The sequence below is a fragment of the Acipenser ruthenus genome, chromosome 1 (assembly GCF_902713425.1).
Source record: "Acipenser ruthenus chromosome 1, fAciRut3.2 maternal haplotype, whole genome shotgun sequence".
In the NCBI taxonomy this organism is placed as follows: domain Eukaryota; kingdom Metazoa; phylum Chordata; class Actinopteri; order Acipenseriformes; family Acipenseridae; genus Acipenser; species Acipenser ruthenus.
Genome location: NC_081189.1, coordinates 76534517 through 76678695, shown reverse-complemented (window position 1 = coordinate 76678695; position 144179 = coordinate 76534517). Strand labels below are relative to the sequence as shown.

Here is a 144179-nt window from a genome sequence, read left to right as displayed (position 1 = left end):
TAAATTATCATACAACATTGTATAGTAGGTGCATGGCTCCAGGTTTTTGTGATTTAGTTATGTGTAATGAACCTCTATGTTAAGTTGTACTGTTATATTTCTAATCAGTCCCCTCTGCCAGCATATTCCTCCCCATCGCTGCAGGAGAGCATTGAGTTAGTTAGTTGAGTTGGAACAGTTGGCGGAGAGAGACAGAGGGAGAGAAGGGAGTGGGCTGAAGTTTGACGGTTAGGAGGAGGTAAATGTGTTTGGAAGCCAGTACAAGAACCAGGAAAGGGTTATGTGTAAATGGTATATGTGCCTGAAACTAACCTGCCTAGGGTTATGTATAAGGCCCTGTGTAAATCGAGATTTCACGAACTGCGCAGAAATTGCGAACTTAGCCAAATACCGTGATTTTTTCAATATTCTTATAATTATTATTTGTATTTCATACGATGGAGGTAAGCTATTCTGTATGTCCTGCAATGTTACTGCAAATCATCTCTTGACAGGCATTTAGATTCAAGTATTCACTGAAAGAGAAAGGCGGAAATCCAAGAAACCAAAAACATGAACTTCCATGTTCCAAAAGTCCACTGAAAACCGTGAAGCACGAAACACATTAAATTTTGACCTGACAGGGATGTTTGTTTGCGCAAATATCCCTCTTGAAAAACTGGACAACCAAAAGTTACGTAATTTCTTCATACTGAGTGTAGCAAATGGTGGAGTGATTCCTTCATCAGCCCAGCTGAGACTTACTTACCTAAAGTTGCCGACTATCACAAACAGGAGATTATGGAATTAGTAAAACAGTCTGGTTGCTTGTCAATGGTCACTGACAAGTCGACTGATGCCCAATAGCAATATGTGTTTCACATTGTATTTGTTTTGCAGGGCCTAAATGGTGAACATGCATCTGACATAGAACTGAAAGCTGTCCTTGCAGATACACTTTACCTACAGGCTGTTAATGACAACACCGTTTCACAAGCTATTGTAAAGTGCTTGAATAACTTTGACGTTGATTTTGAAGATGTCAGTGCATTTATCAATCTATTTGCTGTATAAAAAAATAATAATAATCTGTACACATAATTTATAAAATAGTTCTGTGCACAATCTGCAAAATACGACACTTTACCTGTGATACTGCCTTGAATTAAAAAAAAAAAAACACACACACTATTTTCACAGGGCCTTATGTATGAACAAAGGATCCTGGAGTTTTCTAAATAAGCTGTAGACTTGCTGCAGCCTCTGACTGCTTTTTGGGCATATATACACCTTCACTGCCTAACATCAACCCTTATATATGGTCCTGGAATTGCAGTGTTTATTGACGCACATTGCTCTTTATGTGGTTGGTTAGGGAGCAGTTCAATGTCAATCCAATCTTTGACCTTTCTTTTTGCCTGCTAAGGTGTGCAGTGGTATTGTGATGTGGATTACTATACAGTTAACAGCAAGCTCATTTCAGCTGCTTGCATCAATCGCTCGAACAGCAGAACAAACATTTTCTGTTCAATTTACAATCAATACTATTCAATCTGAGTTCCTGTGCAGCTGTTAAGACTACAGTAAACTCTACGAAAGGAATTTCTATAATATTGACAAAAACAAACTGAGAAAATAATCATGAAAAATAGGAAGTGCATATAATTTGCGCTTCTGTTCTAAACAGACCATGCAACAAAACAAAAAGATTTTTTGTTTTGTTTTGTTTTAAAGAAGTGACATAAACAAAATACATATTTTTTTCAATTATTAAATTATCACATTAAAAGAGCAGGGCACATGACATAGACAGCAAAGCCCAGAAACTACTGTAAGTTCCAGCTCTTTTTTGGCTTTTCATTTGCGCACCTATTAGATCACAATTGCAACAAACCAACATTAACATTTTGATCCTTTGCTTGTTTTGGTATTTCAGGTCGGGATATGAGGGTATTATATGAAAATGGAACTGGTGTAGCTTGCAATCACATCATCAGTTTAGCAATAGAATTGCATTTTAAATATTTGAATATACTTAGTAACAAAAAAACAAGAAAGTAGCCGGGGGAAAAAAGTTTTCGCTGTGAAACCCCGGTATGGAAATGTCAGTACTGTCTTACCTGACAGGGTTGAGTTTAAAGACATCCTTCTTGTCTCCCTGCAGTGCGTCCTCAATGAGCCTTTTCACCATCTCCTGCTGACTGCTGTCCAGCCCTTTGCTCTCCTGCAGCCTGCACAGCATGACCAGGTACTTGCTCTCAATCTGGCAGCTTTTGGCCTCCAGGTAGGCACACTGCAACACAAAAGAGAGGTTTAGGGTTAGGATTAAAACAAAACCCAGCAGCTGGTGAAAGCAATAACCCTCCCACAACCTCCCACTCATTTCCAAGATAGGGCAGTCCAAAGGCAGAGGGTTTCTACACCATGTTACTTTTTAACTGGGTTGAACTTGTTTATTAAAATGTAAAAATGAACCTAGTACATTTCCAAATAACTAATTTTACAGTTCTGATGGAGCCATTCCAATTATAATCTTGCTTCTGCTCCTTAAATTAATTTTATTTAAAAATCCTCTTCGCTGCAGTGTTCACTTGTTCCCTTGTGCTGCTTATATTAATTACAAACTGCTATTTCCTACAGTGCAATATGTGTGTCACCCGAGTGCTTATGGACACTGTGGCTGTGAAGGGTCATTTCTTTGAAAGTTAAACTGTTGTGTACAATACATGTTTTTTTTCAATTACGATTCGGAAATCAAAGCGTTTATGTTTTTAGCAATTTTAGCAGTTTTAGCATAACCTGCAACTGAAAATATATTTATTTATTTATTTTTACAATTTTTGCTTTAAACCAGAGTCACCCTGGTATCAAATGTGATACCTATTAATTCAAGTGCTCCCAGAAATCCTGAAACAACTCTACTGTAGTACAATAGTTTTTCATGTCACAAAAATGGTCTGATTCTAAATATATCTAAAATAATTTAAAACCATTGCCAATCAGACCAGATAGATAAAACATCTAATTTGCTGCAATCATACCAGCCAGTAGCTGTTTCATTGCACAGTGCACTCAGGGGATATCACTATATGGAGCCATGACGCAGGCACTAGGACAGATCAAGCACTGATACAGAAACAGCTACAACTTGACCCACCCCAAAGAACACATTGGGGCCAACAAGATTAAACATGAATTTAATTTGCAAACCAGGCATTTGTGTTTTTGTGAACAGTGCCCTACATTCACAGCACTGTACTTGTATTTAGAATTCACTACATATCTTTCCAATTTGCTTTCTGCATCTAGAGGAGACCTAGATTTGGAGATGAAAGGGAAACACCCCAATCAGTCTGATCTGTTCATTCTGGGAGACTGGAGCTGGCTCAGTTGCTAACTTCTCTGTGGTTTTAATTAGTAATGCATGAACACACCCGAGGTTGCTGACCAGGCTAACAGCCAGCCATTCAGAACTACTATGACAGTCAACTAAGAAGAAGAAACAAGGAGTGAAACCTACCAGAAGTACAAAGAAAATTATAAAAATAAGGGAAGTACAGTATAAAATGAAAAAAGAAACCACAAATTACTAAAGAGAAACATAACAGAGGAAGTATCTCTGCAAAAAAAGCAAATAATTGACCAAAAATACTGACTGCCTATGTCTTTATTTATGCAGATACTAGACTACAATAACAAGGTAAGAAGTTATGTGGAGGAGTGGTTAGGGCTCTGGACTCTTGACCCAAGGGTCGTGGATTCAATCCCAGGTGGGGAACACTGCTGCTGTAACCTTGAGCAAGGTACTTTACCTAGATTGCTCCAGTAAAAACCCAATTGTATAAATGGGTAACTGTATGTAAAAATAATGTGATATCTTGTAACAATTGTAAGTCGCCCTAGATAAGGGTATCTGCTAAGAAATAAATAATAATAATAATAATAAAAGTATATTAATAAACATGGTAAACCCAGGTAAATTATTATAAATGCATTGTATAACCATTGTAAAAGCATGGGTAAAACTGCAGAAATACTGTGGTTAAACAGGAGGCCAAAGGAATGCTTTAAACTTTTAAAAAGTCACCAGGATGTGAAAATGATACAAAGTGAATCTAAAGTTGTTTTTTTTATTTTGTTTTGTTTTTTGCGTTAGACTGTGTAAGAATAGTGCCCAGTAGGTCACCAGCTTGCGTCACTACATTAGAACCACTTGCAATCCATGTGTCACTAAGCAGTTTGCTTTATCATAATGTACCAGCATGCTAGTTGTTCTTTAATTTACTTTGGCTTCTTAGTGCAGACAGAGATGTCTCTAGGTGAAATCACAGATCTCATGGTGATTTGTGGTTAAAGCTATAAGAAAAAAGAAATAAACGAAACTCATTACTATTACTATTAATCTAGGGCCTAGGCTATAAAAGCTGAAAATAAGATGTTTAGTATTAAATAAAGTCACTTATATATTAGCCTTACACAGTGACGATACTGCATTAAAGACTTGTAGGTAAGGATAATATATTTTTTGAACATATATGTTTTTTCACAATGGTTAAATGGGTACAGATCTGTCACACAGCAAGCTGTAAAGCACATACCTTCATCAGGAGGCCCTTCTCCTCTTCTGAACTGTTCCTCCACAGCTTAGTAAGCTGGTAGACTTCAGAGTTGAGGAACTTGTTTTGGATCTTGTGCGCCTCTATATCGTCCTAGTAAACACAGTAAAAGAATGAAATCAGAACACAATCTGTGGTTGTACTTAAAACATTTCTACTGTGAGCTCTACTTATTAAGAGCACAGGTTTGACCTAGTCCTGACTGATCACTGCTTTTCTTTGCTTTCATAATTGTACTCATTTGTACCCTATAAAACACTGTTTGAAAATCGCTGGGATATGTAAAAAAAAGTGTGGCTAACTAATGTCAATTAATACACTGTACAAAAACAATATACTTGTTTTGTTCTAATAACAAAGAAATAGAAGAAAAATATAGTTGGCCAACTGATCACGTGTCTGGAATTATTATTTGACTTTATATTAGTGGATTTAAGTTTTGCTAATAAGCAGATAACTGGTCTCCTAACTTTTATCAGAGAGCAGTGTACCCCCTCATGCCTAGTAGCCTGGGGTTACACAGGGATCTTTTTTTTTTATACAGTATGTTTATGTTATTATAATCATTTTTGCTGTTCATTGTAACATCACATCAACACTGTGCAGGCCTGACCTATACAGTACAAAATCACAGTAACGTGATACAAAGTACAGTCGAACCTGTCGTATCTGATCCTGTAAGATATGACACCATCATTACCCAATGGACCTGTGCCATGTGTGACTTACATATGCTGCTACCAACTGAATGGTACTGATGGAAACTGACCAATGCACATTTTATTATGGGTCTAAAACAGTAAATTCAGCTCTTAGCAGGTCAGAATTTGTACACGCTGTCACTTCACATAACTGCCCAGTTTAAACATAGTAAATAAAAGAAAAGTAAAGGATTCATAAAATTACAGTACTGTTAAAAAGCGTGCATCCTTGTTGTTGTTTATGTCTCAGGTTAACACACACACAATGTAAAAAAACCTGTCAGATTACTTTGGCATACACTGAGAAAGCACGTTAAGAACTGTTTGGAATGGTGTTTTGTAAACTGAGAAATACTGTACTTCAGTGCTTGTGCAGTCATTGTCACAGATTTTTTTGTATAGTATACATGCTGTTGGAAAACATGGAACAAGTATTGAATAGCAGTTTGCTACGCATGAGGAACGACAGGGCTGTATTCATGTTATTTTTCTGAAAAGTGATTTAACATTGGATAGAAAAAACTGTTAGTTCCAAAAATGCAAGCACTGCTGTAATAGATGAAGGCTGGCTGTATACTCTGGGTATATAGATACTTGCACTGCATTGACTCAGAGCAAGCAAGAAATAATAGCAGCTTCATTGAGCAATGGATGGTAGCAGAGAGCTGAGAAAAACACCAAGTTAACGTATATTTAACTATATTTAAACAACCGCACATTAGAAGTAAATTGAAGGCAATATGGTAGAGAAGTTACCCTGAAGTCATGACAACTGAAAAGGATTATTTTGTGTCAAAGCAAATGACTGGCCAGCAGCACAAGGTTGTACAAACAAGTCCTTTGACCTCCAGCCCTGACATGAAAGACGTTTTCCCTTCGGGGAGTCCACTGTGGGGTATAAAACTAATTAAACAGGTTTTTGCTTAGAATATACAGCTGGTTTATGAGGGGGTCATAAAGCTAGTCTTCAGGGGGATCTGGAAGGAGCCAGACACTTCAAAGGGGCTGATAAGAGATTTGTAGATTTGTATAAACTAATCCTTTTTCCTGATTGGAGTGCACATGGTACATAGTGACCAGAATAATGCATTGTCCCTTTGCCATTGGTTGAGTGTTACAGGAAGAGGAGGAGAGAGACACCTATGCAGAAGGGTATTTAATGTCATGTAAAAGATGTAACAACTGGTAATCGGTTCTATACTTGGACTGGTTTCCCTGCATGTATGAAATAAACTTAACACTGATTAAGAAATGGCGTCTCTGCAGTTTCTTAAGAAACATCGATACTCACGTTTTAAGTTACATCACATGCTGTGTCGTACTTTGGTGTTTTAGGCACACTGATGTACCTGACGTTGTTCATTTATAATGCCTCGACGTTAATAAAGAAACTACAATATACTAAAACGACTTCCTCTGAGATACAATATTAGTATATATTCGCTGGACCCCTGGACCGGTTCTACTATAAATGAATCATCCTTAGACTGGAGTGACAAACAGTAATTGTGTGTCTGCTCCAATGCTAATAAAAGCTAGTTAAGATGTCATGTTTGTAATGCTTATTGGATGCAGAGAAGGTGCAGAATACCGTATGCGACACCCCAGCAGTGAAAACATGGATCACTTACTTTACTGCTTTTTCACATCATGCAGGATTACATGGTGGTCAAACAAAACCAAAAAAAAGAGTGTGGTTTTATCCGTGTTTCTTGAAACAAGAGTTGATGTACTTCCCATGGCTGTAATGTAAAAGTAACTTTTAAAATAACCTTGAGGTGCTCAATCTTCTCCTGCAGCCTGCAGAAGGTATCTGTGCCCATGGAGTTGGCTACGGTACGCTGGGGGTCAGCCATGCAGGCGGCCACCTGCTCGGAGAGCTTGAGGATGACTTCCTGCTTGGCGTTGTTCTTCTCCATCATGAGCTGCACGTGCTGCTGCAGCTCATTCACTTGGCAGTCCTGCATGGCCAGCCGCTGCTCCAGCTCCTCCTTGTCTTTGAGCAGGGCCTCCAGGCGGCCGTCCAGGTCCGCGATACACCTCTCTTTGTGCCGCACCAGTTCCAGCCGCTCCTGCTCCCCTGCTGCTGCCAGGAACTGTTTGCTGGTCCTCTTCTGAGCTTCATGAGCTGTGTTGGAGGTTCCTGTAAATAAATTATACTGTAGGTGGTCCCTGAATAATGCACCTGTACTTTCTTTGTAATCTGAACCAGGTGGGATCAGACCTGTTCAGATTAGTGATTTGTTTGGAGTACTCATATTAAACTGTACCATACTAAAAATGCCTGGTATAGTATTTGTTTTAGGTTTTTGATTCTTGCATTTCCTGAAAAATCTGTAATATCCCTTTGAATAAAAAAATACTGTTTTACTTATCATATAAGAACAGCTGTTAACATCATGCATTTAATTACAGTTATGGCTACAGGTAAATTCAAACTATTGGGCCTCGGATTAGAATAGTCTACTGTACAATGCAATTTTCCCTAAAAAACAGCCTGTTACAGTATTTATTAGTAGTGCATATGAGAAAAGGCTCTGAAGCTCTGCCCTATATTATACGTCAACGGCCTTAAAACCAATTATCAGACATTATTATTATTACTATTTTGTTTATTTTGCAGACACCTTTATCCAAGGCGACTTACAGAGACTAGGGTGTGTGAACTATACATCAGCTGCAGAGTCACTTACAACAACGTCCCACCTGAAAGACGGAGCATAAGGAGGTTAAGTGACTTGCTCAGGGTCACACAGTGAGTCAGTGGCTGAACTGGAATCTGAGCCGGGGACCTCCTGATTACAAGCCCTTTTCTTTAACCATTGGACCACACAGCCTACTATTTCAATAACAATGTCCTTTTTTTAACCAATTATAAAAGATGAATTCAGTGAAGTGTTTTTAGAAAAGACCAGCAAAATGACTGAAAATTCTGCACACTGCCTGCTGGTGGTCATTTTTCAAACCATTCAGGAGATCAGCTTAACTTGTGTGTTTTTAACAGGCTCAAAAAAGACCTTGTTTTTGCAGCTCTGTACTTTGTACTCTGAAAGAAGAAAACAATGATAATGCAATAAAAGTACCAAACACTGGAAATACTGTCCCAGTATTACAATAATAATGAGCAATGGTGTCTTGTAAAGTGGTTTCATAAGGTCCAGGATAACCGTGTCTTTAATCAAGACACAAAAACTAATGATAAAATAAGTCAAAATGCACATGCACAATAAATTCTGTGCACAAATAAAGATTGTGTCTGTTGGTCTAATTTTAGATCAAATATACAGTTAGCTACAAACTCTTGCATGTTGCAGATCAGGTGCATTTGAGCACCGCCTTAAAAGTCGTATGGGTTACTAACAGGAAACAAGAAGGCGTCGATGCAAGATTAAAGTTTATGTTTGGGAAGCAATAAAATATGCTCATTGAAGCTCATAAAAATGTAAAAGGAAGTTTTGTGACCATACAGGCAAAAATGTAAGCTGTCTTTTTATCATCATAAGATACAGAGGAGTGTGACAGAAATACAATGAGTTCTGGTGATAAATCTTCCTCCCGACCTGTGAGGGCGCTAAAGAACGGGAGGAGAAGTATCTGGAAGGGCTGGCCTGACAGTTCGTTTCCGGGACCGGAAAGTGGGTCAGCCTGGAAGGAAGCGAGACTCTGTTGTAAGACCGTATTGATTTGACAGGTAAACAAGGGGCAGCTGCAAGTAATAAGGCAGCTGCAACCGTTTACCTAGATATCATGCGGGATTACATATAGGGGCCAGGGTAACGCTGTTCTTTTCCTTCGTTTGGGTTAAGCCAAGGACCGAGAAGGACGTAATCCCTGTATTACTCTGCAAAGAGTTGTGTGTGTGTGGGTTTGTGTTTGTTCGTCTCTGTAAACTAACTGTCTGTGTCTTTTAAAATCACTAGACAGCTAAACGCACATCCGGAGCTGTCGCCTTGGGCCAGCACAAGCCGGATCACCACTTCACGAACTGTCACGGAATAAAGTATATTCACGCACCACCATCACGACTGCACGCACCCGAGACGGGTGACCGTGTTTTTGTTTCCTTTATCAGGACTGCAACCTGTGTTCTTCAGCCCCGAGCTTTACACATCGTTGTGTATTGCCGGGGCTTATTATTTGTGTTCACTAGACCAGGACGGAAAATAAAAGCTTATTTTCTGGATTACAGTTGTCTGCCCGTCATTCCTGCACCGCATCACTGCTACACCTGTTCCCCCTACCACCCACTTTGCCACACGTGGTGTCAGAAACGGGATCATGGACCGCAACGCGCTGGCGGAGCTGCTGCAGGCACTGGAGAGCAGACGGGACGCAGAGGAGAGAAGGAGGGAGGAGCGCTATACAGCGCTCATTGAACGGGTAGGACTGGCCGTGGCTGCAGTAGCGACCCCGACGACAATACCGGTGATGTCGCCCCCGAAGGCACGGGCGATGAAGATGTCGGCGGAGGATGACCCGGAGGCGTACTTGGTGGCATTCGAGCGGCTGGCTACCGCGGCGGCTTGGCCGCGGGAGTTCTGGGCCAGCCAGCTGGGACCCTGCCTGATTGGGGAGGCTCAGGCAGCTTACCAGGCTATGAGCGACCAGCACGCCACCGAGTATGACCTAGTGAAGCAGGCTATCCTCCGCCGGCTCAATATTACTACCGAGACCCACCGGGCGCGGTTTCGGGAGTACCGGAGAGCCCCGGAGACACGCCCCAGGGTGGTTGCGGAGAGGTTGTGCGACCACATGGTGCATTGGCTGACCCCCGGGAAGAAGACCGCCCAGCAGATGGGGGAAGCCATTGTGGTAGAACAGTTCTGCCATGTGGTCGGCGCCGAAACCCAGGCGTGGATACGGCGCCACAACCCCGACACCCTGGAGGAGGCGGTCAAATTGGCCGAAGATTTTGAGGACTCCCTGACCTCTGCCCAGATTGGGATCCTGTCCGCCCCTGCCCTTCGAAGCAGCCGCGCTCTCTCTCCCTCTCCTCCAACATCATCACCACCACCCCCCTCGTTCCAGGGACCCAGACCTCCCAGAGCACCGACCCCATTGGGCCCCCTTGCCTCCCCCCCATGGAGACCAAGGTTGGCCCCCAGCTGGGGTAGAGGTGCTGCCCCTGCCCCGTTGCCATACCAGCAGCGGGACAGATTTCTAACCCATGCCCCCTCTGTCCCTCCTATCTGTTTTAGGTGCCACCAGCCGGGACATCTGGCCAGGTCATGCCCCGCTGCCATGGAGTGTGACGTGGCCGCGTGCAATTGGGCACCTGAGACTGGTAAGCGGGGGGAAAATGGTCGGGAGGGGCCTTGTCTGATTAATGTGGTGTTAGGGAATGTGAAAACCCATGCGTTAGTGGACACAGGGTGTGAGCAAACCTTGATTAGGACAGCTCTCCTGGGCGGTGTGTCGTGGCGGCCACGAGGTCAGGTGGCCATCTCCTGTATCCATGGAGACACGGCGGCATACCCCACATTAAAAGTATATTTATCGGTAGGACCGATAAAACGTCACCTTGTAGTCGGGGTGGCGGAAAGGTTGCCACACCCAGTTATTCTGGGCCGAGACTGGCCAAAATTCAAAGAATTGATGAAAGAAATGGCAGTCTCAGCCACACACATAAACGTGGCAGAGAAAAAAAAAAAAAGGAACGAATTGGTGATGTGTTTCCTTTTCACACTGAAATGTTTTCCCCACTTTTCCGTCCTAGAAAAACGAATAAGGAGAGACGGACCGCAAAATGGGAGGGAGCGTTGTTGAGACAAGGCTGGGGTCTGGTGGGAGAGTGCTGCAATGGTAACAAACGCCAGTCGAAGGGAGTGGGAACGCAGTGTGACCGAGAGAGCGAGGTTACTGGACCGACTAGAGCAGATGTTATTCCAGCCCCTCTCAATGTACCGGACCCGTGGTACTCAAGCGCGGACCTAGTGTGGGGCCAACAAAACGACCCGTCACTGGTGCACGCTTGGGGACAGGTCCGGTCCATTGAAGGTAAGGATGTTGACGGCGCTGGGGCGCTAGTATATCCACATTTCAGTATCAAGGGGCAATTACTGTATAGGGTAAACCTAGCCGCGGGCACAGGACAGCCTGTAACACAATTATTGGTTCCCCCGTCTTGTCGGCTGGAGGTCATGAGGCTGGCGCATGATATCCCTTTTGCGGGGCACGTCGGAGCCGAGAAGACGAGGGAGCGGATATTGGCTCGATTCTATTGGGTAGGTCTTCATACTGATGTGTCGAAATATGTAGCCACCTGCCCAGACTGCCAGCGAGTAGCGCCGGGTCGAGTGCGCCCCGCCCCTTTGGTCCCACTGCCGATTATTTCCACTCCTTTCGAGCGCATTGCAATGGACATAGTCGGCCCTTTGCTACCTTCTGACTCCGGGTATACGCACATTTTAGTAGTGGTGGATTATGCAACGCGATACCCGGAGGCAGTTCCATTGAGGTCCACTAGTGCCGCTGCAATAGCCACCGAGTTAGCCCAGATTATGGCCAGAGTAGGGATCCCCAAGGAGATTTTGACCGATCACGGAACTAATTTTTTGTCCAATACGTTACAGCAGGTGTACAAAATATTAAAAATACGTCCCATCAGGACGTCCGTTTATCATCCACAATCGGACGGTCTGGTGGAACGTTTTAATCAGACCTTAAAGTCGATGCTGAGGCGATTTGTAACACAAGAGCAGAAACATTGGGCATCACTTCTCCCCTACCTCCTTTTTGCAGTGAGAGAAGTGCCGCAGAGTTCAACTGGGTTCTCCCCCTTTGAGCTCCTGTACGGCCGGCAGCCTCGCGGCATTATCGACCTGCTGAGAGAGGGGTGAGAGGAGCACAAAGGCTCGTCTAAAAATGTAGTGAAGTATGTGCTCCTACTCAGAGATCGCCTGGATTTGGTCGGTCGTTTGGCCCAAGACAACCTCAGATCGGCTCAGCACCGACAAGAGCAGCATTATAACAAAAATGCACGGATTCGAACCTTTCGACCAGGGGACAAGGTAATGCTGCTACTTCCCTCATCAGAGTCAAAACTGTGTGCTAAATGGCAGGGGCCGTATGAGGTGATTCGGGCTATAGGGAAAGTAAATTATGAAATTAGACAGCCCGATCGCCGGAATGAACGTGAAATTTACCACATTAATTTGTTGAAGCCCTGGCAGGCAAGAGAGGTCTTATTTATAGCCCCAGGCAATATGGAGGATGATTTAGGTCCCTGTCCAGAGACCCCGAGCACAAGAGCGATTTCAATGGGGGAACAATTAGTTCCGGATCAGCAAAGAGAGCTGCGTAAGCTTATTGAGGAGTTCAGCGATGTTTTTTCTGATGTGCCCGGCAGGACGAACTTAGTTGAATATGACATTATCTCTCCCCCAGGTGTCACAGTGCGAGAGAGACCGTACCAGATCCCGGAAAGTCGACGAAGTGGCGTTCGCAAAGAGGTACGGGATATGCTCGAGCTTGGAGTGATTGAACCTTCCAGGAGCGAGTGGTGCAGTCCTATTGTAATAGTGGCTAAGAAGGACGGCACCAACCGCTTCTGCGTAGATTTCAGAAAGGTGAATGCTATTGCCAAGTTCGATGCGTATCCCATGCCTCGGGTCGACGAACTTTTAGACAGACTGGGAAAAGCGAGGTTTATTTCCACTCTGGACCTGACGAAGGGATACTGGCAAATCCCTCTAACCCGCAGCTCCAGAGAGAAAACCGCATTTTCAACACCAGAGGGGCTGTTCCACTTTAAAACCATGCCGTTTGGGCTACATGGTGCGCCCGCTGCCTTTCAGAGACTGATGGACCAGGTTTTACGCCCACATCATGAATATGCAGCAGCGTATATTGATGACGTGGTGATTTACAGCTCCACCTGGCGAGAGCATTTGGCTAGGGTTGCAGCCGTTCTTCAGTCTCTAAGGGCAGCCCGGCTGACAGCTAACTTGAGAAAATGTGCGTTTGCCAAAACAGAGACTCAATATTTGGGATTTGTAATGGGAAATGGAAGGGTGAAACCTGTGGTCACCAAAATCCAGGCTTTGGTTGATGCAGCAATCCCCAAAACCAAGACTCAGGTGAGGTCACTACTGGGCTTAGCCGGTTATTACCGCCGCTTCATCCCCGAGTACGCCACAGTGGTTAACCCGTTAGTCGACCTCACCAAAAAGAGTGCTCCAAATTTAATTAAATGGTCAGCTGAGTGTCAGGGGGCGTTTGATACGATTAAGCGTAAACTTTGCCAGGCCCCCACTCTTATTACCCCAGATTTCACCAAGAGATTCATCCTCCACACCGACGCCTCGGATGTAGGTTTGGGTGCAGTCTTGTCCCAAAAAGTAGCTGGAGTAGAACACCCGATATTGTACCTGAGCAAAAAAATGTTACCTCGGGAGCGTAACTACTCCGTAGTCGAAAAAGAGTGTTTGGCCATTAAATGGGCTACTCACTCTTTACGATACTACCTGCTGGGACACTCATTTGATCTTGTCACAGACCACGCCCCACTCCAGTGGTTAAGCACCATGAAGGACAGCAATGCCCGGATAACTCGGTGGTATCTGGCATTGCAGCCCTTCATGTACCATATGATACACCGTGCGGGGAAAGACCACCAAAATGCGGATTATTTTTCCCGGGAGGGGGGAGCAATGGGAAAGGTAGATTTAGCCGAGTGTTCCTTCGGCTCCACTCTGAGCGGTGGGATATGTGACAGAAATACAATGAGTTCTGGTGATAAATCTTCCTCCCGACCTGTGAGGGCGCTAAAGAACGGGAGGAGAAGTATCTGGAAGGGCTGGCCTGACATCCGGGACCGGAAAGTGGGTCAGCCTGGAAGGAAGCGAGACTCTGTTGTAAGACCGTATTGATTTGACAGGTAAACAAGGGGCAGCTGCAAGTAATAAGGCAGCTGCAACCGTTTACCTAGATATCATGCGGGATTACATATAGGGGCCAGGGTAACGCTGTTCTTTTCCTTCGTTTGGGTTAAGCCAAGGACCGAGAAGGACGTAATCCCTGTATTACTCTGCAAAGAGTTGTGTGTGTGTGGGTTTGTGTTTGTTCGTCTCTGTAAACTAACTGTCTGTGTCTTTTAAAATCACTAGACAGCTAAACGCACATCCGGAGCTGTCGCCTTGGGCCAGCACAAGCCGGATCACCACTTCACGAACTGTCACGGAATAAAGTATATTCACGCACCACCATCACGACTGCACGCACCCGAGACGGGTGACCGTGTTTTTGTTTCCTTTATCAGGACTGCAACCTGTGTTCTTCAGCCCCGAGCTTTACACATCGTTGTGTATTGCCGGGGCTTATTATTTGTGGTCACTAGACCAGGACGGAAAATAAAAGCTTATTTTCTGGATTACAGTTGTCTGCCCGTCATTCCTGCACTGCATCACTGCTACACCTGTTCCCCCTACCACCCACTTTGCCACAAGGAGTCATGAGCGAAAACACAGAATTGCATTCAGGAGCTCTATTGTGACTGTTTAGATCTAGCCCTGCAGAAACAGTCCCTGCACAGGGCACAAAATTACCCTTGACTTCCTGACTCACCCTGCACACCATGCACTCATGCCTTTACCAGCTGAGCCCCTCGAGGGCCCCAGAGATTTTGTATTTTAATACACTTGTACTGTATGTGTTGATGACAAAATAATAAAAAAAATTCTACATTGTAACCTTTATGGATTCATAGGAACAGTAGTACAGCACAAGAGTTTCAGTTACAGACAATGAAGCAACAACAGACTCTCTTCACTGTTTCAGAAGTGCCCTTCAACCATATTTTACATACACAGCTACTATAGAACATCATACCACCATGTTTATAACAATTTGGATTATCAGCAATACAGTTATCACACTTTTAAAAAGCTCTCTACTGTTAGGTAATGCATGAGTTATTCTGCTAAATGTGTTTGCCTTCACACCCCAGTGACACCTTAGCCAAAGAGGAAAGAAAATGCACAGTAAAGCAACCAATTTGTGGTCAGCATGCAGGTTTCTGACTTGCATAGAAAAAGAGTTAAGACATCACACAGTAAATACAGTAGATCAGTACTTTAATCAGTTTAGGCAAAATTATTGCTGGTCTTGGATTTGAGTTTGTATTACTTTGTGTAACTGCTTGACTAAATCCACTGTTTCTGTCTTATGTTCGTTCATACCATGCTTATTATAGATACAACATCATATTTAAATACTATCATACAACTTTATAAAGGTTTACCACTGTGTTTTTGCACAGTATTTTTTACAGTTTTCCCATGCTTTCCCCGTGATTAGACTGTTATTTTTCCACAGTGTACCCTGGCTTTCCATGTTTATTAATATGCTTTACCATACCTAGCTGGTCTTTACAATGCTGACCTATGCTGTACCACTATGCTTTATGATTTTACTATGGGAAACATTTATAAGGTTCAATCATTCATTGTACAAGTGCCTCACAAGACATATTCTTTAATAACTCAGTTATCAGTTGTTATGTGCTTAAATATACTACAGTCACCCAAACCAAACATATACCTTTTGTGACTTGAGCTCCTCAGTGAGCGTGAACACCTCGTGCTGGAGTCTGGATAGTTTGTCCACAGGGCTCCCCTCCTTTCCTGACACCACCTCCCCAGAAGGCTGAAGAGAACTGGTCATTTTCTTCTCCCTCTTGTTCATGCTGCTTGATGGAGAACTCTTTCCTCCAGTCTTTGCTTCCTGCGCAGACTCAAAGTTGAACACACTCCGCCTCAGCTCCTGAGCTGGCTTGTTTCCACAGATATTGAGGACTGTGTTCCTGTAAGGGCAAGGCAGGGGAAACACAAACTGACTTCTGAAGGCAAAGTACAGAGAAAACGAAACTAAATGCATTGAAACAAACACACACACACAAACTAAAGTAGTACACAACAAATAACAAAATCCAAAGCTCAACTGGTTGCTTCTCTTGCTTACAGGCAGCTGCCTGGATAGGGCTGACTAGTTTACATAACAGGTTTGAATAACTTCTGTAAATTTTCAAATACAAAATGACCTTAGGATAAAAGCACATGTTGCTTCCCACTAGTGAAAACTTTGCTGTTATTAAATAGAAGACAAGGAATATATTTTGGTTACAAAATATTTGGTGCTAGCAAATCATGAGCAACTGACATTGCCCCAGCCATTGCCGTGATTTTGGTACTTACACTGTACGTAAGAGAGCCATTTAATTCAGTGTGCTTTCCCATTAAGAGGCACATAAAAACAAGGTATGCAGGGAGTGTCTTACTGTATCTCTGTGATGGGGTGCTTGAGGGAGAGCTTTTGCAGAGCATTTTGTTGCCAGGGGTCTGGCAGACAGGCTGCGGCTTCTCCGACTAGGCCCTTGGGGGTCTTTACTGCTGGGAGGAAGTCCTCTGTCCTTCCTGAAAAAGAGCACAAGCATCTCAACTGCCCATCCCTTCAAACAAAGTACACATTTCATACATATTCATTTATCATGTGGAAATGCCATTCTAATGTACTGTAATACATTTGTACTTACTTGCTGGACTTCATGGAGTAAATATAATTAAATGATTAGATATACAAATGTATTATTTGGTTCCATTCTCCGTATTTCCAAAAGCTGTAGATATATGTATGTTTTAGTGAAATGAAAATTTCCTTCCCTGCACCTTTTGCTTGGGAAAGTTTCTGGCAACATTAGAGAGTCTCACTCACAACAGCTGTCAGAAACGGTGTTTGCGGGCTGTGTTGTTTAAGCTGCTGTCTTAAGAAAGTACAGGTTAAAAGTATACGTCATTCTTATACCAGAAGACAAGAGTCAGCTGTAAATACTGGGTCTATTTTATTATACATACGGAGGTGCATATACATCTTGCCAGCTTTAAACCTGTATACAGTACCTAGTCTAAAACAGCACCAGATCTAAAATACTGTAAGTCTACTGGGTGTTGTTAATAAAGAGTTCAGTTTAAATCTGGTGTTGTTAAGACATTTTTACAGCTTGTCTTGTGAGTAGTTTGGACAGGCAAAAGGACTGTAAAATATAAAAATGGACAATTTCATTATCACGGCATTATTAAAACAGCATTGGGAGGGAGCAATATTAACCCAATTTGGTTAACCTGAATCCAAGTATGAACCAAGTATTTCATTAACATACATTCCCCACCATGACTGTAAATTCATGACCATGACATAAGCATTATGAAATGGTAATGCAGTTTCCTGAAAAGTCCCAAGACATGAATGGATGCACAATAAATATTGCCACAGAATGTGTACACCTTGTTTAACCAAAATTAGATAGGTGTGACATACAGATGGACTGATGAACAGCCAGAGTCACCTCCACACAACGCTGTTGTTATAAAAATGGAAACAAGGCAGAAGATAACATCACAAAGTGAATCCCTGTCTAGTTACCATGTTTGTGTTCTCAGCAACTAAGCCTGCTTCAAGGCTTCAAGCACAACAGAGCCGGTGAGTCATCGGCAGAAATGAGACAACCACTGTCTCACTGTGAACATTCTCAGCATGGGTATGGGGCAGAATTGAAATCACCCTTTTGTCATTTTGAGTTCTTTCCACCACACGGCACCAACATTCTCCTGTATGATCATCATTTTTGATTGTTTGAATTCATTAAGATATCTGACACCAGACACAATAAACAAAGTCCTGGTACTTTTGTTACCTCACCTAATTAAAGCATTGCATTTCTTGCTTCACATTACACCTCATGAAAATATCTTAGATATAATTACAATAAAGGGCAAAAAATGAAAAAATATGTGGTGGTTACAAGAGTATAGCAACACTTTGTAAGCGTTTAGAATAAATAATTTAAATTGGGTTATTCTGGTTCAGCTGTTTTGTTTTGCATGCACACAACACCTACCCTGGAACCCTTTTCTCCATCAGATCACAAATTGAAGAACCCCACCCCACACACAATTTGACTTGAGCTAGAATTAAAACTGGGCTGTCAGTGAGCTTACCTTCCCAAGGTGCAGAAGGCAGCTGGCAGAGCTGTGTGGAGGTAGTGGAGGGCTCTGCAGGTATTTTCACCAGGCTGGTATTGTGCTGCCACAGTTTTATTTGCAGCTGCTGCAACCAATACAGCATGGCTTGGCTGTTTAATGCCTGTAAAACAAAAACAAAACAAACTAGATGGTAACTTTACAAGTAAAGTTGTGGGGCTTGCTTTATTGGGAAAGTGGTCAAAGTAGCTGATTTGTGTCAAAAGTCACATTGTTTATTAATTGTCTCATGCTTAGAATGTGCTAGAATTTGAAATTTCTCAAAGTTCTATGACAGTTAATTCAACAGTGGGAAGTAGCCTACTGAAAGAAGTTGATGCGGTTACTAAAACAGCTGTACCTCTTGATTGGTAGACGCCATTCCTGTTTTGATTTCATATTTGAATAGCTGAGAAGTAGATGAAGATTCCATATGCTCTAACTTTTTGTCTTACTTGTTGGGAAAGTGGTCAAAGTAGCTGATCTGTGTCAAAAGTTACATCATTTACAGTAAATAGAATGTTGGAAGTCTGGAAGTTTTTAAACAATGGGGAGCTTTAGAATGTTGAAAAAAGTCCCATTAAAGTGAAGGAAGATGGACAAAAAAAGGATAAAAAGCTTAATAGTTTAAAAAGTATAAAAGATATCAAAAAGTTGTATACAAGCACACTATTCCAGACCGGTCTACACGTTTTAAAGTTTGAACGGCGTTTCTAGCTTAAACGGTGTAAGAGGAGTAGCGTGCCAAAGAATAATAAGAAGAAGTATGTCGAAGATTTAAAGTGGGGACTCTTGCTTCGCAAGCCCCACTAATAAAAATGGTTGGCAATTGTGACAGAGAGTGAATGAATCCTCGTCAACAATCTCCCTCCCAATCTCTGAGGGCGCTGTAGAACCAGAACAGAGTGCCCCAGAATGGATGTTTTTGCAGTTCATTCCAGGGTCAGTCGGAAGCCGGACATTCAGGAAGGGGGTGGGGCCACGATACCTGAAGTCAGCGCCTTAATGCGGTAGGTGATGTGTCAGTCACGGATTGGAGGAGACGTGATTGGCCGCGCCACCGAAAGAGGGCATGACGGAGGGTTTTTAGGGGAAGTGGCCCCAGTGATCTGTTCCTTAGTTTTGATGGTTAAACTATAAGGACCGTATGCACAGGAGAATTAAAAGTACTGTGAGTGTTTTGTGTTTTGTTTGTTTGTCAGCTAACTGTCATTGTTTGTTTGGCTAGACGGCTAACACGAACCTGGAGCTGTCGCTGCAGGCCAGAACCAAACCCCGGACTACACTGACCTACTGTTACCTCTGTGTTTGTCTTTCACCATTCACTTGCACTAGAGCACCCACTGTCAGGAGACATGTCTGTGTCTGTGTATTGTGTGTTTAAAAAGTGTTTTTATTATTTCGGGACTGTAACCCTCCTTTTGCATGGTGCAATACACATTGATGTGTAGAGCCCATGCTTATTATTTAAAGTGTTGTTGGCACGCAACCCAGCTGAAAATAAAGAGCTGTTAATTGTGAACTGTCTTGTGTGTGTTTGTTCTGGAGCACTGCATCATCACTACACCTGCACACTGCAAACCATTCCTTCACAGTAATCCATTTTTTTCATTGCCAAAATTTTAGATGTAGGGAAACCTGCTTGGGGGATGCTATTGTGTATTATCAAAGCAGCATCTGAAAAGGATTCCCTTTGTTATACTGACAACCTTTTTCTCCTTGGTGCTTCCCACTTCCTCTCTTGCACTGGCAGTGAGGTCATGATGATTGTCTGGGCTTGTCAGATTGGGATCAGCTGCAGGCATGGGTTTTCCGACTTGACAGTCCTGCTCCATCTTTACAGTCCTCACCATGTGTCCTCACCAGATTTCAAAGAAAATATGTTAACTGGTTTGTCTTTGGCTATTGAAAAGAGGTGTAGTATGGTATAATCAATTTTCATTCCCTTTATTAGCTTTTCCCTGCCCCTTGTCAGTTAGTTAAACTTTCACAAACACCAGCTTCAGCGAGGGACAAATTTGTAAATAAAATGTTACATCCTTACAGTCCCATGTGAGTAACAATTAGTACAAAAAAAGAAGCTATCAGCTATGAAGGTCTGCAGAGGAGGTACTAGTTTCCCTATGCTCTCTGTGGTGATTGCAGTGTCCCTTATTCAGGATTATGTTCTATGAAAAATAAAATCTAAACTTCACACAACTTTAAATTATTGCAACTTTTTTAAAACACATATTTTAATACAGGATTCTATTGTTAATGAGCACATTTGCTGTAAATGCTTTTTTTAATACTGTATAACATACAGGCACTGTAGTAAATACTACTGGCAATTACACCTCCTTGAAAGTATGCTATAGTAAATTCTGAAAATTTCTATAACCACTTTGAAGTATGCATTATTCAAGGAGGTTATAGTAGACTACAGTACTAAGTATGGCCACTATAGTTTACTGCTGTATAATAAAAATGCATTTACAGCAAATTACCACTTTAAAGTATAGTGTTAACAGCAAAATACTGGAGTAAAATGCTGCAGTAGCACAGTTCATTTTATTAAATAAATAAACCAAATCTTAAATCAGCAATAGACAATTGGTGTGTTCTGATGTAGTTAAGACTGAAGGTGGCCTCCATAAGGAAAAAACACCAGAGCCCAATGACAAGGAACAAAGCGTATTAATGTGTAGCAGGCTACTGTCGTGTTTTCAAAAAAAGGGTTTAAAGCTGCCTGACAATGTGAACTGTACGCATTGGATACTTCAGCATAAACGCCCTTGCCCTAATACTTTACTGGAGTAAGCTTTCATCCTGCTATTATTAGACTCCTTCAGAAAATGAATTTGGGATCTAAAACTGAAATATTGTGAAAACAATTGGCATTTCCTAGACTTTGGTAAACTGACCGTGGTTAGACGTATCAGAGTGTTGGGAATAATGTTTTAGTTTCACTAATTACAAGACACAGTACAGTTCCACTTGTGCAATTACGATACATACTCCTAACAAGAACACACACCCTTCATGTACAGTAATACAAAACAGCTCACGTCTTAACCACGATCATTCTTCATTGCAAGTACACATTTACTATCAACTGCAGCTTCAATATATTCCACTTTCGTTTTTCTTGAGTAAACAACCTCTGAATCCCGTAACTTGAGAGAGCACTTAAATGAATAACACTTCTCTTGGTTCTTACCTCATTCACTTACAGAAACGACTTCTTCATTGTCGTAATACTAGAAGCTTTGTGTTGTCGTAATAGCAGAAACTTCGTATGAACTTTGTTCTCCTCAATGTTTCACAACGACAGTTTAAACTTGTTCCCCGTGCTATGGTGACAGTTTAGGTCAATGGACTTGTTTTATCTCCTCTTTGACGATCGTTTTGTATATGCATTTCCTTTGGGTGGGTTATTTAAAAGGTCTTCCTGATTACAAACCTGTTTCTTCGTTCCTTGCTGATAGTGTTTTGGGAATTTTAGCAATGTCACGTCTTCCGTGTTTGCGAAATCCCACACACCACTGACCTCTGTGGCAAACAATTACAAGAGTGAGCAGTTACTTTGGGATTACACACCAGGTTCAGACGCATTGATTGGACTAATGTATCCGCAGGCGACCTAAGACTCACCGTTTCAACGGTGTCAGTAGTGCTCAACAGAAAAGAATGCATACAGAAAAACATTGTATACTGACCATGGGTTTTGGTTTTGCCCAGTGCCGTAACTAAGCATTTAGCTACAGGGGCATGCAAATATATATATATATATATATATATATATATATATATATATATATATATATATATATATATATATATATATAACGTGTTAACATTGAGCAGTTACCTTGGGATTACACACCAGGTTCAGACGCATTGATTGGACTAATACATCAGCAGGCGACCTTAGACTCACCGTTTCAACTGTGTAAGTAGTGCTCAACAGAAAAGAAGGCATACAGAAAAATATTGTATACTGGCCATGGGTTTTGGTATTGCCCGGAGCAGTAAATAAGCATTTATATATATATGCTTATAAATTTATATAAATAAGCATATATATATATATATATATATATATATATATATATATATATATATATATATATATATAAATTGCATGCACCTCCGGTTGAAGCAACCGGAGCTGGATGGAAAGACTCCCTATCGTAGCTATCGGGGCATGCAAGACTCCATATCGTAGCTACAAGGGCATGCAATTATAAATATATATATATATATATATATATATATATATATATATATATATATATATATATATATATAATTAGTCTTTTTTTTTTCTTTTTTCTTTTTTTTTGATGTTAGGAGTTAGGGTGGTATTTACTCGCGCATAGTTTTGAATGTTATTTCCGAATCTCTCCTTTAACATGTCTGAAGGGGACACTGTATTACTTATACTGGCCATGGGCTTTAACGTCTTAAAACGTGTTAACAGTGAGCACTTACCTTGGGATTAAACACCAGGTTCAGACGCATTGATTGGACTAATGTATCAGCAGGCGACGTAAGACTCACCGTTTCAACGGTGTCAGTAGTGCTCAACAGAAAATAATTCATACAGAAAAATATTGTATACTGTCCATGGGTTTTGGTTTTGTCCACAGCCGTAACTAAGCATTTAGCTACCGGGGCATGCAAATATATATATATATATATATATATATATATATATATATATATATATATATATATATATATATATATATAAATTGCATGCACCTCCGTTTGAAGCAACCGGAGCTGGATGGAAAGACTCCCTATCGTAGTAATCGGGGCATGCAAGTCTCCATATCGTAGCTACAAGGGCATGCAATTATATATATATATATATATATATATTATTAGTCTTTTTTTTCTTTTTTTTTTGGGGGGGGGGGGGGGGTGTAAAGAGTTAGGGTGGTATTTACTCGCGCATAGTTTTGAATGTTATTTCCGAATCTCTCCTTTAACATGTCTGAAGGGGACACTGTATTACTTATACTGGCCATGGGCTTTAACGTCTTAAAACGTGTTAACAGTGAGCAGTTACCTTCGGATTAAACACCAGGTTCATACGCATTGACTGGACTAATGTATCAGCAGGCGACGTAAGACTCACCGTTTCATCGCTGTCTGTAGTGCTCAACAGAAAAATATTGTATACTGGCCATGGGTTGTGGTTTTGCCCAGAGCCGTAACTAAGCATTTAGCTACCGGGGCATGCAAATGTATATATATATATATATATAATATATATATATATATATATATATATATATATATATATTGCATGCACCTGCGGTGGAAGCAACCGGAGCTGGATGGAAAGACTCCATATCGTAGCTATCGGGGCATGCAATTATATATAAATGAAACGTGTTAACAGTGAGCAGTTACCTTGGGATTACACACCAGGTTCAGACGCATTGATTGGACTAATGTATCAGCAGGCGACGTAAGACTCACCGTTTCAACGGTGTCAGTAGTGCTCAACAGAAAAGAATTCATAGAGAAAAATATTGTATACTGGCCATGGGTTTTGGTTTTGTCCAGAGCCGTAACTAAGCATTTAGCTACCGGGGCATGCAATATATATATATATATATATATATATATATATATATATATATATATATATATATATAAATTGCATGCACCTCCGGTTGAAGCAACCGGAGCTGGATGGAAAGACTCCCTATCGTAGCTATCGGGGCATGCAAGACTCCATATCGTAGCTACAAGGACATGCAATTATAAATATATATATATAAATATATACTAATTATATATATATATATATATATATATATATATATATATATATATATATATATATATATATATAATTAGTCTTTTTTTTCTTTTTTCTTTTTTTTAGGATATTAGGAGTTAAGGCGGTATTTACTCGCGCATAGTTTTGAATGTTATTCCCGAATCTCGCCTTTAACATGTCTGAAGGGGACACTGTATTACCTAAAACGTGAATTAAGTTCTTACAACGTGTTAACAGTGAGAAGTTACCTTGGGATTACACACCAGAATGAACGTATTGATTGGACTAATATATCCGAAGGCGACCTAAGACTCACCGTTTCAAAGGTGTCAGTAGTGATCAACAGAAAAGAATGCATACAGAAAAATATTGTATACTGGCCATGGGCTTTGGTTTTGCCCAGAGCCTTAACTAAGCATTTAGCTACCGGGGCATGCAAATATATATATATATATATATATATATATATATATATATATATATATATATATATATATATATAAATTGCATGCACCTCCGGTTGAAGCAACCGGAGGTGGATGGAAAGACTCCATATCGTAGCTAACGGGGCATGCAAGATTCCATATCGTAGCTACCGGGGCATGCAAACATATATGTGTGTGTGTATATATATATATATATATATATATATATATATATATATATATATAATTATTATTATTGTTATTTTTTTTCTTTTTTTTTTCTATGTTAGGAGTTAGGGTGGTATTTACTCGCGCATAGTTTTGAATGTTATTCCCGAATCTCTCCTTTAACATGTCTGAAGGGGACACTGTATTACCTAAAACGTGAATTAAGGTCTTACAACGTGTTAACAGTGAGAAGTTACCTTGGGATTACACACCAGGTTCAGACGCATTGATTGGACTAATGTATCGGCAGGCGACCTAAGACTTACTGTTTCAACGGTGTCAGTAGTACTCAACAGCAGAGAAAAATATTGTATACTGGCCATGGGCTTTGGTTTTGCCCAGAGCCGTAACTAAGCATTTAGCTACCGGGGCATGCAAATATATATATATATATATATATATATATATATATATATATATATATATATATATATATATATATATAAATTGCATGCACCTCCGGTTGAAGCAACCGGAGGTGGATGGAAAGACTCAATATCGTAGCTAACGGGGCATGCAAGACTCCATATCGTAGCTACCGGGGCATGCAATCATGTCCATAGCATGATTCAACCAAATCCTTTTTAATGCTTCATTTTGTTAAGAACTTGATTTGTTTGCTGGTAATACAATCTTAACTAGGTATGAAAATATTATTTTGTTTTTGGACCACATCTCACAAACCGCAAAGCAACATAGCTACACAAAGTAAAAGGTTACATTTATCTTATGTGAAGCTGTATTGTTTTTCGTTTGTGGGTCTGCTTGTACAATGTTGTTATGTCGCCATCTAGGGATGAATGAGTAAACAAAACCTGGCAGGAAATTATGGAAATAGGAAACATAGTTTCCCTTTCAAGTCGAAAATAACCATCAAGGTATGGGATATTGCCGTCAGGCAGTAGCGATTGGCTGAGCTTTTATAGCAAAGCTGCCGATAGGCCTCTGCGCGAGCTGCCACGTAAGCCCGCTCCCTTGGGAGCTTACTATACGCAGCGCGCAGAGACTCACTTCCTCTTTTGTCTTCAGCATTGGTAGCGGTAGGTATTAGAGCCTGTAGCTGACTGTACTCAATAAGCTTAAAGCTTGAGAAGCTGGTTTTTGCCCCTTCTCCGAGTTTATTTCAGTTACACTCTTCGGAGTCGTTATTATTATTATTTAAGGATTTTATATATTGTGTATATTTTTATATATTTTATATATTTCCTTCACGCTTTGCTTGCATCGCGTTTCTCGTGGTCTCCCGTCTTTCCTTTATTAATTAATTTTGATTATTGTGTTGTGTTTTGGGTTGTATTAAAATATATATTTTTCTGTGTGTATTTGTATATATTTGTGACGCACGTTGCGTTGGCCTTGGCCGCGCGCGTGTCTGCAGCCCCGGTCTTGCCTTGGCTAGACCGCGTGTGTGTGGAGCCTGCTCTGCTGTCTCCCACGTACTGCCTGCGGTAAAAAAAAAACTAAAAAAAAAACCGCGTGGTAGTTGTACTGTGCCCACATATACTGTGTCCCAGTCACATAATCACCACCAGCAGTACTGCTGCAGCGAAAAAAAAAAAAAATCCCATTCACTACACAGAGGAAGACGACCACTAAGCCTCAATCCCCAGCACCAGCAGGTAAGTAGTGCACAGCATCAGACACTGTACCAGCACATAGCGTCTCCGCTCTGCGGGTCAGCTGACGCTTAGGCGTCTGTGCTAGCGTTCTACGCTCGGTACTCACGCTCCGGCGTGCTGCGCTTAGGCGCTTGGTGTCGGCACTTTGCCACTTGGTGCAGCGCTTCGGCGCTTTGTGCAGCGCATCAGCGCTTGGTGCTAGCGCGTCTGCGCTTGGGGACTTCGGCGCATCGACGCTCGGTGCACGCACCTCGACGCTCGACGCTTCAGCGCTCGACGCTCGGTGCACGCACCTCGACGCTCGACGCTTCGGCGCGCGACGCTCGGCGCGTCGACGCCTCGACGCTCGGTGCACGCACCTCGACGCTCGACGCTTCGGCGCTCGACGCTCGGTGCACGCACCTCGGCGCGTCGGCGCCTCGACGCTCGGTGCACGCACCTCGACGCTCGACGCTCGGTGCACGCACCTCGACGCTCGACGCTCGGTGCACGCACCTCGACGCTCGACGCTCGGTGCACGCACCTCGACGCTTCGGCGCCTTGACGATCGGTGCACGCACCTCGACGCTCGCCGCTTCGACGCTCGGTGCACGCACCTCGACGCTCGACGCTCGGTGCACGCACCTCGACGCTCGACGCTCGGTGCACGCACCTCGACGCTCGGCGCTTCGACGCCTTGACGCTCGGTGCACGCACCTCGACGCTCGGTGCACGCACTTCGGCGCTCGCTCGGTGCACGCACCTCGACGCTCGGCGCTTCGACGCCTTGACGCTCGGTGCACGCACCTCAACGCTCGACGCTTCGGCGCTCGACGCTTGGCGCATCGACGCCTTTACGATCAGGGCACGTCCACGCTTCGGCAACCATGTCCGGGTTCCACCGTTGCGTCACCTGCCAGGCAAAATTGCCAGCGAGCGATCCCCATGAGGACTGTGTGGCGTGTCTGGGGCCAGAGCACGCCGCATCCGCGTTGGCGGATAGGGCTTTTTGCCATCTTTGTGCTGGTTTCCAGACACGCACCCTCCGCCAAAGGGCGAAGAAAGCAGTGGGTGGGCGCTCTCCTTCCACTGGATCGTCCCACACCATTTCTGCCCCGCCGTCATCTACGGCGACGCCGCCAGGGCGGCTGCAGCTCTCCAGGAGCCCGTCCTCCCCGCTAACGGCTGGTCAGAGGTCCCCCACCAGACGCGCTCGGGAGCGCAGCCCCTCCCCTCGTAGGGTACGCCCCCGTCGGGAGTCTAGGTCGCACTCCAGATCGCCTCGACGGAGAGCACGCTCTCGTTCCCCTCGTCGGGACAGGCGATACAGAGACAGGTCGGGGGTGGCAGAGCTAACCTCCAAAATGTCTCAATTCATGGAGGTTATGATGGGGCAGCAGTCCATCCTCATGTCCTTAGCAAATGTGGTGCCTCCAGTCCCAGGACAACCGACTGGGCCCATTGCTAGTCAGCCAGTGGCCCCTCCACAACCTGCACCGGTCGTCGCTCCTCCAGTGCAGTCTCAAGGGGAGTGGGATATCGATGCGCTGTCTAGAGACGCATCTGACATCCTAGAGGGGGACAGTACAGAGGCTGAGGTAGCTTCCCAGCACTCTGAGGACGAGCTCCACGTGCTGGACACCAATGACCCTACGTGGTCTGTGGTGGACAGAGCAACCCGCCACTTGGGCGTCGAGTGGCCGATGGCGGAGCCGCCTCGGCGCTCCTTGTTTGAGTCGCCTTCAGCCCAGTCCAGTCAGTCCAGGATGCTTCCGGCATTCCCAGACTTTATTAAGGAGGTACAGTCCACCTGGGGGGCTCCGGCCTCTGCCCCGGCGACTTCTCGCAAGGCCTCGGCCTTTAACATGCAAGGGGCAAGTGAGGCTGGGTTGGCGTCCTTCCCACCTGTGGACGCTGCGTTCGCCGCGTTGGTGAAGACGCCAACATTATCGGGGCTGACGAAAGATCCTGCATGCCCCAATAAGCAGTGCAGGACCACTGAGGTACACCTCAAGAAGGGGTACGCTGCGGCCACAGAGGCGGTCAAGCTCTCTAATGTGGCCAGCTTGCTGACGGTCTACCAAGCGGCATTAATCAAAGACCTGCCTGAGTGCCCTTCGGCGGCCCTCAGAAGCGAGTTGGGGACCGTCAGTCAACTGCTGGTGAAGCTGGCCCAGCTCAACGCGCGGGCTCAGGGCAGGAGCATCGCGTCTCTGGTGGTGGCCAGAAGGCAGCTCTGGCTCTCGCAGGCGAGAGTGCAGGAACCTGATAAGGCCCCGTTGCTGGATGCCCCAATTACACCGGGACACACATTTGGTCCAGCGGTGGAGGAGATGCTGCAACGCTCCGCCAAGGCGCGGGAGGCGTCACAGCAGATGGCAAAAATGTGGCCAAAACCGTCGTTCCAGCCGAAGCGGCCTCAGGAACATCAGTGGCGCAGGGCACCACCACAGCACCAGCCACGGCCAGGGGGTACTAAGACCTCTCCCTCAAGCACAGCAGCGCGCGGTCAACCTCCTTTTTCAAGACCGCAGCGCGGAGGGTGGCGCCCTAGAGGTGGTGCCAAGCCACGCCCTCGGGGCTCTGGCCAGGCCCCTCGCGAACGAGCCCAGCCCAAACAGCCCTGAGAACACCAGGCAGCTGTTAACCCTCCCCTACACTGTCTCCCAGCTCCAGTTCTGGCAACAATGCACCAACGACATCTGGGTGCACAAAACTATATCCACCGGGTACACCCTTCAGTTCCAGTTAAAACCTCCCCCCTTTCGGGGGGTGGTCGTAACTGCAGTGAAGGACTCGGTTCAGTCCTCAGCTCTGAATGTGGAAATACAAGCATTGCTCAGCAAGCGTGCCATTCAACAAGTAGACCCTGCTCTGATCGACCAGGAGTTCTATTCCAAATACTTCCTGGTGCCCAAGAAGGACGGCGGGCTCCGTCCTATTTTAGATCTGCGAGTACTGAACAAATACCTGCGGGTGTTATCGTTCAGGATGCTTACGCACAGGCACATCATCCAGTCAGTCCGACACGGCGACTGGTTCACCACCGTGGACCTGACAGATGCGTACTTTCACGTTCCCATCTGCCCGGGTCACAGGAAGTATCTGCGTTTCGCATTCCAGAGCAGGGTATACGAGTTTTGTGTCCTTCCATTCGGCCTGTCACTAGCTCCTCGAACCTTTTCGAAATGTATGGATGCCATTCTAGCTCCCTTGCGGGCTCAAGGTGTCCGACTGCTGAATTATCTGGACGACTGGCTCGTCTGCGCGCAGTCGAAGGAGCAGGTGGCACAGCACACAGTGATGGTTACAGACCATCTTCGGCGGCTAGGTCTGAAGATCAATTCAGAAAAGAGCCGCCTAGTGCCGAGCCAACAGACCGAATTCTTGGGTCTGCATCTGGACTCAGTGTCCATGGAAGCGACCCTGTCGACACAAAGAGTTGCCTCAATAGAGCGGTGTCTTTCCCTATTCAGGTTGAGACAAACAGTCAGCATGGAGCTGTGTCAGCGCATGCTGGGGTTGATGGCTGCCGCCTCACAAGCCCTTCCTTTGGGCTTACTACACCAGAGACCTCTGCAGGCCTGGTTCAATGCCTTCGCGTTGCATCCGCGGAGAGACAAACACCGCAGGCTAAGGGTATCCCAAGCCTGCTGGGAAGCGCTACGCTGGTGGAGAGTTCCGTCAAACCTCCGCCAAGGCGTACGCTTGGGTCCCATTTTCAGAAGGCAGGTCATCACGACCGACGCTTCCAACCACGGTTGGGGAGCAGTCTGGAACGGGACAGGGACCCGTGGAGTGTGGTCAGGACCCTGGAGGTCAGCCCACATCAACGCTCTGGAGCTCAGAGCGGTGGACCTCGCCCTCCGGCACTTCTTGCCAGTGCTTCTAGACAAGCACGTGTTAGTGCGGTCAGACAACACCACAGTAGTGGCGTATATCAATCGCCAGGGCGGATTGCGGTCCCCCAGTCTTCACCAGATGGTAACGCGGCTGTTGCTCTGGGCTCAACCGCGTTTAGCCTCTCTGCGTGCAGTTCATCTGCCGGGCAGAGTCAATTACGCAGCGGATCTCCTGTCCAGAGGAGGTCCTCTTGCGGGCGAATGGCGTCTCCACCCTCAAGTGGTGGAGCGCATCTGGGAATGGTTCGGCACAGCGCAGGTCGATCTCTTCGCTTCGCGAGAGACCACGCACTGTCCCCTATGGTTCTCGGTGAAGGACCTCGACAGCCCCCTGGGGGTGGATGCACTGGCTCACGAATGGCCGCCAGGGCTCCTGTATGCCTTTCCACCGATTCCGATGCTCCCCGCCTTCTTGGAGAAGGTCAGGGTAGAGCGAGCGACAGTGATTCTGATCGCTCCTCGGTGGCCTCGGAGAATATGGTTCCCGAGTCTAGTGCAGTTACTGCACGGTCGCCCGAGGGAACTCCCTTTGCGAGCGGACTTGTTGTCCCAAGCTCAAGGACAGCTTTGGCATCCGAACCCCAAACTCATGCAGTTGTGGGCTTGGCCCCTGAGCGGGAGCGCCTGTCAGCCTTAGGGCTTTCGACTGCAGTTATATCGACCATCCAGAGTGCGAGAGCTCCCTCTACTAGGTCGCAGTATGCGTATAAGTGGCAGCTGTTTCAGAGTTGGTGTCTGGCTGAGAGCCACGACCCAGTCTCCTGTCCTATGGCAGTAATATTGCAGTTTCTGCAGAAACTGCTGGATGAAGGGAAATCTCCTTCTACACTTAAAGTGTATTTAGCCGCCATTTCGGTTTGTCATGTACGCATTGACGGGTTATCACCTGGTTGCCATTTTTTGGCATCTCAGTTTCTGAAAGGCGCAAGACGCTTGCGGCCTCCAAGAACGACCAGTTTACCGTCGTGGAGCCTTGATGTGGTGCTAGAAGCCCTTACCAAGGCACCGTTTGAGCCTCTCCACAGCGTGGATATGAAGCTCATATCTATTAAGACAGCTTTTTTGCTGGCTGTGGTATCAGCAAAACGCGTGAGCGAGTTACATGCACTTTCAGTGCATCCTTCTTGTACTCGTTTTGCAGGAGACGGTTCTAAGGTCTCCATGCGCCCTAATCCGGCCTTTTTACCAAAGGTTATATCCCCGTTCCACATGAACCAGTCAGTCGAGTTGATGGCGTTCCATCCTCCTCCTTTTTCTTCCCCAGAGGAAGAGCGGTTACACATGCTCTGCCCCGTGAGGGCATTGAGGTGTTATATGGACCGTACAAAGACTGTGAGGCAGACAGAACAGTTGTTCATATGCCATGGTTCTAGATCTTTGGGTCAGCCGCTGTCTAAACAGCGCCTTTCCCACTGGATAGTGGATGCTATTAAATTAGCGTATGAATCTGCAGGCCTTCCACCACCAGGGCAGTTGAAGGCGCATTCTACCAGGGGTATGGCGACATCCTGGGCCCTCTTTCGAGGGGTGCCGGTGTCTGATATTTGCGCGGCAGCCAGTTGGGCTACGCCGCATACTTTCATGAGGTTTTACAGGTTAAATGTACTGGATTCCTCTGCTCCACTGTTTGGAGCATCTGTTTTACACTCTACGACGCCTCAGGATGCGGACGTATAGAGTGGTTGATAGCATGGTGTTGACTGTTCCACCTTTAAGACAGGTGTCATTACGAGCATAGACGCTGAGGCGCAGCTCCGCATATGCCTAGATGTTCTGCCTACGCAGTTGCGTTATGACGTAAGTCTGTCCTACTGCCGAGAATCCTCCCTCGCGACGGCTTGGGTACACTGTTCCCATACCTTGATGGTTATTTTCGACTTGAAAGGGAACGATAGGTTGCGGATGCAACCCCGGTTCCCTGAAAGAGAAAATAACCATCAAGGCGCGTGGTCGCTTCAGAAGCCTTCACGGCCTGAAGAGCAAAAGAGGAAGTGAGTCTCTGCGCGCTGCGTATAGTAAGCTCCCAAGGGGGCGGGCTTACGTGGCAGCTCGCGCAGAGGCCTATCGGCAGCTTTGCTATAAAAGCTCAGCCAATCGCTACTGCCTGACGGCAATATCCCATACCTTGATGGTTATTTTCTCTTTCAGGGAACCGGGGTTGCATCCGCAACCTATCGTTTTCAGATTCTGCATTGCCTCAACAAGCAACCACATTCCAATCGCTGCCTTGTGATGTTTTGCACAGAACTCCACGTAAAGGCATGGTTACGTTTGCAGATTGTATAACATTTGTATAACTACAGTGTATTGTGACAGTCGGTGCAAAAGTATCCACATTTTGAATGAAGACCCTGAAATGACAAATGTATGTCCCAAAATTCTGATAACTCAGTAACCTGTGGTAAATCATGCCATAACCAAGTTAGATCACAACTCAATGTGCAGTTTTCCACAAGTCTAGGTTTCAAATACTTGATCAATAAGTTAAATTACTTGATTTACTGTAACTAATTAACTTTCAATCACATTTTCTGGGGCTATTACGGTTTAACAATATACGTGTATAAAGAACAATCTTGACCATAACATTTAGTAGGATTTCCTTTGGATTTATCATAGTGGAGACGTATTGTCATAACATGTTCATAGTGTTTTGCATGTCTAGGGTACATTGTTTGACACACTGTTTCAATCAAATTCAACTGCTCAATACTTAAACTTGATTGGATTCAGAAACATGTCAAAAATAATAATGCACACAATGTTACTTTAAAAATAGTTTTATTTTACATGCGCAATATTTAAAATACCTTTTTCCATATATATTTTGATTAAACCATATTTAATGAAAAAGGGTCAGTTGAACATCAAATGTAAAATCACTTTTTTTTTTTTTTAAACTGAGTTTCTGACACAAGTTTCAGATGTTTCTAGTTTCATTCGTGTTTATATTCAGTTCCAAATCGAGGGTTCAGTTTGTGGTCTTGAATGTTTTTTCCAGTTGCCATTTTGCTGCGATTCTTGTTGCGTAGATGACATATCCCCAGGACAGAACCACTATTACGAGAAGTATCTGAAGTGAAAATTAAAAGTGTAGATGTATACAGCGTGTTATATGAGGTGTGTCAACATCACATAAACAAATAATAATCTTACTAGGAGAAGGTACAATAATAATAATAATAATAATAATAATAATAATAATAATAATAATAATAATAATAATTTGTCAAATCTAGAATACAACATAGCAGATATAAAAGTAAATTCTTCAAAACTTCTCTGGAAACAAGTTTTTAACAGACAAGTTAGTGTTTTATATGAACTTCATTGTTGTCTCATGAACTTCACGTTGTCTCTTTTTAATCTCTGAACTTCGCATAGGCTAGTTTTAAAACGTTAGAATTTAACTATATTTTAACCGTTTTTTTTTTCCAGATTTATTGTAAATTGCGTATTTTTTTCCTAGATTTAACCACAAAATGTTCAGATGTAGCAAAATACATAAATGTTAAACACATTCTTAAAAGTTTTGAAATTTGTAGTTCCAGATATAATTTATAAATGTTGAAAACGCGAATCACAAATTCCACATGTAAAGTCTATAAATCTTTTTTTTTTCTTTTACACTTCTGGGTTTCTGACAAATCGTGAATACAATGCCAATAATAATAATAATAATAATAATAATAATAATAATAATAATAATAATAATAATTCTCATCAATCATGCATGTAATAAATAAGGCAACAAATGTGTTTAAAAAATGTCAAAACTTTTAAGAATGTGTTTGTTAACATTTATATGTAGCTAAATCTGGTCTCTTTTTTTGATTAAATCTAGAAAAAACAAATAAACAAAAACAAACCACGATATATATATATATATATATATATATATATATATATATATATATATATATATATATATATATATATAATCACGTAGTTGGATGCCGCCATTTCGGCTCAGTTCACTGCAGTTTCAAACATAATTTATCTGGTTCTACAAGTCCTACAGTCATCGTCAACTGTCATTTTATGTACTTATTTAAAATGTTCTATCCTTTAAAAAAAACTTTCATAAGGGGCGCGCCCCACCAGTACGCTGCAACTGACACACAGTGACCGTTAAAATTACGCAGGGCGCCTCACCCACCGCTTGCTTTATTTATTTGGTATACCACGATCTGTACAAAAAAAAAAAACAATACATTCTTCGTAAACGTGTTGTGTCACTTCTGTCTAATGCTTGTGGCACAGTACAGTACTTACCAAAGATAAGATCCTGTCGAGTACACGTTCGCTGACATAAATTATTTAAAAAAGTTACTTCAGTTCTATCCTGTCTGAAATTTAAACGCCAGAAGCAGCCTCAGTCTTCCCGTAGCAACACCGTTGTAGCAACATAAAGCGAGTTACCTGGAAATAAACAAGGCATACATACGTCATGGTGTGAAGTGGTATTTATGCTTACTTGCCCCTCCAAGTCGCCAGGGGGTATCGTCAATTCGTCAGGTTTATGTGTGGAGTTCAGAGTGTCCCGCTACCCTGACATCCGGTATCAGGTATCCCATTACCTTTTCCGGTTTCTGAAGACTTCATAACTGTGGGATCATTCTATATCTATGGCTGTGATATATTTTACCTACAAGCAAGGAAGTAAGTGATCACACAACTGTTTTGTGTCATGGTTTATAAACATTTGTGACAGGATGAAACACGTCATCATTACTCGCGTTTTAGCTGTGGTTGCAATTAGATCAGTTTATAGTTTTAGACACGTCTTACTGGTTGTCATTACTATACTCATTTCAGGTAGGAAGTCAAGTACGGTGCTCTACTGCTGGGTATAACCCGGCACTAATGTGTGTGTGTGTGTGTGTGTGTGTGTGTGTGTGTGTGTGTATATATATATATATATATATATATATATATATATATAGAAGTTTAGTTTTGTTTGTTTTTTTGATATCCTGGGACTGGCACAGTGCGCTTAGAACAATCAAAAGAAGAATTGTAGGCCGATAATGGGTTTGATTCCATTGTAATATATGGACAATAGCATTATTTTTCATATAGCCATGCCATAAAAACAAATTGTAGTGATACTAACATGAGTTTTTGAAGTAACAGAAACGAGATGTATTCAGTGGTTGTTATAATTATAAACATTCAAAATGTCCTCCCTTCAGACTCCTCACTAGAAATGCAACGAAAATGCAGCATATTGCTGTAAAAGTAATACATATTTTGCAATATCGTTTTTTTGTTAGACTGTCACTCATTCCTATGGCAGTCATTCAAGGAAGACCTTTTGATTACAGATGTTTCTTGCTATCCTTATCCTGCGTTGGAGAACGGTAGTGCAGTTAAGGTTCTATGTAAATCAGTGTTCTCGGAGTCGAAGCGCGCTCGTTTGACAGTTTATTTTGCAGCTACAGACAAGACTGTACCCTGTATGCTAGCAGCAGCCACACGTTGAAAGCTTATATAGGTTGGGACCAAATCAAAACTTTGATAACCCGCTAATCGCACTCAACAAAATTGTATTTAATAGTGTTTTCTTTTTATGAGTAGAAGAAATAGGATACTTACAAAAAAAAAAAAAAAAACTATTACATACAGTTTTGTTTAGCGGGTTGTCAAAGTTTTGATTTGGTCCCAGCCCTAGCTATGTTAAAGATGCAACACATTTTACAGAGAATATAATTGTATTTTGCATGGATGTAAAATCCCTTTACCCCAGTGTTCCCAGGCATGAAACTGTAGAAGCATGTAAAGAGGCACTGGGCAGTAGAGTAGATAGGAGCATGATACCTAGGGAATAAATTATATATTAAATATGATCAACAGTTTTAAAAAATAGTTATTTTACATTTGGAAATAGAAGTTACATACAGAATGATGGCACAGCAATAGACTCCAAAATTAGGTATGCATTTTGCAAGCACGTATGTGGGCAAATGGGAGGAAATGTTATTGAGTAAACTAGACAAGAACCCACTAGAATACATAAGATATGTGGATGACATATTTGGAATATGGATGAACACATGGAGAAGAATCTCTTGTAAAGTTTCATAAATCAGCAAATTATATCCACCCTAACATTTCGGTGGATTTAAGGTGGACAAAATCTGAAATTGAATTCTTAGACCTCTTGGTTAAAGTTGATCAAGGATCTATAAAAGCATATATCTACTCGAAACCTGATATGCATTAGTACCTACATATGTCATCTGCACATCCTATCTATACAAAAAGAGCAATTCCTAAAGGACTGGGTATAAGGATACAAATAATCTGTTCTGATGAAAATGACTACAAAAAACAGTGACAGGAATTAAAAATAAATCTTAAGAAAATAGGATATAAAGAACAAATTATTGAAAGAATTGAAAAAAGTTGACAAACTCAATAGGAATGAACTACTTGATTTATAAGAACAGGGAAGAGAGGGTTAAGAGAGTACCATTAATAATTACATATTCTAAATTATTACCCAATATTTAAAAAATAGTTTGGAAGCATTTACGTATACTTCATAATTCAGAAGAAATGAAAAACATATTTCCGAAACCACCAATCGTAACTTTTAGAAGGGATGCAAATTTGGCTGACATTTTAGTCCACAGTAAACATAAAGGGATCACAGATACATTAAGGGACACTGAAACCTATAAAAGCACATGTAAAGTGTACAAATATATTTCAAAAGATAAAAGTGAAATCATAAATAAATAAAATAAAAAATTCAGTGTTAAAAAAATCTGACATGCAAGGATAGCAATCTTGTATATGGTATATTTTGCATAAAATGTAATAAAATAAAATATGTAGGTGAGACAGGTAAATTATATAAAATAATACAGAACCACCTATTAAATATAAGAAATAAAAAAGTAAGTGAACCAGTAGTTCAGCACTTTACACAGAACAGACACACCATGGATGACCTAAAGTTTGTGGTTTTAGAAAAAATAAAATTAGATAATGTACAGTATAGAAGAATAAAATAATTTAAATTGATAAATAGACTAGATACCATGATGCCTGAAGGTTTAAATAGAAAGTAACAGTAGATTGTTACATCATTAGCTATATAGTGAATGACATCACAAAGACATCAAATTCAAAAGAGAAATAAATGTGTGGTTATCATGGCATCAGAAACCTATAAATACCTCCAATGTTTGTTTTCAAACACACTTTCACTTGACAAAGGCAAGTTAACCACTTCAACTCCAGATGTAAAAATGAAACCCCTTTTTTGTTTGAACAATGAAAACAAAAACGCTACTAATAATGCTAATAAAAATAATAATCAGTAAACAGTAATTATCAAATAAACACAACGTGTGCCATTACCGACTTGCTCTGTGCCATTTATTGAAATGTTCAATCCAACAGAACCCAGAGTTGCCTTCGCAACCACTGCACATTTTTCTTGTGTCCTTTATTTTGTTTTCATTTTCGTAGCAGACCCTGCACCTTTTTTTGCGGTCTCTGCTTCCCTTGTGTTGGAGTACTGTGTTTTGATAGTATTTCGTCACAGCACTGTAAAAGGTAATCCAGGAACGGAATCTTGCCCTCCCCCGCTGAAAGCCGATACAGCACTCTACTGTGCAGCATCATTCGGGACATGAAGTAGATGCCTAGTTTTTTGAACCAGGCAAGACTTTTTTTTCTAGAGTCATATGGCTCTAAGTCCTGATCGCAGGCATCCATGGCTCCCATCAGTTTGTTGTACTTTTTAGTGTGGAATGGCCTTTTGAAAAATACTGTTGCTCCTCCAGTGACAACACGGGTCTTTTCTACAAAGCCAGCTGTGTACTTTGTAGTCAGTACATTCACGTTCCTTTTGTTGTGCCGCCTCACCAACAATAAATCAGAGTTTCTAACAAAACATGTCTGTCCTTTGTCCAGTTTTTCTTGAGTTACTTCCTTTGGTACTCCTCTGTTGGTTAGAATAGTCCCAGTGATGGGTGTATTTTGTGTAAGCAAAAATGATGCTAGTCTTGTAAACATGTACCAATTATCAACAATAATATGATGCCCTTAGTTCAGTATATAAACCAAATAAACCACAATCCTTTCAGATAAACTGAGTTCACTTGCTTCTGGATAATGCAATACCTCATATTTATCCTTGAAAACTCCAGGTGTAACCCCTCAGCCTTTTATCACAGGGACACAGGTAGAAAAGTTTGATTCTGAATCAAGCTCTTTTTGTTTTTATGTACTGCCGAAAGTGAAGTCTTCCTTTCCACAAAACAAGTGCCTCATCAATGGCTATATTCTGTCCCGGGTCAACTAAATCCATTGATGTCTCTCTGAGCATGGAAAGAAACGGCTCCAGTCTTGTAAGAGGGCGGTCTGTGCGTACATTGTCTATATTAGAGAATTGCAAAAACATGATGCTAAGAAAGCGGTTTCTGCTCATCACCTCTTTGCAAAAGATGGGGGGGGGGAGCTCTGCATCAGCAGGTGTTGTGACCAGTATGCAGATATCCATGGCAGCTTGTTTATGCCCATCAGAAACACAAGCGCAAAAAAGATGTACATCACCTTGGGTTCCACATCCTGCCATTTCAAACCAAACACCTTCCCGTTTGCAGCTGGCTTACCTGTAAAGTAGCTGCATGCTCTTTTGTTTGTACAGTCACAAAGGGAAGTGATTAGCTTTTCGGGAACAAAAGCCAAAAAGCACTCCAATGGAGAACGCAAACTCTCAAGTTCCATAGCGGGGTGCACATCTGTGTAAACAGGTGCAAAATCAAATGATGGAGGACTGGCATCATGTTAGGGACCAGTAACAAACACCCAGTCCCCTGCTGTTCTTGGCTCCACGTCCTCTTCATCGTCGCTGAGTGATAAGTCAGCATCACTGTCGCTGGTATCGAAATCCTCCAAACCAACTTCGAAATCTTCATCACTCCCGTTGTCGCTCTCCATGTATGTTGTTATGTTTTAGCTTTCGCTAAAAACTATGTAAACTACAAGTAAAACTAATAATAAAACAACAAATAATAATATAAAACACTTTATATAACTTGTAAAAGTTGAATGGCTTCCAGCAATATATCTCAGTCTTTTAAATGCACACAGGTAGATTGGAATCTCTACATGACACGCAATTGGATACAAATGTCACCTGACCCTCCCCCGACTTTCATTCCACAGTACCAGCACTGCCTTAGGGAATGAAACCTGAAATGCTAGACAGAAACCGTTCATAGAATAGACTGGGAAACTTGACATCCGCATGTATATGGACAGCACTTTGGCGAAAAGAGCCCTTGTCAGGCCAAGTGAAAACATCAGTCGTAGAAATAATAACACGTATGTGTTAAGGACGGGTGTCTCTAAACAAATCTTGGTGAATCTGCTAAAAAATGCAATCGTTTTCGAAAGAGAACGCTTTGAATAGGAAATGAAGCAGACTTTATATTATAGAGACAGGAGAGAAGTCGCCACCGGAACGCTTTGGATTCCCATGATGCACTGCATCAGTGGGGACGGAAAAAAGGGGGAGTTGACTATCTTGTGTATATAGAAGATCTTTGCTAAGACTAAGACTGTCCATCTGTTGGGCGACTGTGCCATATTCCCACTTTGAAAATTCCACCTACACATTTCCTTCCCTTCTATCAGCAATGCAAGGTGCTGGACGCATGCGCTGTTAAATACTCATCAGTGTGTTCCCCAAAATCAACAGCTTGTTCTGTGACCTGTATGACATATATATATTTTTTTTAAAATTTTTAGTCGTTGCCAATTAGTTTTTTTATTATTTTCTCCCCAATTTGAAATGCCCAATTATTTTTTAGGCTCAGCTCACCGCTACCACCCCTGCGCTGACTCGGGAGGGGCGAAGATGAACACACGCTGTCCTCTGAAGCGTGTGCCGTCAGCCGCCCGCTTCTTTACACACTGTGAACTCACCATGCAGCCGCCTCAGAGCTACAGCGTCGGAGGACAACGCAGCTCTGGGCAGCTTACAGGCAAGCCCGCAGACGCCCGGCCAGACTACAGGGGTCGCTGGTGCGCGGTGAGCCAAGGACACCCTGGCCGACCTAACCCTACCCCCCCCCCTCCCCGGGCGACGGTCGGCCAATTGAGCACCGCCCCCTGGAAGCTCCCGTCCACGGTCGGCTGTGGAATAGCCTGGACTCAAACTCGCGACGTCCAGGCTATAGAGCGCATCCTGCACTCTAGAGAGTGCTTTTACTGGATGCGCCACTCGGGAGCCCCCCTGTATGACATATTTGTGACCGTGATTTCACGCTCTATCCAACTTGTAATTTTGTCAGTTGTACTCGTAACATATTGAGTCGTAGTCGTAACTTTGTGATTTGTACCCATAACTTTTCTTGTGTCGTACTTTTTTTGGAGTTGTACTTGTATTTTTGATTTGTACCTGTTATTACAAGTACAAATTCTTTTTACACATACGAATATTTTTGACTGTGATCTGCCTCCATATACATACAGCACAGGTTTTCATTTGACGTACGTGCATACGTCATGGTGTTGAAGTGGTTAAACATACTGAAACGTTGGGAAGTTTATTTAATTAACTACTGAAGCCAAAGTCATAATTTTTAGCAGTGTTAGCAGTTAGCAGTGGAGGTTTGTATTACCAGAACTGCATATCCCTGTTCCACCTGACCTTGTCCCTTTAGCAATACTAGTACAATTAACATATTGGGTTGTTTGCCAGAATAAAGTCTAAGAAACGACCCTATGTGTTTCTAAATTATTTCATTCGAAATGCAAAATGCTGTTGCTTACTTCCTTTTCTTATTTATTATCCCTAAAAGTCACAGGCCCATACCATGAAGCTGTAGGTTTATTAGAAGTAATTGATGTCAGACAGATGTCAAGAAAAAATATTTCTGTGGTGATGGGTCTATCTGTAAACACAGAAGTTTGATCATCAAAAAGTCTTGGACATACTAGTAGGTTTATTAATTCTGTAAGTAAATAGTAAACAGCAGTGCTAACTTACTGGGCAACGGGGAATTAAATTATTATTACTATTTAATATTCAGTAATTTTGTAGTTGTAGTATGCTGTCTGTCCAGTATTGTAATTACGGTGCTGAGGGGTCATCATCAACACAGAGGTAAGCAAACGTGTGGATTAAAGAAGAGTTACCAACACGGTGCCAGTAACATTACGTTAACACCGAGGTCCTGTTGTAATGACTCTGCAGCAGAAGCTGATGCATAGTTCACACCCTAGTCTCTTAAGTTGCTTCAGATAAAAATAATAATAAAAAATGTACTTAAATTCTTTATTGCTTTGTGGTGGTGTTATTTTAAGTCTGGATTGAAAACACTCTCTGTGAGTTTATTGTTTACTGTTTGCAAACATTTATCCTATTTATTAACTTGGTTTCAGAACTTAACATTGTTTCTTTAGTTATAAAGATTTCTGCAGCTTACTAGCGTTTGCCAGCTTAACAGTTTGGAACATGCCATAACAAAATTGTGTTCATGAAGTCAGGTTTCTGGGGCAGTGTTATATATACAGTAATAAATTGAGTAATTTTGAAACTAAAATTCTAAAACTTGCATTTTATTACTATCACACAGTGGTGGTGCTAACTGATTGAGGGACCCAAGCAACATTTTTTGTTGCCCTCTCTTTTAAGTTGTAATTGATTTCTAGCACTTCCGAGAACACTTCCGCTATGAGAACCCTTTGCTTGCTTCCCGAGGGGTGTTCTCTTAGACTAGTGTACTACTAAATCAGACATATGGAAACTCAACTGAATAAACAATGTATTACTTGCTTTCAACAGCAGAAAATTTCTGTTTAAAGACAAGTCTAACTTGCTTTCTGTATTCGACTTGCTTACATTTGTAACAAAAAAACCCCGATACACAGAGTTCAGTTGTATCGGGGTTTTTTTGCGCAAGCCTTGGAGATTATTCCTGTGTCTTGGGAAAGCGATAGTAAGTGCTTTACATTCCAGTCGTAGCTATTTTGTGAAAGTCTAGTATAGTGCGTTTTACCTCTTGGTGAGGCAGACTTTTGTTTTGATTTGTTTTGGTTTTGTTTCGCACTGGCGAATTAACTGAATTACTGTGTTTACTGCTGTCTACACCGTTGCTATTAGGAGACCCGCCGGGGTACCTGTGTGGCGCAGTCACGGTGTATAATACTGTTTTGAGGTTAAAACACTGTGTGGTTTCCAGCTGCAGGAGCAGCGATCGACAAACCGAGTGTGTCTTATTTATTTGACCGGGACTGGTTAAAGCACTGTTTGATTACCAGTTGCAGGAGCAGTGATCCGCATATCAGCGAGAAGTGTTTATGGTTCAAGAAAACAACTACAAAACAAGACCGCGGTATTGGGACATTGTTTATTACTGTTTGAACGTGGCACTTTTAAAACAGTCACATCAGTGGGAGTACAAGTGTCACGTCATTCCTGTTGAGGGGAATTTAGTTTTCTGGAACCTGGCTGTAGTAGGAACACTTCTGCATATCTTGGATTTTCCCTTGCTGTCTTCCGGGCTCACTCCTCCAGAGGGTGCCGCTGTTCTCTGTTTCTCTGTGTTCCAGGAAATAATCATTCAAGAGAGCTTGACCACCACTCACCTGTGTTCCTGGCAAACTTCACCAGAGAACGCCAACCTCTGCTTACCTGTGTTCCCGGCTCACTCCACCAGAGGAAGCCCAATCGCTACTTACCTGTGTTCCTGGTCCAGAGGGACTCCCAACTTCTACTTGCTTGTGTTCCTGGCTTACTCCACCAGAGGGAGCCTCACCTCTACTTACCTGTGTTCCTGGTCCAGAGGGACTCCCAACTTCTACTTGCCCGTTCTTGGCTCACTCCACCAGAGGGAGCCTCTCCTTTACTTACCTGTGTTCCTGGCTCACTCCTCCAGAGGGAGCCCAACCTCTACTCACCTGTGTTCCTGACTCACTCCACAAGAGGGAGCCCAACCTCTACTCACCGGTGTTCCTGGCTCACTCCACCAGAGGGAGCCCTAACCTTTACCCACCTGTGTTCCTGGTGTGCTCCTCTAGAGGGAGCCAAACCCCAACTTACCTGTCTTGTAGAATCAGGACATTTTACAGGCAAAGCCTGTCACAGCTTGGTCGTCTCGCAGTAGCATAGAGAGGGGAGAAGATGTGAGGTAGTTAGTGGCCCGTACAGGGCGAATAAACGCTTCTGAATAAGTTCACTCCAGTCTGTGCAAAAGAAAATACAGGTGTCCAGTAGCACCACACTACCACTCTTTCACAATATATATATATATATATAATATATATATATATATAATATATATATATATATATATATATTAGCTGAAGTACCCGGCGTTGCCCGGGGAAATCCAACAATTCAACATTTCAATGCTTCATGCATGACAAATTGGGGAACAGTAGCCTTATCGTTTCCTGTAAGTTACCGATCTTGGGTGTCGCACAATGCGCTCAGACCCCTTTCCCTTTTTTTTTTAAATAATTTGTTATTTTTATTTTTGCCATTTTAATGTTTTTTAAATTTGTTATTTTTATTTTCGTTTTGTGGGTTTCATTAATTTGAGATACATGGCTACTGTAGTGATCCAGCAATGGGGTTACTAAATAAAGTACCCCGGGGGTCAAAATTTTGGATTCAAACATAGCCCTCGACCTTCCCCTGGATGAAAGAGGAGGCCATGCAAAGTCTGGTTGTACTGGCTCCTGCGGGGTCCGAATGCATAAAGGAACAGAAAGACAGACAAACTTTCTTCTTTATATATATATATATATGGTTATAGTACTTTACAACTTAGAGGGCGGCCTGGCCCTTATAACAAAATTCTGAAACCTGACAACTGACCCATACTAATAATAAAAATCCTCCCCTTTTTAAACACCCCTTTTTTTTACATAAATAAACTTGTCCTTAGTGGGGGCTAAAAAGTTTGTTTCTTCCACTGCCAGCTTAGACGCCCATCTCATTCTGTTACTAAATAACAATAGGATCATTTTCATCTGAATATACAGTGCCTTGCAAAAGTATTCGGCCCCCTTGAACTTTGCGACCTTTTGCCACATTTCAGGCTTCAAACATAAAGATATGAAACTGTAATTTTTTGTGAAGAATCAACAACAAGTGGGACACAATCATCAAGTGGAACAAAATTTATTGGATATTTCAAACTTTTTTAACAAATAAAAAACTGAAAAATTGGGTGTGCAAAATTATTCAGCCCCCTTAAGTTAATACTTTGTAGCGCCACCTTTTGCTGCGATTACAGCTGTAAGTCGCTTGGGGTCTGTCTCTATCAGTTTTGCACATTGAGAGAATTTTTGCCCATTCCTCCTTGCAAAACAGCTTGAGCTCAGTGAGGTTGGATGGAGAGCATTTGTGAACAGCAGTTTTCAGTTCTTTCCACAGATTCTCGATTGGATTCAGGTCTGGACTTTGACTTGGCCATTCTAACACCTGGATATGTTTATTTGTGAACCATTCCATTGTAGATTTTGCTTTATGTTTTGGATCATTGTCTTGTTGGAAGACAAATCTCCGTCCCAGTCTCAGGTCTTTTGCAGACTCCATCACTGTTTGACAGTGGGGATGGTGTGTTCAGGGTGATGAGCTGTGTTGCTTTTACGCCAAACATAACGTTTTGCATTGTTGCCAAAAAGTTCGATTTTGGTTTCATCTAACCAGAGCACCTTCTTCCACATGTTTGGTGTGTCTCCCAGGTGGCTTGTGGCAAACTGTAAACGACACTTTTTATGGATATCTTTAAGAAATGGCTTTCTTCTTGCCACTCTTCCATAAAGGCCAGATTTGTGCAGTATACGACTGATTGTTGTCCTATGGACAGAGTCTCCCACCTCAGCTGTAGATCTCTGCAGTTCATCCAGAGTGATCATGGGCCTCTTGGCTGCATCTCTGATCAGTCTTCTCCTTGTATGAGCTGAAAGTTTAGAGGGACGGCCAGGTCTTGGTAGATTTGCAGTGGTCTGATACTCCTTCCATTTCAATATTATTGCTTGCACAGTGCTCCTTGGGATGTTTAAAGCTTGGGAAATCTTTTTGTATCCAAATCCGGCTTTAAACTTCTCCACAACAGTATCTCGGACCTGCCTGGTGTGTTCCTTGTTCTTCATGATGCTCTCTGCGCTTTAAACGGACCTCTGAGACTATCACAGTGCAGGTGCATTTATACTGAGACTTGATTACACACAGGTGGATTCTATTTATCATCATTAGTCATTTAGGTCAACATTGGATCATTCAGAGATCCTCACTGAACTTCTGGAGAGAGTTTGCTGTACTGAAAGTAAAGGGGCTGAATAATTTTGCACGCCCAATTTTTCAGTTTTTTATTTGTTAAAAAAGTTTGAAATATCCAATAAATTTCGTTCCACTTGATGATTGTGTCCCACTTGTTGTTGATTCTTCACAAAAAATTACAGTTTCATATCTTTATGTTTGAAGCCTGAAATGTGGCAAAAGGGCAAAAGGTTGCAAAGTTCAAGGGGGTCGAATACTTTCGCAAGGCACTGTATATATATATATATATATATATATATATATATATATATATATATATATATATATATATATATATAACAATTGGGCAGCTGGCTCTTTGAGCTAAATAAATATATATATATATATATATTTTTTTTTTAAAAACCAGTACAGTACAAAAAATCTACTGAATCTGGGCCCCTTGAACTGCTTGGGGCCCTAAGCAATTGCTTGGTCTGCTTATGCCTAGTGCTACCACTGCTATCACACCACCATAACCAGATGGCTACTTTTAATAAAATCATTTACTGGCTGATTTGGGGCAGATCACAAGGTTTTTAGTATGCAATCAATATTTATGAAAAACCTTTAAAAAAGCATGTTTTCATTAATTGTTTTTTTTTTATGTTCTATGCAGATCATGGCATCTACAAAGAAAAAGCTGAGAATGCACAAAAAAAATGTACCCAAAGGTGGATCAAGTAAAATTTCACAGACGGTGTCTGCAGAAGCCTCTCCTGATTCCAAGTGCCCCATTTGCCTGGACAGATTCAATAACGTGGCCTACCTGGACCACTGTCTGCACAAGTTTTGTTATCAGTGCATCCATGAATGGTCGAAAAACAAAGTAGAGTGTCCACTCTGCAAACAGCCCTTTGATTCGATCTACCGCACCATAGAAGCAGAGAACAACTTTAAAGAATTAGTTTTGCGACCAACTGAGAGTGGCTCCTTTGGCAGTCCTGACGGGCATAGGTTCAGGTATCGCACAACAATGACAAGGAGGACTTCCCCGCCCCCCGACAATGGAATCTTGTTTGAAGGGCTGACGGGAAATGCTCCTCCCCAGCGTGATCAAGGAGTTCAACGCATGAAGCTGCGACTTGCAGCAAGGAGGCGAGCCCAGACTGAGGGCAGGCTAATGCAGGAGCAAGATGTGATCAATTTCAGACGGGCTCTCTACCAAACTGGGGTCCGAGTCCGAAAAGTGCACGATGGCGGGCGCTACAGGGACATCTCTGCCGAATTTTGGAGGAGAAACCCAGCCTGTCTCCACCGACTGGTGCCCTGGCTAAAACGTGAGCTCACTGTGTTGTACGGTGACAAATCTCTGGTGAACATTGTCAAGCACATCATCATGACACACATCACCAGGTATGACATGGAAGACCAGGCTATCCAAAATGAACTGAAGCCTTTTCTGCTTAACCGTACTGATCATTTCTTGCACGAGTTTATCAGCTTTGCTAGGGCTCCTTACAGTATGGATGCTTATGATCAGCATGCTGTTTATGACTGTGCAGCGGTGTCCTTTGGGGAAGGGAGCAGTTCGGAATTGTCGGTCATCACTATATCGGCTGATGAAGCTGATACTGAAGAGGATCAAGGGACGCTTTCCATGGCTGGCAGTGGTCTCAGCGAGGCTCCCTGGGATGATGAAACCCCTGGCCCATCTTATTCGGCGATGGAGCAGGTGCAGCCAGGAATGTTTTCTGTCTGTGAATCTGAATCTGTGACCAGTGGTGATGAGGAAGGACAGATAAGGCCTTTAGTGCAGGAAAGTGCTCAAGTTAAGACTGATCCATCAGCCAATGAGGGGGCCGATGCCTCCTCCACTGATGAAGACTGTGTTATTGTGGGCTTTGTCAAGCCCCTGGCTGAAAGGACACCTGAGCTTGTCCAACTGTCTTCTGACTCTGAAGAGTCTGTCCACAGTGAAAGCACAGAGTTCCCTGCTCAACCACAGCACTTGCGATTTTCAAGCATCAGCAGCCCTCCTTCCTCTGTGTGTTCTGTTGTGTCCAAAGACAAGTCCCCACATGGGCATAAAACGTCCGATAAGAAAGAAACCAGTAAGGACAGAGACCAGTCCAATTTATCGGACAAGGCCAGACATTCTCCTACACATAGACCTTCCGACAGAGACAAGAATTCAAGAGGGACCGACACCAGCAATACTTGCAGCAAAGGGATGCATGCGCATGATAACAGAAGGCACCACAAGCGAGACCGATTGAGGAGCAAAGAAAGATCCAGACAGAAGAACAAAAGGAGATCAAAAAGCACAGAGAACAGTTGGTCAATAAAAAGCATAACAACATCACTGAACAGTGACAGTACGCTTTCAAGAGGAAAAAGGCAATCAAGATCATGCACCAGGGACTATCCCCCTTCAAGAGACATGGGGTGTCAACCGAGCAGAGATAACAACAACAGTTACTCCAGGCACAGTCATGAAAAATCCTATTCATACCACTTGGACTCCTACAGCCATTACAGCAGGGACAGGGGAAGCAACGATTCATTGTACATGCAAAATAGGTCCTATAGCGCAAGTTACTATGTGAGCCCAGATCATAGGACCAGATCTCATTCAAACAGTAGAAGCAACAGAAGCAGCAGCAGCAGCAGCCACCGGGATTACCACCATAGGGAAAGACGAAGGTCGAGAAGCTTCTCTAGCAGCAGTTCCAGGGCTTCCTGTTCTGCCCATCGGAGATCCAGGCATGATAAACCCAGCGGGAAAAGAAAATACAAAACCCGTCATCTGGAGGGCACATCAAAAGAAGTGACCTCAAAGTCCTACACATCGTCTTCATACAGCCTTCCGGAAAAGAGGGGGAGCAGTGAGTGGCATCACAAAAAGTCTCGAAAGAAGAGCAGAAGTCTGAGTGTGGAAATAGTCAATGATGGGAAGGCAACAGGAGAGAGTAGCCGCTGTCACAAGAAGCATAAACGCAAGAAAAAATGCAAGCGCCACAGAAGCAGGGAAAAGGCAGGACACCGAGCCCCAACTGTCATCACTATTGACAGTGACAGTGATCATGCAATGGAAGTAAGTGATCATGTCGGGGAAACAAGTGATCAAGCAGAGAATGAAAATGTTCATGTCAGGGATGAAAGTGATCATGCAGAGAATGAAAGTGATCATATCAGGGAAACAAGAGATTATACTGGAAATGCAAGTGATCAAGCAGCAATAGCAAGTGACCAGAGCGACAGCAGCAATGAAAATGAGATCTCCAGCACCACAGGCAGCTTGGTTGATATCAATGTATATGAAAGTCATGTCCTAGCTGAGCACAGTGCATCTGCTATTACAGAGGATGATGTTTTGACTAAAGGCAGGGAAGCTACTGATACAGGTGACACAATTAAAAGCATAAGCTGCCAGACTTCTCTTGCCTTCAGTGATGAGAGCAGTACTGGGACTGGCAGCCCCTCAAACACACATGAAACTGAATTAGTGGAACAGAGTAGTGTAGAAAACTCTCCTAAAAAAAACAACTGTATTTCTAAGCCCTTCAACACAGGACTTCATGCTGGGATTTGCTAAAACACTTCTCAAATAAACCTCCCTTATTTAACATTTTCCATATTGAATATTTGTGGTATTATGATGATGATAGGGTGCAACAACTGCAGAGCTGTCAAAAGATATAAAATATATAACATATTACTTATTGAGATTTGTATGCTCTGTTATTCCCTAGAAATCGGCACTCGGCACTGCATTGTAACTGTAAAATAATAATGCAGTGGTGTGTGTAATTATAATTGTACTTTATAATTCATGCATATTTAGTTTTTTTAATAGTAAAGGTACTCGCCATTACAAGCACCACCAAGATGGGCTACAAATACTGTACTGAATTCTCAGGTGAACTCTTAAGTAGCTGCTATTTTATGCTGTTAAAGGGTTGCAGAATATCCTGTTGTGTTTACAAAAATACACCGATTGTGATCTGTTATTTTTATTCACACGCTTATTCCGAGGAATAAAACCAGAGGCTTTTCAACTTTCACTGGGAAGAGTTGGCTGTGAGACTCGCAGTATGTACGAGGCAGGATAAACTAATGGATTTCTTGTAAATACTAAATGGTGACAAATCAGCACACTTGGGTTCAATTTTGTGAGGGCCCCTTTGGATTGGTATAAAATTGTTTGGATAATGCCAAATGCAATGCGTAATGTGTAAAATTGAGTATTAAGATGCACCATTACCACAAAAATCCAGTCAGAAATGAATGACTACCAATGCAAACCTGTTACATTTCCATGGAATAGCCCTAATTTCTTATTGTTTATTTTTTATTTTCAGTTCTTATGAACAGTGCTTTGTGATGACTTGTCATGAAAGGCGCTTTATCAAATTAAGATTACTGTTATTGATAGAAAATGTGTTGCCTAAAATGTGATTTACATTGTTTTCAGTCATTCAGGTTGAACTATCCTAAACAAAATGCGGTGCTCCTGTGGAAAGTCATGACGAGGCTGTAACCTGTCAACAGTTGGTGCTGCTTTGTGGAGTTGAAATGTCATTTCAGCACGGAGAATCTGCAATGAATGATTTATTGATTGACGTTGCAGGTTTTAATGAACTGTGATGGGAAAGATAAATTTGGCTGGAGGCCTCGTCTGTGGGTGCTCAACGGCTACCAAAACGTGAACAGTTACATGCATCCCAGTGCCGCAGATAGGAAGTGGCTATGGGCCACCTCCCCCCGAAAAAGACGAGGCTGCCAAACCATCAATGGAAATAATAAATGATTAACGCACCCCACAGTGGCGCACTGTCACCTATCCCCCAAATACTGAAGAAATTAATGAAAATGAGCAGCTGAGACACGGCCCGTCACCCAGAGCATGACTGCGCTGGGGGAAAGAGCCCAGCCTCTCCAACCCAACCACTCACCCCGCAGAACTAAATACGAACCGCTCAGCACTCGGGTAAGGAAAAAACCCCTACTCACATATTTTTAATTTTTGAAGTAGGGGGAAACCTCAGGGAATCCGTGGCTGAGGGCAGCCCTTCCTCCAGACTCTAAGCAGTCGACTCCCGTTTCGGCTTCCCAGCGCATGTCTGAGAGGCCGAAACAAAAGAAGCGACATGGGAGAATAACACACAAAGCTTTTATGCACTTGCTGATGACGTGCTGGTTATGGGCGGATTCTCCTTCCAGAAAAGCAACCAAGTTTACAAAGGCTATGAAAATGATTAAATCTTAGAATTGAAGATTAACATGAAGTTCAAAGCAGCAATTGGAGCTGGCAAATTCCATAAAAATACATTTAGGTAACTATAATTCAAATATAACATCCAAGGCTAGAAACCTGGGATTTACAATTGACTCTGATTTATGTTTCGAGGTTCATGTTTGTAATGTCATTAAATTGTCCTTTTATCAGTTATGTAATATTGCTAATATTAGGTATTTTCTGTCATTGCCTAATGCTGAGAAGTTAATTCATGCACTGGTTTACTGTAGTGCTCTGTTATCTGGGCTACCAAGTCATGCCTTATTCTGTTTGCAGCTTGTTTGAAATGCAGCTGCCAGGGTGCTAAGTAGAACAAAGAGAAGCCACCACATTTAAGATTTTGCTGCTGACTTAAAAGGCGCTTCATGGTCTGACTCCTGATTATTTAAAAGAGCTCCTGTCCCCATACGCACCTATCCATGCTTCAAGGTCAGCTAATTCTGGCCTTCTTGCTATTCCAAAGACTTAGAGAAAGAGAAAGGGTGAAAGAGCTTTCAGCTATAATGCACCAAGATTGTGGAATAAATTGCCATCTGACATCAGGGAAGCAAAGTCACTTAGTGTTTTTAAGTTGAGGTTAAAAACTATGTTTTAGATTAGCTTTTGAATCCTGATTCTATGTATGTATCAATTTGTTAATATTGTAATTTTACTCCTCTTTTTATTAATTGTATGTTTTTCTTTCACTGTATTTTTGTTGCCTTTAATTATTGAATTGTTCCTTAATAACTCTTGTTTTACTCTCAATCTTACAATTTTTTCTGTACTCTGTTTAATTTTACTGTATTCTTTTTTATTTTATTGTATTGTAAAGTGCTTTGGGACACTTTGTGGTGCTATATAAATAAATAAACTTTAAGCTTTAAAGTAAAAGGAGTCTAACAAATATATAATTTGAAGATATTTACACCCTTTCTACTTTTTTTTTTTTTAAATACACTGCATGTTTCAGTTACTCTGTCCTTGTAAGAAATGATTTTAGTGGTAGATGTATCTAACAAAATGTAATTGCCACCTTCAGTTTCTGAGATTTTTCTATGACCCTTAAACTTTCACAGTTTGGCTGTTTTAATATCGGATGGCCAAGGCTGGAGGGTATTGACACTGTTGTACTGTGCTATACACTACAGGTGTTTTAAGAGAATATAGGTAACAGTAAAGGTGATTGCCAGTAGGTCACAGGTTGTACTGACTTTATGACCTGGTGAAATGTGATTTTACAATATCTGAGTAAAGGAGCTCAATTGGAACAGAAGTTGTTATTAATGAAAAGTTGTTCAAGACTGCAGCAGTCACAACATTAAGGCAAAGGCAAATTTAAAACAATTTGGCACTTATATTGCCAATATCTTACACCCATCTTCCATCAAAGGATTCATGACAACCTACCTGCCTTCAGGAATCATTTTCCTGTTCTCTTTCTATTTTAACTTTAAGAACGGGGACTCATTAGAGCTTATGACGTTAAGTATGTGAGAAATTATTTTAAATCATGATTCGGGTTGTTAGCTAGTTTTAACAAAAAACTTAAGATTACAGTAAGGTCTTGAAAATAAAAATTCCATTATATTTATTTAATTAGTTTAGAAATAACAAAAACTTTTGTTTCTGTCCTAAAAACATGGGCCGGTGCTAAATTATTTTGTGTAACTTGTGTAGTGGGTGCATCGTGGATATATTTTGGGGGCTTACTAGCTATCAATGCTTTATAATCCTTGTAATATATGGTAAAGGAAATAAATAATAGTACTGTAGTAGTAGAATGGTGCATCCACTGGGGAACCTGTTACCTCACACACTATAATATGAATCCATGCTCCCAGGTGAACCTGTATAATGAGGATTGGGAGATGTTACTTTTCAGTCCTGTTTTACAATATCTGAATCGCACTGTTGCACGTTAATATCTGTCATAATTGGCAATATACGAGATTTGACGGACTGATTTTAGATGCCTGTTAGTGTGCAAACCTGAGCGCAGTTCTTCAGCAGTAGCTGTGTTACCTCAAAACGTCTGCGAAGTGCAGCGGTTTCTGGTTCCGTGGAAGCGCCTCTCAATTTTCTCACGTGACTTGATCATTTTTCTGACGCTTCAATGGAAAAGAGTCACAAATGCACATAGAAGCCGTTGTAATAAATATTGTTGTAACACGTTGTATATATTTGTGTAATTCTGGAGTGATAATCGAGTACTTAACAAAATAACCGCTATAGCTTCTATGACATGGCACTAGTGGGCGAATATTTTTGTAACACACCAGAGCAGACAGGAAGGAAGTGCAAGTGCAGTTTGGTTGTATTTATTTTTTCTCCGAAGAAATGGCCGCAGCCCTGCAGGTTAAGGTAATATGCTTTACACATTTTAATCAGTATCTGCATAGAGTAACAGTTATATGTTGGGAACACCGTCATCAATAATTGTGTGATAAATGACAGATGAATTAAGTTATTAGGAGTCAAGTTGTACTCCAAAGTAATATTACAGACAGCACCTTTTTAAAATGATTGCTCAAGGGTTACATGGATTAAACTTCTTCACAAAAATAAAAATGGCAAAATTAAATAAGTTCCATTATAAGATTTTCCAAATGGACTCTGTGCTCAACGGTTTTAGTGCTTTAAATTCAGGTCTTCAGATTCGTCGCTAAACTGGGACCAACTCTTGGTGTAAAAACGTGGAGAGGATGTTTCTAAAGGAGGGCCTACACATTTTATAAAAAAGCAAAGATGACAGGCTTTAGTTCCAAATACGCCCGACTTCCACAGGTGATGATAGATTAGTTACTATCTACTCCTGACACTGCCAATGCGGTCTGCCTGAACAACTGTGACTTGGCACAGCCGGTATAAGCCCGGTTTCTTCCTTTTTTCTCTTTCACTGCCGAGACCCTCCATCTAAAATGAATACACAAAATTTAGATTATCGACTTTGGTTTTGCTGCTACTACAGTACATCCAGTGCTGTGTCCTGCAGGAAGCACCATCTAGTAGTGGAACATTTTCTTTCTGTTAACAAGGGCAACGGAGGAAAAAAAAAACTATCAATAAATAAAAAGGTTGTACTGTTTCCACATATTGTACAGGTAAGCAGTAACCCACAACAGGGTGTGCAGTAAGACATATCTTACACATTTTAAACTTTAAATTGAGTTTTACATAATACAATGTACAACAATATATAACTTTATGTAATGTTTTTCAGTCAGTTAATTGAATCTGCTTGAAAATGTGTGGGACCACCAAGGGAAACAAGAAAAGCTTCCAACATATACAGTGCTCTGGTGTTGAGGCAGAAAAAAAAAAAAACAGCTTTTATATTCTTTCAGCTGTATCTAAAAATAAAAAAAAATAAAATTCAGAGCAAGGTTGTGATTTTTGGGTTTTATTATTTTTTGTAAATCTACGTTTTGTTTAAAATCAGGTTTAAATAAAAAAAAAGGTGTTTAATAACGCTTCATTTCTGCACCTACAGTAACAATATCTTGGTGTAATACTCTGAAATTAAACATTAGATATCTACATTTTAATATGCTTCCATTTAAAATACACTTTAACTATTTTGACAATGAGTTTAGTAAATCCTAGCGACGTCTGATTCTCCAGGGGGAATGAAATAAGTCAGGGGGACCGTGACTGCCGACCGTGGGGTTTCAAGCGGAGTAAGTAGGGGACCAGCCGAACAACTGTACCTTGTGGTGAACCATCCTGGTCTCTAGGCCCAGCGACTGGAGGTCCAGACACCCAGACTAGGATCATGGGGCAAGGGACTGCACTCACTGGTGCTGGAGTGGTTCACAGGGGTGGTGGTCGGGGCTGTGGTGTCGGTGGGCTCCTCACCTCCACCTTCTCTGTGGCTGGCAGCAGCACTCCTTGCTCCTGCGGCTGTGACTCTTGTTACAGCGGTTGCACTTCGTGTTCCGGTTCAGGAAACTCTTGCTATGGTGCCGGCCACTTCACTCTTGCCAAGACCAAGTTCCGACACCTCTGGTTCTCGTGTGGGCAACCCCATTTCTTGCCTCCATCTGGTTTCTTTCTGTCCACAAGCGGGTTGTTTCTCGCTGTTTCTCGCTGTGCAGCGGTCGACTGCTCCAACACCTTTATCAAGTCTCCACTCCACTCCTACCAGTTTGTAGTATTAGAACAGCTCAAATTAGACAATGCGACATATAGAAGAATAAAAGAAAGTAAATGGATAAATAGACTGAACACGATTATGCCAGCGGGACTCAACAGAAAAGAATGAACTAATTAACTTCAATAAATATATAACATTTAAATAAATAAACAAAATTCATTCAAAAGTTGTGCATGCTGATGCGCTGGGGAGGCCAAATCTAGACTGATCCTCAGAGCCAGCATTGCATGATATAATAAAAATATAAGTTTATATAAAGTAGTGTTAATTAGAATTAGTACAGATTCAAAGATAGAAGTAAAAATGATGTCACAATATATAGAACACCATTACATCATGTAAGAATAAATCATGAATTTGAATGTAAACAATAACAAGTAGTTGTCATGCTGTCAAAAACCTATAAATGCCTCCAATGTTTTGATTGAAACACAGGCTCCCTTGAGAAAGATATATACAACATATCGAAACGTTTGGCAGCTGGCTCTTTGAGCTTATATATATATATATATATATATATATATATATATATATAATATAAAGACCCGACACAGAAATTGAAGTTGTTTTTTTTTTTAGCACTTTCATGCTGTTTTATTGTGCTCAGAAAATCAAATCAAAACAAAACCTAACTCCCACATGGAGCACTACACTGTACTTTTTCTCTTCAAGTTCTAACTGTATTGGACGGCTAAGCTGTTTACCGGGGGGGGGGAGGGTGTAAATTATACTTTACGTGACTCTACCCTACAATTAGAACCTCTAAACGTACTAGATTGGAAGAGCCCTACAGAAAAACGCCACTGCCCTGTATTGTAAGATCACAAGTCCACAATCTCTGAAAATGCACTGACACTTTCATGGCAATATTTTTTCTTGTTAAAGTTGGGAAGCATGACTCTGCTAAACCTTAAGCTTGGCTTCACATCAATGATTTCACAATTCAGGTGTGTTCTTTACTGTGAGTTGGCATTAATCAAATTAAAAAAAGCCTAACTGCTATTAAAGATCAGTTGTAATTTGGGCAATGATTTGTTTTTGAATTGTGCTCCCTGCTTTCAGCTTTAGGGTCCACACTAAAACAACAGTTGTTCTTGCAGTCAGTGCCAACCTGGATACAATATATGCAGGAACCGTCACCCTGCCCCGTATATACACACAAATGCTTCCTACACCACAGGCTTGGCACTGCTTCCCCTGTGTGAAAGTAACACGAGACAGAGGACAACACCTGTCATAGTAACCTTCAAAGAAGCAAAAACCTGGAATCCCCTAGCTGAAGAAATTGACAGCACTAATATTTTGACATGCTCACAGAAACCATTTTGCAACAATTGTGTTTTTTTGCATCCTAACTCCAAATAAACACATGGTTTCTGGGTTACTTAAATTTCAGAATTCTGACCTACTGAAATGTACAGATTAGAAGTAGCACTTTCCCAATGAGCAGCAAACCTGCCCAGTTGCATTGCGATCTGTGGAATCTTACACAACATACAATTAGGTTAGCAGGTTATGTAATGGTTACGTTTGTACCTGTATGAAAGGAAACACTGGAAAAAAAAAAAGCACATGCTTCAAAGAAACCACAAGGTGGCGGCATCTTGATGCTGATCAATTGCAACCTATTCTTTTACAGTACATGCCTGTTCCATAGGCATTTGTGTGATGATTCCCACTGAATTTCTTTAACCTCTGCCCTTACAGTTCAGGTCTGTGTTCCATCTATCTCTGTAGTTATTACATTGAGGTATATATATATATATCTCATTTTAACCCTTCAGTGGAATAAACCTCCGGGACCAGAATTGGTAAAGCTTGTAATTATTACAAAAAGGCAGTATAATATATTTATTTATTATACATTGTAGTACAGACATGGTATTCTTTTGTACCAGTGTTCTGGAACTGCCTCCATCCCAGTGTGAAACCTCCATTCAGTGAAACCACTGAAATGTATTTTTGTTTACGACTGTAAGTCACCCTGGATAAGGGTGTCTGCTAATAAATATATAATAATAATAATGTACTGTACGGTATGTCACACTTATTTATTTATACTGTAATATATTCAGAAAGAAATCTACTGTATCAACATAATATGTCATAGTCACTTTATCTTGAGCTCTGTCTTCTGATTGTTCATCTTGTGAAAATTACATTTTAGGATTAATTCATTGATCTACAGAGCTATGTGTACAACAGCACATTTGTAAAATTTAAATCTGATGGACCCCCTTTGTTGTGCAAGTGTGAGTTACTTAATACATTGGTTTGTCAGATGCTGTTGGGGCAGTCTTTCCTTCCAAAAACAAAGTATGGTCGTTAGCAGCTGTTTTTAAACATACCATCTGAATATTCTGTGGTTAATGGTTTGCAATCTACAGAGCACATACACTTTTATACCTGTATAACCTTCATAAGAAACAGTAAAGAGATCAGATGTAACAATTATTATCATTTATATTCGTGAATATGCAATTTTCTTGGTAGATTGTCATATTAGCAAGAATAAATAAGTAAAACAAAACTAATCAGATGGTTTCCAAAGGAAAACCAAAAGCTGGGAAATCCCTATGATTTCTTAATGTATTGGGCACGTAATTTGCTTTCTTATTGATGCCCATGGAAAATTAGAAGTGAGGCTTAGAAAAAATTGCTTTTTCAAAAAGAGAAATAAAAGCATAAGATTAGAATACTTATAAGTAAGTTGTAAACTGTACAGTGTTAAAATGTTTTGAATATAAAGTAATGGATATAAGCAAGGTACTGTCGCACAATATAGTATATGAATAGACATTGTAATGGGTGAGTTTACAGCTTTCTGATGTTTTTAATTGTTGCCATGAGGTATGTTGTATATGTGCAGTGTAATACTGCAGTGGTTTTCTTCAACACTATTTTAATCAATGCAACACCTAGTATAGAATTTGAGTTCCATAACAAACCAGGATTCTATTTTTTATATATCAACACTAGCTTTATTTGACCAGGTTAATAGTGAACCCCTGTCTGTATGTACAACATTCTTATATGCACTGCACATGCTGGGGGTGCACTGTACGGTAGGTCTTGGTGACCAGCTCATAGATATTTCAATGAAAATACTTTTAACTACAGTACAGTAACTTTTTATTTTTTATTTTTTTTATTTTTAAAGCCTTAGAAAGTCTTATTGTAGTCTCTGGCTGATGTTTTAAAGTGAAATTGCTGATTCTCCTGCAGTGTCTGTGTCAATAACTCGATGTGTTGTCACTTTTATTTCTACAGATTGGAATCATTGGTGGTTCGGGTCTGGATGATCCTGATATCTTGGAAGGAAGAAGCGAGAGATATGTTGAAACCCCCTATGGAAAGGTCTGTCACATAATCAGTGATAATAATATCCACTAATGGCTGGGCTTCTTTAGACAGTGCACTCCGTATACAGGAATCACAGTCGTCCCTGATGATTTGATTCTTATAAGCGTTTGATTCTTAAAAATGGACCAATATGATTACAATGAGCAAAATTAGCAGTTTAAATGCAGTATACAAATGTCAATGGTGCACAATCACTGAGGACAATACATCAAAACAATCAAAACAAGTCCTTGTGGATAAGCAACTTGTTATATGATAACGATTATGTTTACTCAAGGCTGCCGAATCCTATTTTACTCAGAAGCGATCGTCTCGTGAGGATGCCTAGTTTAACTGCCATGTGGTGTTACATGTAATGGCCTTTGAATTAAAATCACATTATAGTACAGTTTTACTGTCACAACTACCACTGTAAGCATGTGGCTTACTTTATTTTCAGTTGTGATGCAAATCTCAGTTTTTCACTAAGCGGAGATGCAAAGCTCTGCAATCCCCCCCCCCCCCCCCCCCCCCCCCCCCTCCTGCTCACTGCGCCGCAATTCCCCACCCCTCCTCACCGTGCTGCCACACAATAACAGTGCTGTACTTAGTATGTATTTAATGAGTGTGTATTGACCTTATTGAAAGAAATTTCCACTAACAGAGAACACAAAAAAACATACCTGCACAATGCAGTGTCGCAGTCACTGTTTGATTACAAACTTGTCCAATGTTTTATGTATCATTGCACGATGCACGCTGCGTACGTGCCTAATCACGCGAGATGTGATCAAATTCAAAATTCAGAAACATCTTTATTGGCTGTACGCGTCATTGCACTTGATACAATACCGTATTACATGTAGTCAGTTTGCTCCGAAATTATTCTTATAAGCGGATTGCTTGATTCTTACAAGCAGGTTATTTTAGCATGGTTAGTATAGGAATGATTTTGTCCCAGTGGTTTTGATCACTATCTGTGGTTGATTCTTATAAATGGCGTACACTGTAATAAGATGCGGTGTTTGAGCTGATCTCCACCAGCAAATCTGATCTTTAAAATCAATGTTCTTGCTTCAGTGCTCAGTTTACCTTGCACAGTTGAACTTCAACTCTCCAGTTGTTTACTAAATTGTGTTGATGTCTATTGTACTAAACCCCTTGGGCTGATCTGCTGTAACCTACAGGCAGCTAGAACTGAAGAGCAGCTTCTGCACTCAGTCAAAGCACCCTAACACAGACTTAAAAAAAATTAAAAAACACAATATACTGTACGAGTAACTGCAATAATGTAATTTTGAAGCTACATTCATACACTTTAAGAGAGTGCTGTGCCATCCTGCCTGGCACAGAGGTTAACATTTCATAAGAATGGGACTCTCATATCTGCATAGTAATATGGAGCATGGTTTGTTCTGTTGAATTGTATTATCAGATATGTTTCAAAGTTGAAAAAGGGAATTTTAAATGAAAAGTTGAACTAAATCATGAAAGGGATGGTACAAATTAAAAAACCTCAGTACTGTATTTTACTTTTTGTGGTGTACTGTCACAGCAGCGAGCTCTCTTTTAAAATATATAATTGTAAATCCTGACTTTCTTGTTTCCTTTATTAAGAATACAGATGCCTTCTAAAATAATACAGTATGCTGTCATTACAGTAATACAGCATGATGCTCAATTTTAAAGTGCAGCAATTTATAAGAAAAGGTGGGACAGAAAATACACACTGGCCCAAAAATATAGATACATTTAAAAACACCCTTTGGATGACTCCATCTGGAACAGTTTTAGGAAGAAGCATAAGACATAAGAGTAAGATAAACAGCACATTTGATATAATGTCCTTTGACAAACAAACAGAAACTGCATCCTGTTCATCGTGCAGATTCAACACTGAACATTCAAATTACGTGACGACTATGGAATGTCTTCACTTAGTTACACAGTTTTGTGAACAAAATATAAACAGAATACAAGCCCTTTCTATTCCATGATATCTCAGTACCTGTCCTGTCTACTAGATTCTGAATCACAGTTTTTTCTTTTTTTTTCTGTGGTTGGGATTACTGTATTACAAAGCTTGCAAGAAAATACCTCCTCCTTTCCCTTGTTTACATTTCAGATGTAAAGTTAACAAGGGTCTCTCTCTCCTGTATATGGGATAGTGGTCTGACCATCTGTTCTAGTGGAATGCAAGAGTCATCTATGTGAGGCCTCATCAGAACACAAGGACAATTAAATGAACAGCTACTTTCTCCCACCAGTGTAGCAATACAAAACATATTTAGTACCAGTAATTTCTAGTATGTGGTATGGGTTATCGGAGTAAAGAATATTTGGATATAAATTCTGTCACTGGCACCATAGTTCTATATTACCACCATAGTGTACTGCCTCAACCCACTAAATGGAGGAAAATGTTATTTTGTAAATGCAAATTTAAGTTCATATCTAACCCCCCCACTATCCCAGTGTAGTGTACATAGCAATATCTGCATATTATATAATATGATGTAGTGTAGATAAAGTCTAGACTTAACAACCCTTAAATGTTTTAGTAGGGGTTTTAATCAATTAAAGATTAACCATGCCTGTGGGTGTTGATCGATTAAAAAAATCATTGACCGATTAATCTAGTCTACCCACGTGCTGTAGCAAAAAGCAGTGCATGAGAAAGAAATCTTGAAAGATGGCGGAGAGTACTTCAAAAGACGGTGGCAAACGGGTTACAGGGAGATATACCCAACATTTTGACATTGCTCAGAACAGTGTTTTTCAGGTTATTAGGGGGTGCCAAGACCTGACTGGAAAATACTTTTTTTCTGACTACCTTGCGATTGTAAAAGCTCCACAGTAAATGGCAGACTCGGTGGGTCTCCAGGATGATTCGACTCGATCAATTGTCCAGCCAGGCAGGGATCACGTTTAATCTGACCAACCCCCTGTTAAATCTGACCAACATTGTCCACAGAGCTTGTGTCGTTTCAGACCTATCGTAGCTCGGCGACTGTCGCCCAGCCCTCCTTCATTTGAAAGTGTAACGGTGGCTTGTTTTAATATCAGATACATTTTGTTCACAAATAAAATTAAATACAAATCTAGATTTAGATATAGTTTCAGTTTATAAATAGGGAGGGGGGCTTAGCTTTTAGTTTCAATTAACGTGACTTGCTGCATACAGAATGTAGAAAACGAGCAAATGGGTGCAACATTTTATTAAACAAATCTTTAAAACAATCTTAAATAAAGTTATAATAAAAAAAATAAGCTGGACAAACATTACAATTACTATTCGTAATTACTTTAACATTATTTAAAGACTAGTCACAGGTGTACTAGTAACAACACTGTAATAATAATAATAGTAAAATCTGTTTCATTTACAGGACTTTGCTGTGAAACAATTAAATGGACTTTTAAATCCTCCATGTCCTTACTTTCTCATTTAAAAGTGGAATGAAGAACGAGAAAATGAGAGCACAGCATTTTAATAATTGACTAGTTTTTTGTAATGGAGTTAATTCAATTACGAATAGTGCTTTCCTTTCACAGCAGTACTATGAATTTATCTTCTCATCTGTGTCGCAAGTAAGTTGATTTTTCCTTTAAATAATGTATTCTATTAGTTTAAATCTGTACCATGGCAGTACATTGACAGTCTTAATTATGACATACTCAGCTAACTAAATTAAACTAAAATAAATTACCTGTTAGTTTCAAGTTTATACGAAAAACTGGCCAACATATTCAACACAGTATTGGTTGTACGTAGTACCGCTGCTAATTTACAGTAACACATGGCACAGTATTTTATGTATTATATTAAAGACTTGCTTTGGCTAACTTCAGATTACATGCAAGTAAACATTTTTATTTATTATTAAAGTTGCCTGTTAACTGTTAGGTGTCATTAATAAATGCTTGCAAAAAATAGCATTAATACCAAGTGTTACTTTTAGTTGTCTTTCACTACAATTGCATATTATAGCAAACGGGTGTGATTAATCGATTAAAAGAAAATGCCAAGATTAAAACCCCTAGTTTTTATTTTTTAATACCAGTGCAAGAAAATGAGATTTTTTTTATTTATTTATTTTAAGTATTGTTTAGATTAGAGGATTCATTTTTGTGTGTGATTAGTGTAAGCATCTTCAGGGTCTGCACCTTCTGTTTGTTTGGGAAATCACCTGGCAATGTAAGATTGGCCAGGCAGAAATCCCCTAGACTGCATTATATTGGACATATACTTGAAGACAAAGACAAAAGCAGTTCACATGCATTACAAAATAAATGTGGAGAGTACATAGTTACACAAATTGTCCAATGTGGCAGTATGGTTTTACTTTTAGATGTAATGCACCAAATAAATATTTTACCAACAGTGATTTGGCATTGTATTTTTACTTCTACTGCAGCCTTCAGATGCTCTGATAGTGGGAAAGATAAAAAATGTTGACTGTGTGCTCCTGGCAAGGTAAGTTGTTGGTAAAATAATTCTGGTGGCTTTTTACATCATCTTATATATAAGAGAGTCAATTATTCGATCTTTGATCAACTGTACTGTCTAATCAACCAAATGCACCTGTAATCGTGTGATGAATTACGTGTGGTGTATTCGCACACAACTTTGGCTGCTAAAACAGCTACGAGATTTAATTGCCAAAAAAAGTACCAGCAGACTGAGGCAAGTGAGTTACAGAATTATTTAGACCACCAAAACCTTAGATGGAGCATTGTGTGCTTTAAATTGTTGCAGTTAAGCAAATTAAAACAGTCACCTCGTTCTTGATTTTTCTTCTATTTCGTCAGTAAGGGTTGGAGATCCTGTTTGTTATTGAGCAGCTAAGAACTTTTATTGTATTCATTTCAGTTGCATGTTATTACAGTGCCTTAACAGCAAGTATCAAAATTAAGGTTGTGCTGATATTGTAATTTTCATACCGTGACGATAATATAAAAAATATCGCAATATTCGATAATAACGTCATTTTTGAGGCCCCAACGCCACGTATAGATTTGAGAACGTAAGACTTGACAACATACCCACCGCCAGCCCACCAAAAAACATACGCAAAGTCAAAACCATGTGCCCCCCCCCCCCCCCCCTAAAAAAAATAAAAAAATAAAATAACGGCCAAGTCAAAATTGAAGCACACCAACAAATGGAAAGCAAAATCAAATGAACAGCAATGTTAAAAACAAGCCCATTTAATGACCGTTTTAACCAATTTAGCATGATTGCGTTTAGCTAGCTGTCAGTTGTTGAACATTTTAAAATACAGTACACCCTCGCTATAACGCCCTTCATTATAACAAACCTGGCCCTGGACCCCAAATAATAATAATAAAAAGATAATATTGTAACGTATACTGTGTGAGGTCTCTGAAGTGCAGGAACGCCTGGAGTAGGAGCGGCTGTGTGTCACATAGGTCGAACAGCCTATGGGGGACAGGCATCGACCACAGGAGCCAACAGTGTATACCTGCAAGACGGACGACACACGCCTCACACCCCAAGCCTGACACCCCAAGCCTGGCACCCTTTAACTCCGCCTCTACAGTGACGCAATTTCCAAGTCCTCACATTGATGCACTGATCCCACCCATGTGAAGTTGTTTTTTTTTGTTTACGGAATCTACTTTTCTCTGTATTGTCAATGTCGTAACATGTAATATGTCCATTTTATATATGTTTTTCAAATAATGAATACATCAACATTGCGTTCTAAATAAACCATTTAATCATCATTACATTTATAAAGGCAGTAATATTTAATGCGCTTACGTTTCCATATAATATATACAAAAGCAGTAATCGTTAACTGTTAGCGGTATGTAATGTATGTAAAAAAAAAAAAAAGACAATCTGCAAGCATTGTTGGGAATGGTCTTGATGTCAGTGTATTTTAAAAATATTGCTTGATACTCTCTGATTAATATACTGCCCTCCGCTTCTTTGGAAGCTGTTCAATTATCCGTTTGTTTCTATTGCAACAATACTGTTAGAACGGAACCCTATAAAAATGTACCACTAGATTTTGGAACAGGGTACGATGGTATCTGTGAAGGTACAATGTATTGTATAATATATGTATCCTACACCATCAATGTACAATTCCCTGTGTTACAATAATGCAGTGCAACCATAATAAAAATAGTATAGCTACACTATAGAACCGTGGTACATTTTATAGGGGTATAGCTTCACACAATCTACATTTACTTAATCGTATTAAAGTAAGAATTATGTGTGTCATTCTCATCTTATTTACAATGTAACCACTGGGGGTCTTAACAAAGAACTTGATTACAATCTTTGCTCTTATGATTTATCATGTATAATAGGTTATAGTTTGTGGCATGGTGGTGTGGTGGTTAGCGCTGCTGCCTCACAGCTCCAGGGTACCAGGTTTGATTCCCGTTTCAGGGGAGTTTGCATGTTCTCCCTGAGTTTGTTGGTTTTCACCAGGCACACCGGTTTCCTCACCTCATCCTAAAACATACTGGTCAGGTTGATTGGTCACTCTAAATTGCCCTCTGTGTGCATGCTTGTGTGAGTGTGAGAGTTGGCCAGTGATGGACTAGTGTCCATCCTGGGTGTAGTCCTGCCTTGCACCGTGTCTGCCGGGTTAAGCTCCAGCTCACCGTGACTCTGTATTGGATGAAGTGGTTATTGATGATGGATGGATGGTTAATATTTGTAATAATGCATTTATTAACATCCACATGTTCTCCGATTAATAAACATTTGGACTGAACATGTTTAATTTTCCCACACGTAAATTGTCAAAATCCCACATCAAGTATAATATATACATTTAGTGGTGCACAATTCTGTTCCTCTAGAGTCGCAGTCAGTCCATCAGGTTTTTGTAGCTGTCTGTAAATCTTCAACTGCTCAAGAGCAAATAAAAGGGTAAACTTGTCCAATTAAGCAAATTAATTCAAATCAGGTAATGAAGGCCTCGGGGATCAAAAAATTAAAACCTTGCCCCAGAGTTCTGCACCCCTGACAAAGTAGATGTTAACACAGTCATTCATTCACAGTTGTCTGAAGGTTTTTTTTTTTTTATTTAAAAGCACTTATTTATCTGTTTTGATTGAAGTCCTACTTTCCTGTCAAAAGTACTATGAAAACAAACGAGATCAAAATTGCAAACAAAGAACTTTATTACAAATATATAATGCAGTTTGGATATTAAAAATTAAAATGCTTTTATTTTTGACAGATATGTTTTTATGATATAGCAAGAAATAATGAATGTACACTTGCTTTTTGTTGATATTTTAAAACCAACTTTGGGGGGATTAAATCAACATTTAGACCCATCCACTAAAACCAAATTAGAAATATGTACTTAATAGCAGTTTGATTTATCATAAGTGGACACTTTCTTTTACTAATAAATACAACCACCATTAAATTCTGACTTTGTGATTAGCTGGTGGGTAAAGTTTTAATTTAATTCCCCCATTTCATTTTACACTGAATAAAGGGTATGAGTAATTATGGAGCCTACTGTATTTGCAAGTGACTATTCCTGAGCATTCTCTATAAACATTTAAATAAACATATGTAAACAATAAGTATTAATGACTTTATGCACAATATTTTACTTGAAATGCATATTGTTCACTAAATATATTAAACAACCTTCAACAATGTTACATGTAAAAACCATTAAATAACAAACCATCACACTGCACTGCACCCTTTAGATGGACATCCAAGTGCTTTTTTAAATGGTGGCATTTATTGGGTTTATATTTGCTTGGCTGGCAAAATGGACAGTTGTACAAAGTGCAGCATTGGGTACACTGTTTCACCTCAGGCAACACTCCTCCTTTCACTGCTGTTATATGTAACTGAAATACAAAGAGCAAATTACAACATGATTAATAACCTGCAATTAATATACATCAGTGTATCTACATTGAGATTGGATGAAAATAATGTGTTAAAAAAAAAAAAATTATTGTATGTAAAAATAATGTGATATCTTGTAACAATTGTAAGTCGCCCAGGATAAGGGCGTCTGCTAAGAAATAAATAATAATAATGATCTGTAGCTAATGTGAAATTTAGAAAACACTGATGTATATTGGAACAGTGAGGTATATTCAATGGTCTCTATACTCAAAGCATTTTTGCACATTTTGTATTAGCATCATTTTCTTTAGAGCTGTAAATGTTAACATAAAATGTAAGTTATGAAGTACGATTTCCTCATACACAACATCTATACATATTAAGCATATGTGCTGCGACTTCTTAGATTTTATTCCTTTTAGAAAAAGTGTCAATAATAGCAAATTTGTGTAAAATGCTTTGAGTAGAGAGATCAATGTTTCTGTAATTGATGCATTGTTAGGGTGTTTTACATACATTATATATATATATATATATATATATATATATATATATATATATATATATATATATATATATATAATTACAATGCAAAATGTAAGTTTTAAGTTTTGTTTTCTGGGGACACAAGCCTGGTGTAACCTGAGCTGTTGCAGTCAGATCAAGGCAGTACAAACTAGTTTATGCAGGGAATGCTGAGTGCTTGGTAAGATGAAAAACTGGTCCTGCAGCTTTTGGATTCTCCATTTCAGGCTGCAGAGTTGTCACAACTATCTTTTCAAACACACTTAAAGTCTCAGCCTTGTTTACTTCTGATCATTTATAGTAGGGAAGTCAAGAGAAAATACAGATTTTTACATATAGAAGTTTTATTTCCAGATATGTTTAAATTCGATGAAAACTCTTTGTAAGAGTCAGTTTTTTTTTGTTTAATTTCAATCTATTTTCTCTTGACTTCTCTACTGTCAACATAGATATACACATAAAATTATAATATAATGTCACCTCAATGATAAAAGGCCACTGTCCGCTATAAGTCCAGAGTAATTTAGGGGGGGGGGGAATATATAAATGTATATAAGTGACTCACCAGCTGATGCATAGTTAACACACCCTAGACTCTGTAAGTGCCGTGGATAAATGCGTCTGCTAAATAAACAAATAATAAGTTAGTTACACACACACACACACATATGTGTGTGTGTGTATAACTCATGGATAATTAAATACAAAGGCGAATTTAACAAGTTAAACATACCTTGCGTATCCTCTTCTGTCAAAATTTAAATGCAACTATGCTTGCAACAACCGTGCATATGTTTCTCCTTCTCAAATGTGATGACGCCTTTCTTTTTGCGTCACTGTAGAGGTGAAGTTAGAGGCGGAGTTAAAGGGTGCCAGGCTTGGGGTGTGAGGCGTGTGTCGTCCGTCTTGCAAGTATACCCTTCTCACAGGAGCTGCTGGTGAAGTGGGACGAGGCGGGACAAGCTGGGTGGTTGTTGTGAAGCAGAGAGAAGTGAATAAACAGAGACAGAATAGTTCCACAGCGACCTGTCGCGCCCCACGACGACCTGTTAATTGTTAGTTAACAATTGGCAGATTATCTTTATTAGTGTAATAAATATCGAGTTTGGCCCTGAATCAACTGAAGGCTCATGCTTACATCGTTAAGGATTTTTGTTACAATATACACACACTGTCAACATCTCGGGCTGTACACACGGGATGCCACCTCACAGTAAAGTCAACTCTTTTGTCTTAATAAGAATGTTTATGTAAATATGCCTCCGAAACGAACATAAGTTTATGGTGCAACAAATCTGGAAACTATTGATCGTTTGAAAAACGGTGTAACGCAGGCATATCTCTGTCATGAATATAGGTTGTCAAAAAGCACTTTGTTTTTTGGATTGTTCAGCAACCACGCGGCAAAGCAAAATTGATTAATAAATTAAAAAAAAAAAAAAAAAAAAAAAAACTTGAGGATCTGAACAACTTTTCTTTCATGTCAAACTTTTCATGTCGGGCTGATTCTGAATAAAAGCTCAGTTTGGGATTCTTGCATGTTGGATGAAGATTTGGTGCCCTTTGTGCTTGCTCGACAACAGTGTCTCAGACTCGCATCTTTTCACATTCGTATTTTACCATAGTGAAGCATTAAGTTTAACAGTCTCATTTGATTGTCAAAATTAAAAAAAAAAAATTAAAAAAACTTCACCTCATCTTTGAACATAATGTGTCCAGCTCATGCTTTGTTTGTAAAATTCTTTGCAAAAACGTTTCTATTTGTATCACACAAAAGAACGCCTCCATGCAGACCTGGTATCTTGTTTGTTCCGTGTATTGACTTGAAAACACAAACACTGTTTGGTTGAGTAGCAAAGCGTTTTTTTTTTTCTTTTTTTCTCGATTATACTATTCATTAAAAGATGTTGTATCCAAACACATCATGTATAATAATATGTATTGTATGTTGTTCTCAATACTGCCTCTTTTGTAAAAGTGTATTTTTAATAAAAAATCAATACATATAGAAATAAAATAGTAGCAAAGCATAACGTCCCTGCCTTAACAGTCTCTTTTAGCAAACAGCAATCAGTTGTAAAGCAGTGGACTCACGCTGGCTGCAACCACCAACATTCAAACTTTCTCTTACTCTCTCGCCCCTTGTTACATCCAAACGAACACACAGAATGTGGATTACGTATCCAGTGTAAGACACGCCCTCCCCCAAAGTCACACACACAAGCACGCGTACAGCTGACAGCAGCAGCAGGAAATACAAGAGGTATGACACAGGCCCGGTTTTTGGGATGGAACCGCGTAACAGTCTCGCGTTTTGATTGGTCCATGTCTGCACATGAATATATCGTCACACGAGTGGAAAAGCGTGCAGGCATTTTTAACATTATGATCAGACTGCAGAGAGAGAGAGAGTGATCTGCTTTCCACAACCTTACAGTTAAAATATAATGTGGTATTACGCTGTACTGATAAAACAAACTACGGGTGATTACTTTATATGAATTATCATGTTATGCACGAATGTAAGAATTGGCTTTCTGTGGTGGTGTACTTTTTTCTTTCAAGTAGCATATATCTATAATCGTTTTTGCGATATATTTTAATATAAAATGTATACGCTATTGCAGTTTTGTTAGAGGATACATTAGTTTATCTCTAATGTAGTCACAGTTTTACATATAGACTGCCCCTGTTTTCATTTACGTCGCAAATTCTGGGCCGCTTTACTTTTCAGATAATGTCCCAAAATTCTGTGCCGATTTGGTTTGCAAATATCGTCCCAAATTCTGGGCCGCTTTGGTTTTTAGATAACGTCCCAAATTCTGGGCCGCTTTTGTTTTTAGATAACGTCCCAAATTCTGGGCCGCCTTGGTTTTTAGATAACGTCCCAAATTCTGGGCCGCTTTGGTTTTTAGATAACGTCCCAAATTCTGGGCCGCTTTGCATTTTCGAATTTAGCCCAGTTTTGGGGACTCAGCTGGCAGCCGAGTTTCTAAGTCATCCATGCACAGTTTACCATAAACTGGATCGTGAATTCATTTGAGAGTAACCCTTAGTACATGAATCAAAGTTAATTGTATTTTTTACTCTCCCCAGAAATCTTTTTTTTAATTTTTTTTTTTCTGTAAAAACAGAAATAAAAATATTGCACTGAAATAGATACATGAAAATTAATTAAAGCAGTCGTTTTCCTTTGTTAAAGGCTAATATTAAAACACATTTTTGGGAAGGAACATGGTATTCCGAAAAAAGGACCTCTCATTTTCTTATGTAACGTCCATCAATATATTGTAGTGTTTCAGGTTCTTTTTGGACAGAAATGAGATTGCAACTTTCAGTAGATGAAGGCCGTTTATTTTGACAATAATTAAACCCCTACATGTAAACACCCACCATGTGACCCCTGCACGCACACACCACCATGCAACCCCTGCACGCACACACCACCATGCAACCCCTACATGCACACACCAATATGCAACCCCTGCATGCACACACCACCATGCAACCCCTACACGCACATACCACCATGCAACCCCTACATGCACACACCACCATGCAATCCCTGCACGCACACACCACCATGCAACCCCTGCATGCATACACCCACCGTAGCAATTCTTTGCAAAATATATTTTCTGGTATTCAGCCCCATTCATGTCTATGGCAGTGTTATAAAACACATTTTCAGTCATATCTCTCGAACCAGAGCACCTACAACCACCGTTCGAAGGGTTCTAGACCAGCCTGAATGTAACATGCCCAGTTTCGTAGCAATTCTTTGCAAAAAATATTTTCAGGGCGTTCAGGGTGTTCAGCCTCATTCATGTCTATGGCAGGGTTGAAAAACACATTTCAGGCATATGTCTCGAACCCGAGCACGTAGAAACACCATTCAAAGTGATATAGACTCAGGGGAGCACCCCAAACCACCCCCTAAAACGGTGTGGTGGTTCACCCAAAAACTCATGTCATGACAAAAAAAATTCACTTTGCCAAGCCGTCCTGGCATCTGAACCATGAAAATGGTGACTCCTTGTGCGGGGCCCCATGGGGCCCCACCGCAAAAAAAAATCAAGTTCCTAACCCCCACAGAACCCGAGGTACGCCCTGTCAAAAATGTCCAAAAACGACCCTTTTCGGGGTCATATCTCCATGACCCCGGGGCCTAGAAACCGGGTTGAACTTCCCAGGGTCATGTCTGGGGGCCCTCTTTCACAGGGAGCCACCCGTTTTCAAATGCTACATTTTCAACAAATTTAAACATTTTCAGCATGATGGCATGTCAAGGTTGCATTTCCAATAGCTTTTGAGCTCCAGGTTGGCAAAAAAAGTCTAAACTGGTGTCCTTTCTAGCTGGGGACACGTCGCATGGAGTGATTGACAGGGGCCCTAAGGTGGACCTCCGTACCGATTTTCTAGTCTCGGGGACCCCCGGAACCCGAGATACAGCACCCTGAAAAATGTCTATGGGAAATCCCATTATAAAACCCCTTTGGGGCAACGCCCACCATCTGGCGGTGGGGTGGCGTTTGAACCCGTGGCCAATGTCTTTCTTTAGCTAAGACTCTTGTGCACGCAGAGTGCCCTTCCGAGTTCGTTGGCCCAGGGGTCGTGGAGACACGGGTACGATAAGAGACTACCCCCTTCCCTATGGCAAATCCCATTATAAAAACACCATCGGGGTAAGGCTCGGCCAATGGTGGTCTTGGGTCGTACGAACTCGAAGGAGCCCATTTTCTTTAGCTAAGACTGTTGTGCATCTAAAGAGAGTACGAGTGAGTTTGTTGGCCCAGGATTTGTGAAGTCATGGGGTACGACAGGAGGACCCGCCCCCCCGACTGCGATTTCCTATAGCAAAATGCATACAAAAAATGTCCATTATATGTAAGACCTGAAATGTGCACATTTTGTAGTGTATTTATGCAACAGAAGCACCAATTTAAGTCAATTCCAAGTGTTTTGTGATCACAGTATCAGCTTGAGTGTATCGGAGCATAGTTTTGCACCAAAAGCGAGCAGAGGCGCACTATATACCCTATTCTTTAAGATATCACTTTGCAGTGCAAATTTGAGGAACGCAACCACTTAGCAACTTGCAAATTGGTACTGCAATTTAAAGGCCTGTAGTGTCAGACTGGTAGACTGGGTCCATCAGATTATTCTCCATTTTATTGTAACTGAGGTACCATTCAGTTGAGCAAAAATTGTAAAGGGGTACTCGAGCTGAAACCTCCAGATAGAAGGGGTACAGTTTCAAAAAAAGGTTGAAAACCCCTGACCTACAGTATAAACTATCAGGAATAGATAAGGGAAATGCTGACTAATACAATACAATAGGATTTATTTGAAATTGTTGAAGGGCACTGGTCTCTTAAACTCAGAAGTTCTGATAAACCCCTACACCTCACTATATATTGATGGACATTACATAAGCAAATGAGATGTCCTTTTTTTTTTTTTTTTGGTATACCATGTTCCTAAATGTTTTCTGGGGAGAGTAAAAATACATTAACTTTGATTCATGTACTAAGGGTTACTCTTAAATGAATTCACGGTCCAGTTTATGGTAAACTGTGCATGCATGACTTAGAAACTCGGCTGTCAGCTCAGCAGAATATCTCAAAAACTGGCCTGAATTCGAAAATGCAGAATTCGGCACGTTATCGGAAAACCAGAGCAGCCCAGGAATTGGGATGTTATCAGAGCGGCCCAGAATTTAGAACGTTATCTAAAAACCAAAGCGGCCCAGAATTTGGGACGTTATTTGCAAACCAAATCGGCCCAGAATTTGGGACATTATCTGCAAACCAAATCAGCCCAGAATTTGGGACATTATCTGCAAACCAAATCGGCCCAGAATTTGGGACGTTATCTGCAAACCAAATCGGCCCAGAATTTGGGACGTTGTCTAAAAACCAAATCGGCCCAGAATTTGGGACATTATCTGCAAACCAAATCAGCCCAGAATTTGGGACATTATCTGCAAACCAAATCAGCCCAGAATTTGGGACGTTATCTGCACACCAAATCAGCCCAGAATTTGGGACGTTATCTAAAAACCAAATCGGCCCAGAATTTGGGACATTATCTGCAAACCAAATCAGCCCAGAATTTGGGACGTTATCTGCAAATCAAATCGGCCCAGAATTTGGGACATTATCTGCAAACCAAATCAGCCCAGAATTTGGGACATTATCTGCAAACCAAATCAGCCCAGAATTTGGGACGTTATCTAAAAACCAAATCGGCCCAGAATTTGGGACGTTATCTAAAAACCAAAGCGGCCCAGAATTTGGGACATTATCTGAAAAGCAAAGCGGCCCAGAATTTGGGACGTGAATGAAAACATGGGCCGTCTATATGTACAACTGTGATTACATTAGATCTAAACTAATACATCCTCTAACAAAACTGAAATAGTGTGGAAGACATATATTTTATATTAAAGTATATTGCGTAAACGATTTAGATATATGCTAAAAAGTACGCCATTACAGAAAGCCAATTCTTACATTCGTGCATAACATGATAATTCATATAAAGTAATCGCCCATAGTTTGTTTTTTAATGGTATACTTTAATGGTAAGGTGGTGGAAAGCAGATCTCTCTCTCTCTCTCTCTCTTTCTCTCTCTCTCTCTCTCTCTCTCTCTCTGATCACAATGTTAAAAATGCCTGCACACTTTTCCACTCGTGTGACGACATATTCATGTGCAGACATGGACCAATCAAAACGCGGTTCCATCCCAAAAACCGGGCCTGTGTCATACCTCAAATACAACATCCAGGAACAGAAAATAACAGCAGTCTTGTTCTAAACCTCCACAAAGTTCTCTGGGGCGCTACAATGTTTTAACACGGCATGGGATGAATGAAGGACATTTTATAATGGGTCATATTTTATTAGCGGTGTTTATTTTAGGACTAGTGATGATAGTGATATGTATAAAAACCTTCCACATTTTCCAATATCACGATATACGGTAGTATTGAATATTGGCACAACCCTAATCAAAGTATAGAAACATTTTACTGAATTTTTAAAGTTTAATGATTCCTAAAGTTCTGTAATGCGCCAAAGTTGTGCTGAAATCTACTGTATTCTTTGATGAAGTTTGGTATATGGTATGTTTAATTACAGTATTTCATTACCTTAACTGTAGGTGTCAGTTTTACTGAATTGCATTAATTTAATGATTTGTAAAGCTTTGTAATTGTGTATGCTTAATGTGATAGAACAGGTTACTATTCTATTAAAGGTACGGTCCCAATTAGTTCGGATAATTGACTGTCTATTGAACAACAGTGCTCTCTAGTGCATTCTGAAAAATGTTTCTGTAATATATGTTTATATTAGTGATGGGCACCAATATCGATATTTTGATATGATTTCGATATCGATAATAATTTCCATATCGATAATAATTTCCATATGTGGGATTAAAAAACAAAAATTCCCTTATGCTCGCAGATACCTACTTTTTATTGCTAATACTGCTAAAAATACAAACGCAGTATAATCACGTTTATTTTATATTAAGATACAACAAACCCTATACATACCAATTATTGTAGGCAAACACCACACACTAAAGTATTATTTAACCGTTTTATTCCATTGATTGGTGTTTAGGCTATTTGCAGGCTGCATTAAGCACCATTGGAATCCACTTTGCATTATTTTGAGATATGCTCATGTGTCAGCGGTTCATTACTTACACTATTATTAATGTATTTTTAAAATGTGAACTTTAGGTATTATAAATGAGATGTACTTTTAAAACATCAAAACACATCGCAAAATAATGCAAAATTCGGCATGACACTGTACTTAATACTTTAGAGGTGTTGTGAGTCAGCATTTATACGCAGAGGAGCTGAAGATTCAATTACTTTGGGATTGGCTAGAAAGTCTGTGTGCAGTGAAGTATAGAAATATTTTGGTTTTGAGACAGCTGATGAGGGAATAGTAAAACAATATAACAAGACTTTGTTTTTCTCCATGGATATTGTGAAGCAAAGCACCACTAAGTTAAGGTCAATTATTACTTTTCATATGTAAATATCTGTAAATGTCTATATATGTATATATGTTTGATATTGCAATTGTGTTATTATATTTTTCTGTGTTTTAGAAGACTTTGATATTATCGATATCGAAATACGTGTTTTTGCAACCACTTTTAGTGACCCCATTTGTTTGAAAATGTTTTATATATTATGTTTCTGTATTTGTACCTGTGATTACTGCTTAGTAGAATAAACAGAGTAAACATGTTAATGTGTGTAGCTATTTGTGAGTAATTATAATTGCAATTACTGCAGGATAATTGTAACTAATTGTAATTGAACAACATAGCATTGTAATTGCAATTGAACAATATAGCATTGTAATTGCAATTTCAGCAAACAATTATGCTGTAATTGTAATTGTAACCATGGACCATGAATGGGAAGCTGCACTGTCAAAGTTTAGTTTTATTTTTACTTTTGTAACAGAGGCACATTTGCTTTATTGAAAATTAGTTGTTCGTGCAGATTTAGGATAATAGAGATTGGCATACAATAGTATATCATAATTTGAAAATATATGACAAATGTCGTTACTGTTTGTTGTTAGAAATTCAATGGCACATGAAATTCAATGGCACATCTTTTTCAGTGTCTTCAATGTATGTTTATAAATGCTTGGTGGCTACCTCTAATATGTTAATATCACCTTTTCATCTGTTTTATTAAGATTTAATACATTATAATATGTTTCTAAGTGTTCAGTGGCTACCTCTAATCAAAAATATACTCAACATTAATAGAAGTAGTCACTGAACATAGTATGTAATCTGTTTATATAGAAGGTGTTGTGGTTTAAACATTGAGAATGTTTCGTCATTGACATTGAGTGTGAGTGCGATTAACACACTGCAAAATTATAAGTCTAGTAGTTGCTACTAATGCATTGTAATGGTGATATCAATGTCATTTTTTTTTTATTATTGCTTTTTTTCTCAGACATGGAAGGCAACACACAATAATGCCAACAAATGTCAACTATCGAGCCAATATTTGGGCACTCAAAGAAGAAGGCTGCACCCACTTGGTTGTGACGACCGCATGTGGCTCACTAAGGGAGGAGATTCAGCCTGCAGACATTGTCATTATTGACCAGTTCATTGACAGGTATTTATAGTTGCCCTCTGCTTCATTATGCTGTAGCCCACTAACCAATCAGAAGGCCAAGAGGCTGTCAAGACAATTGCCTCTTTTGACTCGCTGAACCTACGTATGTTATCAAGCTACTGAACCCTTGGGGCAAGAGTCCAGCTTGGGAAGTCTCTGCCTCGACTTGTCGGGTGCATGACCAGTGAAGGTTGTGAAATTGGAATCAGGAGCGCAAAGACCAATGCCGCACTCTGTCGGTCACTAGCCAAGATCAGCAAATTAGCACAACCAGGATTCTAACCAGCAAGTTCCATTCACACTGAACTCAGAGTATGGTAGTGCCTTTACTGGATGAGCCACAGGGGACACTTGTCATTTTTTTCACTGTTTGTTTTCTGGGGAAACCCAATCGTTTCCAATGAACCTCTGTGCTGTGGCCATACATTACACTAGGAAACACATTTTATTCACAGAATAGGAATTAAAAAATTAAACAAGGGTTCTGCAACCATTTCAACAAAAATGAAAATCTGTTTGGAAACTCAGAGATTTCACCAGGAGTAAAAAGCTATACATTTAATACATTATTGATTATCCATTGTCGATGTTGCATCCTCAAAAAAATCAAGTATGTTATAATTATTATTATTATTATTGGTTTATTTAGCAGACGCCTTTATCCAAGGCGACTTACAGAGACTAGGGTGTGTGAACTATGCATCAGCTGCAGGGTCACTTACAATTACGTCTCACACGAAAGACGGAGCACAAGGAGGTTAAGTGACTTGCTCAGGGTCACACAATGAGTCAGTGGCTGAGGTGGGATTTGAACCGGGGACCTCCTGGTTCCAAGCCCTTTTCTTTAACCACTGGACCACGATCTCCCTTTTTTAAAACCATGCTGACTGTCTCCCTGGATACTGTTACCATGTAGATAATTTTCCATTTTGGATCTTATTATAGTTTCCATATAATAGAAGTCAGGCTTATTGGTCTGTAATTACCTGTCTCCCTTTTTGTGCCAGTTGAGAGTATTATTATTATTATTATTTATTTCTTAGCAGACGCCCTTATCCAGGGCGACTTACAATCGTAAGCAAATACATTTCAAGTGTTACAAGTAATACAATAAGAGCAAGAAATACAATAACTTTTGTTCAAGCAAAGTACAAGTGTGACAAACCAAAATTCAATAATACAGCAGATAATAGTGATAGTTACATCAGGATATGATTAAAAAGTGATAGTTACATCAGGATGTGATTAAATACAAAGTACTACAGGTTAAACACTTGGCAGATTACAGTATTCTGAAGTACAGGATTAAATGCAGTAAAATAGGGGGCAGATAAGAGCAAAATAAAGCACATTTACATGAAGGGTGATAGTGTCCCAGGATACAAACAGAGGAGTTCTACAGGTGCTGTTTGAAGAGGTGAAGCCCATTGATGGGGGGGGGGGGGGGGGGGTAAATCTTGTTTAAATCCAGTCAGTTTAACCACTAATCCAGAGAAAAACATAACTAATTTACATAAAGTAAACACTGACACAGCAGTACAGTAAATTGTCTATCGTTTACATTTTACGTGGACGCAAGGCATTTGGTAGCCTGGTGCAACATTTGTAACCAGTTTTCGAAATGCATCTCCCTCAACAATATTTACAGGCCTTACAATACATCTTGCGTCACTACATTCACAACCATACCTGTAATATGCTTTGCTCTGATTATTCAGAAATATTTTTAAAAAATCAACTTGCAGTAAAAAGCTTATTTGTATCACTGTCAGGTTTTGTTTGGAGTTTTGTAGGGTCCCATCTCATTAAATGGTCATTAAAATGTGGGGGGGGGGGGGGGGAGATGAGAAAAGTGAGCTCAATTGCTCGTAGATTCAGCGAGTCAGACCGGAGGCAAGTGGGGAAAACTGCACTGAATTCCAATAAATGATTGTAGATTGCATTTCAATTGAATTTAATTAAGACCAGTGTCTTTAAAAGCTATATTATATGATTCTCTCAATAAAGTTCTAATACAGATGATTTGATGCAGATAGAAATTAACCTTTTCACTGACAGATTTTTTTTTTTTCAGTTTACCATTTTACCTCATGTTTACAAACCATTTGATCTGATCTGACATACGCATTGCAGTGTGATGATCTGATCTGACATACGCATTGCAGTGTGATGTAATGAAGCACACAGGCATGCAAAATATAGCAGCAAGGAAGAGCACCTGTGGTAATGATTCTTTATGCACAGCTGTGAATTGTAGTAGGATATTTATCTAGTTTAGATAATACATTTGTATTTTTCTCCTTGTTAAGCAATGGCTTACTAGCCAGTGAATAGCATGTTACCATATTGGGACTGGAAAATGTTAATATTGTATTTTTCCCCCACTACAGTCCCTTTATTTTAGTGAATTAGCACATTTATAATTTTGAAGCATTTGATAAACTTTGAATACTAGTAACCCATGAAATTGTGAAACATAAAAAAAGAATGTTATTGAGCAGTCCGTTTTTAAGGAAATAAATACATTCAAATAACAAGGACGTTACATCTTCAGAATTTCAGATGACCCACAAGGCTGCAGTGGAATTATGACACAACCAACAATACATTATAAGTTAGTTGTGTATCTGTAGTATGACCCACATGTGTAAAATCTGACAGCTGTGTAGTTGAGAAGGGAAACAGCAGGGGATGTGATACGGGACCATCAGGACAGCAGTGCTCAGGGAAGTAACTGAAGAGTTAGATCAAGCTACTGTTGATAGATTGGATAAAGGGGAAGATCAGGATCAACTAGATATATCGGGCATGATTCACCAAGGTGCATAACTGATGGTGTATTAGGCTGAAATGTTAACCCTTTGCTGCCCTAGTGTCCAATATATATGGCTGAAAGATTTCACTATTTTTAAGGTTAGTTTGCCCCGTTTACACATACCCAGACGTAGAAATTGAAGTTTAAGCACTTTCGTGCCGTTTTATTATTTTACAGAAATTAAAGAAAAATAATAAACAAAAACCCAGCTCCCCTCGGAGTACTAACTAAACTTTTCCAGTTCTTAAACTAATAAACTGGATAGCTAATCTGTTTACCAGTCACAAAGCATTTATTTTCACTTTACAAACAAAAAAGGTTAATACACTACCTTTTATTTTACCCACACAGCTTCCTTCATACTGACAACCTCTTGCCTTCACACAGACTATTATTATTATTATTATTATTATTATTATTATTATTATTATTATTATTATTATTATTTATTTATTTCTTAGCAGACGCCCTTATCCAGGGCGACTTACAATTGTTACAAGATATCACATTATTTTTACATACAATTACCTATTTATACAATTGGGGTTTTACTGGAGAAATCTAGGTAAAGTACCTTGCTCAAGGGTACAGCAGCAGTGTCCCCCACCTGGGATTGAACCAACAACCCTCCGGTCAAGAGTCCAGAGCTCTAACCACTATTCCACACTACTACCCTGAAAATTAAACTAACTAATTACACCTGTGTCTGTGCAAACACAGCCATATACACATTTATCTGGCAGGGACAGAAATTAACCCTATCCCTGCCAACCACCAACACATTTATTTCCAAACGGGGATCTGCCCTGCCACCATATCTAAAGGGTTAAAAAGAGCTTAGAAGGGAGTGAAAATACATTCCTTCAATCATAGATTCAAAAAATAAATAACAAAACCGAGAGCTAGCCTGTCAGTGTTCACATGTGATCATCAGGTTTTCTAACTATAACAAAACTATGCAGGATCCACCCTTCATTATTTTCTCATGATTGAAGTTGGCATATACAGGAAACTAAAGCATTCTGCTCTATTAACAGTAATAACCTGCACACATGCTAAATATAGTACACACACAGAATGTTGCTAGGCACGCTATTGCTAGGCAGTGACTTGAAATGAACAGACACTAGAATGTACCTTTTCTTCTCTTTTTAATTGTTTCCAAGTTACAGAGAATGAAAGGGTTGCAAGACATTTTATTTTGACCAAGCAGAAGACCCATCCGACAAAAATAAACAGAAATTTAATTTTTTTTCCCCACTTAAATTTCATGCTAATAGAACATGCTCAAAAGTTGATTCTGTCCTGGACTTCATTGAGTTATTTCAGCCATGGCCCATGTGACCTTTGTTTTGGTAGCCAGAGCCAACGGTGTAACACATTTTTTTTTTTTTGGTTCCTGGGTAGTAAGTGTTATTTCCTAATTGCTTATGCCTCAAAAGTATAGAAAATGGCTATTATTCCCCACAAACTTTGCTTTTGTGACCAGGACAGTGATATTTTGAAATGTACCTATTTTCCAGAACATTCCAGATAGATTCAGTGCTGAGTAAACTTGGAGTAACTTCTAGAACTTTCTAGAACTTTCCAGTAATATAAATAGTAGTATAAATACAGGGGCCTTAAGCCCACCAGTTCAGTTTAGTTCCAGCTGCCTAAGTGGATACATATCTGCATTTTTCTGAGATGGCATCAAGAGGCTGCAAGCATCCGGCACTGCCATGAGCTCCTCTTACCCACTCCTCCGGAGAGAGAGCAGCCGTCTTTAGAAGAGAGCAGCAAGTCAGAGAGCGAGGAAGACGTTGTAGATCCAGATGACAATTTCAGAGGTGGAGCTGAGGAGAGAAACCCATACTACCCCAACCAAAAAGACCTCAACAACTTGATTAGAGATCTTGGTCTTACCAGGTCCAATGCCGAGCTTTTGACGTCTAGGCTCAAGCAGTGGAACTTGTTGGATGAAAGTGTGCAGATCAGAGGAAGCGTCACCAACCTTTTTCCAGCTTCTTCAACCGTCAAGATGGGCTCTGCTTCTGCCACAATGTGACCAGTCGGTTCGAGGCAATCGGAATCGCCTGTAACCAGAATGAGTGGTGCCTCTTCATTGACAGCTCATCCAGGAGCCTCAAAGCCGTGCTGCTCCATAATGGTAACAAATACCCGTCTCTTCCCCTGGCTCACTCGGTGCATCTCAAAGGGGATTACAACAGCATCAAGACCTTGCTGGACGCCTTGAAGTATGATGAGTACGGCTGGGAGGTCATAGGAGACTTCAAAATGGTGGCATTCCTGATGGGTCTCCAAGGCGGTTTTACCAAGTTTCCCTGCTATCTTTGCCTTTGGGACAGCAGGGACACCAGTGCGCACTACCACAGGCGGGACTGGCCACAGCAGACCGAGTTCTCTGTGGGGAGAAACAACGTCAAGTGGGAGCCACTGGTGGACCCCCGGAAGGTGCTGATGCCACCACTGCACATCAAATTGGGCCTTATGAAACAATTTGTCAGAGCTCTAGATCAGGAGTCGGCAGCCTCCAAGTACCGTCAAGACTTCTTCCCTAAGCTGTCTGAGGCAAAGGTCAAAGCCGGTGTCTTCATCGGACCACAGATAAAGAAGATCCTGGAGTGCAATGAATTCCCCAAGAAGCTCACTAGTAAGGAGAAAGCGGCTTGGAACAGCTTTGTCGCAGTGGTTCGGGGCTTCCTGGGCAATCACAAGGCCGAAAACTATGAGGAGCTGGTTGAGACTCTGGTGAAGAACTACAGCACAATGGGCTGTAGGATGTCCCTAAAAGTCCATATCCTTGATGCTCATCTTGATAAATTCAAGGAGAACATGGGAGCGTACTCGGAGGAGCAAGGCGAGCGCTTCCACCAGGATATACTGGACTTTGAACACTGCTACCAAGGACAATATAACGAGAACATGATGGGAGACTACATTTGGGGGCTGATTCGTGAAAGTGATTTACAGTATAATCGTAAATCTCGAAAAACTACTCACTTCTAAATCTTTTGTAGTCATTTTTGTATTACTTTAGTATAAATACATGTTAATTTGGATTCATATGTTGTTTTTTTCTGACTTTATGTGAACGAAAAGACACAAATTCGCCCGTTTTCTCACTGGAAATAGGTAAATTTCAAAATATCACTGTCCTGGTCACAAAAGCAAAGTTTGTGGGGAATAATAGCCATTTTCTATACTTTTGAGGCATAAGCAATTAGGAAATAACACTTACTACCCAGGAACAAAAATTGTGTTACATTGTTATTGCCCAACAAAAATATTTCTTGGGAAGCCCTCACTTGAATTTGAGGAAACACATGGAATGCATGTAAGACTGTTAAATGTGATGTTTATACATGTGTGGTTTGCTTGGTGAAGTGGGGTAATACACTAAGGTTTGCCACAGTAGAAAGCAGTCCAAGAGACATGACAGCAGGTCTTTAGGTTTTGGATTTAAATTGTATTTAAAGCATAAGCATGCACAGCAGACATAATAACCCTAAGCACAAGAAATGCTTGTAAAAATCAGTAACCTCACATTTGACATCAAATCACTGAGTTCTTCTTATCTTCAAATTTCGGTCTTATTTCCTATTTCCTGTTTTCTGGCTAAAACACATATGTTTTCTTTGGTTACATTTCCAAACACACTTACCGGTAATGGTGACTGTCAACCCATGAATGCTGGTTGTGCTTGGAATCAGTGGCTTAATCATGATGCTGAAACTGTACCTCCTAGAAAATGCACAGTTTGCAGTGAGTGTGAACATATTTTGTAAAAAGTATTTTTTTTTTAACTGACCTAATAACAATTTAAAATGTTTTATTTAAAACTGTCTAGTCATAAATTTCGTTCTGTTGTTTACAAGCGTACCTTACCTGTTTAATTTGTGCACACAAAAACTAAACATACTGATCCTCGCTTCACTAGCCTACTCGTAAACAATGTTGGAGAAACCTGTTTCAACACAAAAATTGTTATTAGTACTATTTGCATTGCAGGACGCTGCTGGTTTAAATACTTGGAGGAACCCTCCATTTTGTTTTGTGTGTTCAGTGTAGTATGTTCTGTAGCATTCACAGTTGTAGTATAAAGCCACCGGGTGGATTTTAGGCCCCCAACCCTCATCCTGCCTCCTGGGTGACTCGCAGCAGCAGCAGCTCGGTCTAAGTCAATCTTTCAATCATGTTCGTAGTAGTAACTGGTATTTCTCCTATTACATTGCTCAGGTCATGGTTTGCGATTGCATTCAGATTCCTCATACTGCTTCCCATTATTTAGACTATTCTATTGGGCAGATGGCAAGCGATAACAAGGTCAAGGTTTCTTTGTCAGGACAATATGTTATTAAAATAATATCATTGATAATTTATTCTTGTTAATGTATGTGTGCTGATTATATGATGAAATAATTGACTGGTATTAGCCTGTTTATTGTTGACAATGAGAATTGATTAATTGATAGTTAGTTAAATAGAGTACAGCTGGCAGTGTAAAATGAGAAACGCTGAGGACGGCCATTTTTTGGTCTAAACATGTTCGTTTGATATTTTTATGCTTCTTTAACCTCAAAAAACTAATACAAACATGAAAAAGTAATTGCTTTGAGTGCAGACATCTAATGTGAAGGCGATATATTACTGTGAAGTCAACACATCAATTTTTGAAACACATGGAGAACTGAGTGCAAGGGGTAAAAAGCAAAAACTTAAATATGTTAACCACCAAATATACTGTAGTATATGGCCGAATGCAGATATTCGAATAGACATGCAGTGCCTGCTGAATGTCAGTGTGGGTGGGTGCTGGTTTAATGCCAGTGCAGGTGTATTTGACTGTTTGGACTTCCGCATCACTAGAATGTTTTTGACATTTTAACAATTGCAATTGTTAAAAAGAAAGAACAAACTGTAAACAGATACTATATATCATTAATGATGTAATAAAAAGCACTTGTATGAACAGTTTATTACGGTTGCCAATGTTTAAACTAGCAAATGATGAATTATTATTTACGATTAAAGTCAAGTGCAAAAATACAAGCAAACAGAAGCAGGTAAATTTGTCGATGACATAATTTGGCTCTGAATATTTTAAATTATAAATAAAGTGGGCCTAATTCTTAAAGTTGGTTTCTCTCTAGTGAAGGGTGTTTGCAATGAAGATTCACTATGGACCTGCTTTACCTGTTTTTCTAAATACACAAATGTACATCAGCACAATTTTTTAAATGGCAATAAACCAAACCCATAGACAGTATTTATTTCCTTTTATTGTGTCTTTATTGTCTTTGGACTAGCTTCAAAATAGGGCGCTGCAAGTGAACCCAGTCCAGAGCAGCTTAAAGCTTGGCAAATGAACATGAGTAAGGGAAGCCAGTGAGTTTCACATTTGTTTATTTTATCTTTAAAAAAAAAAGTAGAGGAAATGGCAGCCTCTCTCCACGGAATAGGTTTTAGCTTTTTTTAGGCACATTTCCACCTTTTATAGGTCAGCTCACAAACAGCGTGAGAACATCTTTACTTTTACAGTAGTCTCTGTGTATAGGAACACATTCAAAGAGAACACTTCGCCTAAGGGAACACCCTTGTGGTGAAACAGATCTTTATAATTGTAAATACTCCGGCTAAAGGAACAGGAACTTCGCTTAAAAGAACACTTTCTTGGCACCGATAGCGATTTGTTCATAATGGATACAGTACTAGCAATAGTTTTATATAAAAAGCGACTTGTCATTGCGAGAGTGTCTTGAAGGACACTGATTGGTTTATTAAGTCTTTCCGGAACTGCCATCATATCATTGAATTATTTTGCATTCTGATTTCCAAGAGTGCACCTCATCGCTACAAAATGGCATGTAAACAAGCAGTAAAATGCGCCTCCGTTTCTCTTTCTACACAAAATTGGAAATTGTTCAAGCTCCTTAAAAAAACCTGAATCAGACACAAGTTGCTGATAAATTTGGTCTTTCCCGTTCTGGTGAGCTGCTTCACCATTATGTTAAATAATGTGCATGCCTTGTATATTGCTGCTGCATTTTGTAATGTGTGTAGGGGTGCTGTGTTAATTTAGTTTGACAATTAGTTTATTAGCGTTAAGTTAACCCTAAGTAACGGACATTAGTTTTGCCTCTGCCATTGTGATACACACCTGCCAGCTAATTTCATAGTGCATAGCAATTTAAGCTTTTTGACTGTTGTTTTGCTTTAGTTTTATTAACTCTAGTTTGTCTGTTGCTTTATTATTATTATAGTTTATTAACATACTCTTGCCAATTGTTTTGCTTTTACTTATTCCGTTAATTTCATATGATGCACGTACGTCATGACAAGTAATACATATGTATTTATTTATTTATTGATTCATTGATATAGTAGGGCTGTTCCGATTAACAGATTAATTGGCCCGATTAATCAACTAAGAGAGAGTTGATTACAGATCATTTTTTTTACAATTTAATCGTGCATTAAAAGTGCATTCTAGGTAGAGAGAGAAATGTGTGCTGCTGTTTAGGGAAGTGCTGTAGTGCGTTCAATAAGTAGAGGCGTTACATGGCTTTTCCTATTGAATGATGCACATGCTGCGACTGCTTCCGTAATAGTAGCGAGTCAAGCTCTGAGATGCCTTGCTGGAGGTTCAAAATGTCCAACCTGCTGCAGTGGCTGCAATTTTTTCAAACATGGATTTGTAAGACCAAATTGTTGTCATTTTGGCTTTTTAAAACATATTATGGTATTTTTTTAATGTGACGATTGTATTAGAAAAGGAAGCATAGATTATTCAGAACTTGACAAATATTCTCTCGCGCCTCAAGATGCTAAACCAGAAAAAAAGTCAGTAACTTTACAACACAAAACTACAGTAGTAGAAATTACATTTAAAAAAATATATATACAGAAATGTCAAAACTCGCTTAAAGCAACTGTTTTAATACACAGTGATTTCTTACCTGCTATTGTGAAACTGCTCGCTCCTAAAAGAGCGTTCAAGTGTTATGGGGGCACCTCTGATTTGAAGTGTGCGCTCTCTCTCCCCGGGAGTGGAAGGATACTGTGGTTTTAAGCTTGTATAAAAAGGGGTTAAAGTTGTGTAAAAATCATTGTGTTGTCTTGTTTTGTACAAGGACTGCTGATAATGTGCTATGGATGTATATACATATATGGAATTGGAATGTTTATCTACGTTGATTTAAATGATTGCCAAACGTGTGTCTGCAAAGTTACTTGTGTGCATTTTAACCAGCTGTGGTAAAATCCATATACTGAGCATCAAAAGAAACACCAAATCCATAAAATCCATATACTGAGCGTCAAAAGAAACTTATCACTTATATTTGAGCATCAAAAGAAACTTATCACTTATATTTAGATAAGGGGGCACCCGAGTGGTGTATCCAGTAAAGGCGCTCCGCACGGAGTGTAGGATGTGCCCTATAGCCTGGAGATCGCAAGTTCGAATCCAGGCTATGTCACAGCCGACCGTGACCGGGAGTTCCTAGGGGGCGGCGCACAATTGGCTGAGCGCTGCGCGGGTCGGGAGGGCTTAGGTCGGCAGGGGAATCCACGGCTCACCGCGCATCAGCGACCCCTGTGGCCAATAGGGCGCCTGTGGTTCTGTTGCCGCCAGATCTGTGTTGTCCTCCGGCACTATAGGTCTGGTGGCATTGCTGTGGATCTGCAGTGCAAAATATGACGGCTTGGCAGGAGCACGTTTTGGAGGACGCGTGTTCCAGCCGTCGTTTCCCGAGTCAGCGGGGGGGGTGCGAGCGGTGAGCCGAGGATACAGATAATAATTGGGCATACTAAATTGGGGAGACAACCGGGGTAACAAATTGGCGACGACTAAATTTATAATAAAAATATATATATATATATTTAGATAAAATTTGAAAAATGACAAACTCTGCTTTAGAGCAGGGGCAGTGACTTTTTATTGTGCTGATTAACAATTGACATAACGAAGATGCTGCAAAATGATCTGTCGATCTTGGGCAGGTGTTGTGACTCTTGGTCTCCCAGTTCATGGCCTGTCATTGACAGAGTGTGTCTGGTTATACCGTCTCGCCAGTTTTGAAATTGCTGGCTGTGAGCACCCAAGACGGCAAGCCACAGTACGCTGCCCTAGTCCAGGCTCCAACATGCCGATTGCATGAAGGCGCTGCTCTCTTGGCAGATGTGGCATATTGTTTTTTTTTTCTGTGATCTTCTTTATTGCTTTTTTTCAAGCTTGCAACAGCTGAAATCACTCCATATCCAGTGTTCAATCAACTGTCTCACTAATTAAGCGATTAAGTGCATATGCTTCAGTCATAGTCATTCAAGCGTGTCATTCAAGGGTGAATGATCGAGTGATAAGTTTCTTTTGATTCTGGTTATATACAGTACTGTGTAAAAGTTTTAGGCAGGTGTGAAAAAATGCTGTAAAGAAAGAATGCTTTCAAAAATAGACATGTTAATAGTTTATATTTATCAATGAACAAAATGCAAAGTGAGTGAACAGAAGAAAAATCTACATCAAATCAATATTTGGTGTGACCACCCTTTGCCTTCAAAACAGCATCAATTCTTCTAGGTACACTTGCACACAGTTTTTGAAGGAACTCGGCAGGTAGGTTGGCCCAAACATCTTGGAGAACTAACCACAGTTCTTCTGTGGATTTAGGCAGCCTCAGTTGCTTCTCTCTCTCTTCATGTAATCCCAGACAGACTCGATGATGTTGAGATCAGGGCTCTGTGGGTGCCATACCATCACTTCCAGGACTCCTTGTTCTTCTTTACGCTGAAGATAGTTTATGGGGTCGTTGTCATGCTGCAGAATAAATTTGGGGCCAATCAGATGCCTCCCTGATGGTATTGCATGATGGATAAGTATCTGCCTGTACTTCTCAGCATTGAGGAGACCATTAATTCTGACCAAATCCCCAACTCCATTTGCAGAAATGCAGCCCCAAACTTGCAAAGAACCTCCACCATGCTTCACTGTTGCCTGCAGACACTCATTCGTGTACCGCTCTCCAGCCCTTCGGCGAACAAACTGCCTTCTGCTACAGCCAAATATTTCAAATTTTGACTCATCAGTCCAGAGCACCTGCTGCCATTTTTGTGCACCCCAGTTCCTGTGTTTTCGTGCATAGTTGAGTCACTTGGCCTTGTTTCCACGTCGGAGGTATGGCTTTTTGGCCGCAAGTCTTCCATGAAGGCCACTTCTGACCAGACTTCTCCGGACAATAGATGGGTGTACCAGGGTCCCACTGTTTTCTGCCAATTCTGAGCTGATGGCACTGCTGGACATCATCCGATTGCGAAGGGAAGTAAGCATGATGTGTCTTTCATCTGCTGCAGTAAGTTTCCTTGGCCGACCACTGCGTCTACGGTCCTCAGCGTTGCCCGTTTCTTTGTGCTTCTTCAAAAGAGCTTGGACAGCACATCTGGAAACCCCTGTCTGCCTTGAAATTTCTGCCTGGGAGAGACCTTGCTGATGCAGTATAACTACCTTGTGTCTTGTTGCTGTGCTCAGTCTTGCCATGGTATGACTTTTGACAGTAAACTGTCTTCAGCAACCTCACCTTGTTAGCTGAGTTTGGCTATTCCTCACCCAGTTTTATTCCTCCTACACAGCTGTTTCTGTTTCAGTTAATGATTGTGTTTCAACCTACATATTGATGATCATTAGCACCTGTTTGGTATAATTGTTTAATCATACACCTGACTATATGCCTACAAAATCCCTGACTTTGTGCAAGTGCACCTAGAAGAATTGATGCTGTTTTGAAGGCAAATGGTGGTCACACCAAATATGGATTTGATGTAGATTTTTCTTCTGTTCACTCACTTTGCATTTAGTTAATTGATAAATATAATCTATTAACATGTCTATTTTTGAAAGCATTCTTACTTTACAGCATTTTTTCACACCTGCCTAAAACTTTTGCACAGTACTGTATATATATATATATATATATATATATATAGTGGGGCCGTGAGGGCTAATAAGTATGTCAGTCTGAGGCTGACAAGATCTATGTTCCCCTGTTAAGGTGAAAAACTTGTAGTTCATGATAGGCGTCATGGCCGAAGTGGCTGGGGAAACTACATTTCCCGGAAGCCTTTAGGGCTGATGGTATTCAGCCAGAAAAGGGAAAAACACCTGTCTAATTGGGTAGATAGGGTGTTAATTGTCTGAGTGTTTGCAATTATCTGTGCTATATAAACTGTCCTTTTGTTCTTAGTGTAAGAAGGAGGTGGCAGGAGTGTTGAATGTGGAGAACGTAAGTACAGAGGGATTAAAATAATTGATAAACTAGATTTGAGACAGCTTTGAGATAGCTGTCCTGTGAGTTAGGGACTTCAATACAGTGAAGTTAGTATCTTCAAGTGAAGATAGGCTTTTGGTTTGTTCTGTTTGTAAAAAAGGTTTATAATATTTTGGTTCAAATATTTACTTTGTTCCTGTGTTTGGTTTTATTTGGTGAGAATAAAAGTGTGCCAAGGCGCTGAACAATAACTCTGTCTGTGGGTGTTTGCTGGTCCTGCCGCTAGTCATCCTTGACTGCCTGCCACGTTACCACAATATATATATATATATATATATATATATATATATATATATATATATATATATATATATATAGCGTTTCATATATATTCTTCAATAATAAGAAAGAGATGTTTAAATTGGTTGTTTCTGAGTAGCCTACAGATCACTGCCCCTTTAAAAATAAAAACAAACAAACAAAACACAGAGTTGAAAAGTCAGATCACACAGGCAGGCACCATGTCCAAGAAACTAGGGCATCACAAAGATCAGAAAAAAAGACTACAAAACAGATAAACCTCTCGTTTTATCTACAGTTTGCAGGAAATTAAAAAAAAAAACGTTCAATGGCAGTCTGAAGTATTTTGTTTAGCAATGTTTAGTTTTAGAAAAAGTGAGTATTTTCAACAGACTACTTAGGTACACTACATTGTATGAAAAAAGTTTCAAGAAATAAAATGTAAGTATTCATATTTTTGAAGATGCAAGGCCACTTTTTTGTTTCAAAAAATAAATTAACAAGCGCTGTATATATGTGAAGATCACAACCGAGAGTTTACAGTAACATACGATCTGTTCATTTACATGCTCACTCAGCTACAAAATACAAATCTCATTTGCTGACCTACATAGCTACACGTAAATGCTATGTGCATACAATTTACAGATACTTGCATATTTGTATTCTCACTGCATGACATACTGCATTTTTAAAGGAAATAAAGGAAGTGCCTAACCAGATGTGTTTTTACATCCATTTCCAAGATTTCACTGACTTTTTTGTTCAAATTTTTCAACAAAAAAATAGTTTGCCCAGGCAGATTATGCAGCTACATGTCAGGACTTGTTCAGGCTTGTGTTTTTTTTTTTTTGCATGTGCCTATTTTTAAATATCTAGTGGGAGTTGTTCTGTGCTCTATTGTCAGCCAAAGATGTTTTAGTGAAGCGAATTGTAAGATTAACATTTTTATTGCCAATGATAGTTTGGTATCAGTAAAGTTAATTTGGAAACACAATGAATAATGTGTAGCTGTGTTCCTCTGTGTTTCACAGTCCACATTTTAAAGCCAACAAAAACAAAGTAATCAATCAAAAAGGGAAGTGTTAGCTTACAGTAATTCCTTCACAAATTCGACTACGATACATCCTGGTTTTAATAGAGATCATTTCTCAAGGTGTGTATTGTTATAATTTCAGCATGATTTACAGTGCAGTATGTATCTGTGAATAGTTGCAAAGAGATCAGTTTAACAGTTTCCTATTACATTTTTTGTTTATCAGAGCGCTTAAAGGGGTAGTCTCATGGTTTATCTGCTCCTAAAGGGTAGTCTCATGTAGGTCATATTTATTTTACCTGAATTCTGCTCTCCTATGTAAAACTTTACGCTTTTTTTTTTTTCTTGGTCATACAGACGTGCTCAAATTTGTTGGTACCCTTACAGCTCATTGAAATAATGCTTCATTCCTCCTGAAAAGTGATGAAATTAAAAGCTATTTTATCATGTATACTTGCATGCCTTTGGTATGTCATAGAATAAAGCAAAGAAGCTGTGAAAAGAGATGAATTATTGCTTATTCTACAAAGATATTCTAAAATGGCCTGGACACATTTGTTGGTACCCCTTAGAAAAGATAATAAATAATTGGATTAGAGTGATATTTCAAACTAATTCGTTTCTTTAATTAGTATCACACATGTCTCCTATCTTGTAATCAGTCATTCAGCCTATTTAAATGGAGAAAAGTAGTCACTGTGCTGTTTGGTATCATTGTGTGCACCACACTGAACATGGACCAGAGAAAGCAAAGGAGAGAGTTGTCTGAGGAGATCAGAAAGAAAATAATAGACAAGCATGGTAAAGGTAAAGGCTACAAAACCATCTCCAAGCAGCTTGATGTTCCTGTGACAACAGTTGCAAATATTATTAAGAAGTTTAAGGTCCATGGAACTGTAGCCAACCTCCCTGGGTGCGGCCGCAAGAGGAAAATCGACCCCAGATTGAACAGAAGGATAGTGCGAATGGTAGAAAAAGAACCAAGGATAACTGCCAAAGAGATACAAGCTGAACTCCAAGGAGGACTCCACTTTTGACAGAAAAACATAAAAAAGCCAGACTGGAATTTGCTAAAATGCATATTGACAAGCCACAATCCTTCTGGGAGAATGTCCTTTGGACAGATGAGTCAAAACTGGAGCTTTTTGGCAAGTCACATCAGCTCTATGTTCACAGATGAAAAAATGAAGCTTTCAAAGAAAAGAACACCATACCTACAGTGAAACATGGAGGAGGCTCGGTTATGTTTTGGGGCTGCTTTGCTGCGCCTGGCTCAGGGTGCCTTGAATCTGTGCAGGGCACAATGAAATCTCAAGACTATCAAGGCATTCTGGAGCGAAACGTACTGCCCAGTGTCAGAAAGCTCTGTCTCAGTCGCAGGTCATGGGTCCTCCAACAGGATAATGACCCAAAACACACAGCTAAAAGTACCCAAGAATGGATAAGAACAAAACACTGGACTATTCTGAAGTGGCCTTCTATGAGTCCTGATCTGAATCCTATCGAACATCTATGGAAAGAGCTGAAACTTGCAGTCTGGAGAAGGCACCCATCAAACCTGAGACAGCTGGAGCAGTTTGCTCAGGAAGAGTGGGCCAAACTACCTGTTAACAGGTGCAGAAGTCTCATTGAGAGCTACAGAAAACGTTTGATTGCAGTGATTGCCTCTAAAGGTTGTGCAACAAAATATTAGGTTAGCGGTCCCATCATTTTTGTCCATGCCATTTTCATTTGTTTTATTATTTGCAATATTATGTTGAATAAAAAATCAAAAGCAAAGTCTGATTTCTATTAAATTTGGAATAAACAATGGTGGATGCCAATTACTTTTGTCAGTTTCAAGTTATTTCAGAGAAAATTGTGCATTCTTCGTTTTTTGTGGAGGGGTACCAACAAATTTGAGCACGTCTGTAGGTCAAGCGCCACACACATTTGATTCTATTGAATATATAAGTGGCATTAGAAATTATCACAGGAAACCGGCAAAAATTGTTAGACCAGACACTTCTATAAATAGTGGCAGGTTTATTTAGCACCTTGATAACTAATCAGATATCAATGAATTCTAATCTTTCTTAAGGCAAACCAAGACAGTATCATAGTTAACCTTCATAGTGTTGTACGTGCATTTCAATTATAAACAGTTTTACCTTACCTGAAAATGTTTTCGTGCTGTGTTTTGCTGTTCTTGTTTTCAAAAGTAGCTGCGAGAGTGGGCCTGTGTCTCCAAACTAAAGACTTCAGGAAGCAATGTTTACCTCCTCACCTCAATACAAGTAACCTGTTATAATTCATCATTCTGAAAAAGTACTGAAACTTATTTGAAGTGATCCTTGAAGGTAGGAAACAACACAACAAGATCAAATAGATTTTACAAGTAATGTTATAACTTATGTAGAGATGATACAGGGTAAAGCCACTGGTGTAGTCGAGTCAGAATGCACGGAACACCGTTCCGATACTTTATTTTTTTGGGCAGAACCTTAACTAATGAATTTTTACCAATTTGCTATGTAAATGCTTATATAGTGCCCGACCACTCTAATGTCGGTGCCTGGGCACCGATGAAGTGATCTCTTTTCTGTGGGGAAATCAAATTATTATTTCTGCACCATGCCATTGAATAGGCAGTAGGAACGATTCTCTACGTGCCACTTTTGATGGTACGCAAATCAGAGTCTCCGATTACCAGCGCATATTTTAAATGTTTGCAGAGTCAAGAGTCACACACATCTCCCAATTACAGCCCAATTGTTTGATGCAGTCAGTCGTCCTTGTGATGCAATGAAGAGAACATTAGGAACTTCTATTACAAACTACAGTACTAAAGTTTAAGAAAGTTAACAATTGTTTTTTAGTAAAAATGCTAATGAAGAAGACAGCAAAAGTGCATCCTACGACTGTGACCATAAACACGGGTTAAAGCTGCTTTGTATATCGATCAGTGCAGAGACCCGGTGTTTGGAATGAACGACTGCCCTTGCAACTGGCTTAGTATGGCACCTTGTGCCCTGGGAGTAACATTGTAAACTTGCAGGGAAAAAAGTGTATGTTAAGCTATGATTTGGTGGGAGCGGAATGAGGTACCTGCGGGCTAGAATGTGTGTCCATGTTTTTCCTGCTTCTCTGACTTAGCTTGAGGTTAATCAAGGGCAGCGGTGGCAGAGTTTCTTTTTGCAACACCCCACCAAAAAGTAGCCAAATTTGTGTTTTTTAAACCAGCCAAAAACCGCACTTAAATTTAAGATTCAATATAGATTACAAAAGCACAGACTAATGTTATGAACTATTTATTTATTAATCTGCTTTACTTGTTCTCATAATTTACTGTACCAGAATCTCTGTTTTTCTTTTTTTTTTTTTTTTTTTATCTAATGAGACCAAATGTGGTAGGTCCAGAAAAAAATGTATTAAAAATGTAAAATGTAATTGTCCAGAACTGTCAATGGATGCAGTGTTTAAAAATAAATGAAAAAAACAATTCTAATTGTGTTGATACAGTTCTTAAATATAACAAAAATAACTGCGTTTGTGCGATTCCTAATTTTATTGGATGCAGAGCTCCAGAAAAAAGACTGGGGGGACTGACGTGATATACAGGGCATCGTGGTGATTGAAGTTCTGCACTCGTGCACTCGTGGTGACCTCATAATCAAAAGGAATATAAAAAAACATGCATGATAAAAATAACCAAACTACCAAAGACAGTTTTTCCCCGTTAGATGCTTTCAAAACAAGCTGGAAAACTGCCAATTTGGCTGCATTGATCAAGGGGGAGTAGCCTAAAATTTGCATGCGAGACGTTACCTCAAGTTCAATGTACAAATAATATACAAATAAAACGTGAATTTGTATAATTTTTGTTTTAGAAAATCTAGATTTTAATTGGCGTTCTGGTACTTTCAGATTTAGGACTACACCACTGGTAAAAGCCTTTATTGAAATCTATAATGCAGTTGAGAAGTAAAAAGATACGTAAGAATTGCTCTTTTTGTCACTGGCAATTACATCCGGCCATTTTCAAGATGGCCGATAAATGACTTCCGGTACATATGTTTCGACACTATATACATATGCAAACGTTAATTTTAAAAGGTTTTATGGAGCAATCTGCATGGAAATAGGCAGGTATGTACTTTGGGACATGCTGAACAATGTCCAATGTCAGGGCATTGTCATCGCCACAAATGCCAATCAAAATGACTTCTAGTACTGAGCATTTTATTAGAACAAACTGTATTGAAACAAAGCCAAACTGTATTAGAGCAAACTAAAACATCTGACTGAAAACTGTCTAACTGTATTAAAATTAAGAGCAGATATTACATTCGCCATTGCATCGACATAGTCCAGTAAACCTTAGTCAATTTTTGTCCTCTGTTTCACGATCGCACCTACTAGACTTGTTACAACTACAGTGCAGGAGCCCCACCCCAGAGAGTGTAGTCTAGAACCACTGTCGGTCTTGCACCAGCCCCATTCACCTGGCCAAGTCAAAGGTGGAGATGGAACTAGTGTTTGTCCCCAGATGTGACCTGCTTGATAGGCCGCTCTTTTACAGTGTTGAAAAAGTGCTGCGTGGGTAGGTGGTAACTCATCAATACCCTTTCCCTTACCAGTAAACAGCAGCTTCCTTGCGATGTTGACACTAACAGCCTGATTTTCAGAAGGCGCATTTTTAGAGAGAAAATAGAGGTCGCAATGCATTTGCACTGTGAGTTTTTTTGCCATCTAATTATACGTCTTGATTTTCAACAGGGGCAGGTTAATTTCTCCTACTCGCAATGCCCTTTGCGACTCCTGCTTATGACTGATTTAATTGAAACGACAATTGATTTTCAGGTTCATTAACAAGCCAATTAGTCACATTTCAATAGTCTGGACTTCCATTTAACTGGAAAACAACGAGGCAGTGCACATGTAGTCGCAACAATGGGGAAAAAAGAAAGGAAAAATACATTCTTAGCTACACAAGTTGAACTTTTGCTCCATGATATCTTAGCACATAAAACTGTTATTTTCGGCAAAAGGTCCACAACCACTGCTAAATTTAAAATAAATGCAACCTCTTCCATAAAAAGGTCAAATAAAGAAGTTTAAAAAAGATTCTGGGACCTAAAATGGTGCTGCACCCCCTATTCTCTGTAAGTCGTTTTGGATAAAAGCATCTGCTAAATGACTAAATAATAATAATAATAATAATATTTAATAATAATAATACAGTGTCCCTGTAAAAAAAAAAAATCTTAATTTATTTCAATATCACAATGTATTCTCTGATGCAATATTCGTATTCTTTACAATATCTGAATGTTTATGTTTGTGAAAAATCTTAATAAAAATGATAAACATTAATATACGTTTGTTACATATGTTTTCAAATTGTCATATGTTAATTATATATTTAATATATTTAAAAATTAACCAGCCTCCACTTATAACCTGTTAGAATTTTCTGAACAAGGCATTGTTCTCCACGATAAGAGTCGTGGCATGAGCCAGGGTACTTGGCAACTACATCCATGAAATATATTGCGCATCACATAAAACTTGCAGTTAAAGAATGATGATGTTTTCATTCCTTTCATGCTTGTGTCATTCTCTTCATGAGTGTATAGAGATAGATGTGAGGGATCTTTCTGAGGTGGACTATAGATTTCTCCTTGGCCGTGTTTCTCTAATTTAAAAAATCTGACAAGATCACCTTTCTGTGACTGAAGAGCAAGATAGAGACTGCTAAACAAAGTGTAGTTAGTCTTTAAACTGTCCATCTGTAGCTTAGATCTTGCCTGACTTATTGCTGGATGGCATCTAAACAGCAGTAGTTTATTTATCTTAATAGGGTCAATAAAGGTCTTGTGCGAGCTTCCAGTTGTTCTCTGACAAATGTGTTGTACTGTTCTCGTCCTAATCCTTCAATCTTCTGCACAGTGATAACTACAGCCTGCTCAACAATGTCTCTTGTGTCAAGAAAAAGGAGCTCTTCAAGGAAAGATTTCCCATCTATTCAATTGTTGTAACATGTCTTTGTACATCATTTGCAAATGACCTCTGAAACCCTTTTGTTTGTTCATGATATGCAGTGATTTCTTTTTTGATAGCAACGCCTTGAAATTCTGCATAGAGCCTGGCTACTTCTGGACCACCAATCATCCAACGACACAGAGCAGCAGGATTATCTGCAAGATCAACAACTCCTCCCTCACTATTCACCAGAACATTGTTTTGCTCAGCCTGGTCAATGGCGATAACAGAAAACAGGCACTGTGATTTGTGCACAACAAAATTTCCCTTGTTAAATTGCTCAGCGACAGATGGATTTTTCTTCGACAATATAGGCATATCGTGTATGTGGACTGGAAGCCACGAGAGTAGTTGTGATGGTCCAGACTGATGAACCAGGCAGCTAGCTTGGAGAGTGTACCTACTGTAACGTAGCGGGTTATGAGAAACAGCAGGGAGGGGGTTAAAACCTCCCTGCGAGGGAATGTACTTTTGTTTGATTTGTGTTGCTTTATTGTTTCATTTAATTTGTTTAATTGTTTTATTGTTAATTATCATCCGCACCTGGGCTATTAGGGAATTAGACCCAGGTGCGGAGTTTAAAAGGAGAACAGGCAGTATGCTCGGGGCTGCTAAAGAGAAGGAGGCAGAAAGGAGTGCTCTGCTTCCTAGCAGTCCCGAGAGAGAAGGTACGGTGCAAACCTGTATGGTTAAGTGTGTGGAACAGGGAAACGGTTTAGCCGTCCTGTGATAGTTAGGTTCCTGCGTGTGTAGTTAGTGCTCAGAAAGAGCTAGGTGTTTGTTTTTGTATTTTATTTAATTTTGTGTTTATTAAAAATATAGCGCGTGAGCGCTGGAAAAAAAAATCAATTTCGTGTGTCTGGGTCGCATTCTTAAAGGGGCAACGAACCCGAGTGGTGCAAGCCTTTCACACTACATACAACGTGAAATCTCCCTCTCGTAGTGAACTGACTAACACAAGCAGCAGTAGCTCTTGCTGCCGTTTGATTATCCAGAATTGGAAGTGTGCACTTTGCTGAGATTTTCCAGGGCACCAGTCGTCTAACCGTAGATGTTCACTGCCATCCGATATACCCATACAGTAGATGGAGTTTTGCAGTAAAGTGTACAGGCTGCATGCGGTTACTTCATATGCGTGTCTCGTTTGCTAGACATGGATTCTCTTCACGAAGGAGTCAGCGCCATAATTTTTTTTAAATTAAAGTTTGTATATAAGAACATAAGAAAGTTTACAAACGAGAGGAGGCCATTCAGCCCATCTTGCTCGTTTGGTTGTTAGTAGCTTATTGATTCCAGAATCTCATCAAGCAGCTTCTTGAATGATCCCAGGGTGTCAGCTTCAACAACATTACTGGGGAGTTGGTTCCAGACCCTCACAATTCTCTGTGTAAAAAAGGGCCTCCTATTTTCTGTTCTGAATGCCCCTTTATCTAATCTCCATTTGTGACCCCTGGTCCTTGTTTCTTTTTTCAGGTCAAAGAAGTCCCCTGGGTCAACATTGTCTATACCTTTTAAGATTTTGAATGTTTGAATCAGATCGCCGCATAGTCTTCTTTGTTCAAGACTAAATAGATTCAATTCTTTTAGCCTGTCTGCATACGACATGCCTTTTAAGCCTGGGATAATTCTGGTTGCTCTTCTTTGCACTCTTTCTAGAGCAGCAATATCCTTTTTGTAACAAGGTGACCAGAACTGAACACAACATTCTAGATGAGGTCTTACTAATGCCTTGTAAAGTTTTAACATTACTTCCCTTGATTTAAATTCAACACTTCTCACAATATATCCGAGCATCTTATTGGCCTTTTTAATAGCTTCCCCACATTGTTAGATGAAGACATTTCTGAGTCAACATAAACTCCTAGGTCTTTTTCATAGTTCCCTTCTTCAATTTCAGTATCTCCCATATGATATTTATAATGCACATTTTTATTGCCCGCATGCAATACTTTACATTTTTCTCTATTAAATTTCATTTGCCATGTGTCTGTCCAGTTCTGAATGCTGTCTAGATCATTTTGAATGACCTTTGCTGCTGCAACAGTGTTTCCCACTCCTCCTATTTTTGTGTCGTCTGCAAATTTAACAAGTTTGCTTACTATACCAGAATCTAAATCATTAATGTAGATTAGGAATAGCAGAGGACCTAATACTGATCCCTGTGGTACACCACTGGTTACCTCGCTCCATTTTGAGGTTTCTCCTCTAATCAGTACTTTTTGTTTTCTACATGCTAACCACTCCCTAATCCATGTGCATGCATTTCCTTGAATCCCTACTGCGTTCAGTTTGAGAATTAATCTTTTATGTGGGACTTTGTCAAAAGCGTTCTGGAAATCTAAATAAACCATGTCGTATGCTTTGCAATTATCCATTTTCATTGTTGCATCCTCAAAAAAGTCTAGTAGGTTAGTTAGACACAATCTCCCTTTCCTAAAACCATGCTGACTGGCTCCCAGGATATTGTTACCATATAGGTATTTTTCCATTTTGGATCTTATTATAGTTTCCATAAGTTTACATATAATAGAAGTCAGGCTTATTGGTCTGTAGTTACCTGGTTCGGTTTTGTCTCCCTTTTTGTGGATCGGTATTACGTTTGCTATTTTCCAGTCTGTTGGTACAACCCCTGTGTCAAGAGACTGTTGCATGATCTTGGTTAGCGGTTTGTAAAGTATTACATTTGCTATACGTTTGTACATATGTTTTCTACACTATATGTATATAGTGTAGAAAACATATGTACTGTAAGACGTGTAGCGCCCATCTTGAAAATAACCGGAAGTAATTGCCGGTGGCGATGCCCATATACCGCATTACTTCAATTTGGCGCCACAGCGTTTATTTTAAATTGATCAAAATGACTGCGGCCCTTAAATGAGGGCGGCCTTTATTAATAATACTATGCTTTACAAATGCTGCAATATTTTATTAAATTATTTAAGGCATTTTAGAAACGGCGCCATGAGAGGCTCCGATCTGCAGCACTATACTCATGTGTGTTTTTGGGGCTTGAATACAATACATTTACTGACAGTTAACGAGAGCCTATTAGGTGGGAGTTGGGAGGTCAGGGGAATACTGTACCAGCGAATCAGGAGTGTGTATTGGTTGCTATGGGGTTACTTATTTATTTTTTCTTACTGCAATTTACCTGCTTGTTTGTAATTTCTCTGTAAGAGAAACCAAAACTAAATCTTCTCATAGATAGTAAGCAAGTTGTTTTTTTTTTTTTATATATATATAATTGTACAGGACTGAGTAAAATTCCAATTGAATAAAAAACAAAACAACTAAACCCCCTACAAGAAGATATCTTCAGCCAGCTTTCGGATAGCGCTTAGAGTGACCTGCAAAGCTCTAAGTTCCTCTGTTTAAGTTTTCACCATCCAAGCTGATGACGAGGTAAACAGACAGTCCTTGTTTTATCCCCTGCTGTGTTGCTGGAAAAAAAGGGACGTGATGGACTGCTGTGCTGTAAGTAGTTCATCTTGGGTTGTCTGTCGGGACTGTACTATAAAATAACATTTGCTTACTAAGGTGGGTGTACATTAGTTTGTATTACAAGCTGGATTGAGGTTGCAGTCTCTTCGGGGGTATCACGTACATAGGCAGTTGCGCATTTCTTTATTTTTTGAGCAGGGGCAGAAAAAAAATACCTTTATGTTTCTTTATTGAGAGCGGTGTTTATTCGAGGGCGGCTTCTATTAAAAAGCTGATATCTGAGTGAGGCGTTAATTCAAGGGTGGCGTTAAGTCGAAGTAATACAGTATATGAGATTGTTCACAATGTTAAGATTACATTTCTACCAATTTTCATACTTGTATCACAAAAAGAAGAATTCTTGCACATATCTACTCCACTACCAAGGTTAGGACTCCTGTTGATTTTTTATGAAATATTGTAAATATCTAAATAGTACTCTGAGGCATTCCAGCTTCTCTTCCATGACATTGTCACTAAGTCTGAGAACATAATGCAACTATAGAAACTGTCTTTGGCTGTTTGTCTTAACAAGTGTAAATCAATTACTCTGGTAAAATAATAAACTGGATCTAGCCTCATAAAAGTTATTGACACTGCCATTATTTGTTTATTTAGCAGACGCCTTTATCCAAGGCGACTTACAGAGACTAGGGTGTATGAACTATGCATCAGCTGCAGAGTCACTTACAACTACGTCTCACCTGAAAGACGGAGCACAAGGAGGTTAAGTGACTTGCTCAGGGTCACACAATGAGTCAGTGGCTGAGGTGGGATTTGAACCGGGGACCTCCTAGTTACATGCCCTTTTCTTTAACCACTGGACCACACAGCCATGTCATCCTGCTGTTTATACACACAATTGTGTTGAATAATTTTATTGATGATCTTCCCCTTTTATTCAAACACATTTTAATTTCAGATTAAGATAAACATACCAATCTATTGTAGCAGTAACAAGAAAAATGTAGATGTCCTAGCCAACAAAAAACAACCTAAAAAAAACATGCTACGTAGTTTCACTAAATTAAACAGAACTACATTCAGTAATATTTGCTGTAACCTATTTCCATGCTGCAAGAAAAGGTCTCCCATAAGTCTGTTATCAGTCTAGTACAGAGTGCAAGATACTCAACCTATTAAGATATATTGTACTGTAAAAAAAAATAATGCAATCTGTGCCAAAAGGCAATGCATATGACACAATATATTATAATATTTTATTAGTTTGAGTTTTGTTTTTGATAAGGCATGTTGATTATATGTCATGCATTTTGAGTGCAGAGACCTTGTTTATGGCATTTTCTCACGCAGGCAGTAAAACGCTGAACACATGTTATTTGTAAAGGGAAAGAGTGACTTTGTTTTGATAAGGGGATGATTATAGACAAGCAAAATGACCTACTTCTTGTTTGGTAGTTGTACTACATGGTAAGCAATGCCATGTATAATACTTTCCATACACCCTGGAAATGGACAGTGAGGATTATCCATTTGATCTAAACAGCGACAGATCTAACTACTGTCAATGTTTTAATATTGAAGAAGGAGCAAACTGCACTTGTACTTACTTTTAACGACAACAATAAACTGAGGAGACTCGCACACACTTTTTTTCCCCCCAAAGTGCTCATTTTTGATGATTATTTATTATCCTTTTGATCAAATGAATAAACCTCATTGCTTTTTGTGTCCAATTGATTAGTTGTAATGCAGTGTTTTTTTTTTTTTTTTGTGTCTTAGGCCTATATGTATAAAAGGGCGTTATTTCCGGCCATTAAAAAAAACTACTGGGCAGTATTTAACACATGGTTTATAAAACTACTGCCTGGTTATTTTACCGGCCAGTAATGGGTTTAGATGTGATTTACCGTCACGGATTGTTACCGAGAGATTGAATCTAATCGGTTGTCAGAGGTATGCAAATGAGCTGTGTCACCTAATTATGTCTGTTTTGCACCGTCATGTTATGGCTACGGGACGTGTCTGGAGGCAGACGGTTGTCCGAAAGAGTGAGATGTCAGATTTAAAAAAATAAAAATAAAATTGCACACAGGTGCTGGAAATGATTATATTTGTACATAGCTTGTATATGCACATGCCTTCCAGAAATTTTATTTTTGTCACAGTTCATGATATTTGAGAAAAAGTGATCCTTTTAGCACATGTTTCCACTCCAGCGCACAAGAAAGTAGAAGACACTGGAGCGTCAAGCTCCGGTTAATTGTTTAAATCTTTCGTTGAATGAAAAATAGCACAGCAAGACAACACTACACAGTTACATTAAAATAGCCTACAATTCATTGTTAAATTCATCTCTATAGAGCTCCTGTACAACTTGCAGTAAATTAAATAAGTCACTCTAAATTCATTTCACAATACCTCCTCTCCTCTTTCTTCCCTTTTTCCTCCTCCCCTAGCTCCTCCCCCCTCTCTCCATGGTGGCTCCACTAGGACAGAATGTCCAGCTAAACATTATAAAAAAAAACTTGAACAGGAATAACTCTTACATATACTTCCCCCTTTGTAAAGATAACAACAAACATCCATTAGATGAACTTCATCTACAATTATTATGCAAATACGTGACATTTCTCTCTCTATTTTTTTAAAACTAGAAATGTGATATACAATGGAAAACAAAATAACAAAAATGTCCTTTGCAGTCCATATGGAAAAGAACGTCTCTTAATAAAGCAACTTGTCTTTAAGATAGTGAGACTGTCGAACAGTACGTCCCGCCTGTGTGGCTATAGAACTGTCTGTAGGAGCTCTAGCTGGAGTAACCTGAGGTTGAGTAATGGCATGCCTCCTGAGAAGCAGGTGGTTGGTAAGATCTTGACAGAGCTGTTAATGAAGGAACATCAATACTGGTGCTAAAGGCAGAACCTTGGGTGCTTGGCGAAGAACCCTCAGAACAGGGAGAATTGTACGGCTTCATGTGATTGTAATGCAGGAATTTTGAAGAAGCCTCCATATCCCTGAAGTCCTGAAGTTAATAATTCACTCCTGTTTCTCTGCTGTTGACATTGATTCGTTTGAGTACTTTGTACAATCATTTCCAGTGTGGTGAGAGCTTATTATGAGGCATGGCTGGGTCCTCAATCCACACGAGCTCCACAGCTGCATATGTCTTGTGACGCATGTTCCGGTCATAATAGAGCTTTTGATTTGCCCTGGCTACGTCACAGTTTTCATTCACTGTTTTACAAGATGAGTGTAGCTTTCTCACCAGTGTTGTAGCATTCTCTCCTGGAGTGCCTTTTGTAGCCTTTGGTGATGAAAAGGCACCATCTTGGAACACATCTGCTGGCCGTCTTGCTTCTCGTCTGTAAACCAGTAAGAATGGGGTGTGCTTAGTAGTCGAGTGCATAGTGGTGTTGTAAGCAAGTTCCACTTGGCTGATGGTTTTTTTCACACTGCAGACTCACCATGCAGCCACCCAGGAGCTACAGCGTCGGAGGACAATGCAGCTCTCGGGCAGCTACAGGCAAGCCTGCAGGCGCCCGGCCAGACTACAGGGGTCGCTGGTGCGTAGTGAGCAGAGGACACCCTAACCGACCTAACCCTCCCTCCCCCCGGGCGACGCTCTGCCAATTGTGCACCGCCCCTTGGGAGCTCACGTCCTTGATCGGCAAAGGAATAGCCTGGATTCGAACTCGTGACTTGCAGGCTATAGAGTGCATCCTGCACTCACGTGGAGCGCCTTTACTGGATGCGCCACTCGGGAGACCCCCTGTTCAAAATTATTTTAATGTGTTTTTGTACGTGTTTAATTATGTGTCCAAAATAAACACCAAGATGTGTTTATCTGTTTCTTGCAGTTTAATTCTTAAACATTTGGTTTTACAGTGATACAGAACACATTACCCACAAAGGGCTTCTTTTAAACTAAAATAAATAAATACAGCTAGACTGATAAACCCTGCCTGTCACACAATACTACTCCGTTTCATAGCAAAAGTGTATTAGAAAACGCTACATATTGCTTGCAATTTATGTTTATTTACTAAAATACAACTTCTTGAACTAATCTCGTTTGACACGAATATGTATTTTTCAGCAGCAATGGTCAAACGTTTTGCATCACGTAGGATTGAGACATAACAAAAACAAATCAAAGTTTTCAATTTGTCATTTTTTTGTTATGTAATTCCAATGTTAACGTAACATTATTCAGCAGGTTTCATTCGACTTTATGAAGCAAAATGAGTTCACTCTATAGGGTGATGCAACACTTTTGGCTGTAGCTGTAAATATTAAAGACACTTATAAAATATAATTTACTTTAAAATGACTTGAGCTGCCTGTATAGGTCGAAGGAATCGTATGAAAAATATGTAAAGTATCAGAGAAATCCAGAGGGTCAAGTCACTGCTCAAATCTGCAGGGTCTTTCTGGAAGGATCCAATATATCTTGATGTACAGCCCACACAAGCACACCGAAGCCTGGCATTTTCTCCACTTGAATAGGCTACAAACCAGATTTATGTTTTCCAACCAAATAGTAGCCTGTACTGTTCAGAACAGTTAACAATGCAATTTAATGTATGTGTTACAAATAAAAATTACTTAATTATTGGATTGTTAAACAATTTTTTTCTGTAGTAATGCTATAGGCTTAAATATGTGTTCTAAACACAGAAATTACGGTAGGAAATGATACCGTTAAGACCCATCTCATTTTGTGCCTGGTCTGAGGAGCATTATGATGCTGGTAAGGGTCAATTAACAGCACAATACAGATTTATGAATTGGATGAATAATATGTTGATGAGAAAGTTGGCCTTTAAGGGGACGTTAATCTAACATCGCAATGAGTGATGTTTGACGGTATATGATGTTTATGCATCACCCGATGAAATACTGTCATGTTAAACACCATTACTAACACGATAAAGGAGACATTAGGTTTTATGCTTATGGGCCCTAATGTGGAAGAGAACATATGTATTTCTTTCTGTCTTTATAATTGGCATGTAGGCCTAACTCTGGCAGTTGGTAGATTGTGGCATGGTTTTTTTTTCGGTAAGTTTAAACTGTAAACACATACAATTATCTACATGGAAACGTTTACGTTATAAATAATAAAAGGGCACATCCCCACAGAAGAATGCTGCGGTTCACTCTGTAATAAAACTCGCTGGTTGTAAATACATTGATATCATCTTCCTTTCGTTGTATGTAATTTACTTTAGAAACAGAAATACTGGTTTACAACATGGTTGATGGGTTAATCTAAGTATACAGTATATCTTTTAATAGGCATTACAGCACCAGATATTTCTTTTCTAAAATTGTTGCGCTATGATAGAACATTTGGTATATAAAAAACCTGATTTGTAAGCTGTTATTCCCCCAATGGTCAGTGATGTTTTCATTCCTATTCTTTTCCCCATTAAAACTGCAACCATTACAGATCAATTGAAAATAGCAACAGGTCACAATGGATTGCTACCTGGTTATATCAAATCCATTGGTAAGAAAAGCATGTACCACATGTATTCAAATCTTAGATATTATGCACACTTTTATTATTAACATTAATTGTGTTTAATATTATTCAGAAAGAATCTTGGTTTGAGGCTCCCAGAATATGCCACAATTAATGATACAAGTAAAGAAAGCACTTGTAAAACTTTAACTAACCAACAAACATGGGAGAAGTATATTGGTGAACTTTGTATCTAAAATAGATAAAGTCAGTGTAGGTATTTATTTCACTGCTATTAAAAGCAGTGTGTTATAAGGGGAAAGTTTGAAGGTGTATACATCAGCATTGCTTTTTTCTTTATAACAGGACAACAAAAAGACATCAGACCTTTTATGATGGGAGCTCTACCAGCCCTGCTGGGGTCTGTCACATTCCAATGGCTGAACCCTTCTGTAACAAAACAAGAGAGGTCAGTAATTGTTACCAAATTCTGCACCTGAATGAAACACTGACAGTCACAGGTGAGGCTTTGGAGTAGAGCAGGGGTTGCCAGCCTATAATATATATATATATATATATATATATATATATATATATATATATATATATATATATATATATATATATATATATATATATAAAATATATATTGCTTTGATTTACTGTAAAGACTCTTTGCAAACCACTTGCTCTAAATTTCTATTCAGTTTGTCTCTGGGGTAGAGGGTGTTAGTAAATAGGGTGAGATACTGTACACCCATAACTATGAAATATCAAATGTTAGTATAAATAGTAATATTAAAATACATTTATATATACTTTAAACAATGCAAAACAATGCTGAAAAGCATATTTGATGTAAACTCAGGGTGCATTTCTATACTGAATATACTGTAAGTCCTAGTATTTCTGCCATTGCTAAAATTGTTTTTAGATTTCTTATAGATAGAACAACATTCATAAAACACACAATTACTGCTAGTGTTCTATTTAAGCAATAATATCTTATTATCAAATTGGGGGTGGGCAGTGGTTTGTCAGCTGAGACCGAAGATTTAGTGCTTGTCTGGTCACCTCTACCTTTCATGTACAATAGACAGGTGAAAATTGCTTTGTTATTCACTTGTTTTAATAAAGTAATTTAAGTGTCGCAAGTGTTATTTTAATGCAGAATAACAAGATTTGGAATCCAAATTCAAGGGAATAGCAAAGATATTCCACTTATAATATATATAGAATACATGGACTGTCGTACATTGCAAAAAATATTTAAATCGAGGCTTTGGCACAGAAAGCTGAGATAAAATATTTTCTCCTAAGACACTGCAGCCCATATGTTATTTTTTCTATTACACGGATGTACCTTTCCAGGTTCATAGGCTACTTACTGCTGTCTTTTTGTAATGTATAAACACAAAAAAATTGAATTCAGAATAGCATCATCGTAATCTTTTAAAAGATGCCACCTACCGGGTCTATAAAGAAAAGACCAGGCACATTGCTTGAGGAAATGTAACTCTTTATTTGGTAGAAATCCCGATCCTCTGTTTCACAGTCTGTCTGACCACAGCCTCTGTAGAAATGCTTGCCCCTGCAGCACTGTTGCTAGGAGACAGCCATGCAAGGATATAGCTTCCACAGCAGCGGGTTTAGGTGGGGAGCTCAGCCCCTATGCACTGTGCCATGTTTAAAGTCACTGCCGTCTTTAAGTTGCCGGTAAGATTTAGATGACATTTTACCAAAGCCAAGTCAAATTAGGTGTTCTTGGACGAGTTTACATTTTCTTGAAAAACGAATACTTTTTTCAAGCATCGGCGTCAGCTGGGTGTTTGAAAACATGACAACGTGTTTGTGATAAATGATTAAGCGAGCTAATCTTGATTGACAGAGAAAGTCGTATTGCATGGGTAACTGTGCAATACAACGTAGATGTCACAAGTGCAATATGACTTTTTGTTTGCATGGATCAAAGTGTAAATATAGCTACTGTCCATGTAATATAATATCATAAAAAAATGAATGCTGAGTAATATTGCTTTATGCAGTGCAACATTAACCCTTCTCACTTAACAGAAATCACTGTTAATAATCAAGTTACTCTATTAAACATTCCATCATTAAAAAAAAAAAAAAATGTGTATGGCTGTTGGCTTCTGGTGTTTGCTGCTGACAGGAACTATTTTATCTACTTACAGTTTGCCTTCATTAAATCAATTGCTGTCATGCTCAGGTTCTGATAGAGGTGGCAAGGAACCTTGGAGTGAAGTGCCACCCCAAAGGGACCATGCTGACGCTCGAGGGACCGCGTTTCTCTTCCAGAGCAGAGAGCCTGATGTTCCACCAGTGGGGTGCTGACGTCCTCAATATGACCACTGTTCCAGAAGTAGTTCTAGCCAGAGAAGCTGGCCTCTGCTATGCAAGTATTGCCATGGCAACAGACTATGACTGCTGGAAGGAACACGAAGAAACGGTTAGTTATATCTATTTTTTATATACATTACCAAGGATACAGGGTTTTGCCACTTCCCGTAAAATTGTAGAAGTCGATTTTCTAGGCATGTGTGGGGGGGCCCTAAAACGGGGGAAGCAACTAATACACCGGTGCGACGTATGCGCTGGTGTGTCTAATATTAAACTACTGTACCAGTGCCACAAACAATAATATACCAGTGGGGTTACTGCAGCCACAGCTATGGCTCACACAAACTTCTGTCAACAACCTGATTATTTTTTTCAGGTTCTACATCATTCAGGTCATGTTGCAAAAACACGGTTCAGACTAAACATTTTAATTAGTTCTCTCAATACCCTTTAGTCATCTTGAACGATAACAGTGTAACAATTTATTTTTTTTTTTTTTTCTTCTTCCTGGGTAGTAAGTGTTATTTCCTAATTGCTTATGCCTCAAAAGTATAGAAAATGGCTATCCCCCACAAACATTGCTTTTGTGACCAGGACAGTGATATTTTGAAATTTACCTATTTCCAATGAGAAAACGGGTGAATTTGTGTCTTTCGTTCACATAAAGTCAGAAAAAAACATATGAATCCAAATTAACATGTATTTATACTAAAGTAATACAAAAATGACTACAAAAGATTTAGAAGTGAGTAGTTTTTCAAGATTTACGATTATACTGTGAATCACTTTCACGAATCAGCCCCCAAATGTAGTCTCCCATCTTGTTCTTGTTATACTGTCCTTGGTAGCGGCGTTCAAAGTCCAGTATATCCTGGTGGAAGCGCTCGCCTTGCTCCTCCGAGTACGCTCCCATGTTCTCCTTGAATTTATCAAGATGAGCATCAAGGAAAAGGCCTTTGGGACAGCAGGGACACCAAGGCGCACTACCACAGGCGGGACTGGCCATAGCGGACAGCGTTCTCTGTGGGGAGGAACAACGTCAAGTGGGAGCCACTGGTGGACCCCCGGAAGGTGCTGATGCCACCACTGCACATCAAATTGGGCCTTATGAAACAATTTGTCAGAGCTCTAGATAAGGAGTCGGCAGCCTCCAAGTACCTTCAAGACTTCTTCCCTAAGCGGTCTGAGGCAAAGGTCAAAGCCGGTGTCTTCGTTGGACCACAGATAAAGAAGATCCTGGAGTGCAATGAATTCCCCAAGAAGCTCACTAGTAAGGAGAAAGCGGCTTGGAACAGCTTTGTCGCAGTGGTTCGGGGCTTCCTGGGCAATCACAAGGCCGAAAACTATGTGGAGCTGGTTGAGACTCTGGTGAAGAACTATGGCACAACAGAACATGGGAGCGTATTCGGAGGAGCAAGGCGAGCGCTTCCACCAGGATATGCTGGACTTTGAACGCCGCTACCAAGGACAGGATAACAAGAACATGATGGGAGACTACATTTGGGGGCTGATTCGTGAAAGTGATTAACAGTATAATCGTAAATCTTGAAAAACTACTCACTTCTAAATCTTTTGTAGTCATTTTTGTATTACTTTAGTATAAATACATGTTAATTTGGATTCATATGTTTTTTTCTGACTAAGTGAACGAAAAGACACAAATTCACCTGTTTTCTCATTGGAAATAGGTAAATTTTAAAATATCACTGTCCTGGTCACAAAAGCAATGTTTGTGGGGAATAGCCATTTTCTATACTTTTGAGGCATAAGCAATTAGGAAATAACACTTACTACCCAGGAACAAAAATTGTGTTACATAGTGTAAATGCAAGCTTTAAGACTCTTGACTGACTTCCTCTCGACCCAGATGCTTGTTTGTGGAGAAAGAAATATGAGGACGTGACAGCTATATTGCTTCACTATTAACCCAAGAGCTGTTAATCTCTGTGAATTTCCTTATTCCCACCCTCCCGAGCCACTGATTTGTCAACTTTCAGACTGAATCCGTAACAAATAGCTATTGGTTAGAAAGCTGAGTAAACTTATCAAGTCTTGTGTTCATTGTGACTGTGCAATGAAATATTTTAATGCAGGTGTTTGAGAATGGATAAAGTAGGACTGTCAGACAAAAAACGAAAACTGTACACAGCAGGTTTGAAATTGCATGTTATAAAATCTCTCAAAGCAAGGCGATCGCCATGCCGAAAGAGAGTTTGGAATTAATAAAAAAACACTAAGTGACGAAACAAAAGACAAACTTAAATATGATGAAAGAAAAAACGAGCTGATAGATGAGGAAAGTGTTTATGGCCCAATGTAGAAAACATTGTGTTTGAATGGATTGAAGAGCAGCGAAACAATCTCATCCCTGTGTCCAAAAACATCAGAATGAAAGCTGTTCAGGTAACCAATGAACTTGGTAAAGTCCATTTTACAGGTTGCCTCAGCTGCTGCGACAGATTAATAAGAAAGGAACTTTCTTTGCTAAAACACAAATTTCTCAAAAAATGCCTATGATTATGAAAATAAAATGATGGAATTTCAACAATTTGTTATTAAAATGAGAGAAAAAAAAGCAAACAAAAAAAACTACAAGCTCAGCCAGATTGGAAACATGGACGAGGTCCCGACGGTGTTTTGATATTCCTCCCAATCGAACTGTTAACAAAACTGGAGAAAAAAAACAGAAACTTCAGGGCACGAGAAATCCCACTTCACGGTGGTGCTTGCATGTTGTGCAGCTGGAACAAAATTGAGCCAAATGGCTATTTTTAAAAGAAAGACAGCCAAAGTAGAAAATGGGCTCTATTCATCAAAGTGTTGGTGTTTAGAATTTAAGAAATCTTTTTCAAACATTACGTGCTTACACCATTTCCTTAAATCATGAGCGATAAATGAAAGTTTCATTTCGAAAAACTGACAGTCGGAACGTGCTTTCTGTTGGATTTTCATGCATAAATTAAAATAGTCGCTGCCCACAGACCGCCCACGAGACAGAACAATCTGAAGACAAAGGGAGCCAAGTCGATCCACAAATTGTGGATGGAATGCAAAAAACTGCAAACCAACTTTGACGAATGAATCAACTGCAAGGGATATCAACACATTAAAGTTTGCTGCAAGGTTACATATACTATAATGGTGATGGTCACCAAATTGTAAATATTAAGGATTCGCTGTTTGACTGTAGCCTCACATCATTGTTTCTATAAATGTTTCTCTGAATTGAGTTACGGTAGATGTTATTACTGCTCCTATTTTATGTGTAAATACTTGCTATTTCTAAGTAACTAGCATTTACTCATATGAAACTAGTGTGTAAAGTATTTTACCTGTGAAATACAAACTTGTTTATGTAGGTCATGACTACTGTCAGACAACCATAGTTATGTATTTATTTTATTTTGTAATGCTACAGAATTAGTGTAATGATCATGAACTATATGTGTCCATACAAGTATGTCAAGTTTAATCAGAAAATTTGATTTTTATTTTGATTTATTGTCAAGGTTAGGAAATAATTGTCCAGGAGGCCACCGGCGTAGATTTAGCTAGGGACCGTTGAATTGTCCCTACCAATAATTTTGATAAATCTGAAACGTCTTTTGTCAAGTCATGTTATCCGCTCCACAAAGGGTTAACTCTCTCAAGATCCCCTCGTTGCTCCTCCCGCCTCCAAATGAAAACGCTAATTTGATTGGCTTAGGCCCTAGGTTCTCAACTGGGGGGGGGGGGGGGGGGGGGGGGGGTCGTGAAACCTTCCAGGGGGGCGCGGTGAAGGTTTGAATAATAACGTACTAGTAATAACAGTGACGTGCCAAACGATACTCCCGATTTTCACCCTTTGAGTGCAGCGAGTTATTAGAAAAGAAAAAAAAAGAGATACCGGTAGCTTTAAAAAGAATGGCACCCTGGGATTTGTTGGTGTTTGGTGGGGTTTTGGGGTGCAATCAGCAGACAAGAAAACTACAAATTCCATAATGCATCACTGTAGCACGGACTCAGTGCGCGGCTGACGTCAGAGACCAAGCAGAGTCTGTAGTGTTTTCATTGAGGCGCGACAGTGCACAAGGACTCGGGCGTGAAAGGTAATTCCCCGGGTTTAAAATAAAAAAAATTCTAGTCATTCTTAAACGGTGTAATTTGTGTCACAATTTTCACATTTACTAAATAAGAATAAATATAATCAGTTTAAATCGATTTTTATTTTGTGTTTGTTGGTTGATGCGTTGTCACATTATTTCTATTCTCCTTCCTCCCTTTGTAACTAACTTACTCCTTGCTTGATATTTTTATATCGTGTGTGTAAAAAGTGAACACGAACATATGTATTTGATTGAATGGACAGTGTGACTATCCAGGAGGCTAAATAAACACACTATTATATAGGCAGTAATAAAAAAAGATATATTAAAGTTAATTTAAAAAAAAGGGGGGGGGGGGGCAGATAAAATAAGTTTCAGAGTCGCATGCCCCGGACCCACCTAGCGACCGCGGCTCCGCCCTAAAAAATTGTGTCCCCACCAATGTTCAAACCAAACTTATGCCCTTGCAGGTAGCAGTAGTTTAAAAATATATTTCATTCCTTTGGAAATCAAATGTATTATCGATGTTTTTAACATGAGCGTTTTGCCCCATCCGACTCATGAAACTTTGTTTTTGTAACTTGTAAGGTTTGAATAGTTTGCAAATAGTGTTTTAAATTATAAGCAATATTTGACTTTGCCACGCTCTAATAAATAAAACTGCTAAGCTTTATTTAAACCAATGATTATAGTTTTCAGGAAAAAAAAAAAAATGAAAGAATACACCTTAGTTAATGAATAAGAATCTATATTCATGTAAGATATTGTATAGTAGAAATTGAATGCTGAGCAATGTATAGCAGCAGTGTGTTTGTTATTGCATGAAGCACATTTATTTTGTATAAGAGAATCAGTCATTTTCATTTTATAAAGAATCAGTCATTTTTATTTTTGTAATATGAACCTTATGGGTTTCGCTAAGGGGACTCACTCTAAAAGTAGAGTTGTTTAGTTTACTGCATTACATTGACAGGACGTTACTTGCTTTTTGCTGTCTTGTTGATCGGGGAGATCTAAGATGTCGATGTGAGAGAAAGTTGAACTGTTGCAAGAGACTGTAATTGTACAAGAATAAAAAGCCTATTTCTGGTTAAATAAAACCCATTTCACTGATTAACGTCTGCAACGGAGTCCTTAATAAATACCCACGCGTACAATATGAAAATCTATTTCAATATTAGTCATTTGATATGCTAAAATGGGGACATGCATTTTTGGTTACGTTTTATGAACATTTGTAACGCTCACTCCCTGTCTACAGGCGAGGTCGTTTGGGTTCGGGTAGCGCAACCACTGCCACCACCTTTGTTGTCCAGTGAGGTCTGGATATTAGCAATAAAATAACAGAGGAACCGGGGAGCTCAAAGAATACCAATTTTACACAAGAAATAAAACCCAATGATATTTATTTGCTAGTCTAATTAAAATCATATTGAATTAAATATCTCTCAGTAATTACAAGCAGTAGCAGCAGTATAAAGTGACATTGTGCAATCAACGCTTTAGTAGAATGGGGAGGTTAAATGCGCACAATAAATGTGAGTACACCTAGAAGGGTTTAACAAATAATCAAATAATAAAGGAACTCCAAACTAAAGTGCTTAATAATAATCAAACTGCAAGACATCAAATCAAACTCACACACTCAAAAGAAAATCACAAAACTCAATGTGCAATAACAAACCGACAACAAAAATAAACACTCTCAATAATAAATCCACACGCTTGCAAAACCCTTGCAGGCTGCGCTAACAACCCAGTCAGCAATCAACACACCCCCTCTAGATTTCAATAACATACTACAAGCAGACTGCAATAATACTTTATAACGTAATCCTTCAGTTCTAATGTCCCACCCCATTAAACTAACAATTATAATTAATATTTAAAGTATAATTTACATGCAGTACTATTCGAGGGGAACATATCACAACCGCTAAAGGAAAAAGGTTTTGCCTTACTTAGTTTGGTCGGTGAACCTGCACGTCATCTGCAGTAAGTTGAAACAGCCAATTCAGGTCAAGTTCGCTTTCGATGCTACATACGCCTCAAAACCACAAATGTCCAGGTTTAACTTTCCAAAATCCGTGGCATAGTATACCACAAAAAAAACTCTCAAACCCCTTTCTCTCTTTTCTTATTTCTTTCTTTCTTTCTTTCTTTCTTTCTCGAGTGGCGCTTAACTCAGCGCTCCCGTTTCGCGTCGCAACCTCCTCCTCCCAATTCTCCTATACCTTTATTTCCCCTCCTAACAAGCAACTAATTTACTTGATTAATTAAAATTATCAGGACAATACAAAACAGGTGACAGACATTACACGTTTAAACCTTAGGCATTGACATACAACTAAGGCCAAAAATTTTGCACCCCCCTATAGAATTAACACATTTTGCTTCATAAAGTCGAATGAAACCTGCTGAATAATGTTACATTAACATATTGAATTACATACCGCTTTGTATTTTTCCATATAAGGGCAAAAACGTAAAAATGTGACCATTTTTTTATTTAATTATGTCTCAATCTTAAAATTGTAGGTGCTGCAAAACTTTTGACCATAGCTGTACTTAAAAATGAATCAAAATAGGAATGCTTGCCAAAAATGGAAAGTTTTAAAGATATATTTGTATTTTTGCTGCAGTGGCAAAAATGTTCTAGCTATACCAGTGCTCCTTACTGATCCCCTCCGGGTCTCTGGAATGATCCAGTGGCGTAGAACCCCAGTGTCATTTGAACGCTGATGTGCACTTGTAAAGCATGAGTTCTAGCAGTTTGGCTTTCCAAATCTCCCCTCAGTTCCTCACATTGGTCGGAAATTGCAGCTGTATCTAGTCTGAATGTTCTTTTCACCTCATCATTGGGCATGTTTAGTAAAGAAAGAATGTTGCATAGCAGCCTCGTTTTCTAGGTCATGCTGCAAGGGCTACAATTGCAAAGGCATTTGCATTGGCATTTTCTGCCAATATCGCAGCCCCATACATGTCCGTGTCAAGAACAGCTGAGATGTGGTGTTAAACATCGACTCAAAAAAGGTCCTTCTTTACACCAAAAGTGTATGAATCTCTTCCTTTTTCTGACTTTTATAGTCAGAAACCAACTCTTTTGTGAATAGAGCCCAATGCCTCATGGTGTTGTCCTAAGAGTACACATTAAAAGATGGATGGAAGAGATGAAGGAGTGGGTGACAACTATATGGGACAGAAAAAAAAGGCGTTGCTGGTTTTCGGTTGATTTAAAGGTCATCTGCATGATTCTGTGTGTAAAAAAAAAATATTTTTTAAAAAAAGGATTGTAACACAGATGTGGCAGTTATCCCTGCAGCATGACAAGCATTTTGCAGCCGCTAGATTAACAAGCCATTTAAGAATCGTATCAGACAGAAATGGGTGGTTTGGTTATCTGAAGGTGAGCATGCTTTCCCACCAAATGGAAACCTTAGGCGACCAGAACTAGCCACTGTTTGCACCTGAGACTGTTAGTAAGACATTAACCTAGATTTAATTATAAAGGCTTTTAATGAAATGCACATTTCAAATCAGCTGGATGGTACAGAGGATGACATTATTTTTGTTGAGAAGAAAGCGATAGTGATTCTCGATTAACGCGTACATTTTTCGGAAGATTGTTTTTTTTAACACACGTTAATTGCACTCCTGTCTTGTCCCTCTTAACATAACGTAATTCATTTCCTGCGGCACCATTGTAGTGCATGCCAGGATTGAATGTGTGTAGTCGTTGCTTGAATGTAAAATTAGTCGCGGAACTGCATTATGTAGCAAAGCACTCAAACTGAATGAGACGTTTTATTTTTTATTTTTTTCTGATGGTTCATTGGACCGAAAGAGGGTTACTTGTATCTACTGTCAAAGTGAGTTCCAGTATCACAGAAGTGTATCTAGTCTGCTGTACCACCTGCGTGCTAAACATGGTTTCACTTCTCAAAATACACTCTAGTAGTTTTTCTGCTGGAGACATCAACAATAAAACAACAGATGAAATCCGTCAGTGTCGACAGAGTACTCTTTTAGAAATTCAGGATCGCTGCAAAAGCTAAATATGATACTATAAATATAACCAGTGGTATTGGATAGCTACTGACTGCAGACCTTGTTAAGATTGTAGCTTTGTTTTATTTCAATAACCACATTTATTTTTAAACAATATTATTTACTTATGAAGTATATAATATAACCGTTACTCAGTTAATGTTTTGTTTTATTTGGGCAATTTCAAGTTAATAAAAGATAATGTATTATTATTATTATTATTATTATTATTATTATTATTATTATTATTATTATTAATTAAACGTCAATGAAAAGAATCAGTTTATTTGCAAAAGAAACTGTTAATTGTAAATGCATTAAGGTGAGTAATAAACTGACTCCATTGTGATTTAGCAGTTGGTTCAAACATTTTTTCTATGAAACAACTAAATGGGCTTTGCAACTTAATAGTAATGAAGAGCCCTAGCTCTTCAGTCAGTTTCAGTCAGTTCCTTTAAAGTAAGCCTTCATGAATAAAATATATTTGATACTGCACAGGTGCTATTGTGCCAATAAAGGGAGGGGTTCAGTTCTGCTTTATAATCTGCGTCTTCTCAGAGTTCTATAATCCTAAAGCACAACTAGTGAAACAAATAGAAACACTCTCCTGTGGACGGATGTTGATGAAAAGAAATGCATATAGTGTAAAATTCACAACATTAAATGAAGACATACATTGCCTTGTGCTTTTTTAACGTAGTTTTGGCAGATCATCGTGATCTCACAACATTCCCTTCTTAACTTATTAAAGTGGAATACAGTGTAGGTCCTTGAATTAACAGTTGCGGCCTAGGCCTGAAACATAATTATTGCCGGCCTAGTAAAAACTTGACATATTTATTTAAAGTAAGTTTTTAGTTATTGAATGCTGCCTGTTACAATTTGAAAACATTGTTACTGTAGCAGTACAATCAACATAATACTCTTGACTGTTTGGCCCCACTTCAGCGTGATGCAACATTGTTGTGTTGAACTTTACTTAGATCTGTTGACACTGTGACAGCATTATAGGGTTACTGCCAAAACAAAATTCACTTATGCGAGGGGTTGGGGGATGTCTTTCATTTTGCATACAGGTGATGGAATTTAAATGTAAAAGCCTACGTAGTTTAAAAAAATGAAAGCAGTAGGCAAGACAAAACCCTCAAAAAGACTAGTAATAGTATACCAAGTTAATTATTTATCATCCCAACCCAGTCTCTTGTCAACCTGCGTCGGTGACAATTATAAAAAGAGGAAGGACCTTCTGTGGCAGTTCCGGTGGGGTGGGAGGGAAGGGAATGGAAGGGAAGCTGTGGGTAGATAAGCATTCTTAGGATGCAGCGCTGATTCATCTAAGATCCTGCAGTCTGATTGTCTGATTCTGTTCCAGTGCTTTTCACATTCTGTAATCGTAAGATTGTTCCTGTATTTATTTATTTTTATTACGTTGTTTGTGATTTTATTAACAGAGTTCAACACCTAATTTGGACAGTGTGATCCTAAGCAATTATTATAGTAACATTCTAGGGTGACCTCAGACCACTACTGGCACGGGACCAAACATACATTTAATTAGAGTACAAAAAAAACTAAAGGAAGTATAGTAATCCACATGAAAATAAAACTGACAATGAACCTTTAGTTAGATAAGATAATCTGATCCAAGAATAGTGGCTGTTGCTGAAGAAGCTCTGTATATACAGTGTCACAAAGCTAAGTCTAACTATCCAACTTACATGAAATTGTGTAATTAAACAGAGTTCTAAATAAAGATAAAGTAGAACCTCAGAGTTAAGAACACCTATGGAGTGGAGGTTGTTCATAATGCCTGTAACTCTGAAAATCAGTTTTCAGTGGTTTTAATAAATGTGTACACCTGCTGGCGAATAATACAAGGATATAGCAAAGTAATGCAATACTCATATTGTTATGGTTTTAAAGTCCTTAAAACAGTACTATAAATGGAAAAAGGCTACATTTAAGATACGATTGAAATCATAACTGTAGCAAAAACACAGATTTAAACGTCCTGGAGTCCTGGAAAACATGAGTTAACGTAGTGGTTGTTTTTATTTTATTTTAAACAAAATGCATTTGTGCAGTTTGCTCAGTCATTCAGCCTCCCATTGGCTTGAAGAAAAAAAAAAAAAACGGATTTGTTTAAAACTAAAATGTTTCTAGTAATATTGCCCATACTTACCTTGACATCTGTCTCACTTTCTGGATACATTTGTATGCATGGTTGAGTGATTGCATACTTCCGGCTGAAAGTGGGGTGTTTGGGTGACCGGTCATTTTGTAACTCTGGGGTTCTACTGTAGCTGCCTAGTTTCAATTCCTTAAAAAAAAAAAAAATCATAAAAATTCTTAATGAAAATTAATCTGACAGATAGATAGAATACCTAAACCAATGTTAGAGTGTGCACCGTGCTAATTTAAACTCATTTTGTGTGAACTGAAAAATCTATAAAGCTATTAGATGGCAAGTGTCAGGGGTGTACTAGCAATAGCCAATAAAAACATTACTAAATCATATATTGTATTTACTGTTTGGTGCTCTATTTGTGAACATACTGCTTTGTAACACTTTGCTGTTTGTTCACTGTAGTTTAAAACATCTTGGATTTAAACAAAAAAAAAAAAAAATCATCTTCTAATGTCTTTTTATATATTGGATTGGATCCAACTAAAAAAATGCATGCTTTACAATAACTTCACAATAACATGCTGGTAGTTATGGCTAGCCAAATTATAATTTATAGATATCTCAAATTGCAGTTTAAGATATCTTGAAATATTTAAAGATTTCTCTAAATCATTTCGAGGTATCTCAAATTCAATTACAGATATCTTGACTTGTGCAGTTTTTAAGATATCAAAAATTCTTTTGAAGATATCTATAAATCAATTGGAGATATCTAAAAATAAAGATAGCTCAAATTGATTTACAGATACCTTTAAATACTATGGAAACCATGTGGATTTTGCTAGCATGGTACGCCAAACTGTCATTTAGAGATATCTTAAAATTAAAACATTTTAAAGATATCTCTAAATAATTTGAAGATATCTCTAAATGAGCAGGATGCTATTTCGAGATATCTTAAAATGATTTCGAGATATCTCTAAATGAACAGGAAGTTATTTCGAGATATCTGTAAATGATTTAGAGATACCACTAATAAACAGGAAGTTATTTTTAGATATCTTAAATTATTTAGAGATATCTCTAAATGAACAGGAAGTCATTTTAAGATATCTTAAATTGAATTTCAGATATCTTTAAAGATATCTCAAAATGCATTTTATGTATCTTATTTAAAGCTCCATTTAGAGATATCTGTAAATCAATTTAAGATACCTCTAAATGTATTTTAGATATCTCAAAATGATTTAGAGATATCTTTAAATATTTAAAGATATCTTCAAATATTTAGAGATACTGAGAACTGATTTAGAGATATCTTTAAATATTTAGAGATATCTCTGAATGAATTTGAGATATCTCTAAATGATCATTCGGCTTGCCATAGGTAGTGACTACCAGTTTCTGACAGTCAGGTTTGTGTTCGACTAGTCAAATCGTCAACTATTCAGTGCTACTCATTGGGTACTGCACAGGGATGGAAATAAGATTCCTATTGCATAGCAGTTTCCACCCTTTCCACATTTTTAAAATGAGCCTAATTAACTAATAGTAAAACCAGGAATGGATCAAACTGCTATGCAACAGGAGTCTTAATGCCATCCCTGCTGCATCAAGATGCAAAAGATTGTATTGCTTGAAGGAGAAGGATATGTCTTGAGAAAGGAAGATTTGTCTTTTTACACAACTGGATATAATATACAGTATAAAACTATGGACATTAAAACTACATAGCCACCAGACACAGTTGCATTATAAAACAAAATTGCTACAATAAATAAGAAACTAATTCTAAAAGAACAACATTTTAAAATACAAGTAGCTACAACTGAATGTACAAAATGTTAAGGCATCCGTGACACATGCAATAGCATAGCCTTATAAAGAAGGAAAGGGGGTTTAGTGCTTACACTGTGCTTGGTAACACTTTCATTAATTATCACCGGGTAATTTATCTTAGTTGAATCCGTTTTCCTAGGCTACTATCGGATCCCTTTCCTAGTTCCGGCAGCTAACCCAGTTGCTGATCCCTGAGAGTTCCACTCAAGAAATACCACATCCTTCCTTTACCTTCTGTACTTTACTCACTTGCCAACTGCCTGTGAGCTGCCTGCCAGCTGAGACTGAGTCACCCCCCGGAGCCTTGCAAGCAGCTGTCAGGTCTGCGGAAATCAGCTGATCCGAGAAGGCATCTCACAGCGCACAGAGCTTTTTTAAATGTGACCCGGTGAACCCTCTGACTATGGGCGGAATTTGTTTCATTTTATTCGATTGGTCTTGGATACAAATGCAGACATGAACAAACATGTTCTCAGACTCAAGAGGGGGGACTGGAAAAGTTAAGAAGTGTTTTTTTTTTTTCTTTTTCTTTCCTGTTCATGTGGCTATACAGTCCTGGTGGCGGCTTTTATTCACTAGTAAATGTAATTAAGAAATATCTGCTTGGCATAATTCCCGAAACAATAATGTTATTTTGATTAAACTTTATTCTTATATAGTTACTAATGAATAAAGAAGTACTTATGATACCTAGTCTGACGAGAACCTCGACTCTGACTTCAATCACAGTCAAACTTCTAGTGCTTTTTTTCTTGGTTTCAAAACAGTGCAACTTATCAAGTACTTGCATTGATGGATTAAATTGTAAAACTACAGTAGTTCTCCAGCCTGCATTGGAAACCAACCTAATACATAGCATATGTCCCCCCTCAAAATCAGAGACTAATGCAGTACCATAATCTGTCCTAAACCTTCCTAAAGTGAAAATTTGAACTTCAGTAAGCTTTACCCATGTTAATACTATGCATACAAGTGCTATAAGGAATAACCATTGTTTTACAATTCTTTACCTTGCTTGTCTGTGCTTTACTATGGATTTCCTATGGTTTTACTTAGATTTACTACACTTTTCTATGCTTTGTATGGTTCACGGTTAACATTTGTGGTAGATGTATGAGGCCCTATAGTTGTAATTTTATTGTAACTGTAGATTCAATCTTTTTCAAAGATAAAATGAGAAAGTTCAGTATAAGGCAGTGCATAATACACTTCAGTTATCCTAGGGTATGACTGCAAGCATTTAGGAAGCTTGTAAAATACTGTAATGATCCACAGTCAGTGTCAATTGCAAGAGAAAGCTCACACCAAGTCACTAGGGTCCTGTTGTTAATCTCTGCCACTCCTTCAGTAAGTGCTGCCAAGGAGTCTTCCCTTCAGTGCATTCCTTATGTTAGTAAAGCACATATTTACAATATGTACTGGAACTTGAACAATGATTGTATATTTAATTCAGATGTGTATAGATGGAATGTATTGATTTAAATGTTTTGTTGATTTTTATTTTTTGTTGTTGTTGCTCCCAAATCTAGGTATGTGTGGACAATGTGTTAAAAACAATGAAGGAAAATGCAAACAAAGCTGCCAGTATTCTTCTCACTGCTGTACCACATATTAGCAAAATGGATTGGACGGAAACTGTAAAGAACTTGAAAGTAAGTGTAAGAAGTGTTTCAATACCGTTTGCACTCCCCCAGCACTGGAGCATTACAGTTCAAGTTAAGAGCTATGACATCAGATAATCAGCTGTACTTTCTGCTGTGCAAACATTCTATCACAGTGTATGAAATATTTAAGCGTACATTCCACGTTTGTAGAATCTGTTCACTATTTGGTTTTTTTTTTTAGGTTTTCTTTTAGAAACAGGTGAGGGTGAGTGAATGGATGAACAGATACCCTGTAATGTCATGTCCTCATTTGTAAGGGTCAGGTTTCGGTTTTTAGTATAATAGACAATTTAAGTACTTTTAAAACGCATCTGGTCTCAAACTTTGAATGACCATTTCATTCTGATGAAGGTGTATTTAAGTTGTATGGTTTTTTTAAAGGTTATCTTTAAATGTATCAAACAATCTGTAGTGGAGCTCAACATTATTAAGTTTAAAACATATGATCAAACATTTTTATTGGTGTCTAACTGTAATGGTGTTTTATTTGTATTTTTCAGACTGTAGTGCAGTGTTCAGTCATGTTACCAAAACATTGAAATGAAGGAACCTGCTGAAGGAAAACTTTTTCAAATCCATAATTGCCATATAAAACCAAAGGCTGCTGGGCCATCAGACTTGTATAGCCTCAAAGAATGTAAATGCAAAAACATGTGGTGTGTACAGTCCATCTAGTGCTTGTTTGTTTTTGTTTCATTCATGTAACAATAAATTGCGAGGAAATTGTCTGTATTGCATGGTTTTATTTTTTGTTTTATATTAATCTAATTGAGACACAGATGTAAAAAGTCTACATTATATCATATTTTAGTATTTTACTGAAAAAGCCTTCATGGAGATTTTGAAATGTATCAAGTACAGAAAAACCTGGGCACTTAAACTAAATTGAGACAGTAGCTTTCACTCTAACTGACCAAATGTTCTTAGCTTACAATTGTATTGCACCTTATACTACTGGGACTTTTTTGTGGTACTGCTGCTTCTTTTTCATTATTTTCAGTTTTTTATACTATTAGAATTGTATTGTTCCAAAAATCGTACAATTCTTCTGATATGTAAACAATAACATATTTTCCTTTAAATTTCCACATAAATTGGAAGAAAAAACGTTTAAAGTTTTGAAGTGTTTGTATATCACAGATTATCAAACTGGTACTTCCAATTATTTTACCCTTGTTTTTCTCACAATTTAGATTGTCCAATTATTACCACTGTCATGGAGCTAGTTAAGGTCCTTAGGCCTGGCTGGATGTGGAAAATGTACAAAGTAGGCACAGGTGTTCAGGCAGGATCTTTGTCTAATTTAGTAGTAGAAATACCAACTGACTGTAGTTACGGTTTGTAAAGTGTGGCAGTCTGGAGACATGCAAGTGAGCCAATGAGTACCTAGAATGATATACTTGTGTGAACAGATTAAGATGGACAAGTATGGGGCTTTTCATAACTGTCCTGCGGAAGATTGTTAGGTTTGGGCTAAGGGTAATATATTCTAGCAAGATGCGGGCCACTCCGAGACAAAAAGATTGTGATTGTAACAGATGTCAGAAAAGAAAAGGCACAGTTAAGAAGGGAGATTGTACAGCCTGTTTTCCCAAATGCCTGCTTATATCTGAATTAGCTCAGGAGAACCGATCCATATTTCTGACGGAAAATAGTGAGGGCAACTTGTCTTAAGTGCAAAAATCACGTAGAATGGGCAGAAGCTGAAAGCCCAGGTTGTATAAAAAGTGTAGGGAGAACATAGAGGAAATTTCAATACATTACAGGGGCCAGCCAGAACTGATTCAGCATACATGCAATGCTAAATACTGGATACCTGAGCCAGTCCTCCTACCTGCCTTGGAAAACAAGGGATCAGAAGCAAGGCTTTCACCTTGACTGAATGAACAAGGTGGAGTTGTCAGTCGAAGAAAACAGAAACAGATGGAGTCCATCTTGACTCGGAAGAAAACAGCCTGTGTGCTTTCAAAGTAATAGTTTATCTGAAAATAATTTACATTTACACATTTAACTTTTTGTGGACTGCTAAAATGAGATTGTGCTTAGAGATTACCATTGAACAAACTTTCTGTCAACTGGAAACCATGCTGTTGCTTGGAACTGCAGTACCACAAGCTTACAGTTGTGGCCTGGTGATGTTCTTCTGAAGAATTACCACAAGGTGTATTTTTGCTAAATTAGTGCAGGATCCAGTCAGGATGTTTAACTAAGATGTCAGCCTGCTAACATTATTATTCTTGTTAAAATGTTGAAGAAAAGCATGTTATTCACATAAACCAAGCTAACGCATTATATGCATCTTTACGTAACACATGATATGTCTTTTTACTTAAATGCAATATATGTATTTTTTAGCATGATGTTAGTAATGCGTTATAGATATATCAGCTTTCAACACATTGTAACCACATAGCACGGGAGGATGCAGTGACGTCAATTGGGACGAGTTGGCAGCTTTCAGACAGAAATAAATACTGGAGTCAAACTCCACTAAATTGTTCTCAATCTTCACTCTCAATCTGAGTTTGTGACTTGATGAACCCTGCCTTTGCAGCTTGAAATCCTGAATAGAAAACTCTTTCACCTACTTGACATCACCTGACCACTCTGAATTAATTACTCCTTGAAAGAAAAGGGTAAGCATAAATTTTCTGCCTGAAAAGTAATGTCTTATATAAGTAGAATATGCTAACACTGTTAACTTTAGATGGGTGGATAAGATTATTTTGTATGGCTGAACAACATAGTACTAAGCTTTCAAATAGGACTGCGCTCCTGAAGATTATTTTTGAATTGAGGGCTTGGTCTCTTGATAAACATGGTCTCTCCAAAGGAGGCTACTCTCCTCTCTTGCTAAAACGCTTTTAATCAGATAGTACTCCTGAAAGATGGGATTATGTTGTAAACAAATGTTTTTAAATTGAGAATGTGTTCTTAACAAAGGTAGTGTGCATTCTTAATAAACATAGTCTTTGAGAGATTGGATTCTTAACACTAGAACTACCGGATGTACATATATACCTAGAACTACCAGAGCGGTCTTTTTAACCCCTATATTAAAATGTGTATAAAATTATGGTTGCAAGTTTATACAGATGCTTTGCTATAAAATTGGGTCATTTTGACAGCTCAGAGATGACTTTTGGGATGCAGCGTAAGCTTACGACACTGTGGAACAGTAGAGGATTACAGTGCCCAAGATTTGTTTGTTTGACTGTTATATGCAAGTGTGAAAGGGTTCTTTCTCGTGGGTGCGTGCATTCGCTGCTGAGTGACAGACAGGAGATCCAGACAGAGGTTGATGTTGACACGCCCCGCAGGATTTATTTACACACACACACACACAGAACATCTCACGTGACACTACCAACCATGGTAGCTCACTGAGTGCATACGGCCAGCGTACGAAGAAACAAAATAAAACACAATACAAAAAAACTATAAAATAAAAGGTGCCGTAAAAACGGCGTGCGCTACTCCCTAATACATGGAGGTCCCGCTTGCTCACCTCGCTATACTTTTAAAGGGATCTACCATCCCCGAACTAATCTATATGTATCAACACAAACCCCGTCGGCGGTTTTGGCAGCTTCTTTTGGCTCCAATCCCGGTTCACCATCACGGCGATCGGAGGATTTCAGCAACTTATTTCTCTCACTATGCTCGGGTAGCGTGGACGATCTTCAGCCCGTTGTCCGTGGCTTTGCAGCAGCCCCGTGGTGAACAAACAGGACCTCTTTATACCTGACGCCGTGCTGGAACACACCTACCCGCTGATCACCCACAGCTGGCAATCACACACAGCAGGCTGGCTATCCCAGGAGCGTCAGGTACTGCAATAAATTAAATAACAACAATTACACACCACACTATTTACAATGCATACACACAAACCCCCTCTTCATGTGCAGGGCACAAGTGTTTTCTGCTTACCCGTCTTTTTATTTTGTGCCTGAGTTCGACTCTGTTGCCTATTCAACGGTAATTTTCATCTCCAATCTTGCATTAGCTGGTTTGCTACACTATTATTCCGTAACTTTTTTTTTTCTTTTTTCAATATAGTCATGCACAACAGGACTAAATAGAAAATGGTTTATTAACATGTTCAAAAGGTCAAAGGATGGAACTTACTCTTCAATGAATGGAACTTCAAAACGTGAATTGTTCAACTGTTTAAAAGATGGAAAGATAAAACTCTTAAAAATGCATATTGTTCAAATGTTCAAAAGATGGAAATGTGTAACTTAAAAATGTGGAATGTAAAAAAAAAACCTTGTGGAGTGTAGTTTTTGCAATCAACACAGACATGCCACTTCTGTACACGTGCAGTGCACTTGCCACGCACTTTCCACAGCTTGTGTTTGTGTTTGTCTCTGTCCCAAAATTTCGCAACTTTGTTATCACTTTCACTATCACTAGCCTCATTGTTATTAGAGTAAGTTTCATCACTGTCTTGATCTGATGCATGTTCGTGTCCAGATTCGTCTTCTGATAACTCCTGAAAGTACAGTACTGCAAGACTTGCTGTGCATTCCTACATTGTGTTGGTCTATTCATTTTCACTAGACAGTAAGGAGGCTGTGTGGTTCAGTGGTTAAAAAAAGGACTTGTAACCAGGAGTTCCCTGGTTAAAATCCCGGCTCACTCACTGACTCGCTGTGTGATCCTGAGCAAGTCACTTAACCTCCTGGTGCTCTTCCGGGTGTGACATTGATGTAAGTGACTCTGCAGCTGATGCATAGTTCATACACCCCAGTCTCTGTAAGTCGCCTTGGATGAAGGCATCTGCTAAATAAACAAATAATAGTAAGCATTTTTACACTTGATAAATAAATCATGTCTGAGAAAGTCTCCTGTTGTAGCTATACAAAATAAATGCGAAGCTTCCAGGTTCAGCAGCTTGATCATGTGATTGATCTCACATGCACTAAGCTAAACCCACTGTTTTTACTATGACGGTCAAAATGACAGCTCTGGTAGTTCTAGATATAACATGTTATATCTCCATAGGTTTCTGCAACCCTTGGTCTATGCTTTGTGATGTTTAATACATATATTTAGGAAAGGTAAAAAAACACAGGCACCTAGCTGCCAAATCTACCTGAGTGGAGAAAAATGCATTTAAAAACCGCCATCGGTCAAAATGACCACTCAGATAGTTTTAGTTTTAATAAACATAGTCTCTCCAAAGGAGGCAGCTCTTCTCACGTAATAAGCTTTTAAAATAGGATTCTGCTCCTTTGAAAGATAGGATTATGTTTTAAACTACAATGTTTTTTAATTGAGAGTGTGTATTCTTAACAAAGAGGGTGTGTATTCTTAACCCTTTGCGGTCCATTTATTCAGCGCGTCTCAGGCGTGTCCGGTCCAATTTATTTTCACATTTATTTGCGCAGTTTATTTTAGACACAGTGTTTAAAGGTATTTTTCACAGTAAAACAGGTTTAAAAGGCACTGCATACCAACAGGACACTCAGTACTGCATCTCCAGCCCTGCCCCACCCCTTGTTCGCTGTATTTTTCACATACCTCTTCATAGTAGTGCATACTATACAATTTTGGTCCCATTTTCCTTTATCTTAAAGGAAAATGGGACCAAAGTCATCTGCTCAAAGGTACCTAAAAAGAAAACAAAGTGGAAAGTTAAATAATAATGAACAGTTATCAAAAAGGAAACAAAAATACAAAAGAAAGCAATGGAAAAAAATGAAGAAAACAGAAGATGTCTAGCAAAATGAAAAAGTACACAATTTCATGGCTGTGAACACTCCACCAGTGTCACCACGTGATCATCTGGTCACTGCTGTTAATGGTTTCCTATTTGTAGTAACTGTAGGTAAACATTTGAATAGGTAGATTGTACTTTGAATCACTTTGGATTTTAATCATTCTGGGCCCTATTTAGCAACGTTCGCAAATCCCTAAGGCAATCGCAAAACACTTGTGTGGACAGTTAGCGCACCAGAATCAGGCGCACGTGTGGGCAAACAGACTTTGCCCACCTATGTGATTTAGCAACCGTGTTTTAGTGCCCACTCGGCAAGTCAGCGTTAGCTCTGGACATGGGCTGAACTTTAGGGGAGTGTCCTCATTTACATACAAATACAGCGATTTAGCAAACCATCAACAGTGTTAGTGTTGCAGCAGACAGTGCAGTCAAATCAGGTTATTGCTGGATGTAATATACACTGTTTAAACTTGTTTGAGAAAGTTTCAAGTTAATGTTTTTTCTCTTCCCCCCCCCCCCCCCCCCCCCCCCCATCCCTTGGTCAAAGTAGACAAATGTGGCTTTGTGAAGCTGAGTCATAAAAATTCCTTTGTGTAATCACGAACTGAGGTCTCTTGAAACATGAAATTCTGGACATTTGACATGAAGCAGTTCTCTCTTTTCCCCCTCGAACTTGGAGAGGGGGGAGAGTGTCAATCAAGTTGACAAGACAAAGAAAATTCGAGTGAACTGTCAATCATGAGCTGTGGGCAAGGCCAAGGAGTGGCCAGAGGTGAGCTGACCAGTGTTTAAACATGTTGCGTGACGTTAAACACCACCCATGAATTTAACGGTCCAATCAAAACTGGTCGAGGTTTAATTAAAAAAAGACTGGAACAAGGTCTGAAGTAGAAAGCTGACTGTAAAAGTTCTGTTCTGAAATCTGTTCTGAAGTGGGAATAGAATGTGATACGAAAATGGCTAAAATTATGTCCTGAGAAGGCTAAAACCAGCTCTGAAGAGGGCCCTGCTCTCTGCCCTGTGAGAGACTGAACCAGGAAACAGCAAAGATCCAAAAGTTTGTCTTTGTGTTTATTTTGCTGCTTGAAATCAATGACGAAATGAACTTAAGCAGCTAGTCAGCAGCTGTGCCTCTGGAAGGTCATTTAGCCATATGAAAGAATTGCAACAAGAACATTGTTACAAACTACATAACTTCTCAAGTGCAACGCATTCTTTGAACTGTGAGTACGTCTGATCAGTGGAACCCATTCCAGTTGGTAATCTTCGGACAAGCCAAAGATAATGTTGCAAGACTACTGAAAACCAACAGCCTTTGAAAATAACTATTATCTTGCTGCGAGCCGATGCAATACAATGCCTACAACAAGCAAATTACTGTCTTCTTTTCCTTCGGTGGAACGTCAGACCCAGAGAGATGGGAGAAGCTGCTAAGGAGATAAGACTCCTTTGTTGAAAATCGATAAGTATTCAACAAATCAAATATTAAACATTTTATGACGCGAGAAATGAACTGTAGCAAATGCTGTCAAAGTTAGTGGATAGTGTGTTAGTGTGCAGTTAGTGTGCAAGAAATGTGTTTTGTTTGTTGAAATGTGTAACTCAAAGGCCTCATAAATGCAGAGAATTTGATCATTGCCCCACTTCTGAGTTAATTTGAATATAGAATCAATTGAGGTTGATAACATATCAGTTTGGTAGATCACAGCTAAACTAAATTAGCACGGTAAAACTAATCTGATAAATTAGTTATTGGAATGTTGGATTCCGTTCTGAATGGGAAGTTGAATTAATTCTCGTGCATTTGATATGAAACAATTACAACGAGAAATTAGTATTGAAAATACTAATGCAAAGTAGACACTTTGTGTGATCAGCCATAATTAATATTAATATATTAACCATGCATGCTAATCACTATGTAACACAATTTTTGTTCCTGGGTAGTAAGTGTTATTTCCTAATTGCTTATGCCGCAAAAGTATAGAAAATGGCTATTATTGCCCACAAACTTTGCTTTTGTGACCAGGACAGTGATATTTTGAAATTTACCTATTTCCAATGAGAAAATGGGCGAATTTGTGTCTTTTCGTTCACATAAAGTCAGAAAAAAACAACATATGAATCCAAATTAACATGTATTTATACTAAAGTAATACAAAAATGACTACAAAAGATTTAGAAGTGAGTAGTTTTTCGAGATTTACGATTATACTGTAAATCACTTTCACGAATCAGCTCCCAAATGTAGTCTCCCATCATGTTCTCGTTGTACTGTCCTTGGTAGCAGTGTTCAAAGTCCAGTATATCCTGGTGGAAGCGCTCGCCTTGCTCCTCCGAGTACGCTCCCATGTTCTCCTTGAATTTATCAAGATGAGCATCAAGGATATGGACTTTGAGGGACATCCTACAGCCCATTGTACCGTAGTTCTTCACCAGAGTCTCAACCAGCTCCACATAGTTTTCGGCCTTGTGATTGCCCAGGAAGCCCCGAACCACTGCGACAAAGCTGTTCCAAGCCGCTTTCTCCTTACTAGTGAGCTTCTTGGGGAATTCATTGCACTCCAGGATCTTCTTTATCTGTGGTCCGATGAAGACACCGGCTTTGACCTTTGCCTCAGACAGCTTAGGGAAGAAGTCTTGACGGTACTTGGAGGCTGCCGACTCCTGATCTAGAGCTCTGACAAATTGTTTCATAAGGCCCAATTTGATGTGCAGTGGTGGCATCAGCACCTTCCGGGGGTCCACCAGTGGCTCCCACTTGACGTTGTTTCTCCCCACAGAGAACTCGGTCTGCTGTGGCCAGTCCCGCCTGTGGTAGTGCGCACTGGTGTCCCTGCTGTCCCAAAGGCAAAGATAGCAGGGAAACTTGGTAAAACCGCCTTGGAGACCCATCAGGAATGCCACCATTTTGAAGTCTCCTATGACCTCCCAGCCGTACTCATCATACTTCAAGGCGTCCAGCAAGGTCTTGATGCTGTTGTAATCCCCTTTGAGATGCACCGAGTGAGCCAGGGGAAGAGACGGGTATTTGTTACCATTATGGAGCAGCACGGCTTTGAGGCTCCTGGATGAGCTGTCAATGAAGAGGCACCACTCATTCTGGTTACAGGCGATTCCGATTGCCTCGAACCGACTGGTCACATTGTGGCAGAAGCAGAGCCCATCTTGACGGTTGAAGAAGCTGGAAAAAGGTTGGTGACGCTTCCTCTGATTTGCACACTTTCATCCAACAAGTTCCACTGCTTGAGCCTAGACGTCAAAAGCTTGGCATTGGACTTGGTGAGACCAAGATCTCTAATCAAGTCGTTGAGGTCTTTTTGGTTGGGGTAGTATGGGTTTCTCTCAGCTCCACCTCTGAAATTGTCATCTGGATCTACAACGTCTTCCTCGCTCTCTGACTTGCTGCTCTCTCTCCGGAGGAGTGGGTAAGAGGAGCTCATGGCAGTGTGGCACCAGGGCGATGGATGAAGGAAGGTCCGGATACGTGATAGCAGGTGCATTCTTGCCAGTCCGACGTTTGGAAGGGTCCACCATGCAGAAGTAGCAGTTGCTTGAGTGGTCAGTGGGTTCCCGCCAAATTCTTGGGATAGCGAACTTCATGGCTCTCTTTTCCCCTCTGTACCATCCTACAAAAATACATTTATTTCACCCATGACTAATGTGTAAGAGATTCTCGCAACATTTTTCATATATGTTATATTTTTTCAATAACACTGAAAATTGTAAAACATTTTAAAATTAAAAACTTTTACAATTTTAAAAATGTTAACAAATTTTATAACATAAAATTCTGAGCAACAATTGTCCATCTTACCTTCCAGAGTTTTTTGCAGTGCTCGCAGGTGAAATGAGGTGCCCAGGGTTTGTCTTGATCCCCGACAGGCATGCCGAAATATGCCTTGTAGGCCTCACACATCTTAGCAGATGCTTCCACGGAGTACTTTTTCGCTCTTGTCTTGATAAATTGGCCGCAGACATAGCAAAATGCGTCTGCCGGATGCTTGCAGCCTCTTGATGCCATCTCAGAAAAATGCAGATATGTATCCACTTAGGCAGCTGGAACTAAACTGAACTGGTGGGCTTAAGGCCCATGTATTTATACTACTATTTATATTACAGGAAAGTTCTAGAAGTTACTCCAAGTTTACTCAGCACTGAATCTATCTGGAATGTTCTGGAAAATAGGTAAATTTCAAAATATCACTGTCCTGGTCACAAAAGCAAAGTTTGTGGGGAATAATAGCCATTTTCTATACTTTTGAGGCATAAGCAATTAGGAAATAACACTTACTACCCAGGAGCCAAAAAAAAAAAAAAAAATTGTTACACAGTGTAATGTTGTGGTTGTTGTAATCGTTTGACTAAGAAATCAATGAACTGTATACTATTCACACATATCTCTAACCAATTTCCTTTCCTTTCTGTAATATTAGATTAGTTGTGCACCTTTTTTATTCTTAAATAAAATCTTGTTTCATATTTTTGACACGTTGTGTGATTATTGTCAAGGGAATTCGGGTTCTACATGATGCTGAACTCATAAGGTATATTTATATAATCACTACATTTTGGTGATACATTGTATACCTAAGTCACTACAGCGTTTGCATTTCAGTTGACCAGGTGAAAACCAGGTTTAAACTGAGCTTAGATTACATGGTCGACTATAAATACCGGTGAAACTACCAGGGAAGCAAGGAAAGAACCGAACACCAACACAGAATAGGCACCTCTACGTAAATTGCAAGGGGACCTATTCTGTCTACGTGCAAGTAGTGTGTGATCTGTGATGCAAACAACTACAGATGTGTATGCAAACTATCGTTGCTCTGCTCATGTTTATCCTCACTAATTCGCAGGTTGATAGGGGACAACAGGTATCCACTAAAGCGGTGGCTACTGACACCGCTGCTTAACTCCAATAGAGGTGTAACTTTACCTTTAAATGTACTCGTACTGTAATTGAGCAAACATTTGGAATCCTCAAAATGCGATTCCGATGTTTGGCTGTCTCTGGGGGAACACTACAGTACACTCCTCAGAAGGTTAGCAATATCATCCTGGCTGGTTGTGTTTTACATAACATAGCTCTCCATAATGGATGTGATGTTGAACTTACAGAGGAAAGATTACAGGGTTTGAGGGAAGCAGATGCTGAACTTGAAACCCCAGTGATGAAGGTTGCAGATGCTGCACGTGCTAGGCAGGTCAGATAAAGCCTTATAGATAGGGGTTCACAAAACTGGTACGCAGGTACGCATTTGGACCAAGAAAAAAAAAAGTGGATTTAATTATTGTTGTATAAGATGCAAATGCGTACCGTCAGGAAAGCATTTATAAGAAAGGCAGCGACAGTGCTCACGGTCAGAAGGTGAGCTATACATGCCTAAATTAAGTAATTTAATTTTGCTTATAGATTACTTTTTTTATTTCGTAAGTATTCACTCTACCCCTCCAGGCTGCTAAAAAAAACATTGTAGCTTTGCTTGAGGGGTGGTCATTTTTATTTTGTTGTGCTTGTGTCTTCTTCCTTCTTTTTTTGTTTCAACACCCTCCTTTCGCTATCGTAGACACACAGATGCTCTTAAAGGGAATGTTGAATCCTTATTGGTTGTAACCTTACTCCCCCACTGTGCTTTGATTGGCTGGGTGCATGACTCACTATTTGATGTGCATTAGCCCACACAAGACCCGACTTCTAAAGCACATTTTTGCTAAATAGGGCCCTCTGTTTTCCCCAAAAGGACGTTGTTGAGTAATCATCCATATATATATATACAGTATATAAAGTCTACACCCCCTTGAACTTTTTTTACATTTTGTTGTGTCAGTGCCTCAGAGTTTCACGCATTTAAATGAGGATTTTTTTCCCACTTATCTACACACATACTCCACACTGCTAAGGGGAATAAAAATATATATTAAAAATACAAAACTCATAATTGGATAAGTCTCCACCCCCCTGAGTTAATACTTGGTGGAAGCACCTTTGGCAGCAATTACAGCTGTGAGTCTGTTGGAGTCTGTGAGCAGTGTGGAGTAGTGGTTAGGGCTCTGGACTCTTGACCGGAGGGTTGTGGGTTCAATCCCCAGTGGGGGACACTGCTGTTGTACCCTTGAGCAAGGTACTTTACCTAGATTGCTCCAGTAAAAACCCAACTGTATAAATGGGTAATTGTATGTAAAATAATGTGATATCTGTATAATGTGATATAATGTATAATGTTATATCTTGTAACAATTGTAAGTCGCCCTGGATAAGGGTGTCTGCTAAGAAATAAATAATAATAATAGGTCTCTACCAACTTTGCACACCTAGATTTGGCAATATTTGACCATTCTTCTTTACAAAACTGTTCAAGCTCTGTCAAGTTCCTTGGGGAGCGTTGACGGACAGCAATCTTCAAGTCATGTCACAAATTTTCGATTGGATTTAGGTCAGGGCTCTGACTGGGCCACTCAAGGACATTTCAGTTCTGGTCACCTCATTACAAAAAGGATATTGCTGCTCTAGAAAGAGTGCAAAGAAGAGCAACCAGAATTATCCCGGGTTTAAAAGGCATGTCGTATGCAGACAGGCTAAAAGAACTGAATCTATTCAGTCGAACAAAGAAGACTATGCGGCGATCTGATTCAAACATTCAAAATCCTAAAAGGTATAGACAATGTCGACCCAGCAGACTTTTTTGATCTGAAAAAGAAACAAGGACCAGGGGTCACAAATGGAGATTAGATAAAGGGGCATTCAGAACATAAAATAGGAGGCACATTTTTACACAGAGAATTGTGAGGGTCTGGAACCAACTCCCCAGTAATGTTGTTGAAGCTGACACCCTTGGATCCTTCAAGAAGCTGCTTGATGAGATTCTGGGATCAATAAGCTACTAACAACCAAATGAGCAAGATGGGCTGAATGGCCTCCTCTCGTTTGTAAACGTTCTTATGTTCTTATGTTCTTATTTACCTTTTTGTTCCTTAGCCACTCCAGTGTAGCTTTGGTTGTGTTCTTTGGGTCGTTGTCATGCTGAAAGGTGAACTTCTGTTCCAGTTTCAGCTTTCTTGCAGAGGGCAGCAGGTTTTCCTCAAGGACTCTCTGTACTTTGCTACATTCATTTACCCTTCTATCCTGACAAGTGCCCCAGTCCCTGCCGATGAGAAACATCCCCATAACATGATGCTGCCACTACCATGCTTCACAGGAGGGTGTGTTTTCTTTGGGTGGTGCGCTGTTTGGTTTGCGCCAAACATAACACTTTGCATTTAGGCCAAAAAGTTCAATTTTAGTTTCGTCAGACCACAAAACTATTTGCCACATGGCTACAGAATCTCCTGAGTGTTTTTTTGCATACTTCAAATGGGATTCAAGGTGGGCTTTCTTGAGTAATGGCTTCCTTCTTGCCACCCTACCATACAGGACAGATTTGTGGAGTGCTTGGGATATTGTTGTCACATGCACACTTTGACCAGTCTTGGCCATAAAAGCCTGTAGCTCTTGCAAAGTTGCCATTGGCCTCTTGGTAGCCTCTCTGATCAGTCTCCTTCTTGCTCGGTCATCCAGTTTGGGGGGACGGCCTGATCTAGGCAGGGTCTTGGTGGTGCCATACACCTTCCACTTCTTAATAATCGTCTTGACCGTGCTCCAAGGAATATTCAAGGCCTTTGATATTTTATTTATACCCATCACCTGATCTGTGCCTTTCAACAACTTTGTCCCGGAGTTCTTTTGAAAGCGTCTTGGTGCTCATGGTTGAGGCTTTGCTTTGAAATGCACTATCCAGCAGAGGGAACCTACAGGAACTGCTGAATTTATCCTGAAATCATGTGAATCACTACAATTTAACACAGGCGGAGGCATGTGATTTTGAAGGTGATTGGTTACACCTGAGCTAATTTAGGATTGCTATTACAAGGGGGGTGGACACTTATCCAACCAAGCTATTTCAGTTTTTATTTTTAATTAATTTTCTGCAAATATCTAGAATATTTTTTTCACTTGGAAGTTGTGGGGTAGGATGTGTAGAACATTTTGAAAGGGGATGTAGACTGTCTATAGGCACTGTATATACCAGATTCTGCCGAGTCAACGCCCATGTTTGAACTATCGCCCCACCCCCACTTTTAGTGGAATGTCAGTTTTTCACTGTTTCTAATAACCATGCGCAAAAAAATAAATAAATAACCATGCGCAAATAAGGCTTGAGATTTCAAATCTCGCGCTTCAAGTGAGTAGAACAAGCTGTGCAGTACAGTGGTTGCTCTGTGCATTGACTGAATAAATTGTAAGCACTTTTCGTTTTGGATCTGACAATTCAGACTCTCAGTCCGATTGATTACGCTTTCTTGCTAAGCTACAATCCATTTTTTTCCCTTTTATTTTTACAATAGACTTCAGCTTTAAAGGTCAATGTGTGTTTTATGATCATTTAAAATGACATAACAGTGAACTCACGCAGCACACTTTTTTCTGGCAAACCCTTTACTTTGTATTTCACCATTTAACACTAGAACCGCCACCGACAGTGATGGTTACATTTTAAACAACATCAGTATTAAAATGAAAGACTAACTATCAGATACAACTAAAAAGTTTTATCCAAGCACATCACATCAAACATCTGCACAGCCAAAACGCTGTATTTAAATGAACAATTAAACATAAATGTGTTTATTTTCTAACTTACCATAGATAAAGCACTACTTCAAAAATAAACTAGTGTGTAAATAGGTGTAAACAGGTATATATACATACAAAAAGTTAGGTTACTTACTGTAACCCTAGTTCCCTGAAAGAGAAGACTACCACCAACATACTTATGGGATGTGCTTGCTCTAGGTAGGTATTTACTGAGCTCTTTATATCAGAGCTGCCGATAGGCCCCTTCCTGGGGTGGTGTCCTCGGTCCCGCCTGCCGAGGGATTAAACAGTCAACCGACGGAAGCCACTTTCTGTTTTGCATCGAACCCGTGAGGGTGACCGATGCGACCTCGCTGGTTGTTGGTCGTCTTGTCTTTCAGGGACCCAGGGTTACGGTAAGTAACCTAATGTTCCAGTTCAATTCGAAGATGACCACCAACATACTTATGGGAAAGTATACCAGAGTAGTCGCGAGGGAGAAGGAACGGCAGCAGATGAGGGACACATCAGAACTGCATAACTCAAGGGTTAATGGGGCAAGCGTGCACCTCAAGGACCCTCATACCTAATGAAGGCAGGGAAAGATCTACCACTTTAAAGTGGTAGAACCTGGAGAATGTATACGGCAGAACCCAGCTAGCCACAGTACAAATGTCAGTCAATGAAGCTCCTCTAAAGAGGGCCCATGACATAGATACCCCTCTGGTATAGTGCGCGGGCACCCTCCCAGGTTGGGGTAGGCCGGCATTAGTATACGCAGTTGAGACTGTGTCCCCAATCGAATGGGACAGTTGCTGCTTAGAGAGGGCTTGACCTCGGGTCCTTTCACCATGACAGACGAAGAGCTGGTCAGACTGACGCAGTAATCTCGTCCTATCCACAATGCCCTAACAGGGCAGAGGAAATTCAATCTCCGGTCTGTCTCCTCCGCAAAAGGAGGGGGATGGAAAACCTCTAGTTCCACTGATTGATTCAAGTGAAAAGCCGGAATTGCCATAGGGAGAAAAGCAGGGTTCCTGCGCAACGATACCGTTTCCATTGTCCCAAATATGCATACAGGAACTGTGCACTGACAGAGCCTGTAGCTCACTAACCCGCTTAGCGGAGGTGATGGCTAATAGAAAGACTGTCTTCATAGAGAGAGATTTCAACTCTATGGAACATATAGACTCAAATGGGGCCCTAGTGACAGCCTCCAGTACTACATCTAGACTCCATTCGGGGAGGACGTCCATCTTAGGAGGATGTAACTGCCGAGCACCCTTCAGAAAACGGGTTGCTAGTATATGAGCGCCCGGGACACTGAGGCAATAGGAACATGGCATGCAGATATGGCTGCTAGGTATATTTCAATGAAGTGGCGTGCCATGACAAAATGGACTGGGGTAGCAGAGTCATCGCAAACCCCCCCCCCTTTTTTTTAAGTGGCAGCTACCTGTAAGCCACAGATACCTTTCATAATTTTAATTCTGAAAGTGCCGAGTATATCCTTTCCCTTCCTGTGTCAGCTCGGGGATCTGTGGTATATATCTGCCTTTTTTAACTATCTCCAATTTTTCAGAGAAAGTTCTCCTTGAAAAAGGATTCATAACCAAATCGACTATGATGTCTCAGTTTTCTCACTTTTTATTTTTATTTTAGTGTAAAATAAAATTTGAAATAATTAGATGTTGTAAAGGTATTTGAATTTATCAATGTATATTTATAAGCAATATTGTGTGAAATCCAGCTATCCTAACTGCAGTGCTAGCCAAGGAATATTCATGTTTTGGGGTTGCTCACTAATGATTGGTCAGCTGTCAGAGCTTTGACTTTCCCATTGGTTGCTAAAGCAGAGCCTTCAAGTGAGGCAGAGAATACCCTGGGAGATTTATGGCCCGCCTCTGCTCACTCCTGATTGGTCGCCTGTCTAAAAAAAGGACATTCTTCGTCTTTTGGTTAAACTCACTCAAGACCTTCAACTGAAACAGAGAATACCCTCAACTGTTTTTTTCGAGCATCTGGTCGTTGTTTTAGACTTATGCGGGGGAAATGCAGATCTCTTATTGGCTGATCACATCCCCTTAAGGAAACCCCTAAAAAAACCTCTAGTAAAAAACCTGTAATAAACCCTGTAAGTCATCTTGGATAAAGGTGTCAGACAAATGAACAAATAATAATTAGAGTAGTATGTTTCATAGTATAAGCAAGCACACTGTACGCAAGTGAGTGAGGCAATGTAATGTCATTTGACCGATGATTTACTTGGCACTGTCTGGTCAGCAGAGAATACCTTGAAGGTCCTGACGGCACTCAACTATTTCAATGTAGAGTGGAATCGACCCGCCTCAAACAGATCTTTCAGAAACTGCAAAATAGTTGCTATAGGGCAATAATTGGGTTCATGCACCAATTTTGAAAATACTTATAGGCGTACAACGCTCCTGTGGAGGAGACCCTAGCATTTTGTAGTGTACTGACAACTGCGTCTGAGAGCCCTAATATTAGCCCTAATATTTATCATGGTGTCAGTCTTGGATGTCACAATTCCTGATTTCACAAGCTGGAGAGATGAAATTGAATCTTACAAGCACCATGCCGCTGAAAGTGACAAAAATGTCAATATTGTTGATTTCTGGGTGAGGTCTGAAATCAGATTCCCAAACATGGCAAAAATTGTACGCTGCTTCCAATTCCACCAAACTCTGTGGATGCAGAACGAGCAGTTTCCACATATGGACAGGTTTTTACACCACAAAGACAAACCACGATGCTGGCCTTCAACAAATAACTAGTTTTCTGTTCACGGGCCAGGTTATTTTGTGTGTGTGTGTTTGTGCACAACACGCTACATGGATAAAAAGTAGCATACGATGATTTCTTGTTTTTCCTGTTCTTGTTCTTCAGATTATTTTGTATAGGTTGACTCACTCAAGTAGCATGATGTTATGTGGTTTAAAACGTCATATATAATTTAGTGTATGTAAAGAAAAACACATAGTTTCGGTTTTGTCACTTGCACTTAACCCTGTTTTTAACATTTTGTTTTTCAAAGTTAGCATAACGCTATACAACACAGTCCGTTTAATTACTGTATGAACATAGCCTTAAACGTTTACAAAAGTCGACAATGTTGCCGAATTTGTCGTTTTGTTTTGTTTTAATCAGTTTTGTCTGCTTGCTACTTTTTTCAGCCAATGCATTTAAATGTCCCTTGTTTGTTACATTTTAAAAGATTGTTTTAAACGTTACAATGTAAATGTTGACTCAGTAGCTACCATTAAATGTTAAAATGTTCCCATCTCTGATTTTCTTTGATGTGCTATTAATTGTAGGCAACATACAATTTTTTTTAACAAAATGGCACTTCCGTGACAATCTGTGAAATGTATATATTTTTTTTTATTGTCATTCGTGAATTTCTTGAAAAAGTACTGTGAATTTTCCGTGGCCCTAGTCATGGTACATGGTGAGCATGGTTCATGGTACGTAATCAAATTGTGCATGAAAACAATAAGGATGTTCTAACAGTAAGACTTTACATGAATAATGTAAATTATTCTTATTCCCTTCTATTACATGTTTTGTAGGTAACCTTTTTGCTGATGACAGTTCATATTAGAGGAAAATAATGTGTTCGTCAACTCCGTCAGTATAGCAGTCAACTCCGTCAGACAAAAAATCTGACGGAGTTGACATCTAACGGAGTTGACAAAACACCACATTTGACCTCTTAACAAAGCAGAACAGGGAGCAACCATTTTGATTTTTTTCAGTCTGCTAACTGGTACTACAACCTAATCAAAATAAACATATTTTGTTCATAAATTAATATCAAATCTTAACGGTTTGGCTGACGAAGTTGACAGCTTATGGTTGTGACCATGATGAAATCATTATATTTTGTTGAAATTATCAAAAATCTTAACGCTTACCAGACCATGTGCAGTGCTTTTGCACTCAGAGGCAACAGGAATTGTGAATGGGGTCCTAAGAACAAAAGTTTAATAGGGAAAAATTGTAAAATATTTCCATAATAACTTGATCAGTTGTAAACATATATGCATGTCACTTAGAGTAAAGACTTGACCACATTTTCCAATCTCTAATTTAATTTTTACATTAAATAACATAATATGGTATGGCTGGAAGCATTTTGTCCCAATTCTCAAGAATATATTTAAATGTAATGCACACTCGAATATTAATAATAAACAAAACAAAACAACAAAAGCTGCAAGTTAGTTGAAATTATTATTTTTAAACAACGTGGAAACTAATAAAATATTAAAATGAAAATTATCAATATAAATATATAACATAAGGGTTTCTTTTTAATTCACATAAGTTCATATATTAGCTGTTATTCATCAGATTATTGTACACAGTGCAGTATTATTATCACTAAAAAATTGAATGAAGTCTAGAAATTATTCCAACGATTTTAGGTACGCAATTACTTCTTCGTGTCCATTTTCTATGGCCAGGTCAAGGGGTAATAAGCTCCTTCTGTCCCGCACATTGCTATTTGCCTTATTCCGAACTAGCATCCCTACAGTGTCCAGAAACCCCTCTCTGGCTGCGTCATGGATTGGGGTCAGGCCGGTGCTAGAGTCAACAATGTTAGGATTTGCACCATGCATCAGCAATAGTTCAGCTATTCTGGTGTTTCCCATCATCATTACCTGCAAAACAACACAGAAAAATAAACTCAAATAAAAAACCGTAATGTTACCCGACAAAACTAGCTGATGATGTATACACTGTAAAAAAAAAAAAAAAAAAAAATATATATATATATATATATATATATATATATATATATATATATGATCATGTTATATAATTATGATCATATATATATATATATATATATATATATATATATATATATATATATATATATATATATATATATATTCCCAGTAAATTTACCTATATATTGCCGTGTTTTTTTTTTTGAATTACGGTAAACGTTGTTCAAAATTCGTGTAAAATAATTTAAAAACAGGTACCTTTAATAATACGGAAATATACACTAGAATGAATCTACAAATACAGTTTTATTAAGCCAAAATTAAGGTAAATTTACCGTACAAATACAGTTTTTTTATATACAGTGTACAGTATATGTTATTACTATTAACGATGCATGTTATTAACTGTTTGTGTGCACGAATGACAGAACTAGGAAAACATTTCATCCAGAGGTGTGCTGTCCTTCATTAGAGATTTAAGAAACGTTGGCAATCGCTTTTAACTTTAAGATTATTCATTATACTGTATTGTACTGTATATTTAACTTTCAATAAATGTTTTTTTTTTTATATAATTATGATCATTGTTGATGTTAAATGTAGGCTAATGATGATTTTAAAACAGCACGATTTATGTTATAGCGCGAATGCTATTCCATGATGTAGTCAGATTAACCTCATCATATTTTTCTCTTTGCTCGTCATCTCCAATTTGGCTGGAGTTATTGTGTTAAAATTGCGCGTCTCAAACATTATCTTTTATAAACACTCAACGGTGTTGCATAAGTTTGTGTTTAATTCTTACACATTAAAAACGGTTTTAAGGATTTCGATTAAGGAAGAACTATATGTCTATCTATCTATCTATCTATCTATCTATCTATCTATCTATCTATCTATCTATCTATATATATATATATGTATATATATTTAAACCAATAACTGTTCTTAATCGAGACACTTACCCCATGCCTTTTGTTTTTGGCAGCAATATATACGGTAACCATCAAGCTTACTTATATAACAACTTATTGTTGTAATTGCGTCCCTATAGCTGTCATTTATGATAGACTTAAGTAAACGATATTAATCTCAACCTACTAAACAAGAGGTTTAAACTGAATGGAGAAAAAAAACAACTTAACATCGCTCAATAGTCTGCTTCATCAAATAGTGCCTAAAAGAAATTAACTGCGCAACAAACCAAAGCTTATTCTGTTCCTTAACCTTGAATAATAACACTTTTCTGACAAAATTAAAGAAGCATACTCTGTCTGTAGAACAGTATATAGCAATTAAAACTGTTGTGATATTCCTTGAGAAATTGACTTTAAAAAAAGAATATCGTGTAAATAAATCCGCTCAATACATTTTTTTCCTCTTTCAATTGATCACTGTCATCCATCATCTCAGTTTTTTTTTAAAAATTGGACATGCAGGCTAAAAATATGTTATATGCTCTTTAATAAAAAGGGAGTTACTTAAAATACCTAACTACATACCTTTTAAAACTATCTTTATAGTTTCCATATAATATACATTTAAAAATTGAAAATATGCAACGAAATTATATATTTCGGCCTATATATAATCTTTTTTTTAAAAAAAAAATAAAAATAAACCAGTGATACCTGTTAATAAATTGACCACATCTTTGGTGTAAATTATCTGATAGGGCTGTTGTCCCTGTTTATGTATTTCTAATATTTTCAGTACCATTTATGTAAGGAAACATGCTAAAATCAGAAAGAAGTGAACAATCTATCAGAAATTACAAAACATTATACTAATTCTACAAATTCAGTATAATAATATGAATATTTTCAATAGGCCTAATGCTGTACGTAACATTGTAGTTGTACATGTATATAGATATAACACATATTGGATCATTTTTACACATTTTTGGCTCCAAAGCAAAGTTTGCACCAAACCGTCTATAACAAATTATATTATTACAATTAAGACCCCAACATATCTCGCTAGTTGTTTCTTACTTATGTAGCCGTAATATTATTAGGCTACTGTAATTTATTTTGCTTTTAGAAAACATAAGTTAACTTTGGCTAAGAAAATATATAATACGAGATCGTATTTGTTTATATAATACATGCTATCATAATCTAATATATGAAAGATATTGCTAGCAAAACCTCTATTTTTGAAACTAGACATTTGATTTTTAAGAAATTTTAGTCATGCACCCAGAAAATATACTCGCACTCTCCTTCCTCATACATGATTGAAGAATGCTTTCACTTTACCATCATAATGATTATATATATATATATATATATATATATATGATTATATATATATATATATATATATATATATATATATATATATATATATATATATATATATATATATATATATATATATATAAATAAAACAATCAAAACCTGTAGTTATGCTAAATAATATTTTACTTTTTATATTGTGTAACAAATAGCCCCTACCTCGAACACGAATAGTAAAAATGTACACTGTACCTGGATAGGTGTCTTGCCAAAACGGTTGACAGCATTAGGGTTGATACCATTTTCGAGTAAAAATCTAACTCTGTCAGTGTCTCCAGTAGCAGCCGCTTTTGTAAGATTGTCGGCATTCATGGTGAACAAGGATGTTGCTTGTATAGTCCAAAGCTGGTCCTCAAACGTTTTCTTCCTCTGCAGCAGCTCTCTCGACAGTATAGGCTACTGTATATTGCGCATCATTTTGAGCAACCTATAATAAAATCAGAACGTTCCCCATCGCTACCAGCGTTCTTTTATGAGCCAGATTTCTTGACTCGTTAACTACAGTAGACATCAGTCCGTTGATGGATCCGAGCAGCCGCTGAATGTGTTCTGGCTTGCCTGCGACTAGAAATGATGACGTCACAACACCACTTGCGCACGCGCGCGCGCACACACACACACACACTACCCAGGAAGGGGAGAAGGGAGAGGATAGTATCTAAAGCTTAGGTGTATTTCTTGAACAATAACAACAAATACATCTATATCGGTACACAGTAGTTAGTAATAGTACAAATTATACATTTATATTGGTACACAGTAGCTAGTAATAGTACAAGTTATCGGCCAAATGGGTTAACGTGTAAATGCTGAACAATCACAATACACAGCATAGCTTTCAACAGGAACGCTCGGTTTTATCACAGACCTTTTTTTCATTTTTTCGTGGTAATATTAACACCTGTTTCACTTGTAAATTACATATATATTACCCATCTGTTTACCCTTCAACAAAGTACGTACTTGGCTACATATCTTTCACATCTCAAGAGGCACTGCCATCTGCCGATTTGTCCTCGTATCACAATGCTTTGACTTCAGATCTACTGACTTGGTATTTTTTGACCACATTACTGATCAATAATCCGCTTGCCAATTGTACGCTAATTATAGTAAATGCCAACTGTTGGTCCAATCGGTATTTAGTGGGGTCTATTTTCCAATAATTGCATTTCTCATTACAATCTGCGCCAGTGGGCCAATATTATAGGCTATATTGTTTTCTTGTGTCTTTCCCTGTTGTCATTTAAGAACAAAATCCAAAGACGTATTACCTCGATTTTCCAAATTATTACCTCATATTATTTAGCCAAGAACTTGCTGTGTCATCGTCGATAGTTTCATTTCTCTCACTTACACGCATATTGTAAAACACTGATAACGAACCGGTGAACAGAAACCAAGCTGGTTGTGTTTCCAAATATAACTCTAATACATGCTAATGAAACAGGTTGTTTACCG

The 144179-nt window shown here is 39.4% G+C and overlaps 4 protein-coding genes and 3 long non-coding RNA genes across 9 annotated transcripts in view; 2 read left to right on the top strand and 5 right to left on the bottom strand.

Annotated features, from left to right (window-relative positions):
* LOC117420548 (TBC1 domain family member 2A-like) overlaps nucleotides 1-7524 on the bottom strand; it is a gene marked incomplete at its 5' end in the record, with an annotated part of 14722 nt that extends 7198 nt beyond the window's left edge. The window contains 3 exons of the mRNA XM_059021164.1: nucleotides 2100-2272; nucleotides 4578-4688; nucleotides 7069-7524. Of these exons, the coding sequence (XP_058877147.1) occupies nucleotides 2100-2272; nucleotides 4578-4688; nucleotides 7069-7524 (740 nt within the window). The remainder of the gene's footprint in view (nucleotides 1-2099; nucleotides 2273-4577; nucleotides 4689-7068) is intronic.
* A 1936-nt stretch (nucleotides 7525-9460) lies between these two features.
* On the top strand, nucleotides 9461-14666 carry LOC131737921 (zinc finger protein 446-like). The gene is made up of 2 exons (XM_059029975.1): nucleotides 9461-10580; nucleotides 14404-14666. The coding sequence occupies exons 1-2, from the start codon at nucleotides 9575-9577 to the stop codon at nucleotides 14409-14411; spliced, it is 1014 nt and encodes a 337-aa protein (XP_058885958.1). The 5' UTR covers nucleotides 9461-9574; the 3' UTR covers nucleotides 14412-14666.
* Nucleotides 14667-33006: 18340 nt separating this feature from the next.
* LOC117971303 (uncharacterized) lies at nucleotides 33007-34801 on the bottom strand. The gene is made up of 3 exons (XR_004663117.2): nucleotides 34719-34801; nucleotides 34517-34663; nucleotides 33007-33314 (listed from the first exon to the last, which is right to left on the bottom strand). It is a non-coding gene; the product is annotated as an uncharacterized LOC117971303 (long non-coding RNA).
* Nucleotides 34802-34826: 25 nt separating this feature from the next.
* LOC117421213 (S-methyl-5'-thioadenosine phosphorylase) lies at nucleotides 34827-122048 on the top strand. Of its 2 annotated transcripts, XM_059029947.1 has the most exons (10): nucleotides 34827-34903; nucleotides 46159-48576; nucleotides 58187-58273; nucleotides 61814-61849; nucleotides 62677-62735; nucleotides 75668-75835; nucleotides 105556-105658; nucleotides 107420-107659; nucleotides 121179-121301; nucleotides 121814-122048. In XM_059029947.1, exons 2-10 carry the CDS (start codon nucleotides 46162-46164, stop codon nucleotides 121850-121852), a joined length of 3270 nt encoding a protein of 1089 aa, XP_058885930.1. In that variant the 5' UTR covers nucleotides 34827-34903; nucleotides 46159-46161; the 3' UTR covers nucleotides 121853-122048. The 2 variants fall into 2 exon arrangements, with proteins under 2 accessions (XP_058885930.1, XP_033891214.2); XM_034035323.3 differs by lacking the exons at nucleotides 34827-34903; nucleotides 46159-48576; nucleotides 61814-61849 and adding an exon at nucleotides 52871-53124.
* LOC131737920 (uncharacterized) lies at nucleotides 64611-68817 on the bottom strand. The gene is made up of 3 exons (XR_009329495.1): nucleotides 67390-68817; nucleotides 67222-67280; nucleotides 64611-66127 (listed from the first exon to the last, which is right to left on the bottom strand). It is a non-coding gene; the product is annotated as an uncharacterized LOC131737920 (long non-coding RNA).
* Nucleotides 122049-124611: 2563 nt separating the features above from the next.
* Nucleotides 124612-127537, bottom strand: LOC117972463 (uncharacterized). Of its 2 annotated transcripts, XR_009329498.1 has the most exons (3): nucleotides 126843-127537; nucleotides 125445-126098; nucleotides 124612-125146 (listed from the first exon to the last, which is right to left on the bottom strand). It is a non-coding gene; the product is annotated as an uncharacterized LOC117972463 (long non-coding RNA). The 2 variants fall into 2 exon arrangements; XR_009329496.1 differs by lacking the exon at nucleotides 126843-127537 and having other exon boundaries at nucleotides 125445-126581.
* Nucleotides 127538-139641: 12104 nt separating this feature from the next.
* On the bottom strand, nucleotides 139642-143291 carry LOC117421214 (cyclin-dependent kinase 4 inhibitor B-like). The gene is made up of 2 exons (XM_034035324.3): nucleotides 142911-143291; nucleotides 139642-140343 (listed from the first exon to the last, which is right to left on the bottom strand). Exons 1-2 carry the CDS (start codon nucleotides 143028-143030, stop codon nucleotides 140089-140091), a joined length of 375 nt encoding a protein of 124 aa, XP_033891215.3. The 5' UTR covers nucleotides 143031-143291; the 3' UTR covers nucleotides 139642-140088.
* Between the last annotated feature and the right edge of the window lie 888 nt (nucleotides 143292-144179).

Excerpts from the sequence above, each read along its gene's own strand:
- LOC117421213 (XM_059029947.1), top strand. The coding sequence starts at position 46,162 with ATGGCATCTACAAAGAAAAAGCTGAGAATGCACAAAAAAAATGTACCC. Across the intron at positions 61,850-62,676 it reads TCTTCTCATCTGTGTCGCAA|CCTTCAGATGCTCTGATAGT; the intron begins GTAAGTTGATTT and ends CTTCTACTGCAG. Across the intron at positions 62,736-75,667 it reads GACTGTGTGCTCCTGGCAAG|ACATGGAAGGCAACACACAA; the intron begins GTAAGTTGTTGG and ends TTTTTTTCTCAG.
- LOC131737921 (XM_059029975.1), top strand. The coding sequence starts at position 9,575 with ATGGACCGCAACGCGCTGGCGGAGCTGCTGCAGGCACTGGAGAGCAGA.
- LOC117421214 (XM_034035324.3), bottom strand. The coding sequence starts at position 143,030 with ATGAATGCCGACAATCTTACAAAAGCGGCTGCTACTGGAGACACTGAC. Across the intron at positions 140,344-142,910 it reads TTGGCAAGACACCTATCCAG|GTAATGATGATGGGAAACAC; the intron begins GTACAGTGTACA and ends GTTGTTTTGCAG.